The following is a 144,179-nucleotide window of genomic DNA, read 5'->3' as shown; positions in this document are numbered from 1 at the left end:
CTCCAACCAACAAAAGGAAAAAATACTGAGCAGCTGCTCATTAAGTGAGCTCTATCCATCTTGTGAGCTGGGTGAGGCAAAGGTCCTGTGAAGGGGCATGTCATCAGCAAATTAACAGGGGTCTTCTAATGAATGCAGGCAGGGAATCTTAACCCTGGCATTTCCAACTTCTGAAGGCCTGACTTTGAAATCTTTCTGGTGATGCCACAGAGGATGTACCATATAGTTATCCACATTATAAAAGTAGAAATTCCATGTAGTAGCACCAAGCTGATACACATTATCTCAGACACTTAGGTCTCACACAGACCTCTGTTACTTGGACCAAGGAAATCACTGGCTGCCAAAACAATCCCTCACCCTGGCAATGCAGAGCAAAGGGTACAGAAATCTTGGCTTTCGTGAGGGAAGGTGCTTACTTACAGAAGAAGATTCTTTCCCCATTTTTTCCCCCACTTCTTTCCAAACTGTCTGTGCTATCCCTCCATCCATCCATATGCCCAGATATATCCTCTGACCATATGTGTGTGTTCCTGGTGTCAGCTTCATCTTCATGTTCTGACTGCTGCCTAGCTTCCCATTTGGGTACTTCATACAACTATTTTAGTCATCCCAGCCAGTTTCTCAGTTGCCTCTCCTAAACAATGGGAACTCTGCCTCTCAATCTTGGCTTCTTGCAAGCTCTGTCTTTCTCATTCCTAATACTTAATATCTTTGCCAAGTCAGCTCCTGATTCCTCTTCCCCATCTCCTCCTCTGATTCAGTTTTCATGACCACCCATTAGTTTCTATTTTCAGAAAATGGAGATTCTCCTATGAAGCTAATTGTAGTAATTCTGGCTAACAAAAAGACTTGGTGTAGGGAGATGAATTAAAAGTCACATGTACTGGCAGCACTGCAGACTTCAACAAACATATTTTTACATGCTAAAAATACACAGATAAGTCCTGAGATCAACTCTTGTCACATGGTCTTGTTGCAAGTGCTGCATTATGGCAGATTTTCTGTGATTTTTTTGCAGGATGCTTTACATATTCTGAGTATGAAGAAAAATCAATGCAGGCACTCAAGTAATTAGCCCTATGTGGTTTTGCTTAAGCACTTCAAGTTTCAAGGAAGAAAAGAAGAAAGCTTGACTAAAAACTGCCAACCACATAGCTATATTTGGTTTTATATTTCCTGACAAAAAGTATTTCCTAACAGTCCCTGACTTGGCTCCTAAGAGCAGCCTGGTAGTGAGGTGAAAGGGGAAAAAGTGTTTTTGTGACCCAAGCCTTCCTTCCACCTTCCCCTAAGAAGGTGAGAGTAGCCAGACAGGGAGGCAGAAGAGGCCATGCTCTCGGGGCCAGTAAGGGATGCTCAGCAAAAGGTAAGAACAGGGATATCCCAGCCAGCTGCAGCTTAAGGACCTCTTGAATTTTGCTGTACCTTTGTCTACTGAACTGCCCTTGACAGACCTTCCTTCTGCAAACACAGCCAAGAAGAAGATGTTTCTTGTTTGTCTGGGGGTTTTTTGGGGGGGTGGTTATTGGTTTAGGTTGCTTTTTCATTTAGTTGAGTTTGGGTTTTTGGTTTATGTGTTTTTTGGGTTTTTTTTTTGCTTTTTATATTCTTCTAGCATCCAGGGAAAACCAGAACTGACAGCCACAAACTCATGTGCTATGGGAGACAGCAGTGGCCTCTGTGCTTTTGAAGGTGCATCAGTGTGCAATGTTAAGTGAATATAAAATTATAAACACTCAAGAGGATCGGGGGAAGAGGGATTCATGGACCATAATCCCTGTGTTGTCCCTGACATTCTGCTACCAACAGATAGGCAATAAGTTCTAGGCCTTCTAGCCCCAGGTCTTCTAGCCCCAGGCCTATCACCATTTTGCTGGGCATTACTAATGAGTGGGGTGTTGTGTCCAGTCTGTGATTCCTGGCTTTGTGCTCCGTCTCCCTCCATCCTGATTCTCCCATGATCTTATACTGGTTTCTCTTTCCCAGTCACAAAAGCATTATGGTTACTGGCTGGATACTGGCCTGGAGAATTATGAGAATTATGAGGCTACCCACTAGAATGACTGATGAGTTCATTACAGGAAAAGAAAAAAGAAAAAAAGGTGCTTGTCAATGAAGAAAAAAAATCTTCTGTGAATGCTTCCAGCTTTATTGGCATCCAGTACGTTCCAATCCAATTCTCTAGTCAGGGAGTTGAAGGAGCAACTTCCAGAGTTTCATGTAACCATTCCAGCTAACAATTTTATTTTTGCAGCTTACAGCTAACAATCAATCATATGCTATTCATTTGTTAACTTTTTTTGTTTAGATCATTTGGATAATTAAAGAACCATGAATTCCACGGTGTCAGCAGGTCTCAGAAAGACCTCCTGCTGGCTCTGCAGTCTCTATCAGAGATCAGAAAATAAAATATTGAATAATACCAAAAGAAGGACTCCAAGTAAGTCATATTTTGTGTTTTATGTTTTAGTAATGAGAAGGTCAGGTAGTCAGCAGTGTGATCAGTAAAAATACAATGTGCCTTTGGAAAAATGCCAATGCCTGCCTGTGGAAAGGGCAATGAAGAGAACTGTTTTGTAATAATGCCCTTTATGGGCTGATAGCAGAGACCCCAAAGCTCTTCAGCAAAAGGACCAGTAACTCAAGTTGCCAAGTTAAAAAAAACCAAGCCAATGGCAAGTCCCTGGGATTGTACACAAGCACGACATCCTATCCTTTCAATGCACATCCCTCTCCTGCATACTACATTTGTGTCAGCATCACTTTGCTATGGCTCAGAAAGCCTATTCTCAGCAAATATCAAGAGCTAACAACTGTTCTGCATTTAGTTGACATGCACATGGCCACAATAAGCCTGGCCAATCTCTGCTATCTCTGCTCAGACACAGGAAAAAAAAAATATTAAAGAAATGCACAGATGTTAAATAGCATCAGCTTGCCTCACTATTTGAAGTAATTAATTCTGCAGACTATTTTTAACTAAGTCTATACAAAACCTACATCATTCCTTCCTATTGCTTGTTCTTTGCTTATTGTGCATGTTGCATCTTTCAAAATCACAGACAACACACAAATGCTGCAGCACAGGACACCCTCAGCAAGCAAGCTCCATGCTCTTCTTAGTCCCCTCTGTGGCTTTTCATGATTATGAGTAAGTGTTCTTTTTGTTCCCAGGAATCTGTCCACATGAAGAGGGTTTTGAAAGCAGACAAGATTCACTTTTTCACAATATAGATAAGGTGAAAAGAGTTGGTGACAAAGGTAAAGTTAGGGAAGGATAAAGCAAGGCTAGTGAAAAGTAACAAGCTAGAGAAAGATGAACTGCTAAGCCCAGCAGAGCTCTGTGGGGAGCTTCTGGGAGAAAGGAAAGAGTTTCAGCTCATTTATAAGACTCAAGAAAGAGACACTGGTGGAATAGTTTGCCTTCTTTTTGACTTTCGGATTGGCATTAATAAGAATATATCAGCTCAGACCTTGGCTCCTTTTTTCTTTCTGGCACACAAGGACCCACAGAGAATATGAAGAAGCAGGAGCACTGCCTCCACACTCCAACAGGACAGAGATCAAGTTTAACATGCTGCAATGACTATAAATAGATATTCAATCTGAAGGCATGGTGGAGCCTGTGAGTAAGTGAGGCTGCCTGCATACAGTACCTACAGTCACACTGCACACTCCTGGCTCTGCCACTGCCCACAGGCCACTGGAGTGCAATTATATGTGTGAATGCTACACCAATCAATATGCTAGAGCAATCAATATGCTCACTCTCTAAGGGTGGGCCCAAAACCCCAGCATTTTTCCAGCCTTCTTGGTCCCAGGGCCAACCAGCTGTGTGCTTGTGAGAGCTCCCAGAGGCTCTGCAGCAAGGCAGCAAGCTGGTCCCAGCTCCCAGCCTCAGCCACAGCATTTACCACTGCTTTCACGACAGGGAGCCAGCAGCAAGCAGCTGGGACAGCATCTCTCACCAGATCTCCAACCATCCTGCACTTCTAGGAAGGGCTTAGCTGCTTCTGTTTGCTCATCCACTCACAAAATTGAGCACTGAGATGCCTGGACCACTTGCACATCACTAGGGCTCAGCTGTGGGAAGGTTGCTCAGAAGTTGTTCATGCCCTCTTAGGACTAAAGTGCTAGAGGTTGTCACAAAAAAAAAAAAAGAAAAAGATTATCTTCTGTTTACAGTGCATCACTAGTGCTCCCACAAGACATTATGCTCTGCTCCTTGCAGTTACAGAGTAATGAAGCAGTTATGGGCATCTCCAGGCAACAGGGAAAGCTGCTGCAGACCTTGTAAAGGCAGCTGAGGATCAGAGAGAAAAGAGACACAGGTGTTTTGTTTGGCATTGTCATTTTAAGGTGAGCTCTGGAGTCAGGGGGTTTCAGTTGGGCTGAATAATAAAATCTTCATTCTTTTCCCTCAGAGTTGTGAGGGTAGACTAGGTAACATGAATTCTAAGTGCTCATATGCAGAAATTAAGTGGAGATAATTCCCTGACCTTTTAAAAACTTCTCTTTTTTATAAATGTTTGGATTTGTCACTGCTGAAACGTATGTTCACTGGACTTTGCTCCTGAATACTGGAAAGCTAAACTAGCCAGCCAGTGAGCTGGATACAGATGTAGAGGCCATAAATAATGCCAAAAAGGTAAATCACTGTAACAGCAATAGTTTGTGGTCAAGATGGAGTCCTCAACTTGAATAGGAGAAGAGAGGATGCAAATAGCTCTTGCTTGGATTAAGTGCTGGGTTTAAAAGCTTGGAACTAATTAAGAGTTGATTTTAAATATGAAAAACTGAGGTTTGGGTTCTATTTCTGCCTGACTCTCTGGCTGTTTTTTCTGGAAAGCTGATTTCCAGTCTTCGGGTCCAACATTACTTGTTGCCTTTTCCTGCATTATATGCTCTTTCATATGATTTCTTTTTCATGTGGCTGCATTCCTTCAGCTGCCTGCAAGCTTCAAAGCTGCTGACCCTGCCCCATCTCCCCATGCATAGTGTGAAGCTCGTGCATCTCATAAAGTGATTATTGCCAGCTTGCAGTTACAGAGAGAAGACAAGAGGAGAGAATGATGGACTGGATTGGTACCAAGTAGATTTATAGGTTTTTATAGAAGTCTATGGGAAATGTGGGAATGCCTTTGATCAGCCAACCATCTAGAGGCAGAAAAGGTCCAAGAGCCAGGAGCCTGCATATGGCTGTGTGACAGCACAGTCACTGAACACACAGGTTAAATCCTTGGTGATCCTTTCTGACCAAGAGAAAAAACAGTGAGCTTAACAAAAATACCCTTGTTCTGATAGCTGCTTCCAGTCCTTTACTAGTAATGTATAGCTATCAGGAAAGTGAAATAGGGGAAGCTTTGAGACACATGTAACTCTGCATGATTAAAAACCTAAACAATTCCTGTTTTCCTTGTGTAGCATGGAGGTCACCCTCTAAAGCCAGGGAGTTTTCATTGTTTCAGTGCACATTTTCACTGTGAATGACTAAGGTATGGAGTATCATATTCAACAGTCTATAACAAAATGCCATGCAGAGTTCAGTCCAGTAGGACCTCCACCCATCCATCCATCCATCCATCCATCCATCCATCTCTCCTCTGTGTGGAGAAAAGCCATTCCAACACTTGCAAATTCCATACCTGCAGTAAACAAGACACACACAAGGCACTGTACATACCTGGGATGTAAAACCTGGACTGTAAGAACTGGTCCCTATTTAAGTAAGGAGACTGCAGAGCAAGGAATGCTCAGATTAGCCCCATGGCTATGCAAAAGCAGAATGTGCATCCTCATGTGCACTGCACCCAGACACTGACACTCAAGCCCCAAGAGCCAAGCCTGGGGCTTGCAGCATTTGCTACTGTTCTTGGAGTGGGAGATTTGTCTTTTCTCTGGGGGACATTAGCAAGGACAAGAATTTCTGAAGTGTTCCCACCACCATAAGCTATTAAATATTTATTTGGTGGGAGCTGTCAGCATCAGGAAAGAACAATTTAGTTAGGGTGTTGGACACATAATACATGAAGCAGCTGATAACCTTGAAAATGTGGCCCAAGAGGCAGCCCTGCCTTGAGAATAAAAACGTTCCCACAGGATGCAGATAGGATCTGGGAAGGGGGGATGGGAACATTACTGCAAAAAGTGGAGGGTAAAAAGGCTCAGGCAGGGCAAAGTAAGGAGTAACTGCATAAGGCAAGGATTCTGAGCCCTTCCCACAGCTGTGTCCTCTGCAAGGGAGCTTTGAACATGGGTGCAAAATGCTAATGCTCTTCCAGTCCTACAGACTATGGGCTTTTGAGGCAAGAAGTTTGTCTTGCTAGAAGCTGCTCCCACTCTGTCCTCATAACTAGTGTGGAGGATTGAGGAGCAGTCAGAGAGCTCACTCACCTTCAGGTGCCTCCAGAGGCTGTCTGAGCCAGCCCTGCTCATCCCTGGGAGAGAGACAGTGGGAGCAGCCCTCACACAGCACCCTTGGAAACAGCTCAGCCAAACATCCTGCTCTGGGAAGCTTCAAAAAGCCCCACCAGCACCTCCCACCCTGTGCCCACTCAGCCTTGGGAGCTCATCCCCATTCCAGGGCAGAAGAGAAGGGACTGCATTAAGGAGGGACCAGAGAAAAATGAGTCTGTGCAGGTCCAGCTGTGCAGCTGCTGAAGTTACAGGAAGCTTGGTTAGCAACAGGGCTGAAATTCAATGCTGAGTTTGGCACTGTGTGCACCTTCAGCTGGGCTGTTGCTTTTAGCAGTTGGCCACGTTTCTGTCCTACCAAGCCTTCCCTCCAACAGATCAGTTCCTCCTGTGGGCTTCACAGGAAGCCTGCTGCAGAACTCTTTGATGGGCATACAGAACCTCAGGTTACCACTATTGAGCCAAAACATGATTTGGGGTTTTTTTTTTAATTTTTTTTTGTGTGTGTGTGGTGGAAAAATCCATTGGAGAGGGCCAGGAAAACTGTGTGGTTTCTGCAGTAGTGTTCTCTCTCACAGTTCTGAAGCATTCTCCCTCTCCTGAAGCTCTCAAGCCAGGTTTACAGTTGAGTGAGACTGCCAGTTCTCCTTCTGGCTGCTACCTTTTTGAAGCATCATTTGAAGAGGAAAAATAAGTTGCTATTAATTTGAAGCAGATTCACAGCTGGGGTCCATAAATAGGAGCCCATATTTAGGGTTACAGTCTTCAAGGCTTTTTTATTTCTCAGGATACCTTATGCTGCCCAGAGGGGTAAGAAAAAGGAAGGAAAGCTGCAGGAAGGTGGCTGAAATCCAGGTCTCAGAAACTTAAAAATTCCACATTTCAAACTGTGCCTAGCAATCCATTCAGAGTTTGGGACTTTCCTGGTGAGTGTTATTTTTACACAATACTGGAAAAAAATGCTTGAATTTATGAAAGAGCTTTTTTTTTTTTAGGTTTCTTTTCCCCTTTATTCCATTTGAAAACCAGCAGCCACCTGGATAAATGGCTAATTCAGTCTTCAGGAGCATCCATATATTCCCTGATAAAGTTTTCAGGGTGTTATAAAAAAAGACTGAAAAGATTAGTATTCCCATTTGGAGAGAAGACAAAGGCTTTAGAAGAGGTTTATAAAAGCATGAAGACCATAGATAAAACATGATTATGGAGATGTTCAGAAAACCCCACAATGCAAGAAGCTGAGGGTGAGAGCACTAAATGAATCCATTAGGAGATCCCTTGAAAACAGATTTGTTTAAAGTCTGTCATCACCCCGAGGATGGTGAACTTCTGGAACTTATTTTCACAGCAGGGAGTGTAGTCACAGGGCATCAGCAGGTTCAAAAAGGATGAGAAGTTCATGGACAACAGGTTCATAGATGGATCCTGAAAGGGATGCACAGGTATATAACACCCCAGATACAATAGCTGTGATTGCTGGGAAAGGTCAACGGGGAGTGGGAGTGAAAGTGGTCAGGTTCTCACACTCCTCCTCACCAGGATCTCCTGACATTGTCAGAGACCATGCAGTGTGCTAAGTGGATCACTGATACGACCCAGTGAGGCATTCCTCCTCTCCTGCATCTCTCTGGAAAAAAAATGCTAAAAACCTCCAACATATAGATATATATCCATATATATACATATATATATATATGACTTGTACATAGTCTCCATACTATGAAGCCCATGGCCCACCCATTGAGGTTGTCACCAGAAAAGACAGATGTAGTGTTGATTTCTGTCCTTCTGGAACAGGAATAAGACAATTTAATAACAAATAAATAATTTCCACAAGCAAGGCTACCCGAATTTTGACAGGTGTCCTATACATGAAATTGGGTATTTTATTTCCAGTCCCTTAAGGCTTTTAAGCTTCTGCCTCACATAAATTTGTTTTGCCAACAAATAACTACATTAATAGATTACAGCAGATACCTTAACTAGTCTCTGCTCTCATTGGGAGAATTACATGAATTAAAAATCAAGGCTTTTATAGGCAGGAGAAGATATAAGTGGTACTAGGCTACTGAGTAAAAAGGGATCCTTCAGCAGTAAGACCTTGACTGAAATCCTGCAAATATTCAAGGTGGGGCTCCTTTGAAAGGTCTCAGAGGAAGACAAGCCATTCTCACCACAAAAATATGCTTCCAGCAAACAAATTACAGTGTCTGTGTTGCTGTTGTTGTACAGAAAGGGAAAGAAGTGGAAGTCCTTTGGGAGTATTAGTGAGAAAGATAAAAAAGAACACCAAAGCAGATGCCCTTGGAGAGACCTGTAGACAAAAACCACAATCTCTATGAAGGAGAAAAATAAAACCCAGGAATGAGTGAATCACTGAGTCCCTGGGCCCATTGCTCTGCTGTTGGACCAGCACCTAAACATGCACAGCGTAGAGCTGCAGTGTATCCTCACTGACTGAGCCACCCCTAGTCTGTACATTTTATTAGGGTTTACTGCACCCTTTCTAGTCACCTGTGAAGCAGAAATGTGGATTCCAAGTTCTTATCCCACTTACTAGGGAGGGTTGGGTGGCCCTTCCAACTGCAGGCTGCAGGGCAGGAGCTGATCATTGTTACCTCTCTATGAAGTGTCAGTGTTTGTTGTTGTCATGGTATTTTACCAGCTGTGGAGTAATTAGATCCCTGTAGACATGGTATTGCCAACCCCAGCAATCCTGACTGGCTTAATTATCAGTGTTGAAGAAGCATTGTGTTTCTTTGCTGTCTGGGCCACTGTGTTTTGCCTTTGCCCTTGGCCACATTCAAACAAACAAGCAAAGAAGCTGAGGGGCTCACCATAGCAGAACTCTGCATCTTCATACACACCTTAATAAGAAAAACCAAAATTGTAAACGTGGATTTAGTAATTTCCTCCAAAACTTGAGTAGGGTCAACCTATTTGTAGCTGTTAGGAGCCCCTCTCCACACGTATGTGATTTCTTCACTGCTCCTCAGTCCTATGAATCAGCCCAGATCTTAAAGGGTATGAAGAATCTTACCCAGTTCCTCAGCAGTGACACAAATCTCACCCCTAGAATCCTTCAGAAATACAGCATGATTTAGATCCATGAACCCTACAGACTTTCAAAGTAAAACTGATATGCTGTGGCAGATTTAATGGAAACAGAGGAAAATGTCAACTTTTGGATCAAGATCAGAAAAAAGCAGAAGTGTATCCTCTTCCTTACAAACAAGCAATGCTTTAGACTAGATGGGCTACATTCAGTTCTTTATTGGTGCCTGTTCCTAGGTAATAAAGCTCTAGATGTTCAGTGAAGGTTTACTGTGCCATACCTATATGTTTTGTTTTTACACAGAATTATGTAAAATAATCCCCCCAAATTATTTTTAGCTTGCCATTAACATGTTTGTTACAGGCAGACTGGAACACAGCCACCTACTTGATAACCAAATCAAAACAGAGAAAGGGGAAAAACCCAAACCCTGAGTCCTACCCTTGTCCTGACAACACTAACCCAATGTTGGGCTCTGCTGCCTTAGTGAGGAGTAGAAATAGTTAATCTGTCACTGGACGAGGGAGCATGACACTGGATTGCTGGCAAAGAATCAGTTGCAGATAAAATGAACAGACTCCTCACCTCCCTAATAAGCTCAAATGTCTGCTTTCTGTTCCAGGTAATTCATCTTTGTCTGCTGGGAAGTACAGGTCAGCTGTACCTCACTCAGGAACAGCACACACTTACTCAGTGTACTGAAGAGGACTGCCTCTGGCAGACCCATTGCTCTGACTCTCCTCCTCCATAAGTAAAACACAGTTTCTTGGGTTTTTTTATGGGTAAGTTATTTTAGTACTTCATCCGAATATTTGGCAGAGGGGCAAGCACCCTAGACACTCCTTAAAACTCCAAGACCAAGATCTTCATCTTATTTAGTGTTTTGGGAATTCTCTATGATTGGGTTGGTTTTTTTTTAATGATTTTGCCTAATTTCCTCCTTTGGTTGTTTTGCTTTGAGGGTGCTTTTTTTCCTGGGCTTGGTTGGTTGGTTTTTAAACCACTTCTGTAACCCAAACCTTTCATAAAGATACTCCTGTTGGCTGCTGTAGTTTTTGCAAAACCCTCCTAGTGCAAGCAACTTGAGTTTCTTATGGTCATATCACTGACCTTGAGCAAGCCTGGCACCCGGGACAGCCCTACACTTACTTTTGTAAGATACCAAAAGTAGCACAAATCACAGCCATGGGGCAGAGTGACCTGCACAGTAAGGGCTTTTCATAGCACTATGGAAGAATTTGCTTATTCTTCCCAGGCACTTGGAAGGGAATTCTGGGGAGGCCATGGGAGGCCCATGGGTGGTCTGTGGCAGTAGCCTGCAGCCACTCTAGGAAGCAATTTGTATGCCTGCTTGAGCCAAGCAACCCAAGGTAGAGAAGGGTTTTGTGAGCAGATGGTTGCTAAAGTAGGGCAACACCTGTGCTCTAACTTAACAGTGCAAAGAGAAACACTTTTGAAATAATAGATAAAGGAAGTTTGATAAGCCATATGGTCAAATGATGACAAAGGAACCAGGTGCTGGCATAGGGATTATCTATCATGAGCCCCACATGGAATGTGCTTCACTGAGTTCCAGGTGAGTATTCATGTGGCTTATTTAGTGAGCTGCAGAATGGAGCTATCATGTTTGCTTGCCTTGCAGAAGAATTAGGGAAGGCTTTTTGAGCAATGCAAGGTTTGGGTGCTTGCAAACATTTTTGAAACATTTAGGTAGAAGGTGCACATGCAAAATTTGTTTCCTGTTCTCAGTATTGCCAGCACATAAGCACGGGTAGCATTCATTGATGGTGCTTTCTGCTTTCTCTGCATTGACAAACATCAGTTCCATTTCACTGGTGCAGGATGCTGGCACCACCTGTAACACAAATCCTCTTCCTAACCCCTACACCTCAGCATGGCAAGGAGGGCTACAACATGAGAGGCAGAACAACCCTTTGCCTCTTATTCCTCATACCAGCGCAGCCACAGAGATGATTGTCTAAGCAGTAGAAGTCTTGAAGAAGGAACCAAACCAGTCTTGAATAGCACATGTGACTGGCAGGAGAACCTGGAGTCTTCCCTGGTTCTACAGATCACCTTAGGAGCTGGGGTAACACTCTTGCACAACTGAATAACACTCACTTTGCTACCAGCTTGCCTTTGCTCCTTGGCTGAATTTTCTAATCATGATGCTCTGTAGCCATCTCCTACAGAGACAGTCTGTGGTTTCAGCCTCAGGCAATTCAGCAGAGCAGTTCTGTGTTCCTGCAAGCTGGATCCCTTTCTGACAGAAGGCACCAGCCTGCCATGACAGAACAGAGAACTGGCTCTGCCCAGGGACCACATCATGCCCCTGGAGGCAGAGGAAAGGTATCTCAGGTACCTCATTCTTCTCCCTGCATGACACCTTCTGCCTGGTCCAACAGCAGGATGCTTTTTGCCACTGATGAGAAACATCACTGCATAGTGGGTAAGTAGATTGGTAAGGATGATTTCCATGCCTTACTGGGTACAAGGAAATCAGTGTGTGCTATAGGCAGGAGTTAAACAAAGAGACTGTTGGATGTGTAGGATGATAGGATTCAACTCCCCTCACTGCCCTGTGCCTCCTGCCAGTGCACACATTCCTCTCCTCCAGATGAAGAAGGAATGGTTGCCAAATGATGAAGGAAAAATACATTATTTTTTTAATATTCCTTTGAGGTCCAAGGACCACAGGGTCCTTTTTGAAAAGATGCTCTTGAAAGAGGGGTTGGCCTCTATTGGGTTTCCTACCAGTCATCCCCAGGATCACTTGTAGTGCAGAGGATGGAACCCACTTCACTAATGGTGCTGCTTTCTGTGGGACTTGGCTTCAAAATCTTAGCAATAACATCCCTACCAGCAGTATTTGCTGACAAAAGCTGAAGCCAAACAGCAGTTGGGGCTTCTGTGCCACATATGATGACACCTTCTGGAAGCAGGTAAGCTTCCTATGAACTTCTGAATATTAAAAATCCCTTATAAAAATAAATCAGCTTCAGAGAAAGCCCAAGAAAAATAAGTAGGCTTTAGAGAAAGCCCAAGGGCATATTTCAGAGCACTCTGGATTTTAGCCTCTATTGCCAGCTATCCATCTGTGTCACACTAATGTATATCATTATGCAGGTAGGTAATGAGCCTACAGCTTCTCTGTACAGTTGTGAGGGGACAGGGGGGGAAGGACAGCAGCTTATTATCAGAGACAGGGGGGAAGGACAGCAGGGGGATTTTCTCCTGTTTCACTTACACACAGTTTGAGTGTGTATCATTTCAGTGAAGTTATCCCCGTTAGTAAGAACTATGTCCCATTTCCTTGCCATGGAGAAGCTGAATTCTGGTTTAAAAGACTTGGCACCTTCATAGAGGTGACGTTTCACTGACATAAAATGCTGCCTCTGGATCTGGCAGTGCTGCCTCAACATAGCATGGTAACAGGCAGACCAATCAGGCCAAGGGGAAGATGCTTTTTCTAAAACAATTTGTCTGCAATTTATGAGAGAGACATTTTAGATTATCCTGGTTTTGGCTGGGATAGAGTTGATTTTCTTTTTAGTAGCTACAATAGCATTGTGTTTTGGATTTAGTATAGGATTTAGATGAGAAGAATGTTGATAACACACTGATGCTTTTAGTTGTTGCTAAGATATTAAGGACTTTTCAACTTCCCATGCTTTGCTAGTGTGCAGGTGCACAAGAAGCCAGGAAAGACCAGAGTGAGGACAGCTGAGCTCAGCTGACCAAAGGGATATTCCATACCATATGACATCAAGCTCAGCATAAAAAGCTGCAGGAAAAGGGAAGGAGGGATGTTCAGAGTGATGGCATTTGTCTTCCCAGGTAACCATTCCCTGGGATGGAGCTGGAAATGGCTGAGCACCTCAGTGGGAAGCAGTGAATGAATCCCTTGTTTGGCTTTGCTTGCATACCTGGGTTTTGCTTTGGCTGGAGTTAAGCCATGACACGCACAAGTGCATGACTTCCATGCACAAGGGTCAGCTCTGGGGTAGCATGCAGAGTCCTCCTTAGAACCTCCTCTGGGCTGTGAGGGTTCCTCTGGCTCCTAAACAGGTTTTTGAACTCAGCTCATCAGCAGGGATGACACCAGGTGTTAATCCATGTTCCCCCCCAAGCAGGCTGACTAATTACCCAAGTTCACAGGCTGGTACTCTGGGACCTCTGCTTGCATTTGTATGAAGGATAAATATGAGCGTTCAGGAAAAGGCTGTAGACATAGCAGGACTGTTCAGACCAAAGCTTTGCTAAAGTTACGGTAGCTGAATACAATATCATGTGCATATTCACCTCTAGTTCAAGTTTTTTGAAACATCTCTGCACTAGAATGACTATTCTCATTATCACTAACTTTTAGGATTTTGTTGTTTCAGGAGCCTTTGCCAATGGAGGTGGTTGGCATGTGCAAGGAAGGCTCCTGCTGCAAACAGCTGACACGCTGAGGGTAAGACAGGAAGAAAAGCAAGATACAGGTAGAAAGAGACCACAAGGAACTGCTGAGACTACCTGTCAGTACAGCAGGCAGTGGTCCCAGCACACCTGAACCACTGCAAAACTCCATGTAGCAGTGTGTAGATAGGGGCTAAGCAGCACCTTCCTCAGCAGAGCCTGCAGAAAGAGGAGAGGCTTTGGGGATGGGGACCCTGCACAGGAGAAAGTGCTTGACTGAAAATAAACGTAGAGGGCAATGGCTAATGGCCCTGTGTGGAGTTCAGAGGTGGGAGTCAAGCTTTCAGGGAGTGATGAGTAGGAAAGAAAGGCCATTTGTTTGTCTGCTCCCATTTTCCACTCTCTTCACACTCATGGAACTGCCCTGGCCATGCCAAAGAGGGTGGAAGTGAGGCTGTTGCTGAGCCACTGCAGTACCATCCATGGCACTTGTGCTTTGGGACTTTGTTTTCCCCCTTGAAAATTCACTATACTTAGGATGGGTAGACAATGACAGTTGATTCCTTTACTGAAGTTCTCTTTCTCTGTGGAGAAACTCAGCTGGTCCCATTCCCTAAGCAGTAAGGGACACTGCAGTAGTGAGGACAGCTTACATCCCTCATTTCTATCCATCCCCTGGGGGTGTCTTGACAGCAGGTTGACTAGTGCAAAGGAATTCAACACCCTGCCGGGTGTCTGTGCTACACCAGACCTGGAGGAAAAAAAAAGGACAGATGCTTTCTGGTAAAGAGAGGAAGAAAAGGCTGACAATTCATGTGGTACAATGCTGCAAGAGCTGCAATAAAAAGAGGAGTCAGACATTTCCCTTTGATGGAGCCACGTTCCAATGGCTAAACAGGCTTTAGAGTCAAGAAAAAGCCACATTTATGGTGCACAAGAAAATAGTGAGCATATACTTTTATTATCTCATTAACACCCTCTCCCCAGCTCCTTAGGATCATTTGGCTACAAGTCTGGCAGCAGGGTACAATCATGTTCCCAGCAGAAACAGCTGGTCCAGAGAGGGGATATTTGAAATGGCCTCAGAGCTGCTGTCACCAGGTGGCATTTATCAGCTGTGTGCAAATGCTCTGCTTGAGTAAGGAGGTCTAACAAAGGAGATATATATATATATAAAAGCAAAGCACAACTTAGCAAAGAGGATTTGCAGCTGAAACGTCCTTTTTGGGATAGATGGAAGGGGAGGGAGTAATACACAGCTTTGCTAAACTAGTCTGTTGGCTTTAAGCCAAGGTAATGAGGCATGTGGGTGCTTTGACAAGGAGCCAGAAACTGCATTTTGCCACCGATTTGACTTCTACCTTTTTTGTCTCTCTTAAGCTGACAGTAAATTCCTCACAGTCCACTGAGCATATCAAAATGGGGCTCAGGCTGGGTCTAATGCACTGTTAATTTGGGATATAACCTTTTAAAGCACTACTAGGAAAATAATTCACTTAATTGAATATTTCCAATTGTGGAAACCACCCTCTAGGCAAATTGCACCACCTCTTCCCCCTTTGCACACACAAAATATAGAATAAAAATGGATATGCTCACTTTTTTCCCCCCTCAAACAGTATCTCCCCCACTCAGTCCTTCTCAGCTGTCCTTCCTAGGGCTACTTCCATAAGATAATGCTAATGATTTGGTCAGTAAGGTGGGTGTTGGCCTCTTCTCCCAAGTAAATAACAATAGGACTGGAGGAAATGGCCTGAAGTTGCACCAGAGGAGGTTTAGACTAGACAGGAGGAAGAATTTTACTGAAAGAGCAGTCAGGAACCAGGACAGTCTGCCCAGGGAGGTGATAGAGTCACCATTCCTGGAGGTATTAAAAAAACCATGTAGATGGGTCACTTCAGGACGTGCTGTAGTGGGCACGGTGGTGTTTTTCTGGATTGCCAGTTGGACCCAGTGATCCGAGAGGTCCTTCTCAACCATGACAACTCTGTGATTCTGTGCAGGGCCATAACCACACCAGGGAGCCACTGGTGACCTGCAGTGGCAGAGTCTGTGTAGGAGGACAGAAGTACACAGGAAAACACCCTCAGTTATTTTGTGCAAATCTGCCTAACACCTTGAAGGATCTTACCATGAAAGAAAACTTGGGTTTTCTACAGAAACAAACCTCCTCAAAGGAGAATATCAAACCTTAAACCCTCTTGCAGAAGTAGGGTTTCTCCAGGTGCAGTACCATCAGAGCCAGGCTGAAAAAGTCACCAGGCTTCTGAAAACTTTACATGAGATGAATGCAGAGTTTCTAATGGAGAACAAAGCTTGCCAGTGATCTGTTAGGAACCACTTCTAACTAATCTGCAGTACTTGCACTGCACTACATAGACTCCTTATATCTAAAAGGTGCTCTGCAGCAAAAAGATTGAATCAAAACATGTGTCTTTGTGCAGAGTAGCTGTTTAGTGCATAACTCATACCCGGTCCCCAAGCAGTCTCCAGTAGCCATGTTTTGTCCAAGGGCACATCTGTGCTGGTATCTGCTGGAATCTCTCTTTTATGACTGAAAAAATTCCCCCATCTCTGCACATTTTGCCTGCCTCCTGCTGGGTACCACCACAAATACTTACAAATGATGGCTTGTAAGTGAAGAAAGCACAGCAAGTCATTTATCACATTTGCTTGTACTGCTCACAGACTTGTTACCTTGCTTCCTCCTGCAAACCCATCAGAGGCTGGGAGATCCTGTCTCCAGCATCCCCCATGGTGTCAGCACAGGAGGCAGGTGGTGGGAGCCCAGCTTGGGCTCAGGAGATCAAGTAAACACAGGGCTGCTCTGGGGGCTACAGGTTTGAAGGTAGCACCAAAAGAACTTTGGGGCATCCTGAGCTGCCAAAGGATGATGTTCCTCAGCTGGCAGGAGACACTTGCCACCTGAGTTTGCTGAGAGAAAAAGAGAGAAAAAGCTGGCAGCTGTAGCACAGGAACTGTGCTTTAAACTGCTTCCCCTGAATGCAGGACGAAAGAGATTTTTTTTTTCTCCCCTGTAAAGAAAACAAAGGGGAAATGGGGAAGCTGCATTGATGAGCTGGGTAGATATTTTACTACCCACTTGCACCAGGAAGGGTGTTTTCTGACAGGACACCTGTTTTTCTCTGCAGCATCCCTCAGCAGTGCCAGCACTATCACTCTCTGGTGCTCTGACAAGGGGCTGTGTTCCTTCCAACATTAAAAACTCAGAAAGGTTGGGTGCAAGATAATCTCTGCACCCAACCTTTTGCATCATGCAGGCCACAGAAGAGCCTGAGTGCATCCATATCTCAATTCATTCTCCATGAAAACTACTCTGGAATAACCACTGCTAAACTGATCAGCCCTCAGGAACAAAAAGCCCTCAGAAAGACCTCGTTCTGCTGTCTGAGCATAGCAGTAGTTACTCCACTGCATGGGACATTTCAGGCCTTTTGTGTGCAGCTGCTATGCCTTGTTCTACCTGTGCCTGTTTCTGAGTGAGCTTTAAGATGCCTCAAGCTGTCTCCATAAGAGAACACTGGAATCATTTGGCAGATCATGTGAAGCCAGCTGGTGGAAATATCAACAACACAGGATGCTCCCAAGTGTCCATCCCACAGCCTTAATGGATGGGGGACACCACCACCACCACCACCCCTTTAGAGAAGACCCTCATTACAGAGGTTTATGTAAGATTTGGGTAGATGGGGGTCTCTGGTCCTGTCAGGGTGCTGCCTTTCACTAGCAATGACCTGGAGCTATTGTCAGGATTCAGTGGGGAAACAAACCTTCCAGTGGGCTCACGGCTAAATTGCTCTTTGTTGCCTTAAATACAATGGCTAACAGCTGAAATGGACTTTAGAGTGTTACCTATAGAGTTTTGTAATGGTTCCCTGATTTTTCTCTCTATTTACAAGCTATTTTAAGTTATTTCTCCTTTCCTGGACTGCCCAGGAGTTGTGTTGTGCACTTTCATCAGCTGATTCTGGGAAATGTCAGTTACGCAGTTCTCCTGTTAGTAAAATGTTTCTTGAAGGATTTAAAAATAACACAGTATGAAACATTTCCATCTTCTCTCTTCTGGAGGAGAGCTGAGGGGGAGCTAACTCTTTTTTGCTTCACTGGACCAACAAGTCATAAAGCCTTCAGATGCTCTGGGGCTGGAATCAGCTGCTGGAGCTGGCAGAGGCAAGGTGATGAGGGTGTCTGGTCAGAGCAGGAGCAAAAGAAGCCACCAGCAGTGGTGGCACAGGTGGCAGCTGTGTCAGTGCAGGACACAGCAGCATGGGGCACCCAAATGCTGAACTGCCCTTCTGCTGCTTTTACAGTTTGCTCAGAGGGCTTCCCAGCCAGTGCCCAGGAGGACAGCTGATGCTGATCCTGGTACAGCTTCTCCCTGGGAACTGCTCCAACCCTAGAGTCTGAACCTAAGCTGGGAACTACATCTCCCAGGCATCCACATCAGTCCTACAGTACCATCCCACTTTTAACTCTTATTGGAACACATCACCATTGTCTGCTTGGTCTGTGCCTTATGTTCCCTGCTGTCTCTGTCCTCAGCTGTTCTGTTTGTTGTTACCCTCTCCTCACGTTTTGTTTTGACCTTCCTGCATATTTTTCCTTTCATTTTTGGTCCTCCCCTTGGCTTGTTCCTTTTTGCATCTCCATCTCTAACATTTCCTGCTGGGGCACCTTCTCCTACACTTCCCATCTGAAGGCAGCTCAAAAGACAGTGTTCTATGTTGCTATCCCTCCTGTGATAAACCTGTATCCACGTATGTTGGAAGTGGACAGAAAACAGAGGGAGAAAAAGATCCTTTTGTCACCCAAGCAGTAGAATCATACACTCATCAGACGCAGCTTCCCCTGTCCTTCTGCACTTGCCACACACTTTTTCTCTGTTCTGTGCCCCCCTTGGGACTACTATGGTAACCACAAGGTTGGGAAATATTGTTTTGGTCACAAAATGCAGCTTCCCCTTTCATACGTCAGTCAAGCTTCCCCCCATGCTTGTGGACAGCCTAGGAGCATCTAAACAGCAATCTGGACTGCTTGTGTAAGCCTCTCCAACAGGCCCACATGGTCACTCAGATTATTTTCCCTGGGGGCTTTCCAGGGACACTTGTCTCCTCCAAACTTTCCCTGCTGAGTGCAGCCCCTTACAGCTTTGCATCCCCCCCAGATTTTCTAGTTGCCCACATCATCCAGAGCTGGAGGAACAGCAGAAATCAGTGGGAGTTCACTGGTGGTAGTGGAGAAACAGGGATGCCGTTAACTATAAGATGACTTGTCCTGGTTCTGGCTGAGCTTTAGTGCTGCTGCCTTTGCTCTGTGCCACAGGAAGGGCTACACAGGAGAAAGTTTGCTTTGGGCCCTACCCCATGGAAACAAATACAAATATCCCCACTAGCCTCATGAGTCTGGACCTATGAGGTGCCTCTTTACAGACAGATATCTAGAGGTACATCTGGGCTTCAAACTGCTTACAGAATGGTGCTATCTCCTTTTCTTTCTCTTCTCCTGGGTGAGTATTACTTGTGACAGGTCACCCTTGCTTTCTCTGCCTGTGTGTAACTGCTCCAAGACACTGATGAGATGGTTATGAAGCACTGGTATGGTTATGATCTGTGGTATTTTGAATCACTCTGAACTTTGGCATTAGAGCTGAGGTTTTGAATGCACTCTCCAGCAAATCCACTAGATATTGGTTTCTGTTTATTCAGCAGTGATGCTGTATCAAACTTTCTGGAGCATTAATGGAGACTAAAGTTCATTAAAAGAAGTCTGGATAGCAGAGCCAAGTTTAGCTGCAGCCAAGTTACTGGGTAAAACAAGTTGAGTAGCAAAGCAGAAGGACAACTCTTGTCTTTGTGCTAATGTCTGCCCTGAGAACCTGCATCTGCTCCAGCTGCAAATGCTGCCCTGTGAAAGGATCCATCCTGAAGAGGAATTACCTGCACTCACAGCAACCCAGAGTTTCAACCTTAGCTCAGGTGAAGAGCACTTGTGTGCTTTATTCATCCCCACTTGAAAATAAACCTGACCAAGATGAATCTGCCACCAAATAAAGGTCCTACATACATGAGGTGAAACACTAGGAAGTTTTGTAAGAAAGTATTTTCCAAGGGGAAATACCAAGCTGTCAATATTGACTGAGTTGTCAATATCTCTTAGAAACATTTTTCCATGTTTTTTTTAACAACAGGAGGAAGGTTTTGAGAGCTGCTTGGCAAGCAGCATTGCATCAGTACAACACATGGATTTTTCTGCAAGTTTCCTTGCTCCTCAAGAACCCACCAATTCCTCAAGAACCCACCAGTATTTGCAACACTGCCCAGCCCTTCCCTGGAAGAGATGCACTAGCTGGAAACGTGGGGCTTTTGCATTCCCTGATAAAGTGTTTCCTGGGAGATATGTACTCAGGAAGCCCTTGACAACTGCTGACTAATGCTGGCATGGTCCCTGTCATCTCCACCACTCTTCACAGCTGAGTATCTGCACTCAGTCCTCTCCACAGTCACAGCAGAGATCGTGTCACTGCGAAGGAGCAGCTGCCCCATGTCTGTGAATTGCATTTTGCCAAAAGGGGGGAGGAGGGGAATGTAGCTAACTCTGGAGGATGCATTCATTGCCTGAGATTTCTGTTTCCTGAGCAATTCTGAAGTGTGTTTTCATTGAAGCACTGGAACAAAACCGAGAATGAAGATGTCCTGCAAACAGTGAACTCCAAGTCTTGAGCCGCCCTTTGCACATGCACCTTCCCTGCCAGGCTTGATGCCCCCTGCACAGCCAGGCTAAAGGCTGCCACTTCTGTGGGAGGTATAAAGAAAGAGGTAAAACTAAAATATTTTTAATGCCTTTTTGCAATGGACCTGAAACAAAGTTACCAGGACGGGCTGCAAGCCAGGGCTTTCTGCAGGCTCACACAGCCTCCAGTGAGTTACTCAGCCCTAGCGAATTGCTTGGAAGTGCTTCCTACCTGTACGAAATCCCGGGAGCACACCGTGCCCTGGTGGCCTTTCCGAGGAGCCGGGAGGGGCCCGGTGGCTGCTGCAGGGTCACGGTTCAGAGCCTGGCCCAGGGGCTCTTTTCTCAGGGCTTTGCTGCACAGCCTCAGCCAAAGCACTTCGATGCTGCCTGCCAGGTTCTCCAGCGGTGTATTAGGAATACACAAGCTGCCACCGCACACAGGGAAGTCAGATGAAATTCAGTGGTTATCCAGTAAGTCCCGGAGCAGCATAAAATATTACTTCCCCCCCCTTTATTGGCATTCCCGGGAATAACAATGTTTCGTTTGGATAGAGCTAGCGACTGGGCTGTTCATCGTTTATCATCTCTAGATCATTGTGGCTGCACATTATTTGGCTGATTTCTCTTTTTTGCCTGTTTCACAGATGGCAGTGTCCGTGAAGCATGACACCCTTGCAGGCATTTGACTGATGCTAGGCAGGAAGCTCAAGGACCTTTGGGGATGAAACAACCCTCAATATTAATTGACCTCTAATATTCATGGGCTGATGTGCCGTGATTTGCATGATCCTCTCTGATACAAACTCTCTGGGCCTGGGTCTTTTCTTGAAGACTGCACTGCTTCCAAGAGGAACCTCTTCTGGAGATGGGCCAGCACCCACCAGGGTGTAATTTCATTGTGGTGCTGCTTAATGATCACGCTTCAGCCCCAGTTCAGCCTCTTCTTGGGTGGGACTCGAGTGCACTTAAGCTGTAGCTTGACTAAGGCAGCATGGAATAAGCCCACTGCTGTAATTTTATGTGAAAGGAAACAGACAGAACTGGACTTCTCTAGCTGATGTCCTGTTTTTTTCCAGGGTGGATGGCTAACAGAGCTGAGCAGCTCCTGCAGCTGTGGAGGGAGGGTGTTTCCAGCCCCCAGACACACTGAATCAATGTGCTGTTCTCCTCTGCTGCCTTATTAGCAGTTAAAACCTAGGAAAACACAATGTCTTCCCCAAACATCTGCCTCACTCGCCTTCCTCTGAGCATAGCAGCAGCCCCAGTGGCAGACAAGCCCTCATTACGGCAGCCTGGGGGGAACGGAGGTCAAATTTTTCTCGCATAACGAGCTGCAACCCTGTGATCTTTAATAGGATTATACTGGGGGAAAAAGGACAGATCTCAGCCTTGTGATTGCAGAGGAACTTATGATTCATGGACACCAGTGTGCTATCTGGGGACATCCTGGACACTGCCTCCTTCTCCTGTTAAGAGCTCTTTGTGCAGAGACATGGGGTTTGTTCAGCTGCTCCTGAGCTCAGCCCCTGACCCCACACTGCCAGCACCATCCAGCTGCTGCAGGGTCGGCTGCGAGTGGGATGGAGCAGCCCCAGGAGCAACAGCAATGACCAAGCATGTTCTCTTGTGGTTTGTGCCTTGGGCTTGGCTGTCTTTGAACTGAAGTGTAGCACAGTTTAGTCTTATCTCTTATCCTATGCCTATAAAATTCAGCTGCTTCTTCCCCTGGAAGAGTGATTTGATGACAACGTGCAGGTTGGTGTGTGCTGCAGCACTGGGGCCCTCAGAGACAGACTTGGGAAAGATGCCTCTTAATTCTTACAAGCAGGTTTTTTGGGGTTTTTTTGTTTTGCTTCAGTTTTGGGTTTTTTTTGTGAAACTTAAGGAGCCTTGCTATTTTTGAGACTCCCTTAGTCAAATTTTGTTGAAGTTGGCTAGCAGACTCGAACATAAGGGTGAAAAAATGGGTAGTCCTCAAGATCACAGGAACATTCCTTCCAGAAGAAACAGGTCTAAAACATTCCTAAAACTAGGTGAAGGAGTGTGATGTGTTAGGATGAGGGGCAGAGTTGTGCAGTAGCACATGCCTGTCTCCCAGGAGCATCCTTCTGAGCTGCACTCACAGCCAAATATCCCATTCCCCCCTCAGTTGAAAGCTCTCTCCTCCATGGATGACAGGCCTGTACTGAAGGGTAAAGACCAAGGCAACACTGAATCATGCATTTGCCACCTCCCACTGTCACTAATGCACCGCACACCACTTAGGAACGAAGGTTCAGGGTTTCTAGAAATAGAGTAAAATAAATATCATGTCATCTGCCTGGAGATTCAGCAGCCCACACACACTGTCCTCCCACACGCACTGCTGAGAAGGTACCACTCCAGTGCTTTGGGCAGTCCTCTGCTTGGTCCTTTGGTAGCAGATTAGATTGAAGCTGTGAGTCCTGAGCAAGAGTGTGCTTCAGAGACAAACACTGAATTAGCAGCATTGCCCAGGTGCAGTGGTTACCTCTGCACCAAGGTGAGGCTTGCATGAGCTCAGAACAGAGGAGTGCTACTGCTAGCAATATTGTCAGTACAGCCTTCAGTTTTCTTTCACAGGAATAGGATGATCTTATTGTCACTAAGCCTGACTACAAACCCCTGTCTTCTCCATTTAGCCCACTGCAGAATACAAAAGCAGGTAAATAAATTTCCTAACAACCTAGCAGGGAGAAGAGTTTCTCCAGAAAGTGTCTATTTATATCATCTGTGCAGTGCTCAAATACCATGGAAATCAGTGAAGAATAATACCTTGGTGAGCCTGTTGTATTGCAGCTTTAGGTATCATTCACTGTTTGTTACCAGGCTCAAACCTCTTTCAGGGTCTCTGCCCCCAGGCTTGCCTCAGTGAGTAGCTGTATTTTGGGACTGCATTGCATTCCCCACAAAAATTTCACCAGATATTTTCTAGCCATTTTTCTTTTTGCTGAGCCCACAGCTCCTCCCTGTCCAATATTCTCCAGGTGCAGCCAGGTAATGTTTATTCCTTCATCTGGATGCTGGCTGGGGATATTTCTGGATATAGATTGCAGAGTATTTAACACAGCACATCTCAATACAACCCTTCAGTTCTCTGGTGCTCTCCACCCATACTTTGCTGCAGGTTGTCCTTTATTGGCAGCACTTTGCTAAATCTTTGTCAGAGCAAAGGCAATTTGACTGATTTTCAAGAAATTGGTCTAAACTGTTTGGCTGAGCCCCAAATATATATTCCACCTTATCACATGTCATACTAAGCTTGCAATTCTAGCTGGTTCCTTCATTTAAAATTCATTTTGCTGGAGCACATGTACATTTTTTAGACTGCTTATCTGAAAAAACTGCCTCTTAGGCAAACTTCTGTTGCTGAGAAGTCTGAAGACCAAAGTCCAAAAGGGTTTAGTTCATATCCAGCCTCTAAGAGATTTCATCTCTCTCTGCAAACTTCATGCTTTCTTCTGATGGATCAGAGGCTTGTTGGAGACCCCTGTCTTCTTCTCATTTGACTGATTGTGACTGCAAGCTCCAAACTCCTATCCTTCCCTTGCCAAAGTCCAACAGGAATATTTGATTTCTCCCCTGCCCTGGTGATTGCTGTGGAGCTCACTGCAGCTCAAGTCAGGCATATGGGCAGTGTTCAGAGGACCTGCCTTAGGGTATAAAGACTACAACTTTACATGGATGGTTTACTAATGTATTTATCTGATGCCAGAGAGGTCACGCATCCTTTTCTTTAAGTACCTGAGATACAAGGAAAAAGCTTTGGACTGTCTGTAAATATGTACAGAGTATGAATTATTCAGCATTGCTGAAGATAGCTGTGTACAGGAAGAAACCCAATTAAAAAAGCTTCCAGGTTTAAAGAACTGTGAAAGAAATACCAGCACAGAGAGGTGTAACATTCCAGTCACTAAGAGACGTGACAGGTCCCAGCCCCAGGTTTGGTGGTTCCCTGGCTCTGGGTTAAATGTGTGTTGAGCTGGCAGCTGTGAGGAGAGAGGGATGTGCTTCCCTTGCACTTCCCAAGTGACACCATCATGTTAGATCCCTTGTAACTTAATCCATGTGACAATATACACATTTACAGATGTTCTTTAAGCAGGTAGCTTTGTACCCAGCAAGCTCATGGCTTGCAGATGTCCCAGCTGGGAAGTGATAGAAAGCCTCAGAGGACTGCAAAAGGGAAGGCATTTGATTGGTAGAGAAAAGCTTATCACAAAATACTCAGAACCTGAACACAGAAGGTGTGAGCAATTAGCCACAAAATGAATCTACCACTATGCAGACAGCAGTTCAGATGTTCAGAACCTATCCTGGAAGATTATTTATCAGTTACCCCAAGTCCTATGTCTTTTCTTCCCCTAAAGCAGTTTGGGGGCTTCTGTTTGAATAAGCAACTTTGTAGGTAAAGACCAACCTGCTTCAGTGAGGGGTTAATAGGATGTCTCTGCTCTTGGCACCCCTGGTGTGGGTCATACCTGCCCCAAGGAACAAGCCACATTCAGCACTGCTGGGAAGTGTCCTTCAGCACATGCAGAATGCACCCCCTCTCAGTATTTACAATGAAACAATAAAAATGCAGAACAATTCTCACACAATAAAAATGCAGAAGAAAGCTTTCATGCGTAGGCTTCTTCCAAGGCCAGATCATTTGGGCTGTTAACCTTCTAACTTGTGGATACTGCACACATTTAAAGTTCTGTCTGGCTAAGCATCCTTTCAGTAGCTGGACATTTGGGGAGAGATAAGAACAGACTAAAGAGAATTCAATGAATGGCTGCAAAGAAGATTAAAGAGGACAGCTAAAAGCAAAGAAGCTTTATTTTTTCAATTAAACAATTAAAACCCAACATTTTTATTGCAAATTTATTTACACGTTGATCAAATATATTATTCTTCAAAAGGAAGCAAATTGCTCTATTATGTTGGCATTTGGTCCTTTTTTTTTTTTTTTTTATTAACCAAACAGTGAATAAAAGAATAATTTCCACCACTCTGCCCAGGAGGCAGGTTTGAAGATTTGCAGTGTTTTCCCCAAAGTCAGAGGTGAAACTTTAATCTTCTTCAAGCAGACAAAGACCAATGGTGAAGGAGTTAATGCTTGCAGCACAGCCAAGTGATGACAGGGAAGACCTGAGAGAGTTTAAATACTATGAAGAACAAGGAGGCAATTAGCAGAATGGACCAGGATAGAATTAGCATTCAAGAGTAAAGACAGGAAGGGAAAAGTGGAGCATCAGGAAGGACTACTTGGCAATGAGATATGAGAAATTATCTCCCAAGAGTGAAGTGGCAGAAATTCCACTGCTTGGTACATTTAAAATTAAATTGGACAAAGGGATAGTGAAGTGAATGCAAAGTAACAGTTCTGTTTCAGCAGGAAGAGGGGCTCAGGTTACTTTCATCTTCAACTCTTTGGAGCTGGCTTTTAGCATGATCATTTCTCAGCAGGAAACTAAAAGCAGTTGCCCAATAACTGGTAACAGAGAGCTATGCCTGCACCTACTACTAACTCTGGCAATTTTAAGATATTTTGCCAAGCAGATCTGTGAAGAACCACAGAAGAGCTGAGACTGCTTTTCAACTCTGGTAAATCAAGAAAAATACAACACAAAACAAAATTCCAAAACAAACAGTGTGTGGGAGAGAAATTCAGAAGCAGATGGAAAAGAAAAGGATAGGATTTATTAGATACCTAGAGTGTGATCTAATCAGTTTACTACATAACAGACTAGAACTTACACCTCTGGGCTATTGGTGATACTACCCTAGTGTGCCATGTAAGAGATGTGTCATCAGTATTCTCTGGTCCCAGACTCAGGCATTTTGTACAGGAGTTGTTGTAAAAGAGTCTCTCTGGTGGCAATGGGGCACCAGGGCTGGACTGAGATGGGTTCCACTGATTTACTGCCAGACCTGAAAGTGGCTCCTCCACCTTCCTCAGGGGTAACCCTGTTAACGTGGCAGTGGATGGGACTGTTTACCAAGTGTACTGCTTCTTACATCCCATGCTCAAATCCTTTAGAAGACAAAGCTCTCACAAATGAAACTAAATATTAGAGTCATGCACAGAAACAGGGGCCTCAGTGAAGCATGGTGAGCAAAAATCACAGCCCACCATGGTGAGAATTTAATACAAGTATTTAAACTCCCAGAGGTTAAACCATGGTGGTGGGCCAAGAAGTGACTGATGGCAGCTCTCTGCAGCATCTGATTTAGGAAACTCTGTGGATCTTGCTCTGTACCTGTTTGCAGGTTTGGTGGAGGGGTTCTAGGACCTCTGATCCAACATTGCAAGAGAGAGCAATGACCCTTAGAAAAAAAGGAAGTTGTTGTGGAAAAAGCCTGCACAAAGGCAGGTGGGTAGCTTTGAACTGGATTCTATATAATAAAAGCAACCTACTCATTTACTGCATTTCCTTCAACAATAGCTGGGAACTACAAGGCCCAGCTGTGCAGCACAACACATCACTGTACATCCAAGTGGATACCTATAGATCTGGCTTTAGCAAATGAAGCAGCTCATTTACTGCCCAGTGTCTGTTATCACAGCAGAGAGGAGCATTGCTTAGATACTAGTCTGGGTCATGAGGTCTTGGCCAGAGTCATCTCAAAGCTACAGTATAGCTTCAGTCCAGAGCAGCTCCCAGGGACCAGCCAGGCTGACAGCAGGACTGGCTGTACAGAGAAAGGGCTGGCCAGATGGAAATCAGGGGTAATATATTTCATACTTGGAAATGTGACTATTAACAGTGATTCTGACCACTTTTTCCACACTTTCAAGTCTCAAGCTCAGGCTGCAGTCTGGTTAATGCTTGGAAAGGGGAAATAGTCACACAGGCACTCACCTCTGTGTCTTTCTCTGAAAAGTCATAAGGTGATAACAGGAAGAATGGGATAAAACAGAAACATTTCTCAGCTACAAGCCCTGTACCAGCCAAGCTGTTAAACTGTGGGATGGTTTTCAGGCAGAAAGGACATAGCTCAATCTCATACTTCATTCAAAACTAGGCTACTGAGAGCATTGGACAGTACACTGTAGGCAACAATCTTGCAGTAACTCCAGAGGGCAAGCAATCAGAAACTCAAAAATTAGTCATACCCTCCCTGCCCCTCCTCATTTCAGGTTTCTAAAGCTTAAAAAAAGACATAAAGAGGGAAAGTTGGCTTTCCTCGTAGAGTCAACTTTGTCTTTACAATACCTGTGCCTGTTGTCCTGGAAGCCCCTCTGGAAGTAGCTGGTACTATACTCTCCATTGGGCTTTCATGGCTGAAATATTAGAAATCTGTATTTGTCACATACACTGACATTCTTATTACCTCTGTCATTAATCTCATTACATCTCCTGGCCAAGCCATTGCTTTCTTAAGCTGCTGGCTGTACCCAATTAAGGAGTAAGCTGTGTATATCAAATTGCACAGGTTGGACTTCCCTTCCTTCTCTCAGGAAAGATGATTTTAAACAAAAGTTTCTATTAAGTGAGGTTGGAAAGAAATTTATCCTGGCTTTTATCTTGATGATCTTCTAAATGTCACCTTTCCATTTAGATCCTCTTGTGATAATCTGGGGCTTCCCACTGACACATAAAGGTTTTGGCAGCTCTTTTCATAATACCTGTCCCTTCAGGCAGCACTCTAATTCAGGGAGCTTGAGTGTCTATAGAAAGAAATGCAGTGCTTATTAAAAAGAGCACATAAACTTCATCCACTCTGAGCCTCATACATTATTCCCGGGTGAAAAGGATTTCCAGTTCCTCTTTATGGAAGTGGTGCCTCATGAATACAGAAAACCCAATGGATCAGTCTGTTAGTCATGCCATGTCCCCCAGCCTTCCTCTAGGATAATAGCAAACCTCAATTAGAAGCAAAAAGAATTAGTAAAATATCAGCATAAGTGATCAGACACCAGATAACTCTGTGAGACTTCATTATCCAGAACAAAGAATTCATTTTTCTCTAGAGGGGTGTATCCCTTATGCTTACATGGTCAGTCCTATCTGAATTGCCCTCTCTGAACCTTTACAACCCTGTATTTAAAACCCTCTCAAAAGCAATTTTCTTCCTGTCCCTTCTGCAATGAGAAAACAACAGGTACTGGGTTTGGGATTTGCTTTTTAAAACTCACACCCTCGGTGACAGTAACAGATCTCTTTCTTCACCATATTTTAATGTGCCTCTTCATCATCATCATCTCTTGCTATGACTTTTGGAAAATGCAACAAGCAGAGAGGGGGAGTCAAACAACAAATCTTCTCACACCTTTTATCCAGCTTGCTGCCATTACAAAAATAAATCTCCAGGGATAAGTGGTCACCTCAAAAATTTCAGCAAGAGGCATACACACATCATTCCTACAAGCAGTGGTGTGACCATAGTGGAATGCCCCTATTTCTTTTAACATCCTCACCTGAGAGCGATTGTTTTGCCCACTGGTACTGCTGTGTGCAATTAATCTGCCAGTGTCTGCTCTTAGCAGGATTTTGAAGAGCTCTGCATTTGCAGGGCCCTTCACCAGGCAGAAACTGATGTCGTTCAGTTGCAATGTGATGGTTTGGCCTAATGCAAATTAAAAAATAAGCATAGATGCAGGATGAATAGGAAGATCAAGCTGAATTGCCATGTAATCCTTGTCTAATACTGACACAAAGGAACAGTCACCAACTAATAGAGAACAGACAACCAAGAGCAGAGTTGCTGATTAAACAAATAAAACAGCTCTGATGAGCAGAGAAATGCTGAGTGCTTCCATCAGCAATTCATTTAGGCAAGCTCTCAGGGCATGAGTAAACAGGTGCCAGATGCCCCCAGAGCAGTGCAACAATATCAAGAAAAATTCATGTAATGGATGGATATCTAAAGTGTAAAAGAAAAAAATCAATTTCCTTGCACCACTTTAATAAAGGAAGTATATCTGACACAAAAACTGGCCAGCAACCCCAGGAGTGCTGTGCTTCTCTCTCCTTTCTACCCATTTCAGTTCATCAGCAAGATCTTCATGAAGGTCAATTTTAATAATGTCATTCTGGCTAGAGAACAAACAGTTTCCAAATTAGAGTAATTACTTCAGAAAAATTCAGGCTAGCATCCTCGTCCACTCACAGATCTGTCATTCTGTGGGAGAACCTAAATCAGGTGTAAGGCTTGATGATAAGTTTATGATAAAAATTCATTAGACCTTTACCCTCAACAAGAAAAGCAGTGCTCTTTGCAAGAAAGAAGAACAAAGCACTTTCTGCCATTCCTGTAAAAAATCCCCAGGTGGGGTGAAGCTGCCCCACAGCCAAGCAGCTGCAGGCTGCTGCTCTCACCTGGTGTCCCACACCTCTCTGGTTGCCTCATCTCAGGCTGTGCTGGTGCAGCTCCAGCTCATCTTACTGCTCCCAGGTTGGCCTTGTGGGTGAAGGGAATATTACAGGTTTTGGACTTGCACTTCTCCCTGCCTTTTGTGACATAAACCATGCCAACATGTTACCACCTCTCCCTACTATCTAGCCATGCCAGTTTAATTCTTTCCAAAAAGATTTATTGCCCAAGGCTTTCCTTTTCTCATAGTGCTAACATGCCATAAACACCCCTTTCTCAGAAAGGAGCAGTGGTATTTGATCCAGCTTCATGCCCACTGTTACCATCCTGCTCTTCATGGCAGTGCCTCTTTAAGAGAGCTGGCCTGAATATTCAGCCCAACAAGTTATTCTCTGGGGGACTTGAAAGGATTTTTGTAGAACCCTAGATGTAAAACCTACAGGTATGTGTGGCTTCCTCACTGTCTCACCCACAAGTGACATAACTGCTTCAGGTACTGGTGACAAAAAAGCAGTCTCAGGTGGCAAACCCAGGAATTTCACAGAGGGAATAAATCATCTCTCTCTGACCTCAGCTCTCAGGAGAGAACATCTGTGAAATGCCACCTTCAGCATTTATCAGCATGGAAAACATTAGCCCAGCTTTCCAAACTGGCTGTCACCTTGGAGCAAGGCAAAGAAAAAGCTCTCACCCCCCAAACTAACAGATACAGAGATTAGAGGGATCAATACCCAGCATGGCAAACCAGCCTGGTCTTCTTACTCATTGATATTTGCTATATTGCAAAGCATGACAACAAGGATAAGAGACCTTTTTGTCCCCTTGTACCTGCACCAAAACCACTGGAATAGGCTTAAATCTTTCCATTAAGTGAAACAAACACATGCTCACAGAAGTCCCATTTACAGCCCAATTTGAGGGAGCAGGTGTGGTTAATATTTTGTTTTACACTTTGCATTACGCTTACATCATGTTTGAGTTAGCCTTATAAAACCTAATGACTTCAGCTATAAAGTATTAAATATAGTATTTACTTTAAATTGCTGACAAAATGCACATAAGTTATTTACAAACCCTAATATAACTGCATGTCCAAACTCATGCAAAGTGACTTTCTCCACTAGCAGAATGATATGAATATCCTCAAACACAAGAACATTTTTTCCAATCTCTGCCTTGCAGTAAATGTACCTTATACAATATGTAACCTATTCCTATGCATAACACATGCATCATGCTACGACAGAGCTAATACAGGTTAGGTAACAGAGGGTGCACACATCCAAAAATTGCACAAGGACTAACTGATGGATTTCTGTGTTGCCAAAACTCCCTCTCCTAGTTTGTGTCTCATGGACAATGAAGAAGGGATCTAATAGAAAAAAACCCAAAACAAAACAAAAAAAACACCCAAAAAAAGACTACCTAATTGTGTAATTAAGAAGGTGATAGGTTGGTCCAAGCACAACATGCCAAATCCTGTTCTATCAGCTGTTCAGCCTGGACTAACCCATGTGGCTGAAGGATTAAGCTTTTCATCTTGAAATGTTTGCTGTTCAGCATTGAGCTCACAGTAGGTTGGGGTTTAGGCTATTGGTGCTCAGCTGGTCCAGAGAGAAGGCAAAGCTTTGACAACTGCAGTTGGAAGCCTTTGGTGTCACTTTGGTGTCCCCTGCCAGCATGTGCAGCATTTGCTTTAGGGAGGATGTTTCCTCAAGAAGCATGGCCACTCACTGGTTTGGTAAGAGACCGTAATTTTTCTAAGTTATGCAAAGGAAAGAGGGGAAATAATTAACAAGCTCAGTCTATCAATGTGGAATTGCCTGGGGCATGTGAGGGCTTGTTCATCCTTCCATAACACAGCTGGGAGCTTCTCAAAGAGAAAAATCACAAGAAAGTTTTGTTCTGAAAGTGAAGGTTGCTGTGAGACTCACACCCATCCTCTTATACGCAGCTTTGTTAAAGCTTAAGTACAACCCATCAAGTAACAAGGAGAAAGTATGTTACAGCACTACACTAAGGCAATATTGGCCACATTTCAGAAGTGCTAAAGGGTCGTGGCAGTGAAGCAGGAACCCACCTGCCCTGCACCTGTGGGAAGATGAAGAGGACGATTCTGCTCTGCTTATCTCCCTCCACTGACCGCAGGGGGATCCTGCAGGACTCCAGTTCACTGCTTGCCGAAGCAATCTAGTGGCTTGTGCTCAGCTCTGCCCCTCTCCAGGTCACCTGGCTCCTGCTAACTTGAGAAAAGGTGTATGGGAGGAGGTGGGATGATGAGCTCTCTCATGCAACCAGCAGAAAGCAGCAGGGCCTGCAGTATCCAACACAGCCACAGGCTTTCCTCCAAAGGTTTGGGTTTTGAGGGCCTTCTGTAGCTGTCCATTCCCTGGTGAGGGTGACCAGGTTTGTCTGTTCTTCATCAGTAGCTGATGTGTGTTTATCCTGCTGCACACAGAAATACTGTGGGCAAACTCATCTCTCACCCAGCATGGCTTGTGGTAAGCTGTGAAGTTCATTTTCCAGGGACTTTGTCTTGTGCAGAAGAGAGTTTGTGTGTTGTAGCTTGGGCAGTTAATTAAGAACACCAAACAGTTTTCCTGGGGCAATGTGCCTGTTGGATAAAGACCTTCCTTAGAGAGGGTGGTTGGTATTATTTATGGCTTGCTCTGATCTAGCAGCTTGCTGCCAAGAAAAGAAATGTCCCATTTCTCCCTCTCTGTGTTGACAACAGCCCTGGCAGCCCTCTGAGCTGGCTCTGCTCCCTAATTCCGGAGGACCAGAAACTGGGAGGAGGTTAGATCAGATCAGCTGTAAGGTGCAAATTCCCCTTCAGTGCTTAAGAGCTGAGATGAAATCTGCTTGAAACATCTTGATCTGGAATTCCAGCACATACAAATAACAGCAGGAGCTGATTATAGCCTTATTTTCCTGCAGGACACCTGCCTCCTCCACTAGGCAGGATGGGCTGCCCAATACTCTGATTCATTCCCTGAACAACATCCAGCATGTCAGGCAAGAACCGTATATGGCAGAGATGTAATTAAGTAATGAAGCAGCATTGTAACAAGAAGGCACAGAATGATGCAGTTAAGGAGGAAAGCAGAGCTTTATTTCTGTAAATGCCTCAATTCTGAGTGCTTCCATCAGAAAGTATGTCCTTTTATATGTAGCTTTTAGAATAAGACTTCCTATTTTTCTTTTTTTTTTAATGACCAAGAACCTGTATCCCACAGAATGATGTCTCAAACTGAAGTAATGCCCAGTTTTGCACAAAGTTATCTGAGAGTGCATCGCTGTGGCCCCCTCTGTTGAAAGAAACAGTCAGGTCTTTTAGCTAATTGCTTTCATGCTGCTTGGACCATTTAGCTGGCATTTCATGCAGCTCTGGTTAATGGGCCAGAAAGGCTTCATGTTTGTCATCTCAGCATTTCTGGACAAGTCTTGAGGATTGAAGCTTTGAATTCATGCACCTGTAGTGACCAGCAACATTTTAGAAGTACTTTTGAAGACCAGACTTCAGCAAGTCCTGAATTAACCCATTTCCATGACCTAGAAATGATTTATTTTTCTGCATACACAGCATTGCTGAGCCTCAAGGTTTATTGTGTCTCTCTGAATAACTTGCATTTTTCTTAAATCTTTTGCCTGTGATAAATGTGAAAATCTTACATTCCATCAAAAAGGAAAAAGTTTTGATTGTTCTGGTCAGAAAGAAAAACTCTCAGCCTGGGTGCAGCCTGTAGATGGCAGAAGCAGAAGGCAAACCTGATGAGGGCTGCTCTATTCAGCCACTTGGCCTCGGTACAAAATAACAAAAAGTGTTTTCAACACCTCTGCTGGCAATCCAGGATTGTACAGGCAGGAACTTGGGTGCTGACAGGAAGTACAGATTGGTGCAGTCATGTGGTGGCATGAGAGCATCAGGCACAAGGTGGGTGTTCAGGGGGAAGGGTTCAGCTGATGAGTGGTCCAGTGACATGAAGAGGACCCAGCAGGCTGGGGAGGACCCGTAGGTGCTGGGTGAAAGCTACTTCAGCCATGACACGAGATAAAAATCTTACAGGTATCAGCTGTAATTTGATAAGTTTCTATTTTACCAAGTCAGATAACTGAGGGATGGTGGTGTTGTTTGTGATCCTGATCTCTTGCTGCAGCAACACTGTGACTTGAGTCTGGAGGCAGTGGTCACAGAATCTTTGAGAGTGCTCTGCCTGCTCCCCAAAGTTTCTCTCTACCTTCCTGGCTGCACTTGGCTTCCAACTGCAACAACAGATGTCACTGGCTTTTAACAGAGATGGTGTATTTAGGGCTTTTGTACTCTCTCCCATAGCTTAATTAGCAATATCATTTCCTGTAGACCTCCCCATACTTGTGGGAACAGAGGAGAATGTCAATTACTGTGGAAAGCCAGGGACAGGGAGAGAGAAAGACACATACATAGAGCCATTTCTGTGCAAGTGGCATAATGAGGAGATGGCAGTGAGCTAATGGCAGTGGAGGGGACTGTGTGCTTATAAAGGAGGAGTGACTCATTATGTGTCTGACTTTGGGAAGGTTCTTGTGTTACACAGGAAGAAATCTCATACATATTGAAATGAACTGGCTTCAGTCTGCATTACCAGCACAGCCTGCATTACCAGTGCTTTCACATTTGAAGAAAAAGGATCTAAACAACATTATAACCATGCCCAGGAAATCTGAACAGCCACCAATGCCTTAAAAGAATCCTATTACCTGATGAACTCTCAAAGGCCATATTTTCTAAGGAGATGTACAAACAAAAGATCAGATCTGTGCACTAAATGTAGCTGATGGCAAGGTACAATAAGGCAGATGAAGGGAGACATAGGAAGCAGTGATAAAGGGAAGAAGGTCCAGGGCCACAAATTCCTGACACTACTCCCATGGTGGAACCAGCCTAAGCACATCCCTATCCCCTGGGCAGGTATTTCTCCCAGAAAACCCTTTTCCAGCCTCCACCTCTGTCACAGGCAATGGGACTTACACTGCTGCATTGCATGTTTTTGTCACTCCAAAGGCTTCTCTCCCAACCCTCACAATGGCTGTTGCAGGGGAAGGGGCTACAACTGGGTTAAAAAAAAAAAAAAGGATGGGGGTGGGGGGGCTCTGTCTCCCTTGAGGCAGTCCATGAGTTGGATTTCCAGTGCCCCCAAGCACTGGGGCTGTGGGCACTGAGAGCTGGGCTGATTTCTCAGCTGGCTTTTAGCTCTGTTGGTTCAGAAACCTTGTCTCCTTCCCCCCAGATTAAGACAATCTGAAGCTCACATCTACATCAGTACTGCAGAAACCTTTATAGCATGACATACACAGAAATTGCTTCCCACAACACTTCTTTCCCATAAGATGAATAAAGCTGTTTTCACCTATGAGAAGGTATGAAAATGGAGGTGGAAAGAATTGATATGATCCAAAAGTTGCCACAGCAGCAGAATTTTGACTGCAGCCAAGGACCCCATGCCTTGCTGCTCGACTTTAACCTCTGCACAGACACCTTCTCCCACAACATCCTTGGCCCCTGGCACAGCAGCTGCCAGCTGAGTCAGATTTCATATTTTAAGCAGTTCTTGCTCAAGAAATTATATATTTTGCATGACTGTTTTGTAATTACGTGCACAATGGAGGCATAGTTCCCTCACTGCCACCCTTCACATCCTCCCAGGCACCATTTAAAACCGGTGAGGAAAACATTTAGAGAAGAGTTAGGAAAGGTGTCTGCATGTTTATGAATGAGAGAGAGCCATAAAGCCATGCTTGTCCCCAGGCATTGTTTAGAAATCATTTGCAGGATGAAAATGAAAATGCCATTATCTCACAGATGTCAGCACCTGGTAGGAAATCCCTGAGCTGGGCTGGGGCAGGACTGCTGAGCTACAGCTACAATTTTCTCTGAGCTCCCAGCTCACATGACCCACACACTTTCTGCCTAAACCCTCATGTGATGCTTGCTTTGCTGCAGACATCCCAGGACATGGCTCTGTAAGGCAGCCTTCATTTAAGAATCATGTGAATATATATATGGATATATGTATGTGATGTGTCCTGGAATCTCTTTAGTAAACCAGGGGTTGCCCCTGCACCATCCTGAGAAGCCACAAGGCTGAAGTGTTGCTCACCCTTTCCAAATGCCTTCTGCAACCAGGAAAACAAAGGCCTGAACACACTGCCCAGTTTATGCTTTGCATGATGCCTGTAAACTCCTCTTCCAACCATATCCCCACTGCTGACCATGAGAACACCTTGGGCAGTGACACACCAGAGCTAGAAGCAGCTTCCCTGGGGGCAGGTGGGGACCCACGTGCCTTGGGTATTTGGGTGCACATCGAGCAGGTCACTGGCACTGGGGCATCATTCAGGGGATGCAGTTGGGTTGCTGGTGCCTTCTTGGGGGGGGGAAGTAGGACAGTGAGACACCCACACACCCAGGGGAGGGCTGGGGGTGAGGAGTGGGCAGTGTTTTCACCTTCCTTCAAGGCATTCTTTATATAGCTGGTTACATAAAGCTGTGCAATTTGGCTCCTGTTGGGAGAGAAACGTGGGTGTAAGAGTACTGGTACACCAAACCCGACTGTAAAAGTCATCTGTGTGGTTTGGGCTTTTTTTCCTATCATTCACCACTAATCTCTGCAGCAGTCACTGCTAAATATTTAACAAAATGGAGAATAACTTAGTGGTAAATCAAGCCATGCCTCTCAACCTTGAGCTGGCAGCTGGAGAGCAGCCCCTGTGCAGTTTTCCAGGTGTGGCTGTGCCAACGCTGTGGTGTTTGCTCACAGGGGGGGATGAGGAAGGGTGAGGGGTGACAGTGAGCCTGGGGGGGGCCTGGAGGAGTGAAAGTAACCAGAGGTAAAAGAGGAAAGGGGCTGCTCCTCTCCATCCCTCCTGTCTCCTACTGCTGACAACTCCTTGGCCATCAGGAAGACAGAGCACATGGTTTTGGGCTTGGTACAGGAGAAGGAAAAGCACCCCTTCCCCCTGCTATGACATTTATTCATCTTTATATGGTGTTTTGTGCCTGAGACAAAGCCCAGCAGCACTGCCCTTCTCCTTTAGAGAATGTGTTTCCCAGTGTGCAAACCAACTGTGTCAGAAATAGAGAGTCATAACATTATAGAACCACAGAAACATAGAATGGCTTGGATTGGAAGGAACCTTAAAGATCATCCAACCCTCCTAGTGGAGGGAACACCTTCCACTAGACCAGGTTGCTCAAAGGCCCATCCATCCTGGCCTTTAACATTTCCAGGGATCAGGCATCCACAATTTCCCTGGGCAACTTGTTCCAGTCTCTCACCACCCTCACACAAAATAATTCTGTCCTAATGTCTAACCAAATAAACCACTACTCCTTGTCCTATCACTAGAGACCTTTTTACAAAGTCCCTCCCCAGCTTTCCTGTAGGCCCCATTCAAATACTGGAAGAGTGCTTGGGTCTGATTCCTTTTTTAACTTGAGATCAGTGCCAGCAGGATGCATTGGCAGAGATGAAAGGAGTGTGGCTACAGCTCCAGGGCACATCCAGGCTCCCTGGATGGCAGTGAGCAGCCCTGGCCAGCCAGGGGACCCTTACTCAGGTACAGAATTGGTCAGGCTGGAAAAGACCTTCAAGATCATCAAGTCCAACCTCATCCTAACCCTATTACCTTGTTACCTATTACCCTATTACCAACCTAGAGCAGAAGACTGGTCCTGGACTTTCCCTCCTTCCTTATGACCCACCTTATGCCAAGAAATTAATTCCCAAAGGAAGCAGAGCCCGGGGAGCATGGTTGTGCTGGTGTGACAGCAAGGATGAATTTCTGGCTTCAGGAAAAAAACCTTCCCCCAGTCAAAGCTGAACCCCAGGTTTCCACACACAACAGCAACCTGGGGTGTGAACCATAGCCAAGAGCCAGGCTTCATGCAGCCCAAGGGGGGATTTTCTTCTGCCCCAAGACTAACCATTTCTGTTAAGCAAATAAGCTTAAGTGTTAAAATAATAACACTGGAAACAACCAGATCACAAAATCACAGAATCACCCAGGTTGGAAGGGACCTCTGAGATCATCAAGTCTAACCCTTGATCCACTACCACCGTGGTTCCCAGCCCATGGCGCTGAGTGCCACATCCAGTTTCTTCTCAAAAAAACCTTTGGGGATGGAGAATCCACCACCTCCCTAGGCAGCCCTTTCCAATGCCTCATCACCTTCTCTGTAAAGAATTTCTTTCTAATATCTAACCTAAACCTCCCCCAACAGAGATGTTGCAGGGTATGTACTTCCCCAACAGCAACAAACTAACCTGCCTTGAAGGATGAGGCACTTTTTCAAATACAGTTATTTTTAAAATCAGGTGAGGCATACATAAAGCAGCCCCATAAAGCCACAGCCAGGAGTAATTTTCAGGGATCATTCTCAAAGATTCAGTGACAGAAAGCAAAACTGCTGCAGAAAGCTAAAGCCCAAAAGTTTCCAAGCCCAAGGCAAAGGTGAGCAAAGAACATTAAAACCAGGATGCAGTAAACAGGTTATTATATTACTATTATATTATTTTCTTGCTATTCACAGAAAAAATCCTGAGGAGGCAAGAAACACAAGCAGTTGGGGTCTGCTGTGGCTGAGCACAGAGCCTGGAAGGGGCTGGGTAGTTCACCATGGCCAACTCTACTGGGCTAACTTCTGTGCAGCTCCAGTCTCCCTGTACACCATACACATTTGATGGAACAAACCACTCCATTAACAGCAAACAACAGGAACTACGAGAGGAGGGGAAGCTGTCATTTGTCATTGCTCTCCTCCAGACATAGCTGCCACTTCATAACCCACAGCAGGATGAGCTGGGAATTGTGGTGGCAATGAGATGTTGCAAATGGTGTTGGCTTCCTCTCTCAGCAGCTGCCAGGGAACACCAATGGCTGACTACTCAAAAGTTAACGTTAACTAAAAAGTTAATGTACCACAGCAGTTTCAGTGCAGGGGAGGGGGAGCCCCTGTGCTACACACCCCTGGTGTGCCCATGAGGTCAAAGGAGGAGGGCAGGAGTAGTTCCTGTTGTTGGGGATCATGGCTACAGCTCCTCCAGCCCTGGCTCCACTGACAGGACATGTAAAACACGCTCAGCCAACAAAGTAAAAAGTTGTTTTCTACAGAGTAGACTTACCAGTGACAATCAGTGCCTGCATTTTCTGGCAGCTGCACAAGATGGAGCAGGTAGGCTTGCAGGAGAGGTTCACAAGGATGCAGATCCCAAGGACTCCATTCCACAGGAAAGACAGGGAGCTGGTGAGCTCCATGCAGGTTCATGGTTTGTCACTCTGATTCATCCTCTGAAATTTGCTGTGCCAGTGGAAAGGATGAGGGGTCCAAACAAGCAGCAAGGGCTACCCAGCTTCTCATCAGCCTACATTCTGAGCAGCTGCTGTGCTCCAAGAACTGCATGTGGACACAGCAGCCATTTCATTCCTAGCATTGCAGAGGAGCAGGAATACTGTTCTTAAACCAAGGTGTACTCAGCAATAATAATACACCCTAAGGTATACAAAACATTGCAGTGAAGAAAGTGGCCTAATATGATCCTTTCAGTAGTTTCCAAGACCAGTGTTTGCAAAACCAGAAGTGAATTAAAAATTAATTTCCACTTTTGAGGAATTCATGTCTGGTTGATTGAACACAAGGGAATTACTGGAAAAAGACCAAGAAATTACACTGGAACTGTCCACTGTGTCTTTTCCAGCTTCCAGAAGGATGAAGGTAGTAATGTTCTTTCTCACAGGGGTTTTCTGCCACAGAACCTCCCTCCTTCCCTCCTTCCCTCTCTCCCCCCGGGTCTGGGCTGAGGCAGCCGCTTTGCCCCGGATTTAGGGTGCAGGTCGTCGCTAACCTCTGGTGTGTGAACACCCCGCTGGCCTCCGCTGCTTTGCTTCGGTTAGTTGAGGAGAAACATCTGGATGCTTTTGGAGGCTGGAGATTCAAACGGCATCGGTGAAGAAACCAAAACACAGACAAACAAACAAAACCCAAACCAACAAAACCCAAGCCCCCAAGGGCAGCTGGAAGAGACGAGCCAGCAGAAAGCTAGGTGGGGATTTATCGCTGCAATCAAGAGCATTGTGTTTCTCCGAAGCCCCTCCAGCAGCGGTGTGGTACCGCTGGGTTTGGCGGTACCAGAGGGGCCGTCCCGAACCTTCCCCCTTCCCGCTCTTTTACCTCACAGACCCTCGCGGGCCGCGCGAGGCGGGCGCGAGGCGTGCTGCTGCTGCGCCACCTACCGGCCGGTGGCGGGCAGCGGAGCAGGCGGCTCCGGGGAGCGGCTCGGAGAACCGGGGTAGTTCTGACCCGGAGAACTGGGGTGGTTCTGACCCGGAGAACCGGGGTGGTTCCGACCCGGAGAACCGGGGTGGTTCCGACCCGGAGAACCGGGGTGGTTCCGACCCGGAGAAAAGGGAAACCCAAGGCAGGCACTGCCGCTACCTGAACGGAGGGTGTAGGGAGGTGGCAGGGTGAGGGTGGCAATCCCTTCTGCCACTTAAGAAGCGACAGGATGAGAATAAACGTCCTCAAGTTGTGCCCCAGGAGAGGGGTTGGGGTGTGGGATGGGAAATGAGGGAAGATGTCTGCAGCCCAAGGGGTGCCAGGCATGGGATGGATGGGGTCACCACCCCTGGAGGTGTTTAGGAGAGGTGCAGACTCACCTCGAAGGGGTTTGGTTCTGGGGTGGGTAACAGTGGGACTTGAGTACCCACCCAATGGTCTTTTCCAAACAACATGATGCTGTGGTGCTAAGATAGATCCCAGGCACCCCCAGGGCCTGGGACCCCCTCCAAGGATCCCTCCAAGGATGACCATTTCTCTCTTTAACACTCTAGGAATCAAAGACCGCTTCTTTCTCTTTTTTTTTTTGTTTTTCCCCCCCCTCCTAAACATCACCTTAGTTTCACCATCCTACCTCATCCCACAGACTTCTTTCCTTCACAAACCTAAACCCCCAGCACTTAGGCTGCTGCTCTGCTACCCTACCCCAGACTCCTCTGACACACACACCTTCACACGTTTTTGATTAAAAAAATAGCCTTTCCCTTCTTTACAGTCACAGCATAATTTGTGGCTTCCTGCTTCTGTCTGCAAAGAAAAAAAAAAGAAAAAAAAGACCTCTTGCACAACCCTATTAACTGTGCTATTTCATTTCTTGAGTAAAATGAGTTTCTCCCACCAGCTCTTCCATGTGCTGTCTGTGCTGCAGCAGACAAGGAGCTCTGCACCAGTGGAAAAAACAACAAAACCCAAAGCACTTCTTGAGGAGTCAAAATCCATTTAAGCTGTTCCAACCAAAAGAGAAAACTCTCTTGAGAGATGCACTCCCCAAAGCAAGCATGGTAATGCCCTGCTGGAAGCATCTGCTTAATCACTGGTTCCTTTTTTTCCACAAGAATAATTATTTTTTGGCCAAAGGCTGACTAAAAATATAATACAGAATGATCTTTGGTGCTACATGGGAGCCATGTGATAAGCACTACAAACAGGTGTGTATAATTGAAGCAGAAGTCCTGCTCCCAGTTCCAGACCAGATGGACACACAGTATTTAAGCACATAAACTGGTCTAAGGCAAATCCAACCTAGTAAATAGACTCCAACCACTGAACTGTCACTTCCAGTTGCCCAACTTTCACCTCTGGATGCTGGCAGCAGCAAGGAACAGCAGGCTACAGCATAAATCATCTCCTTTGCTGCCCTGGAATTGTGCTAGGATTTTCCTTGGAAATGTTCCTTTTCAGGATTATCACATAAAAAATAAAGTTGGAACCTCATCTACTTTTAATAAGCCTATCTCATTACCCACCTTTCGAACTTTTCAGTGATACTCACTTGTCTTTTAATAAAAGGACTTGTTTTTTCTTGAGAACATTCGATGTATTTGTACTCTCCTCTTTCAATCATAACTTAAGGCCTGAAGGAGCTATTGGTTAAGTCATGTTGTCTAGTAGAGGCAAACAGAAGCAAGTTGCAGGAGGTGGAGGATGATATTTTGGTCTAAAAAACAAATAATCCCTCTAAAAATCTAGCCAACCTTTGTTTTGACACACCTAGAGCTGCCCAACAAATAGATTGCCTTTTTTTTTTTTTTAAATTTGAAGAATTCACTCCTGATGTAGAGGGACAAGATCATGTTCTAACTTTCTGCATTTTCATGAAAAATACAAGTGTACAGATGGCAGCTGAGTATTTTTAAATTAGTATCACCTACTTCAGGCAAGCATAGTGCTCATCAGGAACATTTTAGACAACGCTGCATTTGGTGCTCAGATCAAGGAAAACAGAAGTTAGAAATCACTGATTAAACCACACTAGGTAAAATATTACTGGGGAAGTATGAAGAACAGAAAATTACTGAGCATAAAGGCAGTAAAATACTTTTCTGGGCTTTGAAAGATTCAGAGAGAAGGGAAATACACAGTAAATACAGAAATTGCTTCAACAAAGAGAAGAACATTCTAAATTAAAGCACATGGCACTCTGCTGTCTAAAAGCATAAAACCAGGTATAATGCTGGCAGTAAAACTGGCATAGCTGAGGTTCTCTTCTCTATTGCTACAGCTACATAATAAATTTAAATAAAGAGAATCCTTCATTTAAGGGTGATTTGAGTAAACTTAAAATAGTGGTTCCTGGGAATCTGCAAGAATGACATGTTGAGAGAATGCAATAGTGCAATAAATGACAACAAGTGAAAAAAGGTTTTTTTATTTCTCAGTGTTTCTCCACTGTCAATACTGTCCTTTTTGCTGCAACACGTTGCAAAAAGCTCTCTGCCTTTTCCATTTTAAACAGCTACAATATTTACAGGCTGTTTCCAGTAACACACGCAGACATACACACTCACAGACACGCAGGTACATATATCCCTATCCCTGGCAAGGTATCAGTTTGCTGGTAGAGGCAATATATATATTTTCATTGTCCATTAAAAACCAAAGCCATCCTCTCACATTTATGCTCTACTCCCCTCTCCCTCCATCTCCTAGCCAGCTCCTTAGCATCAAGCTTTTGGGGGTGTCTGTGTAGCAAGTTAACAAATCCAGCCATTTGATCCCCACCTTTTGGGGCTGTGGATGAGGTGTCCTGCGATTACCTATTCCAACTGTACATACCAGAAGTCATACAAACTGCCCATATTCAGATGCTTGTGACCGAGTGATGCATGTGTACTCCTGAAATCTTTTGGAGCAGCCATCTTAATCACCTGTTTGGAAAAATGCATATCATGCTGGGGTGAAACAAGCCACATGCTGTACTTTCCACCAAGGTGTTATGTACCCACTTTTTTACTAAGGCACCAGTAATTACCAGTATAGTTTCTGAAGGAGTCCAGCATCACTGAATGTACTGCATTAGATTATCATAAGCAAGCCAGACAAGAAAATAGTTGCCTATATAATAGGTATAAAATTCCTTAATAAAATTAAGTACATAAAACCTGTGGTGGCATAACCCCGAATCCAATATAAGTTGAATAACAGTTGAATAATATTGTTAATGGTAAGAAATGCAATCTATCCTGCTCCATTTGGTGAATGGAGAGTTCTGTAACTGAGAAAGGTCTTTAAAGCTGTGTCTTTGTATCTACACTCCTAGGCCATGTGGGGTTGTGTGCATTATCAGAGAAACGACCTCAAGTTGAATTCCATTACAAGGCATCTCTTCTCCCCCCTCACCCAACTCCAGACCAAGCTTTACTGCCACCTGCCCAACAGCTAAGCACACAGACCTGTCTCTTAAGTCTCCATTTTTCACCTCACCAGTCACCTAGGCTTCTCAGAGGTCTTCAGTTACTAAAGGGGTTGTGAACATGGGGTAACACCTGGTGACAAACTACACAGCTGACCAGAAAACTGAGATCACCGCTCAAACATGCCAAATGTCCCAAGGCAAAGTGGCTGTACGACCATCTGACCCATATGGAATTACCTTAAAAAAATAATATTCTTCCTCCTTTCTCTTCCCCAATCTCTGAAATCATTTCACAACTACTGAGTCACGAGAGAACTCCCCAGAATCCATCAGAACTATCATACAGTGCAAGTGGCACAGTCCAGGTGTCCCCTGTGGTGCCACACAGACATTTTAGCAGTTTGTTTGTTAGTTTTGATCAGAGCATTTAAAAAGATTTCACAGGGAGGTGAAATGGGAAGAGGTTTTAAAAAACTATGTAGCAGCCATTTTTACCAATGAACATAACCCAATTAGTAGTTTTCACTCACTTCTCTGTAACTGAGTATTTCAGGGAGCAGTAAGTCCTTAGGCATGCACACATACATGCCACCTTCAGATAAATCAGAGAGAAAAAAAAATAGATCGGGATCCACCTGGAAGCTAAAACACCAGGACTTAACCAGAATGTTCTGATGGTACAAGAATATCACACAATACAAGTGGACAGAGTTAAAGCACTCATCTGTAATGGGTTTTCACGAAAGCTTTCTAAGCTTCTATGAAAAAAAAAAAAATCTGCTCTATGCTGAGCTCAAGCTGGACTGACAGGACTAACCTGAAAATACCCAATCCTCCAAAACTCACAACAAGAGAAAACTATTTTCCATCACAACAAAGGCCAAAGAAAAGAAAACAGAAGATGAGATTACCTCCCTCTAGAACAGAGGTTTTGATGGACAGATATACTCTCTGGGGAGTTAAAAGTTTCCACTGTGCAAGTGACAAAACCAAGACACAAACCTTACACAAACCAAAATACAATCACATATGAATCTCAAGAGTTCAAAATGCAGAAAAGTTAATTCGCAATGAAAAAAAAAATTAATTTTCTAAAACCTTCTGGAAGAGTGAAATTTCAGCTAGGTGGCCTCTGCTCATCAGATCTGGAACAGGTCAGAGCACTATGCAGACAGCTTCACAACGTGTGTTTGATGAATATCTGAAAGAAAGTACTGACTCCTTAACTGGCCCCACCAAAATCCCTCTCCTGAAGGTCAAATGCCTTCTGATTAAAAAAGAAATAGATTCATCAATTATCTCTGCCCCTTAAAAAAAGCCTACCTGCTGCTTGCTGATCTAATCCCAGGCAATCAGGTGTTTTCTAGCATTTTTAACAAGCCATTAACTCCTCTCAGGTCTATTACCAGCAAGGGACACTGTCATTATCTTGCCCTGAAGGAAGTGAAAAAGATTGTTCAGAGCCATGGTTAACACAGTGAAAGTTGCTTTTGTCAAGCTGTGTTTTGTTTTGTTTTTAAAGACCTACCTTATTTTGTTTCTCAGTGATTTTTTTAACCTCAAGGCTTCAGTACAAGAAAAAAAAAACAAAAAACACCTGGTGAAACTAAGATCAAGTGGGGGCCTAGTCTAAAACAAATTCCTCCTTCTAAAATAAAGCAATATTCCTAGTGATACAGGAAACCCTGCAATTACCTGCAGGAAATTATACAGAATAAGATTTAACTAAAACACTTTAAATTCAAAACATACACATTTTCTTTTTTCCTGACAGACACGTTACCAGCCTGCTGAAGAAGGTTCATCTACTGTGCTACATTTTCAGATATGGAGGAGATGAATTCAATACACTATAACGTGTGCACATGATAAACTATCTGAAACAGCAAAAGCATTTCCATGGTGTCAGGTCCAGACTGTGCATTTATACCAAGTGGGACTGCATATGCATAAACCAAATAGTAATATGCAACTGTAAGATGCACAGTACTTCAGGTACAAGTTTGCATATATATACATATACAAGTTTGTATATGATGTAAGCAAGGCCCCAGTATAATTCACTGGAACCAGTCTCTAGATTTGACCAGCTACCAGACACACAGACTTACCCTTTCACAGCTAGATGGTACACAGTGACTTGAGCTGGAATATCAATATTTCTTAGGTAGCTGTTTCTCTCTTTTTTTCCTCATTCCCTATAATTTCACTCTTACATTAGGTACGTAATGGACAAGGTTTCTCTGATGTCAGAGAAATAATCAGAATAACCTCTGTGGTATATATCAGCAGTCTCTTCTGGTTAAGTTACACAGAAAGAAGCAGAGGTGACTGGGAAGAAGATGGCTGCTCCCAAAGCTAGGACTGTGTGCAGTTTCCCCACAGAGCCCTATATAATTACAGGTCAGAAACAGGAAACAATCACAACAGGTACATTTTCTTTTTTTCTTAGGGATTAAGAGAAGTGAGTCATAGGAACTGCAAGTCAAGACCAAACCAGTTTCCCTCTCACACTCCAATGATAGTTCTGAGTTACTTGTTTCCCTGAATACACACTTTTAAAAAAATACAATAAAACCTAGGATATGTAACACATGAATAATTCAACTTCACAGTTATAAATACTCAAATTACACTTACATAGAATATATAATCACAGAAAATAAAATTCAAGTCATAGAAAAGAATGAAGACTAAAGGGAAAGAAAAGGCAAGGTGGTAAAAGTGATACAAGTTCAGGGCTGTGCCTTCTAGAAAAGCTTTTTAAAAGTTGAAGTTTTTGTTTTCTTCTTTTTTGGGGGGGCAGGGGGTTGTTGTTGCTGTTTTTTTCTTCTTAAAACGGATGGAATTAAATAAGCCTTCAAGCATCCATGAAGTAATCATGGACCTCCACCTCCCCCTACAAAACGCAGCTGTCTCTGCCAGAGAAAAGCCAATGAAACAACAAAGTGAGCTCTGAGTGTAAAGAAGCAAAGTAGCCATGGCTAGCTAGGGTAGGATGGAAAAAAGGTAGAATATTGGGGTCCACTCTATAGCTAGACACGTTGTACAGGTTTGAGGCACCACTGCCACCACAATAGAGTCTGATGTAGTACAGGGATACTCAGGTGTTTCTCTCTATATATTTGTTATTTTGCCTTTTATTGTGAAGAGGATGCAGCAAATGCACTTGTACGAAATACAGAACATAGAATCAAACCCATGGCACAGCCCTTACCATCAACATGTATATGGAGAGGGAGGGGATTAATCCCAAAGGCAATTTAAATAACGGTATTTTATATACTTATATTTATATATATAAATAAATGTTCTCAGCAATCTCAGGGTTGTTTTTAGTGCATTGCTGTAAAAAAATTAGTGCAGTTCTCATTAATGTTTAGCTCATAAGGAATAAGAATCTATACATCTGTTCAGTCTCTTCTTGCCACACCTGAAGCCTTTACACTGTTTCACCAAACTGAAGGTTTGTAGTCAATTTCTTTAAAATAAGGTGGATGAATTCCACGCGCTTGGTGACAAGACATGGCAATTTTTGGCAAAACAATTAGAAAAATATGAGGTGCTCTGATCTTAGAACTGAAAAGTTTGTTGATTTAAAGCATTACGCAATGCATAAACGAAATTTATAAACAAAAAGATATGTCTGAACAAATCTATCCTTCATGCAAATGTTTCTTCAGCAGCTAACAACTTAAAAAATTTCTTACACTTTTTTATTTGGGGAAAGGGACTTAGACAAATCTGTGTTTCAAGTCCTTTCCTACAACTGGACCGAAGTTCCATATCCTGGGAGCTTGCTGCTTCTGGACCCCTCTCTCTTCTGAACCACTGGAGAAGGAAAAGTTTCAGTCTCAAAGAGATTTACACTTCAGCCCCAAGTTCAAGAACTCCAGTTTCAACAACAGCAACGTATTTATCTTCAATTTGAACAAGCAGGATGGTTTTATCTATATGGGACCGACTACTTGGATCTCTGCTGCAAGGCACCCAGCGGTGAATCACCTGAGGGGAGGAAAAAACAAAGTATAATCAAATATGAGTCCCACAGGGAGAGCTGCCAGATCAAAGGCTGGCAATTCAAGACTCTTACAGGACAGAAGTAGCAATAATAAGTGCTACACTGACTTTTTAGCTGCCTATTTTTCAGAGACAGCATACCCACAGATAAGCTACTTAGTGAAGTCTTGCTGGGGGTCTGCAGCTTACCTGAGCACAGCCAGCCTTGGATTTGAATCTCAGTAAAACAAACACCCTTATCCAAATCACAACCCAACAGCCACAAAGAATGTGTAACAATTGAAAGAAGTGTACACGCAGACATTTGGGATATTTTGATGCTCCAACTCTGGTAGTCTTAAAACTCCTTAGTATGGTGCAGCATGTAGTAACAGCATGGAGCTGTAGTTTTCCAGGAGCTATGTGTAAACCCTGTCTCCTCTTAGTCAAGTCCCTTGCCCTAATTTTGCTCCCTATTCACTGTGAATTTAAGGTTGATATTTTGAAGTAAATTATTTAAATATCATTTTAAATGTAAAAAGGGGAAGGGTTTCAGCAGCAGTGCCAAAACCTACTGCCCCATACTCCCCTGAATCTACAGAAATCAGATGTTTTGATCTGCAGCTTCCCAGGATCCTGGCTGACACTGACCATCAGTAGGTTCTCTCCTCAAACAGGCCCTTGACTGACCAACCATCTGCTCATCTGCCTCCACAGCACTACATCCTGAACTTCTGTGTGCCCCAAAGGAAACACAAGGATGCTCCAGTAACACAATTTTAAATCTTTTTTTCCACTGTGGGAGAAGAACCCTAAATCAAGGTAAGTTAAAGAGCAAATAGAATACATTTTTACAAAACCAGTTTTACAGTACAATTCTCAAGAATTCTAAAAACACAAAAGGACAGAAAGCACACGTAACCTACACCTGGCAAGATCAAAGCTAAGAGACCACCTTTATCCTCACTATACCCTGCTGACACCTGCCAGCTTCTCTAACACTGGCTGAAGGAGGTTCAGCTTTGTACCCTGTGCAAGACCTACACTGCATCCGCAGGGAAGGCACTTCAAGGAACCATCTTTAGTTCCTCTTTGATGCAATTGCACAATATTTAAGCTGTCTGTTCAAGTCTGTCCAAATAAACTTTCTTTTGCTGTTGTATGGAGGAAGGCCAGGAATATTCTATCCTCAGACTTTAATTGGAAATGTTTTACATGAGGTACTGCACCCTTACTGTCCAGCTAAAAGCCAGTGCACCTCAGACAGCTAAGGTCTGACTCCAGAGGCACCAATATTGTGACTCCTTAAAATAATGTGTATAAGTACAGGTTGTACATAGATTAGAACTCACTGCAACCACTCAGTTTTGCCATCTGTTCTATCATGACTGGCAAAGATTGAACTTGCTGGGATTGTACAACTTGAGACCACTACATGGGCTGAGCATAACTTTGTTCCCAATTCACCTTCTAAGGCAAAAGCTCATTGGGAGGTAGAAAAATTAACTAAATGAAGACACCTAGTATCTTAAAAAAGTACTGTCAACAATGATACAATTATCTGTAGAAGGAATTTCCTTCCAGAACCCTTGCTTCATGTGATGGTGATTTATCAGCATATTCCCACCTGAAGTTTGCATATACATGCAACAGTGATATGGATGAGGACTTTCACGTAGGAAAATCCAGCCCCTGAATCCAATTTATAATCTCCAGCTGAGGTAAGCAGCAGTCAATCAAAGCCAATTCTTACAAACTGTCAGAACTGACACATTCCAAATGAAAACAGCTGCACTGCTGAACCAAGGCAGATACACTATCAATGACTCCCCTTTTACTGTTTATCACCAGAAGAATACTCAACTGGAGCATCATTATAGACACAAAGATCTAAAGAGTATATGCCTCAGTAAAACCCAAAAAGCATCAAAAGATGAAAACCTAAATTGAGAGATTAATTTTCTGAATAATGCAGTGAATTTTTATAAAACACAAACATGACATGCCTAGGGAAAAGGGAGATGGCCTTTTAAGTCCAAGGCTTTCACAAATTCCAGTTACAGCAGATTTTCTTCTTAAAGAAACACCTATCATGTACCTACTCTATAATGAAGAGATATCTAAGACAACCTTACTTGGTTCCATTTTCATCACAATAATTTAAGAACAAATACCATTCAATGAAGGACTCACTGGTAAATTTACTTTCCACATTTACTCAAAGAATGACAATTAAAAGAACGGAAAATTAAGGTTGAATGGATGAGCTCAATGTCTGAGAGTTCAAGACGAGCTGGAAGAAGGCAAGGAAGGAGAGGTGGCTCCCAACAGTTAAACCATCACAGTGCATCTTTTGGATACAGGTGCAGAAGTATCCCTCTACTTCAGATTAGGATTCTAGACCTGCTCTTCCAGACACACTGACTTGCAGGACAGCTGGTGATGCAACTTCCTACTACATGAATCATTGGCCTTGGCAACCAGGCAGATTGCTGCAGAATCAGGACCCTACCCTTTATGAAAATTAGCTTGTCACCTTCTAAGCACAACTTACATGGCCTTCCATGCCTTCCTGAGGACTCCAGTCTTTCCAGCTGTTTCTTCCAGCTTTTAGCCGTATCACCTCATCTGGCCACTGCAGCTCTTTCCTTTTTGACACGTTGATCCCTTCCAGGACTTGACTGGGATCCATTAACTATAAGCAGGAATTGAGTTTTGACTGTTAGTTCAGCCAAAATTTAAGATAAAAAGATAATCTGTAACCTTTCCCACATTTCCAGAGAACTGACTTAAACACATAGAACTTGACTTCTGACCACTTTCAATGTTGGAAATTCAAGGTCCAGGCTAGGAAAAAGCCTGAGCAGCACAGAATCTGGAAATCAGGCTGTGGTTTCAGACACAGCTGACAATATACCAGCTGACTGCTGTCTGGAGCAGCAGCTCTGGTCCCCTTCCCACCCCTCCTTTCAGTCATTACACTGGCTCATGGCAGGGTATGAGGAGCTGGTACAACATAAGCATTTGCAGCACATGATCCAGTAGCAGGAAAGAGTTAAATTGTGGCTCATCACTTCCTATAGAATATCTTAAGAAACATGGTCTTGGAGAATTTACTGTTATGGTGAGGAAGTACTTGTCTACTGCATGGTTCATTGTGACCCACCCCATGTTTTGAATTAAATTGGCCTTTCCACAAGAGCAGCAGGAGAAAGCTCCTGAAAACTTCTTCCTTTTTAAGGACAGAGAGAACTGCATAATGTCCACTATCCAAGGGCACAGGCCAACTTTGCCTGTAGCCTCCTCACACTGAGGAATTAAGCAATCTCATAAAAGGGCCTGCAAAAGCTACTAAGCAAAGACCTGCAATATTAATTGGTTAGCTTGGCCCACTCTGATGCACTTTACTAAGCTAAGTTTTACTATAACATTAATTGACACAAGCAATGAAATCACATTTGTTATGATGCTATTCATTACACACTTCTTGATGTTTTTTCCCACTAATATATTGCCAGATATGTATATGGGGCTAATAAAAGCTAGCAGAGCAACAATACACATTTCTGAATTTTCACAAAACAAGTAAGGCTGCCATGATTATTAGTCAATGGTGTAACTCCTTGCTGCTCACTAAAGCCAGACTTGTGGCAATAACCAAACAATAAACACGTATGAAAATGGATAAATCCATATGAAAGTGAAAATTAGTATTTTTACACTTACTTCTGTGGAAAAACTACTTGGTTTGAATGAGAAAAGCCAGTTGGTTTCTGCCCTGTAAATGATGCTGCTCAGCTTTACATGAATAAAGCCAAACTAAGCATAAGGCAGAACTGAGTTCAACTGACATTCTCAAAGCTGCAAAGCATATAAGGAATGTAAACAGAAACATCTAAGCATGCAGGAAGGCTGATTGTCCAGAGACAGAACCTTTTCCTCAATTAGTTCTCCAAATGTAATTGCACAAGAATTGTACACCGAGACATTCCAGACTGTGTGTGCATCCAACAGCAGTGAATTCAACAACAAAACAAGTTAATGCTAACAAAAGCACACAGAAGCACAGGTTAATTTGTTCTTCTGGACTATTCACCTGGATTCTGTAAATAACGTCATCCTTTTTGGCTTGCATTTGATTTGCAGGGCTTGCATTGCCACCTGACTGCGTTTCAGCTGTGTTACTCCCTCCTTCTGTCCCTAGAAAGCCCACGAGGGCATGCTGTTTACAGGCTGGGATGCTTTGGCTGGAGCTGCTAGAAGAGGGCAGTCCATGCTGCGTGCTGACCCCAGTCTGGCCAGTAGATTCCATTTGGTTCACCATAGACAGGCGGGACTGGATGGATGATGGGAGGTTACGGAGGGAGATCTGACTGGTGGAAGAGCGCCGGCAAGGCACGAAGCCGGTGGTGGATGTGCGAAGAGACGAGTGACGGCTGCCGTAGCAATAGGAGGAATGGCTGGCTACTGAGGCACGGGCAGGGGAATGTCTGACAAGGCTCGACTGCACAGAGTGAGAGCTGTGACTGGTGCCTAAAAGTAAAAGATAAAGAGTCAGGAGAGTTTAACCAAGCCTCCCCCACACGTCCCACCTCTGGTGTGCAAACGGTTTTCGCGCTTCGCTACGGAACTGCTGGGTCTAAGTGGTGAGTTCTGAACCTGCTGGACTGCAGAAGATGGCTGCTGCGTTTCATACAGCAGAGCATTTGAATGCATCCCATTCATCTGAGCTTGGAATCTCACATTGTGTTCAATTCACAGCCTCTGCAAGGTAAGGAGCTTGGAAACTACTTCAGCCATGCTCTTCCTGCATTAACAGTTTCTTAATATTAACATCTAAGCTTCCTGTCCTTAAGGTGTCAGGCAGGCAGAGATGTCCAGGTTTCTGATGAATACTGACAATTCTTTCTTAAGATTCTTCAACTGGAAATGTCAGAAAATGTTAGAGCAAGAGCTGTTTTAAAGCAAATTTAGAAAAATTTAATGCACTTAAAGGGACAAACAGGAATTGCTGGTTATAAGCATTGATGCCATTGTTTTTCCTATACTAAGTACTTCTAGACCTACTGAAATCATTCGGAAAAAAAGAAGTTCAATCAACTACATGCCCATTTATACTCTTTGAGTAAAGGCTGTGTTTGGAAAGCTTTTTCTCAGCTTTATTGTTATCAACACATTAGCTATAGATCACTACAGATTGTTGGATAGGATTCAGCTAATCTACTGTGGAAATAAAGAATCCATTTCACTATATAAATAAGAATATAAAGACAATAAAAAACCAAAAGGTTTCCCATTCATAGACAACGCAACAGAGAAGATCAATCCACAGAGATGTGTTATAAGACATTATTTAATCTATTTCACCAGCACAACTGGCAATACCCCTATAGTACATACCCCTATTTCTCATATCTCTGTTTTGGAACTCTGCACTGTGTAAGGGAGCACTGTAATTTGAGATGAATCCAGAAAGCACTAACACTACTATCTAGTCACTTTTGTTTGGTTTTTCTCTTTTAACTTAGATCCAAAGAGCTGGAAGGCCAGTTCTGATTATAGGGTTATACCTGTATAAAATTATTGCTTTGTTTTAACTTTACCCAGTGTAGAGGGATGAGCTGCTGGATGAGCTGCAGGAAGAGCTGTTGGATGAGCTGCAACAGGAGGGTGCTGTACTGCTCCAGGTCCCTGCCCTGTAGGTGCATTCCCTCCTCCTTGTGACATGCTGCTCTGAGACTCATTGATAGTTGCATTGTTACTTGTGCAAGAAGCTCCACCTCCAGCATCTGAATCTTCAATATTGCCACCACTATTGCAGCCAGCTCCACAACCTTTCCTCAGTCTGAAAACATAATGCAATTGATACATTACATCAGGCCTCATAATTATGATTCTAAGAAATGCCTTATGGTAAGAAGTGAAAGGTTTTACTCAGCACAACCACATCGTTCTCTAAAAACAGATAAATCTTGATTTGATTTTCTCACAATATGCTTTTTAAGTATAAATACTGCTTTCTAACAGACTGTAATTTGTTTCATGACAGCTATTCAAGTAATAGTTATGACAAAATGTGTTAAGAAAAATCAAGCCACTTCTCAAATACAAAAATGCAATAAAACTCTAAACATAATTGCTGGTAGAATATCCTGGCTATTCTGTAACAATTAAGTCAAATACACTTCTCACACCATTCATATGTGTATACCTGTGCTGCAAAATCTTTGCTTGTTCAGATGAGCAGAAAAGAATATTTGTTGGCTTCTGTGGATTTTTTTTCTTTTTAAGACTAGCTTCTTGTTACCTTCAATAATGTACTCAATTGTTTGAAGTACATATTGCAATTATTTCAATCACAAAATCTCAACTGAATTTTGAAGATTCAGGCAGCAGGTTAACCAACATTTTCCAGTACACATACAGGCTTTTCACCACATTTTTTGTGCCCCTCTGATGTTTATTAATGCCACCAACACAGCACATTCCTCCAATTCCTACCTTTTATTATTCTTGCACTCAAATACACCTTCTTGTCCAATTTTATTTGCCCCTGAGATCCAGAACCCCATTTAGATGCAAATACTGTTCTGTGTCTCACTTCACCTGATATTCTATCCATGTGTCAAGACAAACAGATGGCTAAAGAAGACAAATACCACAGACTGCAGGTAAGTGTGGCATATTCTGGGGTGAAGCAGCACATTGGTTTGATGTGCTGTAGATGTCTACATGCAAATCTGACCATCAGAATAGCTACAGGACTGTTCCAACTACAGCACCAGCTCCTGGAGCTGGTAAGAACTGAGTCAACACACTTCTGAATGCCTTAACACACCTGCCACTGTTGCTTTTGCAGCCACAGTCATAAGGGACCAGAAGTGCAGTAAAAGTTGCCAGGGACTATGCAGCACAGCAAGACTTTGTGCTGGGCTTTCAGGGGGTCACATAAAAGGACTGTATTATTATATACCCCGTTACTTGTTCTGGCTCTGACATGCAGGGTATTCACAAACAATCATGAAACTCTGAACAACAGCAAAAGCATCTCTTACCATGTACAACCATAACCTAACAAATTAATATTGGCATGTGTCTCCCACTGGAGGCACCCTACCAAAAAGTCCTTATTCTGTAAATATAGCATTATAGGCAGCAAAAGTGATGGAGTTGAAAAGAGTACAGAAGTTGCACTGTTCCTTGTTATCAGGTCTGACATTAGAAGTGTAGTAGTTCTTGCACCTAGGCTTTGCCCTGTTTCTCTGAGCTCCCATTGACATAATTTGTGATCTGTTATTTCTATGCCTTGAAGATTAATCCTGCACCAAACCAGTTGCCATGTGCCTGAAATAAGTGTCACGGATCATTCATTTTTGTGTGACTGAGTATTACAAATTATGCTGTGCTGGGCATGTAGGAAACTCCTTAATGGAATATGAGAGCATGAAGACACACTAATGAGAAGCCATTTCCTCAGCTCACCTGTGCCAGGTAGACACTATGAAGTTTCTGATGCTTCCTAGGCTGATAGCTCCCCCGAGAATCTCCTTAAGCTGATCATGGCTGTCTGAATAAGATGTAGTCAATGGTGAGACGTAGATTGGGTATCCTATTGGCTGGTCACAAGAGGAGTTGATCATGTTTCTCAGAGCTTGTTTTGCATTTTGGATACTTCCTCTTTCTGGATTCCGATTCCTCAGGAAGACAAGCTCCTGCTGCTGCCCTGCCCACAGGCCACGCACACACTCCTTATTCACCTGCAAAAGCCAAGTTAAAAGGCTGTGTCAGAAAGGGAAACAGTGAGAGCATGTGGTGATTTCCTTACTATCCCTCTATGTAACACTGCACTGCAGAACGGTAAGCACTCGTATTTGCTTCTTTAAAAGGCTGAACTTATGGACACATACTGCAACAGTGAGAATAAAGCAAATCTAAGAATAGGATGAGAAATCAAACATATCAAGTTACTGCTTTTCAGATTAAATACTTCCACTTTATGAGAAGCAGCCTAGCAATGAGGTGTCACGTCAGTAACAAAAAAAGTAACAGAGCTGAGCTGAAGTAGCAGCTTGGTGTATTTAAATATCCCCCAACACACCGTCAACGTTGTGGAACGTGCCCAAAGCTTACCTTAATGACCCTGAAACTGAGATAGCGTTTATTCAGCATAATGATTTTATACTCATTGGTGCCATCATCCATTACGTGACGCAGAGCAAGGAGGGAGGGAGAATTGGAAAGAACTGCGCTCCGCCAAGCAGGGTCCCCTTCATGGGCTATAACCAGATTTTCTTCATGGGTTGTTATAGCTTCATAAAGGACAGAGGGATCATCGTATTCATCTGGAGAAGTGAAGTGATCCTGTTTCCAAGAACACACGTTCAGTAAGATATAACGATGTATATAAATCAAACGTTTCACACCTCAGAATCTTGAAAGACTCAGCACATTGCACAAAGTGAAAAAGAGAAAAGATCCTGACAAGATTAACTCCTGTAAGGAGAGTGGATCAGGCCAAGCTGTTTGTGTGAATTTACTGTATGCAGAATTAAAACTTGTAATACATGTTAATGAATTTGTATTCGTAACTAGTAGAATTCAGGGTTAAACTGAGAAAGAAGTGAACAAAGCAGCTGAGACATGTCCAGACCCTAACGGGATTAACTTCTGTCTTGGAGATAATTAGAAGTGTAAGTCCTGGCACTGCCAAGGTGAGCTGGGCACTGGGGGAGTGCAAACACCTGCACAGAAGACAGGATGAGGCTGCCGTAACCAGCAGATAAGGGGAAGATTATTGCAAGGGTCCAATTATCCTCTATAACAAGAGGATGAAGTCATCGAAAGCAAGAAAGGTAAAAAGTTCAACCCTGAGGAAGACTTCGTGACTTCATCTGAAGACCCCAAAGACCCCGAGACATATTCCCAAAAAGACAACTCCACCCAGACTCCGCCTGTCATGAATATTATGATTACATGTTACTATCTTATGAATATGTATGTAAGGATGATGTAACCTCCCCTTTTAATGTATAAATATCCTATAACCCTTACCCTTGGAACTCTTTGTCCAGTGCGAGCTGGGAGTTCCCCGGATCCGAAAATAAATCCCTTTGCTGTTTAAAGGCTCAAAACTCTGTCTCTAAACAGTTTTGCTTGGCCTTTTTCAGCTTCAAAGTTAGACATCAAAAATATCAGCTGCCTACTTCAGAACATTGTTAAAGCTGACTTACTTTCCAACAGATTAGTTCAATTTCATAGAATGGTTTGTGCTGGAAAGGACCTTTAAGATCATCCAGTTCCAACCCCCTGTGCAAGGGGAGGGGACAGCTCCCACTAAACCACGTTGCTCAAAGCCCCATCCATCCTGGCCTTGAACATTTGCAGGAATCAGGCATCCAAAAACTCCTTGGGCAATCTGTTCCGGTCTCTCACTACCCTCACACAAAGTAATTTTGTTCTAATGTCTAACCAAAATCTACCCTTTTCCAGCTTTAAACCACCACTCCTTGTCCTATCATTAGAGACCTCTGTAAAAAGTCCTTCCCCAGCTTTCCTGTAGGTGCCCTTCTGATACTGGAAGGCTGCTGGGGCTTCCTTCCTTTAACTTGAAAAAGTTAAAGAAGTTAAAAAAGAAAGGAATTGCTTCTTACTAATTCAAGTAAATTTGTAGTTGTATTTTACCCTAGATTTCACTTTTTTACTGCCAGTAGAAGCATTTTAGTTTTAGCTTCTTTGCTTATCCACAAGTCTCCAACTGTAAAACACACTTAAGCAAAGCACTGATTATTCACTGAAACCATATTATATGACAATAGCCATAGGAAGAAAACCAGTGTTTATCTGTATTTTCTGTTAAGGAGTTCACATTGATGACAGGCTACTTCAGCATCAGATACTATCACACAACTTACATGACTGCCAATCAAATAAATCCATCAAAATTTCAAAGTTCAATTCAGTATTTGGTCACATTACTTAGAAAGGATAGCAGTTAATAACTACATTCTTAACACTGGCTGAAGCCAAGTGAATAAAATGACCCCTTATCTATAAACACAACAGTGTTCATAAAAAACAGCTTCTACTGTTACAGATATTTTTCTTATTCTCACTTTTCATTCTCTTAATTCAAGCCCATTCTGCACAGTAATCCAAATACAATGGCATGAGCCACTTAGCACATGCTTTCTTTTACTTGCTGAACTTAGTTAACTGATGCATTGGACAGAGTTTGAGCTTCTTCATCTTCACCCTTACTGCACTGTAAGGATCAACCCCAGTTTCAGCTTACTGAAAAGTAACCTTCTCATTCTCACTTGAAACCTTACTGACAGGATCAGTGAGTACTGCCAGCATCTGTTATTACAAGACTTCAAAGAAAAAAGAACAAGACAGGCAATCCCCACTGGACAGCTAGAGAGGGCTGTGCAGCTTTGAATGGCATGGTAACCTTTTAAGCATATTACATATATGTGGGGAGGGGAGAGCAGAAGTATCAGAAAAGCTCTTCATGCAGGAGTTCTCTCTAGACAGACATGAAACAGCACTTGACATGTTCTGTCACCTACACTTGATGCAATTTTTGAGTATAAACTGATTTCCCTGTTCCTCTGTATCACCTTCCAGATGAACTATAATAAAACGAAGGACAAGACATGATATTCCCTCGTTTTGAACTGGCCTGTTTATTATCTTCCTCTTTTTTCTCTCTTTCCTGGTTGCTTATTTGTAAAAGAACAAACAAACAGAAACAAGAACTGGACATATTTCTGGAGAGATTCCTGTGTCATCTCTCACCTGATGGAGTTTAAGGGACATCCGTATTCCAGGAACCACCACTTTCCTCAACAATTCCATGTCAGCAAAAATCCATTCATCTCTAATTGAAGATATACGGAAGTCACCCTTAAATAGGGCATGCAGGCCATACAAGAAGGACTCCAAATTACTGTGGAGGGAGAAAAAAAATGATGACAACAGCTCAAATATTAACAGAAATACAGACAAACTCACAATTATTGTGGATAAGAGCAGAAAACAGAGATGTACAGAAAGGCACATGACTCTTCTCTATAAGGAACACTTACAGGGTAAGACAGGGAGAAGAGAAAATGAGTTAGGATTTGTGTAAGCAAAGCCTGGATACTGAAAGTCTATGTTCACTGGAAAGGTAATGAATACACCACACATGCATCAAACTATTTGCATGGACTCAAGTAAAAAGGAACGCTGTAAAGAATACCTGACTACTCCAAAGATTCTAAAAGAGAATTTTTCAGGGAATATAACCCCACAATTGATCAGTTATGGAGGATATGTAGCTTCAGTTACGCATGTTTTAGTACAAATAAAAATCTTGACAACTTCCTCATGCTTAAAGGCATCATTTCTTCTTACTACACAGAGTGAAAAATCAATACCCTCTGATCCCTGTTGCAGCTGCAGATCTGTAAGGCCTTCAGGGGGCAATGAGCTGGTACTTAGAAGAATTAAGTCAACAGTTTCAGTGAAAGTGAAGAAGAAGGGGTTTTACAGTCAACACCTGCCTGAGCAATAGCTTCCACATCTAATTATGCCTCTATTTTCTTTTTAAACCAACACTCAGTGATTTTCTGAAGCATCCAACTATACTGAAATGTACGACTCAATTTTATGTTGGCTTTTTGAAGTAAGTTGAAGCTGTCAGCCTGAAGATGTCAGGTTGCCATCTGATGACAGAATTAAGCTGAGGGAGACTTGTACAAAACACTTCCATCAAGACCTGCCTGCTCTTCATTTTAAGCTATCCTTTTCTTCTCCCTATTTCCATGTAGAGCACATACCTGCAGCAGGAAATAAAGCTTAAGACTAGAACTCAATTAGTTCTTGTTTTTCAGTTTTTGTTTTTTCCCCAATCAGCTATGATTGGTGCTTAGCCACACCAGAATTCTCACCTTACAATAGCATGATAAAACAAAATGCTAAAAAATCAAATTCTCTCTCATTTCTTACTCTTTGGCAACATCTGACTGTTAAAATAAAGACAGGTCACCCAGTGTATCTGTCCAGTTTAAGGCAAGATGACATGAAATATCTGTTCTTTTTATGAAGAGATACTCATCTAATACCTAATCCTAGGAATACCAAGGGATTATAAGGAAAGGAAGCTTACAACAACATTTTATTACCTGGACATATGATGTGAAGCTGTTCCCAAGGCTCGACGCCCTAGAACACACAGTCCATAACACAGTGACACCAGGGGTGAGTCTTTACTTGAATCCAGTGGCTTGCAGTAGCAAAGAAAAAAGAAACAGTCAGATGAATGAAATAAACTGTCACAGGAAAATGTTCTTACAGGAAGAGTTAGAAAACCCAAACACATACAAAGGTACCCAAGCTGAAGCATCCACATGTACTATCACACCAGTTGCTCTTGGTCTCAATAGGCATTCTTTCTGGGAAGCTTTGCAAGTATGCAGAGTATTTGTAAAAGCAATTTATTTAGTGAATAAAGTGGATTATCACTTACTAGTTAGGAGTATCCAATTCTGAGTTATCTGCAAACTTCCCTGGACTACAACTTTATTCAGGGAAACCGTGCCCTCAGCTCAAAGCCAGTGGTAGCTGTACAGGGTATATAATGCCCTAGAGAACAGTACCGTTCACTTCAGTGATTAACCCTGATTTTCAATACCTAGACCACTTCACAACATCATGATTTGAGAGGAAACAATATTCTTTGGCTCATTTGACATCTGACTGCAGAACACCTTACATTTTATATCTTTTAAAACAGGCTTCTGATTCATCTTTCACCTGCAAAGCAAAGCTGAATTCTGAAGTGTCAGATCCCTCATTAAACACAAATTCCAAGTATCTTCCTGTCCCTTTTATTTCAAATCCATTTCTGCTTGTTTCAAAAGCAACATTACTTTGACAAGACCACATAAAGTTTTTTTTTTGGAACAGTATGAATGCAAGGCATTCCTCTGCAAACATAGCAATGTTTGCATATAAAAAGTGGAAGGATTTGGAAAGTGAATAAAGGTTGAACATGGGATGATGTTACATAAAGGAGGCTTGCAGCACAGATGGAGAGGGACTTTTTGCAAGGGCAGGCAGTGGTACTACAAGGGGTAATGGTTTCAAACTGGAAAAGAATAGATTTACATTAGGTATTCAGAAGAAATTTGTTTCTGTGAGGGTGGTGAGAAAGTGGAACAGATTGCTCAGAGAAATTGTGGAAATCCCCTCCCTGGAAGTGTTCAAGGTCAGGCTGGATGGTGCTTAGAGCAACCTGGTCTGGTGGAAAATGTCCCTGCACATGCAGGAGGGGGCCTGGAACTGGATGGTTTTAATGGTCCTTTCCAAGACAAACTATTCTATGATTCTCTAATTCCAGTGATCCAACAGTGTGGTATACTATGACCAGCAACAAAGCAGCAATTGGTCTGGCAACAGGTATAAACTTTGGAGGGTTTTTTGTTTGGTTGGTTGGATTTTTTTGGTGTGTGTTTAAATAAGTGTTGATTTGTAAATACTGGCATCTAAGCACAAGATGTGAATTCTATAAATATATCATATTTAATGTAGATAAATGCCTAAGATTTAACTGATTCATTTGAGCTCGTAAATGAGAAGTCTTTAATGAACAGGTTAAATCACACACCACTTATAGAATTCATTAAAATTCACAACTCAAGAGCAGATCAGAAATCACTAAACAATAAATTAATAGTTAAATTAAGAAATAAAATAAATATAAATCTTTATTTCAATACTCAGTATTAAGCCAGCCTGTAAGTCAAACCAACAGGGAAAATGAGACCACCCTAGTGAACAGCTTTCTTCACATGCTCACTCACCTTTTCTCTTCGAGAGCAGCAATATTCTATCCAATTTAAATATATCATACAGAAACTCTCTCTTGAGATCCCTGCCAGACGTTGGTCATAATCCTCATCAATATTGGGGTTAAATGTTGGGTCCACATCAACATAATTACGGTCTGTGCAGAACCGCAGCCCTTCTTGCATTGTCTCATTAGCTAACCATTCCTCTAGCTTGGGGGATGTTGTGACATAATAGATGATTCCCTGAAACAGCAGTATTTAAAATATGAGTCTGTATTGCAATAAAAAAAGAAACAAACCAAGTCTGCAATCTGAAATGTTCCAAGTAATTTGCACTATTTTACCAGTAATGAACAAAACTGATACATGGCAGCATTTATTTAACTCACAAATGCAACAAATCTGCATTAAAAAAACAAAACAGAGGTTTGTGTACAGGAATGTTTTTCAAAAACTGTCAAGGTTTTTGAAGCATGCATTAAAGGAATAAGAAAAGGAAAAAGGGACAGGGCTCTTCAATGTAATTTTGCAGAAAAACACACATAGTATTTTAATCTAGTTAACATGGAGGCTTGGATACTAAATTTCTGAAGAATTCAAATGGTAAATAAAAGACAAGACAGTTTAACACCCTCGTTTGGGAAAAAAAACCCAAACATATTGTATATAAATATCTGGGTAATAGTTCAAGCTGAAATTTTTCAGCTCCCTGAAAGAGGGCAGCTTATGGAAGATCCTGATTAATCAATTGATTATCTGAAGAGATGTGAGACCTTTAGTCCCCACGTAACATCAGGGGTTTTATTGTTCAGGGATTGTTTTGTTGTTGCATAGGGTTTTTTGGTCGGTATTTTTGGTAGACAGGTTTGGAAAGCATTTAATCACCAAATAAGCTTGATTTCCTCCAAGAGAAACACACTATTTAACTTTCCAGTTACAGTACAGCCATTACATTTGGGTAACAGCTTTAAGGTTTCTACACCAACATCAGCTAGAAAGAGTCCTCTCTCTGTTCTAGAGTACAGGGTCAGTATCCTGCTCAGGCACCTGAGTATCAAGTAATCATCAGTACAGCAAACCCTGTCCTCCTTTGATGAAGGCATTCATACATCTATAATTTGTATGACATTTTATGAAAGACTTTCCATGTTCAAGACATTAAGCAGTTCCCTGGTGTGATCCAGCTCCCCCTTGCAGCTGCAGCTGCACTGAACTGAACTGTACCTTCACGTAGTACGTGGTGAGAATTTTCCGTAGATCGAAGACTTGAAGCATGGAAGCTGCACTGTTGTCAGTGATGCTATAACCCTCCAGAACATACTTTGTCACAAGCACTTCCCAAGCCAGCCAACGCTGCCCAAAGGCAGCATTAAAGGAAAGCATGTGAGGAAGGTGGCCTGGTTCACAGCAACAAAATCCTTCGTCTTCCTCCACTCCTTCTGTGATGGCCTCTACTTCTCGTTGCTGGCAGTAAGTTCCTTATGAGAAAACACAACAGGAGAAAAAAGTTGAATACTTTATATGATTGCTTTGATGCTGACTTGTGTTTCACAGTTGTTAGAACCCAACTAATCTCCAAGTGAACTCTGCCAATGAACACTAAAGGTTTAGATAGCTTAATGCGTCACTCTATGATCACATTTTAGTTCAGTGTCTCTAAGAATCAATTATGGTAGTAGCCATATGGCACTAAAACGAAAATAAAACTTAGCATCAGCTCTGCTAGGATAAGCTGGTTTTCCTCACAAGTGACTTGGACATCAAGAGACCCTGCAGCCCATTTTCAAAGCAATTAACCAACAGCACGGAACTGAAAATAACTGTTTGCAAAGCTTAAGTCCATTTTGCTAAGTACAGAAAGTTAAGGAAATGTAACACCCACCTCTGAATTCAAGCCCCCTCAGCTGGAAGGTGACCAAGCCATTTCCTATCTCTATAAGGTGTACTAGTGCATTGAGGTAGTCAGAGGCTAGGATGAAGCAGTCCCCAGTACTGTAGTTTCCCCACCGACCCAGCAACAAGTCTCCACATAAACTGTGCTGAAGAGAGCGGGTTAAATGTTCATAGAAGATTGAATTCAGGTTGTTATCATCTGAGCCTGCAGGAAGATTGAATCTGGGTTATTATCTGTATCTATCTGTATCAATGTCAAGCTTGAACATCAACTATCACATGTTGAACTCTACACTTAACAGCACTGTTGTTTCAAGGTCGCTGTTGACTCCCCACTGCCCCTTTCTTAGGAGATAACACTCCCAAGAAACTGTAAGTGACATTTAGTCATTTTGACCAAATTTCTTTCCTTCTTAGTCACTCCACCATTTTCCAAATTATTGTTTCAGTTCCACTCAGGCATCAACTCAGCAATAAATTCCACAGAAGAAAGTGCATAAGCAGATGAGCATGGAAGTATCTCAGTAATGACTACTGTGCTGGTCTCATCACCATGATGGGGAGACACCCTCAAATAATGTTTGAGGGGTTTTTTATTACTTAGGAAGAATAAAAACAGCTTAGTGCATACCAAGTTATAAAGTAATAAAACATACATACACAAAGGGGAGAAACAGACACTAAAAAATAGAGCAAGACAGAGATGATGGAGGAGAACACAACAGTAGACAGAACAACACAAAGGTTGGGCAGAGTTGGAGATCAGAGGTAAAGTTATAATGAATCATGTAAAAGCCATTTACTAAAAGAAAACAACAAAAAAACCTTCACCACACTAGATTTAAAACATGCCAAAAAAGCCCAAAAAAAAAACAAAAAATAAAACAAAAAACCACCAAAACCCAAAAGAACCCAACCCCCAAAAAAACCCCAACCCCAAAACCAGACTAGGAAAACTACCTGGATTTCGATCAAGCTGTGAAGCCAGTCTTGTATTTGAGTGATCCACTCGCTTTGTACTGGAAAATAAAGTGTATTTAACACAAAATTTATTACTCTAAGACAATAAACCTACTACCAGAATTAAAGCTGTAAAACTATACAAGCACTGAAATAGTTTCAACAACTATTTTAGAGGAATTTTATATGCAACCTTGCTGCTCCCTCACATGTAAAAGTATTTTCTGCTTAAAACAGCATTATGATCTGATACCTAATAATGTCTGTCCAAAATAGGTACCCATGGATTAATCCTTAGGTTTAGTTATGTTTGTATTTTCTTAGATGATATAAAGCTTTAGATGTGACAAACTTAATTAAAATCATCACAGCTAACATTTCAGTAGATTTCACTGAAAAGGCAGTAATCAGAAAGTTATTTTTTTGTTGGTTGAAGATAAAACCTTAAGTATTAAATTGAAGATCTGCAACACTGTATTTAAACTGTTCCAGTGTTAGAAGGGAAATGAGCACAAAGCAAAATAATGAAGAATTCTCCCTAAATACTGGAATTATTTGCTCATCTTGCCCTGTATGCTCTTTTTTTCTGACATTTCACTGGCCTGATACTCCATCAGCAACAGATGATTTCAGAGAAATAAAACAGAGCCTGACATGATGACTCTTCTACTACTGATCCCACTTTGATCAAAAAAGATTTAAAGATTTTTTTACACTGAGGTGAGCCACTTCTAGCTGTGAAATGAGCAATCATGAACACAGGTCAAATACAAACTGTCCCCCAAAACTTGCTTGTACCTAAAATTAATTTTCTGCTTAAAATTGCACTTTACAATACTACAATTTTTATGTTTAAAAAAATTAGCAAGCTAGCATAACTCTAAGGAGGCATTACTTAAGGAGAAATTACTGAAGAGGTAAAGCAAATGTTGTTAGTATGAAAACCAGCTAGTACTACTATCAAATAGAACTTTAAAAAACCCAGAACAACAAACCAACCACAACCCCAAAACACATACAGCCACTGTTACATTATTAAAACAGAGGACATAAGTTTTAAGGGTCTTATTTCACCTACTTATAGTCTCTTTCCCAGAATTTGACAGGCCTGGCATACGAAGTGATGAATATTGCACTTCCCAGAAAAGGATTCAGTGGAGTAGAGAAGAAAGCTGAGACAGCTGCTTGGACAAACAACATTGCAGAATCTATAGGATAAAAGATTTAAGGAAAGCAAAGCAACAAATACTGTTTTTCCAACTTCTGTAATATTACCTGAAATAAGGCAACCACATCAATTAAGAGCAAAACAAGATCTCCAGTTAATTTTATGCAGCCAAGTATCTTTACAGTATATCCAGCAGTAAAGGGGTTTTGTTTTTAAAAACAGAAATGGGTGAAAATGTGGCAGCAGATAGGGTGGTGATTCACCTTCTCCAAACTCTACAAAAACTAGTAATGCAACACTCTGTTCACACCAGTCTACAGAAGCTTAAATGCAGAACTCAAGAACTACAACCACATTTAGTCATTCCTGAAAATGGGAATGACTGTCAGAAGGAAAGCTATGTCATTTTCAGGATGAAGTAACTCCTGCTCCAAACTTCTTTTGAATCAGAATCCTTTTCCTACACTGACAACTGTATCATTTATAGCACTGCAGAAAGTACACACAGGTTTTCATAAATACTCACTGAACAAACATGCTTATTCAATATATTCAGCCTGCAAAACACAATCAATTGCAACACAACCTTCAGAAGTTACAAATACACAACTTCAGGGAAAAGTCTGCATTTTCAAAGGATACGTGGCACAGCAAAGGGCTGGGCAAAAGCATGGAAGGCAGATCCCCATGTGATCTGCCAGGGAGCAATGTAGGTATATACAAATCTCAATTTATAAAAGAGTTCCCAAAGCTACAGAAAAAAAAAAAAAGAAAAATATAGTTATTTGGTTGAGAATCAACACACTTTGGCAGCAATACAAACATACTATGTCATCTATGCTATGTACTGCTACCAGAAGCCTTGAAACTAAGAAAAAGGATGCAATAAGAAGTAACATAACATGCACCTCATTGCTAAACAAAACTCACAAGAAGTTTAGAAAATTACACACACTTTCTCAAGCAAAACCTTACTGCTTAGAGATGAAATCTTGGCTGAATTTCAGTACCAACAGACTCAGGATCTGGAAGTTACCTGTCAGTTAGGAGTACCCATTATCCCTTTTCCATGACCCAAACCACTTAGAAAAATAGGATCAAGTTACCTTGCTGAAGAGTATGGACATGAAGAAGAGATCTAGCAGCATGGTCTCAGTAAAACTTTTGTAATCAAAAGTAAAGAACAGCACTGTGAAAATAACAGTGACATACTGGCACGTTGGGCTACTGAATGATGAACGCAGTAACTTCAAGCCAGCTATTGTGATCATTAAAGCACCCAACCTGGACAAGAAAGTCACACAAAACAGTTACTTATTTCCTATCCCAAAGGCATTTAAAGGACACTTAAAATGTTGCTGTCATGCAGTGCCAATCCCTTCAAATGTAAGGATTAGGATTTTGGCTTTGTTTTGGAGTTTTGGGGGGGTTTGGTTTGATTTGTTGGCTTTTTTTTGTTGTTTTGTTGACAACATTTTCGAAGGTATCCTTCAGCCAATCAATGTTTAAGAATTAGCATTATTTGTAATAGTCTTGATTTTTAAAAAATCTCTAAAATCAAAATAGCAACCAAAAAGACAAAAGGGTTATAAAAATAACATTGAAGCAATGTAGCAGCAATAGTCCTCCCAAAGGTCTTGTAGTGACAAGAGTCATGAACCCAAAGGATGAATTTACTCAATCCAAGGATTATTATACTTAAAAAAACCCCAAACCCACAGTCAAAGTAACAAACACCACCACTCCCAAAGCACATTTCATTTTGTTTCAACATTTATTTCCTCCAGAACTCTTCTGTTCTAAATCAATAGAACTTCAAATCCAAGAAAGCCACCTGGCCACTGTTCTTGGAGGCAAAAAATGCAGAACTCTCATTTGCTGAGAGTCAGATACACTGCTCAAGGAGTTAATTAAAGTCAATTAAAGCCCAGTATATGATGCTGTGTGGAATCCCATCTATATATAGGACGTATTTAGGGGCTGGAAGGCCTGGGGAATTCTTTGGTGATAGCAGAAAGCAGCAGAGGGGCTGCTCGTGGGAAGTCAGGGACTGTCACACAGAGCTTACACCTGACAAAACACCAGAACACAGTGACACCATTTTGACCTTGCAGTCCAGGTAATCACATCCCAAACACTCAAGATCAAAAAGGAAATTCTGATACCACACTACTAGATAATTCTGGAAGCTGTGATCTCTATACTACATGCTATGAATTCAATGATTTATCTGTGTGGGGGTCACTAGTTCAACACTGCAATATTCCACTCAGTTGAAGTTGGCCAGGCAACTGATTTTCTACGTTTTCATTTAAGGAAACACTTTATTTATTTCTTGCCTTAGCTGTAAGGCAACAGCACTGTCTTCCCACTGAGGCCAGAACTCACTGTTTAGTTTTCCACCACAGCAGACATACTCAAGATTACCTGATTGCCTTTTCTACTTACTCAGTATCCAGTTTCTTTGGACTAGCAATATTCTTAGCGCTGCTACTGAGCTCATTGAGGACTATCAGTGGATAGATAATATTCTTCTCTATACAAAGGAGCCAAATGTGAAGTTTCTCAAACCACATAACATGTGCAGCATCTATCAAGATACATTAAGAAGAAGAAATCAGAACAAAGACACTTGATCCAAGTAATTGGTAATTAAAAAAGCCCATGTATCACCCTCTGACAGGGAGCCAAACACTGTTCTCATACTCAGGTTTCATTTTTTCATCTAAATGAAGAGATGCATCTAAATGAAGAGCTCCTTCTAAGCTGCTGTCAGCAGTCCACGGTAGTTTCTGTACTGTTACACACCTATACAGAATGTATTACAACAGTTTCCAAGTGACTTGCTTACTACATATAGCAGAAAACAGAGTTGCCACCTCTTCAGTCTTAGCAATGAGAAAAGCAGACTTGCCCTGACAACAAAAACAGCTGAGACATAAGAATTTCTTTTTAACTTCTACAATAATTGCAAAATATGTAACAATTTCTATGTTTGAAATTAATTCAAATGAAGATAATGAGAAAATGTATTTACAAGGTAGTACATAGACTGGAAGAGTCTACCAGAAATGATGTTCAAGATGCACAGATGTTTAAGGGTTAACTTTGTCCCTTACACTGAACAGATGTGTCCCACGAATAAGCAAAGTTCCTTTTCTACAGTGGAAGCCATAAGGACAATTGATGAGGCATGAAGTCTCTTTAAGGTACAGGGACCAAACTGGGAGGTGCTACCACCCTGCATCTAAAATTAGTGGACATGACTTTCAGCTTTCCCAAAAACACTGCTACACATGGAAACCCTGAAGCTGGGTATCAGGAAAAAGGCACCCACTGCAGCTTCTCTGGTTTTGTGGATTAAAAATCTAAGACATACAATTGCACTTTTCACTTCTTCCTCCAGAGTCTGGCATCACATTCCAATTGCTTATTGATATTTAGCCATCTTTATACCCAATTACCAGGAAAAACCCCACAATTTAGACACCATTGAAAAGATGCATAACTGCTAAAAAGGTAGGAGGTTTATGAATCACTTCTGCTACTGCCTGCTCCTGAAAGCAGCAGCACTTTTTCATTACTGTCTCACCTGGAAAGCTAACTGATGAAAAACACAAAATAGCTTCAGCTGTTTCAAAGTCAGTTTTAATAAAAAATTCTGAAGTCTGCTGCTAACAATAAAGATGTTCCAACAGTAGAAACCATCCAATCTATTGGTACATTTTCCCATGCTGAAAACTCATCAGCATTATAAACAACTTTGTATTTTCTGCAGCCTCCAGGGAAAGACTTCAATGGAAACACAGTTTTTAACTCAAGTTGCAGGAGTGTGTTCATGCAGATTAATGAAGATCAAAGATTAAAGCAAAGATTAAAGCAAGCATTAACACAAATTTTGCAACTTTAGATTGTGACAACTGTGGAAGTCCTGAGATAAAGTCACTGATCAGTTAAGAGGCACATAAAATATCATGGAATCAAAGCTTGAGGAATTGAGAAACAAAGACATTTCTAAATTAAACGTCATTAAATACTCCAGTGGTGAGAATAGTAAGAGAGATTAAGTGTATCAGTAGGTAACAAGCTGGTCATCTATTACAGCAAGTTTAAGAAGAAAAAAGCATCATTAATGATACTTACTTCGGACTTCAAACTGATAGTACTCCTTGGTTTTCAGCAGTGGGTGAGAAAAACAATGCCAAGGAAGTTGCTTTCGGAGTTGAGGCAGAACATAATGGGTCACAAAGCCTACCGTACCCACCAATGCATAGAGAACATAACTTAAAAAAGGCTAGAAAGAGCAGAATTGAACAAATTAGGGCTTGTGTTTTATAAATAAAATCAGACACTAACAATGTAATACCTTTCCCAGCATCTAAGGGCTGGTAAGTGGGGAATGTGTTTATTCGTGAGAAGCTGTACTACCAACTTTAATATCAAACAACAAGAAGTGTTTGTGAGAGAATAAAAAAACCTAGCAAGTATTAACTAACTTCGTAAGTATATGTAAGTAAAAATACTGTATCAATCTTCCTTTACAGTCCACTGCTTCTGACCCATCTGCATTTCATTCTGTAAATGATAAAACCCTCATCCTCTAAAAATTGAACTCTATGTGCTTTTCATGTTCTGGATGAAAGGAGGTGTAAGTATAAACAAACCATTAGTCTCATTCTCTTGAGAAGGTAAGAAGCCTCCCAAGAGAAAACTCTTCCACAGACAAAACAAAAAGAAGAAAAAAAAAAAAAAGAAAGAAAGAAAGAAAGAAAAAGACAGAAAAATTTACAATATACTATTTTGTTACCATGGTGTGAAGACTGATTTCAGTAATGCTTTCTATACAGTAAGTTTGTCCTCTAACTTCCTAGATGTTGTAGCAAAATTCGGATTGCATTACCTTGTTTAAGGTTTTGAGTCTGTAAGGTATAAGCCTACTGAATCACACAACTGGTGAAGAGCATATAGCCATGTTTTACACACATGGGAGAAAGCCACATTCAGGACAAGTGCTGAAGTGCAGCCATAAAACAGAAGAGGTGTTTTCCTTAGAATTAACTACTACACCTGATTAAGTAGGACAATTCACCTGAAAACCTGAAGCTACCTAAATGCTATGCTTTTAAAACTGAGTTTAATTGTAGGCAGCAGCAGGAGGGCAAAAGGCTTCAAACACATGTAACAAACTTAATTTCCCTGAAAAAAGGCTGTTCATAAGCTAACCCGTGCTTCCATTACAGGGCTACTTAAACCAGATATTCAGTAACCACAACTCTTTAGGCAAATACCTTAAATGCAAGTACAGGATCTGGTCCCATGTCATCATCATCAGGTATAAGTCAGATATAGACAAAGCAGCAATATTAGCTAGACTGACAAGTAAGGTGCTGCTTTTTAAAACCCTGTAAATAACCATTCAAATAAAGGGGTACTCCCCTATACCACCATGTACAAACAGCTATGCTAGCACCCAGATGAGTCAAGGTTGAGCCCCTCAGTCTTTAACAATCATATATTTTAAGCTTTTTTTTAAATTTCATTTTACCTTAATGCAAAATCATCCTGATACTATTTAACTGAGACAGATAAAGCAAAAGAGGGTATTTTATGTCAGAGACTATAATAAAAATCTAGAATTTAAGAAGAAATTAGGAAAGAGACAAGGAGTTTCTGAGCAAATAAACCTGGAACATGATCTTCAGCCATGTACTGGTCACATCTAAAAGTAGCCAGGTGATGTGGTGCACTACATGAGTACATCCTATCACAGTAGAGCATTTGTAATCAGAAAACAAGTTGCAGACATAATGGAACAGCTTACCTGTAAAACTGTAAAAACTGTACTGACGTGAATTGCAAAATAGAGCACACCAATGACTACACAGACAATCAGGTCAGACTGCAATCGTTCACTCTGGGGAGTCAAAACAGAGCAAGTTTAGAAAATACCAGCTTGGGTTGTTTGTTTTACCTTCTTAATGCTCATAAGTCAGTAGCACTGCAACTAATCAGAGGTTTTCAAACTATGCCATTGTTAATTACTTCCATTAAATTTATTAGAACTTTCACAAGCTAAATCTTGTGACTAAGAGCATCAGTTCAAATGAGTTAACTGGAATGATGCATACCCAAAGTAGTGCAGGAGAAATTGATATACCAAATATATAAATGAGACAAATAAATACTGTCTCATTCTGGACTGTGAGAGGATCTAAGGAATCCCCTACAGCACAGACAGAAGAGCTTGAAAGACTAAACAACAAAATCTCCCATTTATGACCTAACAGTTACTGAGTTGAAGGGGCAATCAAGAGCTCTGGAAGACAGCTGCTCAGAGAGAGCTGACAAACAGGCAGAACATCTGTGTTCTTTACATCTTCCTTCTCCTCCACTGCAGAAAGGTGAAGGATTGCTTGGGAAGGATGTTGAGGAATCAATCTGAATTTTCTGTTACCCCCCCAAAATGCACAACAAGCTATTAATAATGGAGAAAAACACCCAAACCAAGTAATGCCAGACTCAGTCACAAGGGGGCAATGCATACTTAAGGCCACCAGAAGTCAGGGTCTCCTAGTTCAGAGCTGCTCCCTACTCTGTAAATACAGTATTAACATTTTTAGCCCAGAAGATCATTAAAGAATTAACCACTCCAAAATTGGCCAAAAAAGTATGCACAGCAATTAATGCTGCGAGGTTTTAACTTCTTGGGATACAACTTATTTTTAAAAAATCATTAAGCCCTTATTAAAAAAAAAAAAACAACCCAAAACTAAACAAAACAGTGAAAGGATGAATGCATCATAATCCTCAGCTTCCTTGCCCCCTTGGTGTCTGACTAACAACAGCTTGAGAGATCAAGAGGAGTTCACTGCTCCTACGGTCACTCTTTCCTGTTATGCATCAAGAGAACTTGCAGTTTCTCTCCCCTAAAAGTTTACTTGCTTTTTCCACTGTACCCATTGTCATACTTGTGTCTGATGCACTGGGAGAAACCCACCCAAAAATGCCTTTTGCCTGCAGCCAAACCGTACACAGAGTTAAATTACCTTCTTTTGTGCAACCTAAACATACTAAGCTTCTTCCATTTTTTACTTACTACTCCACTGTGTGAAGAAGAATGTTTATTTATGAAGGTAGTAATATTCAAAGTGAATTTGTACTAAAAATTCAAAGTATGTGTCAAAGTAAATGGAACATGTTACATATGCTCTTTAAAAAAAAAATAAATTAAAAATTCCAAAACACAAACACCCTACATTTTCCATGATTTTTATTTTCTGCTTCAGGAACAGCACACACAAAGCCCTTGCTCATAATTACTACAAGGACTGGGTTAATGTAATTTTGCCACCATTACCTCTTTCCCACAAACTTCTGCACAAAAGTATCTATTACAATATGACCTAGAAGAAAATCCTCACTGATACTTCATTGAATTCATATCAAAATTCAAATTCTTTCACATTTTTCTAAATAACTCAAATTGCAATACCAGCATTATACTCTCAGCACACTGGGGTTCATCTGCAGATTGAAAGGGAAATGCTCTGATATCCACTCTAATCAAAGCAGCAGTAATTAACAAGTGTTGTGAGTTACACAAGATCCAGTCTATAAAAAACAATATTAAAAAAACAAACAAACAAAAAAAACCACTAAACCAAACCTACTTACCACAGAATTTCTAAGCTTTTCAGGTAAAGGATCTTTTACTTCAGACAGAGGATCCTCAGGGTTTTTGTCTTCAGAATTAGGAAAAAATTTTGATTGCACTAAAGAGCTTAAAGAAAGTGAAAAAAAGAACACAGTGAGAAGCATGTATTGTTCTATGTGGTTTTAGAAGAATTAACAATGTCAACAGACATATTACAAGTTGATTACAAGAGAAAATCATCCTTAGAGCTTAACAATTAGTGCTGTCACACATGGCTGGGTAAATTTACAAAGATGAGATATCAGTTTTATAAAATCACTGGTTCTCTGGTTGCACACAATGAGCACCAATAAAGACAATAAGTAGCCAAGTGCTGTTCAAACAGCAGTCACTCCAGTACCAACAGCAGTAACTGAACAAATATTGAATTTTAAGTGAAGTTCTTAGTACTCAGTTCATAAATAACTGAACAGAAATGTAACTTGGGGCAAAGTTCAGAAGTGTTCTATTTTGTCAACACCAATTAGAAAACCAAGAATACCTTTATTTAATTCATATTTCAACAGCAACAGAAAAAATCTATACTAGCCTGAAGTATTACTGAATTAGAGATGCTGAACCCAACTACTAAATTCTTAGCAGACCTTGCTGGTACTGAAGCCCAAGAAACTTCTACCCAAGCTTTTAGAACACCATATGCAGCACTGTTAGCCATGTCCAAGTGTCTTGCAATACCTTAATGGGATTTTTTTCTTACAATATCCTAAGTGGTACAGAAATATGTATTACTTCATACAAGAAGCTCACTACAGAGAGAGCCCTAGATCTACAAAGGCAACTACATAATGAAAAATATACTGCAATGCTTAACCATGCCACATCTGGCTAAACAGGTGAACCTGCAAGTCAAGCACAGGCAGCAGTACTTGGAAAGAACAGGTATCTAGGGACAAGGACCTCACACCAACTGAATAAAGTCACCTGAACCAGGAGTAATAGGACAAGGTTTGGCTGTCAACCCAAAGATAACAATTTCCCTTCTGTGACCATTCACTAATCATTAATGTCTCTGTTCACAGAAGTGCTCCCTCATTACCTACCTGAATGCTACTCACCAAATTCATCCAACATTATGGCTAAACTTAAATCCAAGTTCAAGCTCTGCCTAACCTGGGTATGTGACTGAGCCTCTACTGGCTACTCTGTGGGAAGGGTTTCTCCTGTTCTGTTTTACACACAATTATTAACTGAATAGGAAATACTGAAACCAGCAGATCAATACTCTCAACACACGTTTCCCCATGCTAGGTGGGAACACTCATCACCAAAACAGATCTTTATTGTTTTGCATCTCAGATGAAATTGTCTCAAAAAATCTTCTGAGCACACATTCAAGGTAAGAAAACACTAACAAAACAAGTCAGAGAAACACTTAAAAAAAAATCCACATGTGAGCTTCAGCCACAACTTGTGGCCTTGAGCATCTCTTTGAATAAAAAATGGGTACAGGTTGCTCAGCACCAATGCACCAGCAGGAAGATGGTGTGTGAATGGCACTTTGGAGGACATGAGCAGGAAGTTAAATCAGATTTTGGAATATAAGTGATTTGCCAGAAGTCACAAAAACGGTTGTTGTTAGAGGAGGAACTAGGTGCAAAACTTGAATTTCTCTTTAAATACTGAATCAATCTTACAGTACTTTTTTATAATGCTGGTGACCACCAGTTTCAACAGTACTAACATGCAATAATATAAATAATGTTCCCTTGTGACTTGCTTCTTTCTTGGGGAAGGGACACAAACTGAGTCACTTACAAAAGTACAGAAGGGTCACTACTTTGTCTGCTGAGATGATAGGATATTGCCACTAACAAACCACAAAATACGGAGAAGAGAACTGGAATATGCTGCCCATCCCAAGAATCCTAGAGACAGGAGTGAAATGTTAGTAAAAAGGAGATACATGATACTTATCTGGCATACAAAAATATGTAAGAGAATAGTAAAAACAACTACAATTCCACAAAAATCAAACAGGAATTTTAGCACAAAGATATTTAGCACAAAGATATGGTCCAGTTTTTACCTACATCTCACTACAGATGAGAAGCTCTTAAGATATTGATCATCCCTTGAGCCTACATCATCTTAATCATTATATGGGCATCAGTTTCCATAACCCTTATGAAGAATTTCCTGTATTTCTTGAAATTACTGGTTCTCAGATCTGCATTTAGACACTTCATAACTTTGAGTTTCCTACAGTTTTATTCAGATTTTTTTTTTCTAATGTGCTGAATTCAGATTAAATCAGTGGCTTCATTTTTGGTTTTGTGATCTGTACTGTATCTGTAAAGATGGAACAGTGATTCTTTTGCTAAGGCTTGTTTATTTTGACAGATGTGTTTACAAAAGGCTAATGAGACAAACGCACAAATTCACAGAAAGCTAATGATGTTTTGCAGGTGGCAGCATCATGGGAATATTCCCTCTATCAAGTTTTTTCTCTCTCTGTGACAGAGTGGGAGAAAGCCAGCAAACTGAGCTGGAAGGCACACATGCTGGGATAAACTGTGAACTGAGAGAATGTGATTATTGACACACACCTGAATCTAACAAATCCACCACACTTTTCAAGAAGAACTGGCATTTCAAGCAAGGAAAAGCTGTTGGTTTGGCTGGTTTTTTTCTCTTTGCCAGCTACCTCTACAGGTACACATCTTCACTTTCACACTACCAACTACTTTCTTAGTTTCTTCTGAAGTAAAAATTCATTTGAGAGGAGTATTTATAGTTTGTAGCAGTACAAAAAATACCTGGATGACCAATTTTGAAAGGTTAACAAACCAATACCTGCAGACTGTGCTAGAAACAAGCTGATTAACATGATTTTTTCCAGACTCAACATAGAATGGAACTGAAGGTAAATATCATGTGTTTTCAGCCAAGAAAATCAGCCTGTTTATGCAGGCACAAATCATACACCTTTGAAAAGTAAAAGGTATGCTTTGTTCCTGCATTGCACCTCCTTCATTGGCATCACAGCCAAACTAGTATAATATTCTACCAAATCAGACTAATATTTCTAATTCATTTTCTCCATATTTAAGCATCTAAGGCACAAAGCAGCAGAGGACAAAGCCCAAAACATTAATGTATGCTGTGTCTAAAATTCTACTCACCTTCAGGGCACCATAGCACAGTCCATACAACAATGCTACTGCCACAATACTACAGATAAAACTGTAAAGTGCTGCAAGCAGGCTTGTGGTAGCTGAGTATCACAGAAAAGAAAGAAAAAATTAACAGTAATGTGATTAGGTTAGTAATGTGATTCTTTAGTTTAAGAAAGACCCTCTAGTTGCAACAGCCCTGTGACACCACAAAAATCCCACCCACAGCAACTACTTGTACTTTCCCCTGAGATTTCTTTTCAGAGCATTTCTGTGGCTTTATTTCCCTCCTCATTTATTCAACACCATTACCATGGGAGTGTCTGCAACAGCAGCTAGCTGAGGAATAAAGTATACTTTTTGATAGACTTACTAGACTTCAATTTTATTTCTCAATAATCAACCAGAGGTCTATTAGTACTAGTATTCTGTGTTTAGAGGGCAGGAATACAGTGTAATCAATAAGATTTTTAACTACTCTGATGGCTGCTCCTGATCTGATGCTTTCACCAGTGATATAAAAACCAGACTCACCATTGCCACCAAAGACATGAATATCCAGCTGTTCACAGAGATACATCACAAATGTATTCACCTGAGGCAGGAGACCAATGAAGAATACTATAGGGAAACATAGTGTAAACACTACAGAGAAAAAAAAATAGTTGGAAAAGTGATGAGTATGAGAACCACAGCATGGTCACGTACTCTGCAGTTTCATTTTAGGGTATCACACACACCTTTAACCCATCATCAATAAATTATTTCTACAGAAATTATGTAAATCATTATGTAAATCTCTACTACAGCAACTCAAAACTTGCTATATAGAAATCTATATATAGATATACATAGATATAGAGAGAAGTTACATAGACCACCAGAAGACTTCTTGTACTTCTTCTTTTAATCACTGTAGAAATGGACACAGGCCAAGTCAAGCTTGTAATTTTTATTTAGCAAAGATCAGCCAAGTGTTTGCAGATTTAAAGTTTTCACTCAGTATAAATGAGGCTTACTTGACCCTGTCTGTCTGGAATTAAAGGAGCAAGTTAATAGCAGCCACACAGATGTAAGAAAGACCAAGCATTTCACCTCCATGTTTTCTGCCACTAACAACATCTGACAATTTTACTCATTTTCCCACACCATTTATAAAAAGTTCTGATCCTAAATGACTATTTTTTACATGGGTTACTGTATGAAACATGAAAACCTCTGCAAGTTATAGTATTTAAGAATGCAAAGATAAATGAATGCCATTTAACTTTAATAGAGAGAATGGTATGTCCTGACCTGCACATATCACTTACTTTCCATCTTAAGGAAAAAAAGATGCAGAAATAACTCCCTTTCATATAACTTAGGTGGTTCAGATATAATCTGCAAGCAGCAGCATATCTAAATTCTAGTTTCTGAGAGACAGAAGGCTCAAACCATGAAAATAATCCTAGCAGACAAAGAAATCTGACAGTTACAGAGGACTTTCAGTAACTTTATTGACTTGAGGTTTCAGTGACCAAAAGAAGAAACCAATTTTAAGGTAGCCTGTAAGGAAAAGTCTCAAGTTTAGGATTCTAACTCTAGTATCCAACCCTTCTGTGGATATAAAGGATATCACACTGGAAAAGGGTGCAGTGAGATAGATACTGAGAATCTGATTTTTTTTTTCCCCTACTCTTAAGTTAAACTCAATGCTGTCTAATAAGGAGAGGTGAAAAAAACCACTGAGTTCTGCATTGCTGAAACAATTAGTAAATTAAGACTAAAAACCTGATTAAAACATTTTTCAGATTTCTCAAATCCAACCTTTACCCCAAATCATTACTTGAGGTTGCCTACATAGGTGACAAACAACAGTGTTCCCCCAGTGACAGTTTAAAAAGTTGATTTGTGAAGGCCTCTAAGTTGAACTGTCTTGGATCCACTGAAAACAGGGTAGATCTGGGTATACACAATTTTATAGAGTAATCCATCTGATTTCTGATGGCTTTTAAAGCCTGTAATGGAACTGCTCTCTAATAGGGATCACCCAAGTAAAAACAGAAAATAGCTGTTATAAACGTGGAGCATATTTAAGACCAATTCATCAAGTCCAGTATGTGAGACAAAATATAAATAATTCAGAGCTGTCCTCACTTGCCTCTTGGCAAGGACTTGGAAGTTCTGCTATCTAAACACAAAGTTTGCCTTGCCCCTCACCTGGGAAGTTCTATTACCAATGTCTGAGAATGGGAAAACAGGCAGATGAGACTGTACTTTTTGTGCTAACCAAGTCTGTTTGCAGCCAGCTTGCTGTGAGATACACACAGCTCTCTGAAACAGCTCTTCAATTTAGATAAATTCTTACGGATTTTCTTTCCTCTCCAAAGAGATGATCCCTAGCAGATCATCCATATAACTTTGTTCCATTAAAGATTATGCAAAAAGTTCCCACAATAAGATGGCCTCCAAATATGACATTCTCTTTTCCTTTCTACGGGCTCTGCTTGAGACTATATAGCTTTTACTATTCTAAATAAATGCTGATAAATTTGGGGAAAAGTGTCATTTGAGGGGTAGGGATGAGGTGGGGAGTGTTGTTTGGTTTCTTGGTTGCTTTTTTTGGGGGTGGGGGAGAGAGGATGGCAAAGGCATTCAACACCAGCACTATTTTAAATGCACTGTGCCTCCCAGAACACAATGAAAATACTTCATGCAGTCCAAAATTGTATTTTTGGTATTGCTAAGAACAGGCATATTTAATAAGACTTAATCTGTCTGTAATGCTTTTTAAAACTGTGTCCATACCTGTTACACCCAATTGCTAAACACAACCTGATTTAAGAGGACTCCTACTTGTTTGCCAGAAGCCCCTGGAGAGTATGAAAGACTCAAACATGTAACTACTGAGCAGCAGTCCAAGCACATATCCAGGTTAAGAAGTTAAGAGCAGAAGTTAAGAAGAAAGAGCTGAAGGTTCAGGGATGAGAAGTCCAGAGGAGGGCCACAAAGAGTGCTGGAGCCCCTCTCCTATGAAGAGAGGCTGAGAGAACTGGGTTTGTTCAGCCTGGAGAAGAGAAGGCTCCAGGGAGACCTTAAAACACTCTTCCAGTACCTGAAGGCATCCTACAAGGCAGCTGGGGAGGGACTTTTACAGGGCCATGTAGAGATAGGACAAGGGGTAATGGTTTAAAACTGTAAAAGGGTGAATTAAGACATTAGAACAGAATTATTTCTGTGAGGATGGTGAGACTCCAGCACAGGTTGCCTGGAGAGGTTGTGGATGCCTGATCACTGGAAGTGTTCAAGGCCAGGTTGGATGGGGCTTGGAGCAACCTGGTCAGGTGGGACAGTTGGAACTGGATGATCTTTAAGGTCCCTTCCAACCATTCTATGATTAAGACACTAGCTAATTAAAAAGCTACATTTTTTCTTCCTATGGCATATTAGTGTCTGATTTCTGCTAAACTTAGCAAAGGTAAAAGTACTCTTTCAAAAGAAACCAGATGAACTGTATTTAGAATGTGATGAGACAACAGTGTCATAACAAGATGCAGTGTAGGAAAAAAAAAAAAAGATTTCTACTGTGGTGCAGCAAAGAAAAAAGCCACTCACCTATAACTAAGTCCCTGGCTGACATCAGCAGCAATGGGTTGGTGAAAGCCATTCCATACAACCTGAATCTTGTTGTAGATATGTTTCTGCTGCCATAATCCAACAGCCAAATAAGACCACAACATAAACAGAAATATACAGGCCTACTATAGGCTATGATACGATTATGACCCTGTTTAAAAAAGGAAAAGAACATTGGTTTCATTAGTAGCAGAAACAGTAATTGTTATTCTTTTGGTACACTTAATTTCAGAACCCAAATTAATCATCATTCACCAACTAATGTTGTGTAACCTCAACACATCCTTGCATTTTGTTCATAAAATTTTTATGCATTGCTGTCCTGGCCCAGGATAAAGGTGATTTTCTGTCTTGTACTTTTGCTTTCAGCTCAGTCTCTTGTAAGTAGTTGCACTTGCTGAAATGAACAGCAAGTTTCTCAGTCAGTGTGTGCTTCTAGGATTGATAACACTTGATGTTTATAGTTACTGCTAGAGACTGGTGTGCAGAACCAAGGACACTGCTCAGCTCTGAGGAACATTTTACCCTCCATGGAACATTTTACCCTCCATGAGGAATAAAGAGGTCCCACCTGCAGCCTCCTTTGGGGAGGAACAGACAAGATAGATGCCAGAATTGACCAAACAGAGGATTCTATCCCATACACCTCATACTCAGGATAAATTTGAGGCATCACAAAGGTCAAACCCCTTCCTGCTTCGCTTCTTGACCTGTCCTCGTTTTCTTCAGCATCCTGGGAGGATTCCATCCCTTCCTCTGCCTGTGCTCCTGATCCATCCCAGCCTGACTCTGTGTGTTCCTGCCTCCAGTTCCCAACTGCTGCTGACCCCAGGATTCCAGCCTGGACTTTCCCAGGGCTGCCCTGCAGCCTCGGTGGTGACGTGAGAGTTATTGGGGGAAAGGAGGGAAGGAACGTGGGATCAATTTTCCTGTATATTTGTATAGATTTAGTAATTTTTCCTATTTATCATTACTGTTTCATTAAAGCTGTGTAGTTTAGTTTCCAACCCATCAGTCTCTCTCCCTTATTCTCTCTCCTTTCCTTATCAGGGAGGAGAGAGAGATTAATAGAGAGCATCTGTCACTCAGTTTCATTGCCAGGCCAGTGTTAAACCCTGACAACTGCCTAGCAGTGATGTCTTTTTTTGTGTGGCTTTGATACAACAAGGTCAAAATTGATTAAGACTGAGCTATGTTTACCATTATTCTCCACTAAGTTTTAAAGTATTTTTCTTGCAATACTAAATGCCAGAGAAACTCTGAAGAGGGTTTCTAAGCAATATATTACTTTTGAAGATTAAACAAATTTATTTCTCAGATACTTCTGCTAGAGAAAATATCTGTACTTGTGTGTTGTGTGTTAAAACATACAACTTCATCCTTAAAGTGATATGAATTACTCATTGCAGAGAAATAATGCTTTTCCTTTCTTACTTAAGACATAAGAAAAGTGTTGCCTTGGCAATGCAGCAGATGTACAACAGAATATAAACATACTGTGGAACACCAGAACATTAACATTTCAATCCTCAAATGCAAATGCTCACTGAAGCAACACATCCTCAGCTTAACAGTGGAAAAATAAGGCTTTGTGCATACCAGGACTAATGAATGGAATGATCTACAAGACCAAAACAGATCAAAGCTGTGTCAGTTCATACCAGCACAGCAAATTAAAACATTAAGACTACTTCTCAGTATAATTCCTTGAATGCCAAAGACTCATCACAACACATACCAAGATACAGCTCTATAGGAAAAGGTGGGCTCAAAGCAGGAGGACAAGATGTGCTAAAAACACAGAAACAGCATGGAATAGAAGGAAACTGATAGTTTCCTTCTCACACACTAACATAAGCCTTCTGTGCCTTGTCAGATGATAAACCTGAAAGATCTGATTTGAAAGATTTAGCAACAAAAAGCTGAAAACATCAAAAAGTTCTCTATGTAAACACTAAACTGGTGCAGTGGTGCATGCTCATGACTTACATGTCGAGGGGAAGAAGAATCTGGCTGAACGCTCTGAAACCAAAATGGAAAGAGGAAATTAACCCAACCTACAGATATTTACCTGCCCTCCTCCCCACCTTCTTGAATAAAACTATTTTATTTAGATCTATTGTTAATTTTACAATTTCAAGACACTCTAAAGCCTTAAAATAGTACAACATATTAAACCATAAAATCTGTTCAGAGTGGATAACCCAAGTTTTAAAAAACATCCTCATTTTAAAAACGTTTTTGAACACAAACATGTTAGACTTAAATTTAGAATTTCCACTCTAATGGTCTAATCATAAGGAAGTAAAAAAAATAATCCTTTAATTACAAAACATACCATTGACAATTGTCCAATAAAATACAGGATTCTGATTAAAAAAACACTTGGATACAATTGCTAAAAATAAATGCACTGAGGTGCACCCACTGAAAAAAAAACCCAGCAACAAACAACCAAGACAAACTTCAAGTTTAGACTGTAGACTGTTTGCAACCAGTAAGAACAGTCTCATCTTTGGGAAATGAAAAAGTACACAAGAACAACAAATAAAAGGTTGGTTGACAAACATGTGCAGAACCATTCCAGGGAAGTGACTTTGCACACCCATCTATCAAACTTTCCCTGAAGCCAAACTTTACTCATTTTCTTTAACATGCATTTTTTTCCTTAAAGTTCTAAACTAGCCTGCATGACCCAACCAAATTTATTTCTGTTGTTTGTAGTAAGTGAAGATAGAAATTAAAATACCTTCAGCAGTGAGTACTGACAACTGGCTATTACCAGGCAGAATTGGAAGACCCAAATATCCTTGAAAAAGCCCTCTATAAGTAGCACAGAGCCCAGAAATGCAACTAGAATAGCTAGGATGACAGCTAACACGTTTTCAAGGATCTCACGATTCCTGTATTAGAGGGAGAGAAGAGAAAAAAAGAAAAAAAAAAGAAAAAAAGATAATTATAAGGTAACTGTGTCTAAAACAAGCTGCAAGGGAACAGTTACAGTCAGAAGTTAACAAGAGTCACACTGCTGGCAGCCAAGGAGTTAAGAACAGACTTGAACTTACACAGACTGTACCAGCACACTGTCCTTTAACAAAGCTACCAGGATTTCAATGAGAGCTGAGAGCAATTATTATCTTATGGAATTGACCTTTACAACAGCAGAAAATAACTCCAGCAGATAACTTCAGAAATAATTCTCACACTGAGCCAGAAGCACTGTCTGTAACACAAATCTACATTCAAGGCTCACATGGGATGAATAGAAACCTGTGAAAAATATAATTATGACAGCTTATCTGTGTATAATCTGTCATTCAATATTTAGTAATGAAGAAACTACAACTATTCATTTAGCTAAGTCATATCGAGTGGAATAAAGAGAATTCCATATAATTTTGGAAGTGCTTACAACAGAATTAATAGTATTTCTGCCCAGCAAGAATCATTATTATATTGTTTATCTCAAGGACATTCATCACCAAAATCTATATACTCCATATACTCCAAAAGCTGGTAATTAGGGGTGGGGTGTCACCTTTGCTTTATTCCCCTATGCAGCATGGACAACACATTTCAGTATCAGATGACCCTGTGGAACAATGCTTGGAAACAGCAGGTAAATTCTGTTTACTTGTTGGAATACTGTAAATGTAACTTGAGTTCTAGACCCATTCAATTAGTTTTGGATTTTTTTAATTGTTATTTTTAAAAGGTAGCAACAAACCTCTCTTTGATCATTCAAATATGTTATTGTCCTAGTCAGGCACACTGAGGTTTTGCACTGCCTGAGAGAAAGGAAGAGCAGCCTTCATTATTTAAAAAAAGCCCTGCATTTTGTATTAGTCTTTCATCTTTCAGAGTACATAAATCCAGTTCTCCAAGGATCACTTTATCTATGTTACTCAGAGTTCAGTTACCATTTTTTATCTTTAACCCCTGTGCTCTAGTAACATATGGGAATCTCACCTATCAAATAAAGCCAGAAGAGTTAACCTATCAAAATTGATGCTAATCCAGAGCTTTGGCAGGATCCAAAAGCGATAGTACTGCTTGACTTTTTGAGCTGCTTCCTCTTGAGGTTGCATGTGGTCCTGAAGGTCAGGGCTCAGGTCTATATCCTGCTGCTCCAGCAGATCTGTATCCATGGTCAGCAGCCTGTTCAACCTGATCTGAGGAAGAGAAAGCTAAAAGAAAGTCAGTATTTAAAAAAGGCTCATTGTTATTATATTGCTATGTTCAACTGAAAACTGGTTTGGAAAAAACCCCACTAAAAACTAATTATTTAGTTTCTCTTATAAGAATCTGAATGTTAGAGCCTGTCAGTTTTGAAGCTTCCACTGACTTTTTCTGTCCTTCTCCTGGCAAATGAATAGCACCAGCAGTAAGAACAGTATGGTTACAACACCGTGTTTGGCACTATAGCAAATGGCTCACTTCAAATGAAACACAAACACATCCTCCAAGCACATGATTGCATTTACCCTGAAAACTTCAAATTTGAAGACAAGTAAACTGATATGTGAACAGGAATCACACCTACTACAGGAATAACCCGATTCTGAACTTAAATAAAGTACAGCACATTTCCTATAACCTGCTGATCTGCATGCATGCTCATGCTGGTTTTTTTTTTACATGACAAAGCAGCTTATTCATGCATCAGTGACCAAATTCAAACTCACTAAATTCAGAATAAACCTGGAGACAATGTAAGAAAAAATACAATCTGTCCTAACTAGTCAAATACTATTTAAAACTGATTACATTCCTTCCTTATTTTTTAGTTTGACATTTTAGAGTTCTCTTGGAACCACAGTAATACTAACAACTATATAGGACATCTAAGTAGAGTAACCAGAAGGCTAAGAAGTTCTTACAGTATGTATGCATTGTCTAATCCACTTTATAAATTCCATCAACAGGCCAAGAAACATCTTAAGGCATTGCTCTTTGTTCTTAATAGAATGGTTAAAATGTCATTTAATGAAAAATCTTAGCTATCTTTCAAGGCAAAAGGGAAAATCTAAATAGTCACGTCACATTTAAGTGTACAAATTACAGGGGTTTATTGCTTACTGTTTTTACAATTATCTTGAAGTTTAACATTTGATTATTCATTTATGAATAATTTTTTTCATGCCACACTAAAGCATCACTATAACTATATTCAGTCTGCTCTTCATTCCTAGAAAAGTACTCAAAAAACCAAGCCAGAATACTCCCTTTCTAAAGACATTTCAAAAATACAGGTGCTGTTTTGACAATTTTCATAAAACCTTGGTCTTTGAAAAAGGTACAATCACCATAACATAGAATTCATTGCACTAATTTTAACATTCAGTAAAAATTTTCTATTTATCATATGAATTTCACTTTTACAAGTACAAATTTGCCTTAAATTTAATTATTTCCTCCAGTGGGACTCCCAAAGGCAAATAAAACAGCACATAACAGGTAATGCAGCCTCTTTTTTGAAGGCTACATTTTCAAGAAGGACGGTGGGAAGTACAGACACCAGGTTTGAAGAGCACACTCTTGATCTAGAACATGGTCAGGCAAGTGGAGGTCTCTTGATCCTCTACCAAATGCTGAATCCATTTTTCTTTTTCCCTCTTGTATTAAGTATTTGTATTAAAACTTGTATTAAGTATTTAAGTAATTCAACATACTTTGCATAGGTTTCCTAGCTTAAGAATCATGATCTTGAGAACTGTGAGCATTTGCACTGTTTCCGTGACACAGCAATACCAGGCTTCAGAATTGAGTACAGAGATGTCTGAACTTGACAAGAGTAGGAAAGGTTTGAAATCACAAAACTAAGGAATAGGACAAAACAGTGTGAACCTCCACTTTGCATATGAATTAAGACTTCTTGCTGCTGCCTGCTAATCATAGTGATGCACAGAAGGAAAACTCTATCCAAGTTGTCCAGTCATCTCCAGAAACGTTTACAAGGTATCTCAGAACATCCAATTTCCATGGGATTTAGAAAATCACTATGCTTTAGATCAGAGGAAGCAATTTATATTTAAAGTGCTATTCAGAAGGATGAATGTGTGTGCATATGTGAAGACACCGCAACAATGAATATTTTACCCTCATTTAAACCAAGGCAAAAATCCTTCTTAAGAACAAAGAACTACCACATCGGATGATCAATCAATACTATAAAATCAGAAAGTCCTCTGATTTTTTGCATGCTTTTAAAAATAAATAAGAAAAACTTACTAGATCATGTGGATAAAAGCGAACTGAGGTAGAACTCGATACGTGAGAGTCCGTGTCACTACAAGAACAGGGGAAAGACTTCATATTATAAAACTACATTTTATTTCAACAGGCCACTCATTTTCTAGTGTCCCAAATTTATTTTGACTCCTCAAAAATCTTAAAATACTTAATATTTTTCTTCAGTCACATATACTAAATAAAAGTATCCACTTAGCCTTGTGTACTATGGTAAGTTCTGTACTACAGCAAATATGATGTTTAAACACATGTCTGAAGGAGTTCAGAGTCCACTGTGTGTTCACACAGGTTTTGTGAATTCTATACTGTTTTTATCAAGGTCCCATAACCACCAAAAATAGTACAAACTTCACGAGTATACCGGTTTACTTAATGTTAAATAGCTTCTGAACAACTTAACTTTAAATACACTTAAACCTCTGCTGAGGAGCAAAATTACTTTGCAATTTCCGTTCATTAGAGATGAGGAGAAATTTCTCTTACTGTACGAGAGTCCATATCCAACCACTGCCTTTTTCCCCAATTTTGGGTAGCTTTTGGATGTTTGCTTTCCATGTAAATCACATGGCTGTAAGACTTGTATCAAATTTATGCAACTTTGCTTCAGCTCCTTGCCTTAAGATAAAAACATTCTTTGTTATCAGTTTTACTTCACTGCAACTCCAGTACTAACTCTGAGATCCAACTGTTTGGATGTGGCCAGTTTGTTCCATTAGCACATCTAAATTCATACCAGCAGCCATCAGCAAAGCCATTGCTTCTGGGACATGCAAGCAGTAAAGGCAGGCACTGGCAGCTCTGTGCAAGGAATACAGAACTTTAATCAAAGTTCAACTCTACAAAGGGCTTGCACACTTTCACAAGGAAGATTTGAAGATGGGAGCTTTTATATTCATTACTTCATCATTCCAATAGCTATTCCACCTACACGTGGTGGGAATTGGTAGCAACCAACGTGACACAATAGCTTCAGAGCAGTTCTAGGTAGTGAAGTTGTTGGGTGGCCAGGGGGATGGGTGCAGGAGGTTTTTGGGTTGTTTTCCTTTCTTCTACCTCCTGTCCTTTCAGAGAAAGAAAGGGCATTTTTCCAACAGCAGATTAACTTTCCAGTATGTAGCTGGCTATTTCAACCATAAGCCAAGTCTGAACCTGAGGTTTGTTAACACTTCCATGTATTGTCTCATGCCATCTATGAACTTAAGAACAAATTTATCAGTTTACATTTGCTTCGTAATTGGAAGTTTATTTGTAAATAAGTTATAGTCATTATAGTCAACAGCCATCTACTTCCCCAAAACCTAGTTTAAGTTTTTTAAGAAATAAATACTTTCTATAAGCCAAGAAAAACCACATTTGCCCTGTTTGGACATTTATTGCTTAAGCTAACAGCAGTTTTCATTTTGAGGTTTATTTAAGTATAAAAGGTCATTTATGCAATTTGTGTCATCTGCTAGGGAAAAATCACTTAGGTTTCCAAAGTAAAAGTCATAATATTTTATATTGATTTCCTGGTCATCCATACTAAATATAACCTTTTAATCTAAAATCAGACATTTGTTGCAGTAAGACAAGAATCATCACTCTTGACTGGCCTTCACACACACCAGATGTTGGATGCTCTTCTTGCAGCTGGCTCAAAGTTGACAAGTGACATGTCGCAGCCCCCTGTCTCGTAGAGCGTAGAACTGAACTTACCTGTTAAAGAAAAGGTAAAAAGCAGGTAAAAATTGCACAACATTTCATTCCACTGGCACTAGTTTCTATTTATTAACTTTCATCTGAGATCAACTGAGAGATCTAAATTTAGTGTCAGAATATAAAAAGTGATTACACATCAATGTGTCACTAGTGCAGACAGGACAGTAGTTATTTCATCCTCTTTTACACCATTTTACATGACATACACAGTAAACTGCAATACTACATCATGAGTTTATACTTCAAGATGTCACCATTAACATAACAGAAGCACAATTCCTTTTTCTCCCCATAAAGAATAACCAGGTAAACGAGTTGAAATGCCCAGCTCCCACCCACCCCTCCCAGCTCAAATACATCAACATTAAGTCAATCATTTATCAGTGTTAAAGAACCATGGCATTCAGCTAAGGCAGAGATTCCTCAAGTGTGCTGAATACAATTACTGTGAAAGGCACATGTCTATTTGAAAAGAAACACACAGAATGAAAGAAGTAGCCAGAGATGCTTCCGAAGTTACACCTCTAGTAAATGGAAATGGCAGGAAAAGGAAATGACAGGCAGTGGTTTGTTCTACAAGCCAGAAGCAAATGCTTCAGTGTAAGAACACAAGGCTGCAAACTAACTCCTCATTTGCAGTAACTGGTTACCTTCATTAACCATAATTTCCTAAAGATCTTATTTAAAACTTCAAATGAACAGTACCAAGATATTCCGAAAAAATATTATTAACAAAAAAGTAACCAAAGATTATAACTCAACTGATTAATTACCTTACTGACAATATGGTATTTTTACTGTGCCCTTCTCCACAACAGGCTGATCAGAGAGATAAGCACTGTAATTTCCCCTAAAGGCCAGGTTTAATATATTTCAGTTCTGAAGGCAGGAAGCTGATTTTGAAACTGTGATCTCATATGAAGCATTCTGCCAACTTCTCCATCTTTGCTGGCTCCAAAACCTTCTTAAGCCACACTGCAAAGCATGCAATATATTAAGATCTGCTTATATCCAAAAAATCCCACTTTGGAACTCTGAAGAAAAACTGTCTACACCTCAGCTGCATATCTCCTAGCACTTCTTCTTCCTGTTGTTACATGATAATGAGCAGACCCTGGAGAAAAACCTACCAAGATCAGAGCTTCCTCTCTTTACCCTTGCTGTAAGAATCTATCATCAAAAACATTATAACAGAAGCAGGTTTTGGAGGTTTTTTTGTTAGTTTGTTTGTTGTTGGTTTTGTTTGGGGTTTTTTTTAGAAACACACTATGATCCTGATCCCACTTCTCTTCAGCTCCACAAAGTCCAATTTGGAAGTGTTTAAAAACATTAAAAACCTCAACATGTGTAATTAAAAGCAAAGTAAGGAAAAAAACATTGGTATATTGAAAATAGTCTTCATGAAGCTTTCTGCCCTCAGAGGAGACACTTGAGACCAGTGAGACACATAGTGCAAAGGATGGACATACATGCTAAGGCCAAGCACTGACAGGACATGGGACTACATGGGGTTCTTGTGCAGCACACGTCAGAGCTCAGTAACACAACAGCTCGTCCAATATTTAATGACATCCACTACAGGCACTTGTAAGGAACTGCAAGTATAAAGTTCACTTGTTTTGGCTTTTTACTCAAGAGTTATAAAATACCCTTTGGCTTGCTATACATGCTGTAGGCAGCTTGTTGCTGAAGTGTAACACTTAAAGTAACGCAACACAATAGGAATCATCCTCCCTACACCTGCTAAATAACCTCAGCTACACAGAGTTATTTCTCAACAGCATCAGTAAAAAAAGAATAAAAGTACAACAGCAAACACAAAGGTACAGACAGCACACTTAAGGTTCTACTCAGGACAAAATTATGCATAACTTATTATGGATAAATCTTTCCTGCAATGAAGCTTTTCAAGAGACAATCAAGTTTGGGTTAAATTCTTCATGGTTTTGTGCTTTCTGATTTTTAAAGAAATGAATTTTTGGACACAGAAATTAGAACACACTAGTTGCAAGATCTAACTTCCCATTTTCTTGGGCTGAGATGATGTAACAGGTATTTATTTCAAACGCAGCTGAGCTGCTACATGTCAAGCCAGATGTCCAATAGGGCTCTCAAACTATGAAAAAACTTTAGCATAAAACACTTCATGTCAGAAAACACCTACATTTCCCTCACAATCCACTCATCTTTGAATCTGTCAAAATTTACTGCATTTGTGTGGGTGCTGGAAATACTGCATGGCTGTGGTGGGGTAAAACAAACCTGGCCAATAGAGACCTATGAAGAAAACAACCACTAAATTCCAGGTTTTTACACACAGACTACAAAATGAACTCTGGTTTTGCCAGTACTGGCAATTCACACATCCGTTCCCTCCCCATATATATATTTAGTTTGAAATTTTTATTTTTCCTCATTGGAAGTTAGCTCTCCATCACAAAAAGCATAGGTTCTCAACAAAACAAAATTGCCTGAGCCACCCCATTTTAAAATTTTATTTTTATCCATTTATTTCACCAAAAGGCTCTCCAGAACAGCCGCAATTCATCTTAGGTTGAAAATATGATAGGTGCTGGTGAGGATGCAAACCCTGAGGTGCCACTACAGATTTTACAACTGAGCTCCCAAGTCCCATCAAGTGAACACTTTGTGGCTGTGCAAACCCACACCTCCAGCCACAGCACTCAAACACCAATGAAGGATCTCAATACTCACAACATTTAGCAGGTATCACAGAATGTCTTTGGTTGGAAGAGACCTTCAATATCATCCAGCCCAACCTTTGGCCATGGATATACCCAGCATTTCTAGTTTTTCTAGTAATTTTCCCTCCCTCTCATTCCCAGCTCTCATGGCATCCTCTGAAATACTTTCAACAGCATCACACTAAAGTTTAAGAGGTTTTTTTCTCTCATTCTCTAGGGACTGTAGTTTTATCAAGTTGTGAACAAATAGCAGACTCAAAAGGTAATTTTTCAAATCAAGAAATAGGGCTGATAAGACATTTGATTCTAACTTCTCCTGCTCTCAGAGAGTGTTGTAAGTTCTTGGCAAATAAAGTCACCCAAACAATCTTCTATTTCAACAGATTACAGAAACCAACAAAACCAAATCACTGCTACTAGGCACACAAATCCAAATGCATCTTTGTTCTGGCCCAAAGAGAGGAAAAGACAGATGTCCTTTGAAACAAGTTCCTACAAATGTTTTCAAAAAGACAAAAAAATTCCTCATTGCCAAGTCCAGAGACAACCATGTAACAGCTCACACTGAACAAACTGATGTTCCCAGAATTACAGGAATTCATGAAAGCAGCAGGTGGATGAGCTTCCACAGATGAAACCAGGGAGATGACTTGGTACTCCCATGGTTTCCTCAGCCAAGTTACTTACAGCACATTTCCTAATTTTCCACCTAAGAAATATGACTTTGTTTTAAACCTCTTATCAACTAGTTCTGAAGATTGCTAACAGTGTTTCACATGATAATACTTTTTAAATCCTAGTCAGCAAAACCAAAGGCATCAGAATTGAAGTTCTCTGCACCATGCAAGGAGCTTCTGTTCCCAAGTATCAAAATTGTGCCTTTATTTGCAGTATGAAGACTTGTAAGTTTTCAGTTGGAACATTTCAGAGCAGTTAATTTTTTATTTATTTATAACATTGGTAAAAAGAGCAACTTATTTATACAGAATTCAAGACTACAAGAGGGATATTTTCAGTAGGAATAATGGAAAGTCAGTATTTACTTTGTACTTACACCTTTGAACATACTTCCCCATCTATCTCAAGCAGACTAAATGTACTTCATTGTAAAAAGGTATTGAGGATACCTGAGGATTCTACACTGTTTTTAATCAAGTAAGTGATCAGTGTATATTTAGATAAAAGTTTTGATCTGCTTCAAATTAGTTCAATAACTCTGAAAGATTACCACTTGCATGTAAGTGATAAAACCAGAAGTCCAACCTAGCAGTGCCACTATACTGTAAAGCTCCAGATGACCAGGTCCCTTTAATCACAAAACCAATGCTCCTCAAAAAAACAAAAACAAAAACACAACAAAAAAACAACCCCAAAAAACCCCAAACACACCACCACAAAGACAATACCAAAACAGAACACCAAACTAGACCACATCTTCTAGATGAAGCCAAGAGGCTGTTACTTCAGTCCAGTTACAGAACCTGGGATCTCCTCTAGTAATTCAGTACTTGGGATTCCCAATCACTTTACAAATCGTAATACCAACTGCTTTTGCTGAAAGGATTGAAAAATCCAACTCATTAGCTACATGTTTCAAGAATCTCAAGGTCTTAGCAACAATAAAAGGCACCAGTACTGCCACACTGGTCCTGTAGACTGTCAGTCACTTCAGTTGTGATATACCTGTGTTTTGCCACTTTCTGTATTCATATGACATTAATCCTGACTACAACCATGGCATTTGGTCTGCCACCTTTCTGCCCTGCATTCCTCCTAAGATTTACCTCATGTTTATTGCTCTACATTAAGCTCACTTTCCACTCTTTCAAGTTCTTTGCCCCTCAAAAAACAACAACACAATTGATAAAAATCTACTTTGAAACTGGAAGACTGAAGATAATGCCTTAAGGTATGCCTTGCCTTCCTCTCAGCAGAATAAAGCTGACTGGGCAGTCACCAGACTGAACAGAGCCTATGTGTAGTAAGGCCCATTCTTTGTAAAATAAGGCACCAGAATCAAGTTAACAGACACAAATCTTTAAAGGAAACAGAAAAATTAAAATTGTGCCTCTTAAAGAGATGCAAGTTGACATCAACACAAATGGAAGGAAAGCAGAAAACAGACACTACATGATCAATGCACAAAGAAGAAAAAAAAAATAGGCCTAAGTGTTGTGGCTTTTAATTTAAATTAGCACATGCCCAGTTTGTTTTGCAGTAGAGCTGGAGGATGCTACTAGAATGTCAGTAATAAAAGAAATTCTTATATGCACTGAACAGTAAAACACCCACCTACTGCCTTTGTCCCTTTTATCTGCAGCTGCTGTAGATAAGGTTGTTCTTTTTCCACATGCCCTGCTACTCTTGCCAGTGTTTTTTCTGCCCTGGGCAGTTAAGGCAATTCCCACAGTGACAAAGAATTGGTCATATTGCTGATCAAAGCAATGGAGGCATCAGAATAAAAGCTCACGAAAAAACTACTTCTCTTCCCCAAATCATACACAGCCTGACACAAACTAACAGGGTCATCTTTCACTGTAGGGTATTTAGGGAACACAGAGCAAAATCAAAAGCCCTAGACTTCAGGGAAAGAGAACACCAGTGATACTTTATCCCTGACTGAGGATTGAAAAACAATCCCCAAACCACATCACCCTCCATTAAAAAGAAACAAACAAAAACCAAACCAACCAAAAAACAAAGGAAAAAAACTCACAAAAAACCCAACAAACCAACAATGTACCAGCTATAAGGAAAGATACTTTTCCTTTCTTGTCAGACCTGCTAAAGTAACCGTGCATATGTGAACCTGCACCATTCTGCCAGTATCCTACTCAAACAAAAACCAGTATGTCACACAAAGCCTGCTACACAAACTAGAGAATTCCATTTTCCTAAAATAATGAGAATAGATCTTGCCTATAATAGCTACTTTCACACAGGGAAAGCTTTTAAACAGATGCCCAGAGCTTCAAACCTGGAATGAATCCCTGTATTATACATCAATTTTATTTTTTAACTGAGCAGATCCTAGAAGTTGATGCCTCTCAAAGAGAATGTGCTGCCTAATAACACTCAAGTGCAGTACACAGTTAGCTACATAGATTTCTGAAAACTCCAACACACACCAGCTGAAATGAATGTGCCTTTCCATGAAGTCTGAGAGGAACCCTGCTTTTCTTAAATGATCCACTTTGGTTTCTACTACAACACAGTATTTTAAGTTATTAAATCTTGTATTCTATGAAACGTGATTGTATTGTTTTGGGCAACAGAAACCAAATCCCTCAAATTCAATAATGGTGGCTTTAAGAATAAATCTAAACATTAAATCTTGGACAGATATAACCAGCATCCTTTAGAGTTATGTTCCAGAACTTTTTTCAAAAAGAAACGACTCCAAATTAAATAAACAGAAATCAGTAGTTTAATGTAATAAGCTTTTATAGTTCAGAGATACACACATGCATCAAGATATGTCTTGACTTTTCTATCATCTCGAAACCAGTAGAGCCACAGACTCCAAAAAAAAAATAATAATATTTGATAAGTAGACTGTCTGTATTTACCACAACTGTAAACCTCAGCTCATGTCAAGGGTTTTTTCAATTTTATATTAATTTTTTCCTTATACTGCAGCTAGAGAGAAGAATGTCAACTTGTTAGCCAAACTGAAGTAGTCCCACAGCCTGACAACTCTTGAAGTCTTCCACACCAGTGGCATATGACAGTTCACTTATCTTTTAGACCATGTTACACCATGGTCTGAAACAAATGTTAGGTCAGTGTTGGGAGTTAACCTGCACTTTTATTACAGCTGACAGCTGTTCAAAATACAGTCATTACTAACTGTCTGTTATAAAGATGCCCACTTTAATAATTAAAAGAAGAAATCCCCATTAATGCTGAAATCATAAGTAATTCAGTCCATGTATAGAGAGCTGCACAGATCCCTGCCAGGAATTTTTCCAAAGCAGACATCACTGTGTGGCAGGAGGTCAGTAACTTACTATGACCATCTGAACTTCCCTCTCCCTAGCAACATAAAAGTTAATAAATAGTTAAGAATACTACATAAACTGGACCATGAAGAATCACTGGGCATCATAAGGCTCCATGATTTGATGGCATTTCCTATAAGAAAAGGTCCAGATTTTCTTCCAGACTGAAACTCCTAGATTAAGGTGTTGATGAGGAGCAAAGCACTCATTTGCACAAGGATCTCTTTTTATACAGCAGCTAAGCAGAGACTCAGCTAAAACCAATGAAGAATTCCTGGGGACCACAACAAGAAGTTTTTCAGGATCCAGGAACCTCAAAACTGGTATCAATCTCTGCCCTACTAACCTGTGAGAATGCAAAAAAACCCCAAAAACGTATGCATGACACGTTACATTGCTAAACTCATGAAAACTCACACCATGGCTACTTCTATCTATGCATCAACATCACTACTTGTATCCATGCATCCTTCAAGTGTTTCCTTCCCACCCTGCATTTGTCAGAGCATGGAAGGCAAGGAATTTACCAGCAATTAAGGCCTTCCAGCAAGCACACCTCTAAGATTCAGAAACAAAACTCCTGAGAGCATGAGGATTGTCACCACATTATTACCCACACATCTGCTGTATTAACACTTCCATGTCACCAAGGTTACATAAGGCCTGCATACCAAGTTCATGGTGCAAACTGCCTACAGCAGATGCAGTGGCATGTGAGGCTTCTAAGTGGACACTCCCATTTCTCACCAGCAAGGAGGCGCTGAGCACAGCGGCCTGGGAAGGGGGGCGGGATTGCACTCTGACCTGGGAGGAGGGCTGCTGGCCTTGCTGACCATCTTGAAGGCTAGGAGAAAACAGGGATTGGGGACACATTACCAGGAAGAAGAGAAGAGGAAAAAAATTAAAAAAAAAAAGAAAAAAGTGCTAGAACTGAAGCAATGCAAGATGTTGAGTTTAAAGAGGAAGAACTTCATAGAGCAGAGCATTAAGAGGCCGCTTCTTAGGGTTAAGGTAACCCATGAGGTGTGTATAACAACACCTGAACACTGGATACACCAGTCATCTGGATACACAGTTCCTGTCCTGCTTCTTAGAAGCAGTATTGATTTCTACCACCTCAGCAAGTCACACTCAAGTATGTTCTGAAGATTAATTCTTAAAAGCAAATTACTCCTCATCTAACTGTGGACTGACCTCAGGCATCAGCTCTATAAAGCAGTGACTATCCCAAGTCTTCCCAGGACAGTTGGGTCCTTTTTGCTCACTGAGGTATGGACTCAGCCAGCTGTCTAGTTGCCTGTTTGGGGTTTTTTTTTGGTCACAGCAACATCACACTTCTTGCTATTAATCTGCACTCTAAGTACAAAACAGCTTTAAGCTTCATTAGTAGCCACACACTACTACACAGCTTTTAGATAACCAGTTAAACCTTTGGATTCAGAATTTTCTGAACCTATTAATAAAGATTATAATAAATTATTAATTGGCAAAAGTTTTAAATCTATTTATGAAAAGCAAAAAAAATCTTCTTTACCCAGACACATACCTTGCACCAAAAAACAGGTTTGAAAGGTCAACCCAGGCTTCAGAGAAATTTGTAAGCTTATTGTCACAAGTAGACAATGGTTGGAAATGCCAGTTCTACCCTTCACAGACTTCTATTTGCAGAACTGATTTATAAAGCTAGTTAGCTGTTATATTTTTAATAGCCTGATTAACATGAAACATGGCAAAGTATCAGAATACGTGGTGCCTCCACTTGTACCTCTCATTTGGTTCGTGTTATAATCCTTCATTTTGTGTACTTTAGCAAGTTACATGCCAGTCCTTAGCTCTGGAATGTGATTATATAATGAAATTGAGATTTTTATTTCTAAATATTTTAGAAGATATGTATATACGACTGGAAAAAATTTTAACTGCTTTTGAAAAATTACCTTCATCACCTATTGCTTTTGATATTTAGTTGCTTACAGTGTGATGCTACAGCTTGGCAAGTGAAGAAACTGAAAGCAAAATCTTACTAAGAGCTGAGGGGTTATATGCAATGTACTTGCTTTTAGCAATATTTTATAGAACATCTCCTGTTCATGTTAGAGAACCACTATAAAACAGAAGAGGGATGTAAGAATAAGCATTAGGAAAAGCTCATGCAAAATAAAGCCAACATGCACACACAGCTCACGAGGTAGAACACTGAAACTCCTTACTATCATATTCTAATATATCTGAACTTTAAATTCAGTGTTTTGCTGCTGTAAACAAGGCTCTTGGTGAGCTGCCTGGCAACAGAAGCCCTAAGGAAGCTCACAGATGTGCCAACCTTCACTGCCTCCCTCAAGTATTATCAGCAGCACTAAAACCACACTGAACACTGCTTGCCCTTCAATAGGAGCTATATATCAAAACTGCCCTTTCAGTAGTTATCCTTAGCTATCACATTAAAAAAAAAAAAAACCACACAACACTGATAGCACAGATATGCAAAAGCTGTATTTATCTCTGCCTAAATAATTATAAAAATAAAATTCTCCTTCAGATAGTCACTTATGTTCTTGTCTCAGACACCAAAGAGTACAACCACCGACTACTCAGGATGTCAATGCACACTTATTTTTCAAGTACCCAAAACACTGTTGACACCTAGGAAGGACAGAAGCAGGGGTGGGTGGTTGTTTTATTGTGGTTTTGGGGGCTTTGGCTTTTTTATTGTTTTAAGTTACCAGGCAAACCACTTTTGTGTCTAATTTAGCAAACCAGCATAATTTACTAGGCCAGGTTTTACTCAAGTGTCCATCATTACCAAACACATACATGCATGACACCATTATTTCTTCTACTAAATATTCCACAGAGGAAGTGAAGAATATTTGTAATAATGGACTGGAAATTTAAAAACCTAAAACCAGTAGAACTCAACAGATTCTAAGCAAACACTTCCAATATACACTTGCACAATATCCAATTTGATGCAGGAGTTAGAAAATCAGAAGATTAAAAGTTTTGCTGGCAAGAAAAAAGTAATAATGTTAAAAGTTGATTATCTGAAGTCATATGGATTAGCACTATCAGGAACTAGACCAAGACTCACCACCAGCATATACAATCAATGCCAGTTCAACTGGCTAAAAACATGTAACATTCATGGCATTTCTTCTTTATGCTTTTTTTTAAAAACATCTTTCTTGGGCATTTCTTCTTCCAGCAGCTTATAGAGTTAAGCTACCCATATTAAGGAGGGCTTTTTCAGGCTATGCATTTAGAAATCTGAACAGTGATAAATACAAAATTTTCAGATCCACAGTTGGTAGTTCAAAGGAAATTTGTGTCAAAAAAATCTGAAAGCATTTTGATGTTTGGCTGGACTGGAGCAATTGACTTTCACTCCAAAGGAGAGTCATTTAGCATCATAAAAATGCTTTGAGCCAAGTACCCTAACTACTCAATTCTGAACATATGTTTATAATACAAGCATTTTTGATAAAATGTGTCATTATGTCAAAGAAAAGGCTAGGGGTTTTTATTATTATTATTAGAAACAAATTTAGATAACTGGAAGATGCAGAGAGAAAGCACAAGTTTAGAGTATTTGTTCCACTTTTTCACCCTTAAACATCTTGTACAATTAAAAAGTTACCTCTTCAGTTGAAGTTACCAACTTCAGTTCTCATGATCTCACAATGAAGTCCAGCTTAAGCCATGGGAACCTTAGTGAATCCTCTACAATGTGAAAAGGACTCTTAAAACAGAGTCCTTTATTTGCCCTACTCTCTACCTAAGAGAAAGAAAACTCCCTTTCCCAGCTAATGTTGAGGAGTTCCAACTAGTGTGCACAGCCTATACACAAAACTATACTATCCTCCTTAAAAAAAACAGAACAAAACCACAACAAAATAAATCAGAAACAAACTAATGCAATGGAGAGCAGGGCAAAAATGACTGAATAAAGTTTTAGCATCCCTCACTATGAAGTAAATCACGACCTTAAACCTGAACAAACTATGTTCAGCAAGACCAAAAGCTTAACAAGAAATTATTTCAAATGTGATTAATGCTGCATAATGTACTAAACAGATAAAACACATCTACTTTGTTCCAAGCCTGACCTTGAGTCAGTTCTTTAGTCTGTTAGATTTTAGGGACCATTCTTGGAATCTTCCTGCCCGAGTAAAATTTAGGAACTCAGCCCTTGGTGGCATGATTTCTCACCCATCCTCTATTGTAAAGTGTTTTATTTTTATGTGCTCAGTTTCTGTATCATTTTCCAGCTAAAAAAAATTACACAAGCATTCCTCAAACACAAAAGCAGATTCCTCCTATTATTCAAAGATAGCTTAGCATATGAAGGAAGTTTATTAAGAATACAGAACACGTGATTATTCCTGCCATGTTTATTACATAGGTGGAGGAAGAATTACTTCAGTATGTAAGGGGAGTGTTCCTTCCACTACAGACAACATTCTGCTTATCAGATCCTTCACCACTGCAGGCAACCACAGGTTAGGAAGATATAAAAAGCAAGTATAAAAACTTATTGTGGTTGTTGTTTCCACTGCTCAACACTGACAGACCAGAGAGCTGCTGCACATCGTGTTTCACCAGGCTCAGTATTGTTAACAAATGGACCAGAGAAGGCTGGGGACTCCTGGGCTATGTGTCTGTAGCTCATTTTAAACACTGCCAAGGCATGCAAAGTGCCACACAATTATATTTAATCCTGAGGAATTTTGTGCATCCTATATCAAAGACATTGCTACAAATTAATTCTTTTTCTTTTGCTGAGAATAGCTGCAGGATGCTCATACCATGGTTTACCTGTATTTTAGATTTAGAACCTTTGTGTGTGACTTAGCTCTTTAGAGTGTTACTAGATTTTGTTATTGTGCTTCTCCTTCACTATCTACAGACATGAAAACTGATTACACTATTTGATAGTGCTTACTTTCTTCAACAAAACCAAAATGAGGAGGGATGAAAAAAATTTTTTTTTTCTTAGAATCTTAAGAGATTCTAAGAATTTCATTGCTTGAAATGAAAACTTCGGATAGAATTCTCAACTTCTTGATAAAAAACACTGAGTTCAATTTTGTTAGCATTAGTTCATGTTGTTATCATATAACATGTTAGAGGACTGGCTATCCTGACCAGTTTGAAAGTAGTGCCACATAGACATGCACAATCCAACAAGCCCACAGTGACATGCAGTGACAGCTCGAGGAGGTTATGGCGGGGAAAGAAGTAAAAAGTGCTTTTCTGGCAACACTGGTGGGTGTGGGGAGAAGTGGTCTGCTGCATGCATGCTAAATATGGTGGAACATTGAGATACCCTACCTGAGGGGTGATCCGATGAGCAATGTAGGAGGGGTAGGGTTACTCCCTGCATTGTGCCGGCGTCGTACTGCCTGACGCCTAAATGTGCTGCGTTCACGGCGAAATGTGACAGTCTCCTCGCTGGCTTGTGCTGCTGCATCAAGACAGACTTTAGGTCAAAGAAGAACCCATCCTAGTTATGTACACAGTTACTTAAGATGCCTTTCTTCCCCCTGACCCTCCCCAAGATCATGAAATTGACTTGCAACAACAGAAGTAGCTTATGCGCGGACTGGTGAAAAAGCCATCGCACGAGGGGGATCACGGAACACAATTATTAGGAAAAAACTAGGGGGTGGGGGGGGTTGAGGGTGGGATGTGCCTGTTCTTGAATATACAGCATACTGTTTGTGTGGTTGGTTGTTTGGGTTTTTAACCTCAGATCCAAACAGCCAGGTTGAAAAAAAAAAAAATTAAAATCCCCAATCTCTTCCATTTGCACAGGGAAGAAAGAGACAACTCATCTTGTTTGTTCATTTAATAAATAATTCAAAGAAAAGCCTTCAGGACAAGCTGGAAGGGTTGGTCTGCCACTTCTCACCATAATATTCTCTCCTCATTTTTATAATCTCTGCCAAACAGATATGGTTGAGGTTAACCTCATCACTCCTCCTAAGGGGACAGAGTTGCTTCTCTCTTTTTTCCTCAAAAAGGATGCATGTTGCTCATTTTAGACTTGTTACACCATAATTTGGAGTAGAGAGTTGAGAACAACTTGATTGTGAGGATTGGTGATTTTGGTATTTCAACTACAAAAAATTAAAAGTTCTGGTCCACTTATAAAGCAACACTGTAAAAAAAACCTATGTACTCAAGGAAATCTAGGATTTCTTTTTCACTCCCCCCAAATCCATCTGTGCTCCCTGATCTTCACAGTCTGAACAACTTGGGATTTGGATGGCTACAAGGTGCACCTACGATGTCAGTCTTCCTCCTGAACCAAGGAAGCCAGAAACCAATCTGAATGCAGAGCACTCTGCTCTTAAGAGAGAGCTTAAATGGGAAAAGAAAAAGGAGAAGAAAAACCAAAACAAAAAACCAACTTGACATGAAGTCAGTGCCAGGGGAGAATCAGAGCCTTGAATGGGAAGTCACAACTGGGGAGCCAGGAAGTCTGTTACTAGAGCAAGAAAAACAGGGATTTTGTCAAGGGAGCAATGTTTTCACATGGCAGAGGTGACAGGCAGAGTAGTCCACGTTCACCTACATTTTAACTTACAGCATTCCTATCATTAAGTTTTCAAAACTTATCAGCAAAGAATCTAATGCTGGTCTACTACCTACTGCTGCTGCATACTCCTGGCATAGCTCAAGCAATAAAGACTGCCTGGAACAGTCTAATTGCACCCATGAACTACCTGTCATCAAGTGAACACTCTCTACAAAATCTCCATCTGTCACTTGCTTTAAAAGCTACATGAAGGGATTACTTTAACACCAACATTAAAGTTACAGACATTTCAACACCAAAGTTAAAGACATCTGCTATCCAGTCCTTTCCTATTAGTTTTAGGAAAACTGTAAGGTTGCTCACTTTCTCCTCCCCTCTCCACAACTGTCTCTGTTATTTTAAGCACAAATAGATATTTCCTTCTCAGTGTATTTTAGCAAGATTAATTACATTTCTCTTGTATATTATACACAGCTTTATGCTTTGCTTTTATACACAGCCTAATTTCTTCAAGGATTTCTTTATAGCTCACACTTGAAGTACAGGGAAAGTGAAACACGTTGAACAAGACACTGTGAATCCTGATGTTTTTCTGGTGGATTAAGTTAGCACATAAGCTTAGCACATAAACTGCCTTCTAATTTTGGGTGCCAATTTGTAAAGCTCTGTTTTTTCAATATATATATATCTAAGAATATGCAAAGTCATGAATTCATAACAGATTTCACTGACTTCAGATGCAAAAGCAATTCCACACATTTCTGCTAATCAGGTCATAGTGAAGCACTGAGAAACAAAGAACAGTGACAAGTTTTAAGAGAATGTAAACATCTTAATTACCATTTAGATGGTAAATATCACTATTACATCTTAATTATACTTTCCAACTACTTAGTAGATCAGCACTGGAGTGTAATTCTTCAAGGCACCATACTTTACACTGACAACAACTGCTTCTACTTTCATGTCCTTTATTCAGTAAGTATCACCTTCTGCAGTAAACACAGATCACAGAATCACTAGGTTCTTCCTACACAACTCCAACTTATCACTAAAACAAGTTCCTCTCAAACACTGAGGCAATGTCCTGTGAGGAACACAGAGATACCAATATGGTTGCAGATTAAAAAAAAATAAAATCATATTTCATATGTACTTGGGGATTAAATGCAAAGCTGCACAGGCAAATAGCTCTGGCATCTCCTAATTTCTAGTCTTGCACTTTAACCTTAAAAATCAAAGTAGATTTTGGTTTATCTTTCTACCTAATCAGGGAATTTCTGATTTGTCTTGAAGCTTTTTTTCCAATGCATACCTTGTGTATATCTTGTGCTATTCCTGAACACAGAAGGTGACATTCAGCATCACTGAGCATGTGTAAGACTCCACAGCTTTTCAGCCCCACAAGCTCCAAGACCACTAACATTATGCAACACCTCCAGAAAGTCCATGTGGAAACCATGATGTAAAAAGTTATACAAAACCAGTTAAGCAGTAAGGATTACTGTTTGTTTCAAGTGTGAAAGCCCAAACTGAGCACAGTTTGGTTTTGGTTGCGTTTGTTTTTTTAATTCATTTTTAAAATGCACAGGGTAACAAAACTATACCATTATGGAAAGCTACTTATGTTAATACATGTTATTTCTGTTTCTACTTGTCTTTAATGAGACAGCAGTACAGAGATGCATGCATTTTTCAGCAGGATGCAAGATAAAGCTCCTAAGTTACCCTCTGTAGTGCTCTGAGAGCAGTTTATGCATGAGGGAAACAATTTTGTTTTAACATTAAAAAAGCTTCCTTCAGTATTAACAAAGCAACAGTGCCTTGATGTCTAGAAAAAAACCTAAACAAATAGAACTACCCCCTTAGGACAGTTGCTTTGGGTTTTTGGGGTTTTTTCTAACCTTTCTGTAGAGAACCACACTTCTGCAATGCTGCTACTTACAACCACATACTCCAGAAAGGTCAGATCCAGCATCTAGACTCCTGTTCAAAAATCTGGATAACATAGCTTATACTTTTTACAGTTCCTGCTTCATTGCAGTTAAATCAGTAAAGGGACCTTTCAGCTTTCACACAATTTGTTTTTGAAGTCTGTTCTATTTTTTGTTCTTATCTAAACTTGCCCACTGAAACACTACTTCACTAATAGCCAATACATGGAATTATAAATTTCTTCTGCATGCTGTCCTATAAACCTGAGCCCTCAAGATTATCTGTTCTTAAGAGCAGTAAAATCAGGTTAGCAGTTCAAAGTGCACCAGGCAGAAATACAGATCTCCAGCCCAGACATCAATAAAACAAGGTGGAGACCTAATGACAGCTTGGTAGCAAAGTTAACCCTCCCACACCTATTCCCGACTGGAATACACCTCATTTCAAAGCAGAGATAGTTTTACTTTTTTTTGTATTTGTTAATTCAACTGTGCATATTAACACATTTATTTTGTTACACTTTATTTTGTTACACTTCTGACTGGAATAAAGGCAAAGCAACACATAGTTTCTCTCTCTGGAAAGCCATGAGGATATCATTTTGTCATCAAACATTTGGAATTATATTTTGCCAGTAAAAGGACTGGAATTTATCACAGAGAAGCTCTAGAACAACGAATAGTTCACAACTTGTTGCCAAGCAGCTGGGAATATCTGATCACAGGATGAGCTATCCTGACTGCAGGTTATGCCTTTCCAAAGTTTATTTCTATGGTATAAAACTGTGTTTGACATTAACCTCTGTAGTTCCTCAGAGTTTTAAACAGAACTGAAGACTTAAATGTGTTACATTACAACTGTGCAATATAAACAGCTTCAAGAAACCTAAGTAGCAAATTTCTTTTGAGCACAAACATTTAGATACACAAGGAAAACCATTTACATGTCACCTTATATGTATCACTGCTTCTAACCCAAACTTAGAAGACTGAAGCTGAAGAAGCATGAGATGAAAAGCTGAATTTCCAGATATTTATTGCATCAACAAGTCCCCCACAGGCAAAAATGCTAAACCCAGTCCCTCATACAAGTTTTGAAATACTGATTAATTTTTTCCCCACTAAGAAGATTTTTAGGAAGGTACAGTATGGAGTTAAGACAGAGGTGAAGCATTCATGAGGAAAACCAGAGTTCTCAGGACAAAACCTGCCAACTTCAGTCTAACTGGGAAAAAAAATTGTGTGGAAACACAATGTGCCCTCATCCTTCTCAGAAGAAGAGACATCACTTGAAGCTCTGGATTAGTAAGGTTAAGTAAGGTTAAATCTGTGCATGGAACCCAAGTGATGCCTTCACATGGCATTTCTCTCTTTATCAAAGGGGAAACTGTGATCCAACTATTTCCAATCACTTGTAATGACCAACCCAACTATTCCTCACTGAGATGAAGTTAACAGTTTATGGTTCATGCATTCACATACACAATGAAATCTGTACTCTAATACTGAACATACTTTGCCAAACCAAATAGCTGAAATTTTGCTCTTCGGTATTGAACCTTGTTTGTGTTGAAAACCTGTAAAAAGCCATACTTTTCTCACACATTTATTGCTTAACACTACTCCTCACAGTTGAGGCATTCCTACTATGTTCCCATGTGCCCTCATACTTTTTAAAAACCATACTTGCAAAACACCCAAGTAGGAATGAGACTGCTCAGTCCATATCTTCAATATACAACATAAATCACCATTTATTATGCACCGCTCTACAACCTGACTGCAGACATTTCTTGCACTTCTGTGATGAAAATAGAAAATATTGGCTTATTTCTAACATTATAAGTTACTGTGGACATTTCAGATCACTAATGCCATTTTCTGAAGAATGGAGATGCGGGAGCAGAGGAGAAACAATGAAGAATAAAAAGACATCTCTAAAAAAAAAAACTTTTGTTAGAAAACAAGGCAGAGGAAAACAACACACAGCTAAGAAGGAAAAGGGAAAAAATAAAATTGAAAGAGAAACTAGAGAAGTAAAGCCCAAGATTTCAGTATTGAGGAAGAAAAAGACAAACAAATGAGAAAAAAACAAAAATAAAAAAGCAAAAACAAACAAACAAGCAAGTCCAAGTTTAGGGCAGAGAAATATTTACAATTACGTAAAAACAGTCACCACAGCAGTCAGAAAAGCAAAACACTGTCAAGCAGGGAACAACCAGGACAATGAAACCATCTGTTCTTAATTCTGAACCAAACACTTTTGTAGACGGCCTTGACAGAGGAATATCTATGCTAATAGCTAATGCCAAAGACAAAACTACAAGTCTCAGTTATTCTGCTCAACTGTGTTTACCACTTGAATTATTTCACTTTTAAAAACATGAAGTGTTATCCACAGACTTCTTGACTATAATGTTAATGGACTGGAGGTCAGACATCCAAAGCTATGACCTAACCTTAGCCCCTGCCCAATACAGTTCCTCCAGCCAGGGATTTAGGTATCAGTAGTCAGCAGTATGTTCATGCAGCAGACAAAAGTTAAAAACCTAAATAAATCTTCATGAAAGTTAATTCTGATTTCCTATTTAGATGTATTTACCTAAAGGAGAAGCTGCTCTAGATCTTGAGAACACAGAGCCTTCCCAGGATAAGTGGTATTCATATATACAAAGTCACCTTTACTTTGAATGGGCTTCTATTAAGCATAACCCCAGATGTTCATTAATAGCTACCTCTGACATTACATCTCACAGCTACATTGGCAGTAATGTGAGCCCTTCCACTACAACTCAGAGTTTTCAAAACTGTTCTCAGCTGTACACATAACAATAAAACTAGATACATCTACAATGAAGCGTGAAAAAACTGGCTTGCAAACTAAGTCAGCAAATGCATGATACAAGTATCAATTCAACTCCTGTTTGAGATGACTATTTGGCAAATTTAGAAGCACATGATCCTTGTAAACAAATTTGAATCATTATTTCCAAATCAAAAATTATTCCAAGCAGTTGCACAACACTCCCAATTTAAGATATTTTAGTAACTCACTCCCACAGCAATGCAGAATACTTTAAAGGAACTACTACTTATAGTTTCTTTGGGAGGCTTGAGACCATCTAAACAGGGTCAATTTTTATAAAAAATACTCCCAGGGGGAGGAGAAAATTCTATGAAGTGCATTTTGCTGCACTTTTAATTTTCAGTATACACTGTAACACTGTGCCATGCATTCATCAATGTCCTGAATTTCCCCTTCTGCAGCCCTATAGGTCTTCAAGTACTCTAAAAATGATTGCACACACTCCTGGCTCTCAAAAGCCTGCAAGGTGGAGAAAACCTGACATTTGTTATTGTTTGGTATTTTTGTATTCCCTATCTCCACCGTTAGCGAAGCCTGAAGTATTAGGGAAATGGCAGTTATATTCTGGTCATAAGTCATTTAATGAATGTCCCTGTATTATCCAGAAATAATAGAAAGGGGACAAAAGAGGCAAGACAGTTCCCATACAACATACCAAAACTGCAGTTGGCTTTAGTGGGTAAGGATTGACAATTAGTAGATGCAAGATTCATGCCATTATTAGTTTCATTGCTAAGGTCCACAACTGTTGAGTTCCATTTCATCCTCACACATCACTCCTAATTCTGCTTATATCTTCTGATGTTTAATGGCAACATCTCAGCTTACTGATAAGACAGAATAATCATAACCAGAGGCAATTCTGTAAAACTCATCCTTTACACACAAAGGCTGTGGCAGGACAACACTGTGCTTTCAATGCCAGGTATTGGAAAGGGCTAAGATTAACATCTTTATCTCATTCCCAAATCAAATGTTGTGTACATTATGACACAGCTAGCTGACATCTAAAAATCAAGTAATGATACATAATGAATAAGAATATAGCTTTCTGGCTCTAATAAAGAGCCTTTACAGAAGAGAGTCCTTTTTACTGGCTAATCTGCTTAATCTGCTCCAGTCTGTCCTGCTGAACACACGACTAGAGATAGCTAACATACACACACCCAGGTTATAGGACCTTTACCTGGTTTTTCAGTTTCTGAATTCTTTCAGAGTTTGATTTCTGATACAAAACCATTTGGTGTAGCAGTTTCAGTGGGAATGTGCAGAAACACAGAAAACACACCAGAAGCTCCACCTTTTTTAACTATTAATCCTACTTGCAGAAAATGTCTAAAGCTAAAGCCATCAGAACCATGGAAGAGGCAAAGTAAGTAATGACTGCAGACCACATGCAACATGAGCATAGTAGGAAAAAAGTGATGTATTGGTAACAGGTAACATGACCATCAGCTGAACAGCAGAGAATCATACTGTATTTGTAACTTTGGAGAGGACACTGTCTAATGATTACAGGCAGAAAGCTAAGCACATCTGTATGAAAACACAGACTGAAGAGATGAACACGACTCCAGACACCATATGCAACACAAGGTTTCAATCCAAGCTCACAAAGCCCTCTTTTGCCTTCCTGTAGATGTACAGCAGACCACAGAACACACAAACAGCATGAGTTGCTACTTCAGTATCACTATGCACAGAACGGAAAATGCATTACATGACATGCAGATTTATTTACAAAAGGGTATGTAACTGAAGAACTTAAAGGTAAATAAACAAATCTTAAACCACAGCAAACTAAGAGAGTAGGAACTGAAAGGATGCATCTTTTACAGTAAGTATAGAACCAGGGGAGAACAGCTGACTCTTCAGGTTGACTCAGGTTTCACAATACATGACAGTGTCATATAGAGTTATGTTGGCTCTTTAAATCTTCACAAAGAACAATCCAGAAACAGCACACAAGTAACAGAAACCAGGCACAGGAGAGTATGAAGGCAGTATCCCCACAATACCACCAGGCAGACTGTTAGACATTTGAACAACTTCATCTAACCCTTAGCCCATGACTTCACTACCTATTTTCAGAGCTGGAGTAGTTCAGCAAGGACAGTAACTATTTTAATACGTCCACCACAAGTATATAATTAGATTTTTCAAATGCTGTTTGTCTGCATTTTAATGAACTGCATTTCTATTCAAATGTGCATGTTACTTTGTAAAAAGCAATTCACTCACCACTTCCAGGCACAGCAAGACAGAAATGAAACAACAGCTAAGTTGTATCTGCTGAAGTAAAACATGTACAAACCTCTATAGCATCCTGCTTAGCTTTCTAAAGGCCATATCCATAACCAAACATGTTTTAGCAGTTACACAACCAAGTAAGAATGGACCTTTAAGTTTACTCCCTCAAGACTTACAACTAAAATGAAGTTGTCATTAATGATTTAGGTCATATTTGAAAAACAGGAACTGAAAGCTGCTGACTGAAAAAGCAGAGGAAATATTAATATATTAATATATCAATCTTTTGGTTATCCAGCATGTATCTGTCAACTGTTCCACAAGGTCATTATAAGCAATCACAAAAAAATTAAAAAATATTTACATAACATTATAAAATAATCCTTTCAGGTGGAGGTTGGACCAGACAATTTCTAAGTCCCAATATCCCCTGATCTTATGAAAATCTTAACCAAGTTTATTCTGTAATTCATCTACTACATGTAAAGATTTTAATTTCCTCAATTTCTACACACACACACACACACCCACACACACACACACACACACACCATGTGTGTAATACATATATTACATGTGTCTTAAAAAAACACTCCTAAAAGGTGCAGACAAATCAACAGTAGAAAATAACGGATATAAAACAATTTAATTCTACAAAGGTAAATATTTCCTCTGAACACTGTTAGTCACAGCCCAAAGAAGAAAGCCACAATTAAAGGTACAGAAATTACAAAACTTGCAATGCAAGATATAAATATGGAGGGGAAAACAACAAACAACACAAGCCAAGCAAAACCACACAAAATATAAAACCAGTAGAAATGAAGGACAACGTGAAGAAATTATTCATACTGAACATGAACAGATAAATGCAGAATAATTACTGGCTTGATACTAGACATGACTGCATCAATATTTAAGCAGTGCTAAAGAAAAGGAGGTAATATTTTGTTCTGCTTTGAAAAAAAGCAGAATTACACTAATTTCTTACAATATTTCATTTTCTTTTGGGAATACAGAAGACAGAGCAAGTGCTATTAAACACATGACATCAGCAGATCTGAAGAACCTGAATCCATGTTACCACTTAAAGTCATCCTGAGACCCACAGGCAAGTAACACTGGGGAGCTCACACTTATTAAAAATACTAACATAATGACCATCATCTGCACTAAGTTTAAAAGGGGAAACTAAAGAGAATAGCTTAAGCAAGACTTCCTTGCTTAAGCTGTTACAGATCTGCATATTTAAGACTGCTTTTAAATGTGCCTGGAATAGTCTTCCTCCCCATTTCACTCTTTTAAAGAACAATCAAAGTCTTTGACAATACATATTCACCAGTGCACATTCAGTTCAGACTACTGGCAGCTGGTGAGTGGATCTGAAGTCTGCTGTGTTCTGTAAGGTGAGGTATACTAATCCTCTTCTGAATGTAAAGAGAGAACCTCAACAGTTTTAAGTTGTACTACAACAAACCAAAAGGGAATTAAATCTTGTGCTAAGGAGAGCAGAGTCCAAACAGTATACAGACAAAACAGACCTTTTAGCAGTCACATCACTCTCGAAAGACAAGAGCTGTCACTTGAACAAGGGACAATCAGAATGTGTGTAAAGTGTTCCTTACAGAGCTAGTACTAGCAGAGCAACCTGGACTCTGAATAAAGCTTTTGCAGAACTCAGTTACTATGAATAACACAAAGACAGAAAGTGGCAATATATGCAGATTATAAAGTGAAGCCATCTCTATAAGGCTGAGCTAATTGCAAGCCAGTCAAATTTGATCCCTGTTCAACACACTGATGAACTTCAGTGTAGTACACATCTATCTCCCCAGCAGAAACTAACTGTGTTGATTTTGAGTTCTGCCAATGTCCCGGGAAAAAGACAAAACAAAACTGCTGTCTGCATCTTATCTCACTGCAAGTTGAAAGTGTCTCCTTTTAAGATGGAAGAGTCACTTTGTTTTGATCAAAGTTAGTCTAAATAGCAAGAACAATAAATCTGCTTCCATTTCTTTACAATGCCTTAATCTAAAATACAGTTTTATTACGCATTTGTGTGCTTAGCTAACAAGATCCAGGTTACCTGGTAGGTATTCCCCTCAAACAGTCCCAGAAGCCACACTGAGGTAATGAGCATACTCATGTTGCTCTGAAAACATTAAGCCCACTTATTTTTTATAACACAGAAAAACTTCCAGTTAAAGCAGTTAACATGGCTAACTGAGGAGACTGTCATAACAAGTGAAACCAAAACAATTAAGGCCTCAAATGTTTCTTTTTTAAATGCCCCTATTAATCTGTATTAATACCAACTACTACAGCTAAACTTAGTACTCAAGTTACACCAAACAAAGCAACAGTTACAGAAAGTAAGAGGAAACTACATTGTTACCCAGCACAAGAAGGTTATTATGTTGTCACAAGGAGGCAGAAAACAAAACAAAAAACCCAACCCAATGTCAACAGGTCTGTTGAGCCAACAATGGAAATGCTAAGCAAAATCTGAGCAAAATCAAATCCCTAGGAGATGCAAACCATCATAAAAATGCACAAAGGCAGCATGGTAAGGGGTCTGATTTTTTTGCTACCACCTTAAGCCATGCAAGAGAGTTCATATAAGAGGCAGCAGTAACTTTCAAACAATCACTTCCATGCTCTCAGTTTTCTAAACTACACAATCTTTCAAACAAAATAGTCTCTCTTTTATTAAAATAGTATAGTACATATAATTTGAAGTTTGAATGGGGTAGGTCTGATTTGATGGCAATTATTTTAAGATGGAGCTCTGGTTAACTAAGACTGCCAGTTACAAGCCTGTAATACCAATAGATTTCATAACGTGTTTGGATTAAACTCCCATTTCTGCAGATCTTCCAAGAGATTATGAAGGAAAAGCTTTGTCAGTTTTACAAGGCAGGAATAAAGCAACAGGAAGACGTTCAAGTACAGTGGTACCATAAGTCATGGATACCAGATTTATTAACAAAACATGGCAAAGTACTTCTGGCAGGGTCATGTACTTACCTCCACTTGCTGATTCTTGCTCTTCCCCTTCAGGAAACGTAGCCTGGCTTGGTAAACTATTCCTAGAACGAGTGACTGACTCTAAGTGTGAAGCCCTTCCCAACAGAGATAGCTCATCTAGCACCTCTCCCTCTTTGGCTTCCAAATCTGATTTCGAAGTGGTTAACTGTTTTATGTTACCTGGTGCCATGAGACAACTTGGGTCATTTAAACAAGCTACAGTACTACTGTCCAGGCTTAACACTCTGGCACGATTCTTGGCACTGTTTGTGCTAGAAGTCCGACGTGTAGACCGTTTTTTGCTAATTCCTTCAGAGCTTACGTGTGTTTTGTGAATATTTTCAGAGTCTGTGCCCCCACGTTCTTTAGAACTATATTTGGTCTTTAGAGCACTGTACTTTCCCTCAGGAGACTGGCATGAATGGGAGGTGGTGCTGGAAGAGCTATCACTGCTGAACTGGTGAGCTGACTGCATACTTGATGTCCTGCTCAAGTCACTTTGATCACTGGAGTCCTCATCGTGACAGAACACAGCACTGTGAGGTTTAGTACCAGATACACCTCGGAAGGGGACATATTCCCTGTGCCGACTGGAATCAAAACTACTAGCCCGCTTTTTTCCTGTCCTCCTCCGGCTGGACTTGTGGGTAGAGGCTGTTCGATGGATTAAACTAGAAGATTTTGGTCGAACATCTCCTTCTTTTTGTTTTCCACTCGTCTCTTTAGAAGCTCTTGATTCTACTAACACAACTAGTTTCTCACTCTGCTCATCTCTCTGTTCAGCAGCCTTCCCAGGTGGCCTATCAGCTTGTGTAGTCAATTCATTGGCATGTGGGTTCTTATTGGCCTCTTCTGAAGCAGAGGCACCAAGACCTTTCTGACTGTGCATCTCATCAGATGCATTAGAACCCTTTACCTCTTGAACACCACTGTGAGTGCTCACTTCCACAGCAGTCCTTTCGCTACTAGTCCTTTTGTCAGTAGTAGAGCTACTGTCATCCTCCGAGTCAATACCACAATCCTTTTTCTTACCATCCTTTTTCTCTTCTCTAGGAGATTCCTCCTCGTGCTCTGACAACACACTTTCTATATGCGTTGAGCTAGTGTGTTCACTTTTATAGCTACTGATGGTACTGTTAGTGTCACGATCAGTCCCACTGCAGTAGCTTTCTGTTGAACCACTGCTTCTAGTACTCAGGCTTCTCAGACTGTCCACGCTTTTGTCTGCTTTCAAAGATTTGCTCTTCCCACTCTTTGCCAACGGTTGAGGGCTACTACTTTTCAAAATGTCATCTAATTGAAAAAACTCCTGAAATGCAAGAGTTCTCAGCCAAGGACTCCCTGGATCCAGAAGGGGGCTTGGAAGCTTCTAACTCACTGACAGGATCTAGTCCTCGTCTTTGTTGATAGAGAGGGAAGTCATTCAGTGAAGCATCTGGAAAAGCGACAGCAGAGCTAGAAGTCCTTGGTACACCACGTGGTCTGTGATCCTTCCTATAGGAGTGAGAATGCAGAGTTACAAGTGAAGCTACTTCTGTGTCACATGCACCGCTTTTAGACTGGTCCACAAGCTGGCTGTTGGAGAGGCACACTCTGTCACTGTTGTCTCTTGGAAAATCCTGTCCAGAGGATATTGAAGGTTGGATGGAGACAAAGGAGTCATTCGACACCAGACGAAAAAGCTTCCGATCCGCTGCCAAATCTGTTGAAAAACACATTCAAAAATATTCATGTAGAACATTCATGTTACTTATGCAATCTACTTTATAACTGCTTGTTCATATCAGATAAGGTAAATAAACTAACAAATCCATTTCTAAGTGCAATGCATCACATTACCATTTAAAGGATTTCCTAGCATCTGGGCAAGCCTGACAGACTTTTTTTTTTATAAAAAAGCAGTCATCAACACCAGCTTAATCTTAGCAGCTAATAAAACACAATTCTGACAAGCCCCAAACCACCTCACTTGCTCGTGTGTGTGTGTGTGAGGCCTTATGTTTTTATGTATCCCAAAGTTTCTTAATTATAAAAGAGTACCCTGCCTTGTTTTATTTCCTACACATAAGCAAACCGTTTTCATAAATTTTAAAATTAAATAAATCCCATTAACTTTGAAATCACACACAAAAAAACCCAAAACAAACCCAAACCAATCACCTTTCCTGCCAGATACCAAGTAAGCTCACAGTTAGTACTGGAACAGGTTTAATGGCACTATAATGAAACTCCCTACAAAGTTACTGTAGGTTCTTCTGAACACTGTTGAATTCTGGTTTTACAGAAAGAACAAGTACTTGCTGCTGTCTTTAAATTGACATTATACCTCTAAAACTGGTGCTGTTAAAGGAAACCATGAGGATAGTAAATTACTGTTAGCTTGTGATGGGAAACAATTTTTCTGAGCAAGAGCTATCTCCTGTAAAAGTGTCCACTTGGAGGTGGCACTGGAAGTCAGGCTACTTTCCTTTTTGGTACTGTGACTAAAAACAGAGGATCTGGGGGGCCAGTTACAAGATGAAAACTGCTAGATTTCTCTGTATTTAAGTAACTGAGAGATATCACAGACAGCTCCATTACTCATCTGAAAGTAGTGGAATCCTGCTACTATTAACAATGGCACAACCACCTGTAATCCTCTGAAACACTTTCTGCACTGAATCACACAGCACTAACTGAAAGGAACCTACCAGCTGATTAGACTGGCCAAAATGAGCTATAGATATCCCACAACTAACTTCCTGCTCATCGCCAGATACTTCAAAAATCACTAAAAAAAGACTTCCCAGCATTTTATGCTGTTTAGTCTGAGTGGATTTTTTCCCTGGCAATACAGCTGATTTAAAAATGAGAACTAAAACAAAATTGGACAACTGAAAAATACAAGCTAGCGTATCCTTACATATTAGATAAAAACAATTACAAGAACTCAGCTTAAGTTAGAAGATTAATATGGCTCTGAAAACAGAGCCATGGTGCAGGGCTACTTACTGTAACAGAAAAGCATGCCCTGATTCAAGAAATTCCCTTAGCTGTACTGGAAAGCAAAACAAATTAGTCTACACTGAAGTCTGTGACTACCAGGACACTTACAGTAGGAGAGAGATCATTTAGAGAACATGTGAGGAAGAAAGGAAAATATTTATTATCTGGTGGAAGATACCAGAACAAGAACACACTCCAAAAAAAAAAAAGTATGCCACCCCAGGAACTTAGAGTAATTAAATGGAAACAGCTTCAAGAATACCCTTTCTACACACCCTATCAAGAATTGCATGAATTTACTTAGCATGTTAAGCAAAGGGTCTTTGGTACAAAACACCATGCTTAATATGCAGGAAGGATGAAATTTTTACCTTGTTCTTTTCATCTCCTTCTTTACACAGGCTAGGAACTCTGGCCAAGACTTAAACTGATATCAATCAGAGTCTTGCAGTGTCAGTATCTCCTGTGAATTTAAGAAAAGAAGAGTACTAGTGCTCAAAGTATTAAACACATACAACTACACACACTGCAGATTTCTCACCCGTCATTAAACTGTTCCTTTATCTCTTCATTTGAAAGAAAATAATAATTACAATTACAAGATTGTGCCCTTATGTTTGAGAGACAGATAGTGCCTACCTTATTTCTTTTACTTTGTATATAAAAGTAGAAGAACTAGGAAAAGTATTTGTCACAGAACCCAGAGGAAATAAAGATTAATCTCTTTTGCTTAAAGTGTAACTATTTGGATGTTTCCCTCTGCATGGTTGCCAATAATAATGAGTAGATTGTAACAAAATACTTATGGAGATTAAAAAGGTAAGGGAAAAAAACAGGAAGGTGACAAAAATTCACATCTCATTTCCTTTTGTTTTACCACTGGCTTAATAAATGTTACAAGATAGCTACTTAGCATACTACAAATAAATTACCTTTCCATCTAGGAGGAAGTGCACAAGGACTGTCCCAGAAAACACTTCTGCTAGATGCCGGCAGCGCAGAAATGAATTAAATTATTAAAATACAATACCAGAAGTGCAGCTGGTTGCACAGGATTTGAAAGAGTAGGGAAGAGTCCACTCCAACCAACCCCTTGTCTCTGCATTTACAACAGACCTGTTAACAGGAAACAGGGTAAGCCCCCCCTAGTGTTTTGGGCACATAACTTACAAACTGCAAGGAAGACTTCTTCCAATTAGTAAATGCTGTACTTAGCTCACAAAAAAGTGTTTGAAAGATTAAACTAAGGACAGTATTTGGATAAAGCATAGTGAACAAACAGTGATCTGAAGTGCTACTGAGAGGTAATTTTAAGAAATAGCCAAAAATCTCACCTTTGATGTTGCTGCTGTTCCCAGACGAGATAGCCCAGATCCCAACCTAGAAAGAGGAAATTATGTAAAAAGCTGCAGACTTTCACAAATTACTCAGCTGTCATTTCCTATAACTGCAATGCATGCATTTGCCTATATACCTAGGAGAGGTTTTCAAAGGCACAAAAATACTTTGACTCAGTGTTTCCACTGCAAACTGATGACAAAGCAAGTACTTAATGCATCCAACCATACCCCTGCATTACCCCATTTTATATTAAATATATCTGGAGATTTTACTATGCCAAGTTTTTAAAAGATTCTAATTTAGGAATTTGCCTTGAAAATATTAACATGAAAACAGACTACCAAGTGTGGTGGTAACACTACTGATTGCTGCCTGTAAAACTGAATTTTAATGCAGTGATTACTTCTGCCTAAAACACTTAAAGAAACACCATTTTAATATAAAACCTGATTTGAACATAGCTAAGACCAAGCTGAAGCCAGAACCTGCTCCCATTGGGAAAGATATTTTACTAGAGGTAGTTTCCAGGTCTGTCATAGTAACTAATAACTGTAAACAGACTGTAGTTACCTCAAATGGTTAGTGAAAAACTGCAGTATTCCTTGATCTATTCTTGGGTAATAGTTACAATCACATCTCAATCTCACGATGCTTTTCTGCCATATTCATGGCTCACTAAGCAGCCATGTGCCTCCTATCCCAAAAACTAGCAAGTCATTTAGGTGGGGCAGTCTGTCTTCATATATAGCCTTGTAAACTGCAGTGGATTATTTTAAGAGTGTTAAAGAAAACTTAAAATATTTCCTGTCCAAAGAACTCTGGACACACACAAAAATGTGTGTGTTCAATAAAAGCACTCAGAAATAAAATAGGAGGAGGAGCACTCTAAGGCAAAAATCTAATCAAGCACATGAAAGTTACACTGAATACTACTGGGATGCTATTTTCCCTAGTTCAAATGGTGCTGGGTAAATAAAGCATAGTTCTACCATTCTTCGTCTATAAGCAGCAGCAAATCTGAAGTCTGCAGATTTTTTTCAGCCATACTACAGACAATTGCTTTGCTACATGTAATGCAAAAAAAGCAGCTGGAACTTTTCTTCACTGCACACTTTCAGTTGGCCATTTTGTCATATTCAAACCCTTTTTCCCCCCTCTCTCTGCACCATGCCTTGCTGACTGATGTAGCTACATGCAAATGCATCAGCATCAGAAAACTATTTCACAAAAATATGAACAGAACTCGGATGATTACGATTTGTAAACTCTCTTGATACTACACATTCATTCTCAGGGCTAACCCTAATGCTGTCAGCATAAACACTTAAAAAACACTACACTCCTGTGTTCATAGCAGCTTTATCTGTGTTAAGACTGTCAGCAATAAAGCAGACAGGAGAGAACAGACTTTCTTCCCATGCTTTAACATTAAAACTGCTGTGATCATGTTCGGAACAGGTTTTCCCAAAGACCAGACAAATAAACAGGATCCCCAGCCCAGTTCTGTCTTCCTACAAGGACTGCCACTTTTATTCCTTTAAACTCTACCAAATACCTACTCTCCTCAGAAGGAGAAAACCTCTTAGAGAACTATATACATAACCAGCATAATTCAAATAAAACAGCAAATGTTAGCTACACTGCACTCCATTTGCCCGAAAGCTAATGCAAGGCTTGATATTGCCATGCCTCAACAGGGACTTCCACTTTAGTCAAAAATTGCTTCTGTAACTTTAATATAATTCTCTGTTGCTTACTGTCAACATAACCTTACAGTCTGGCCACCAGCCTACTTAACCTCATACAGACTGCTAAGAGATGCCATGACTGCTAAATGTTACAAGCCCCAAACAGAAGGAACTGCACTATGTAACTTCAATACATGAATCTAGCAGAATAGCAGGGAACAGAACAGCTTCCCAGTGAAATGACAAGGTAATTAGAGCATAATGAAGTAGCATTAAATCCAGTAAGCCAAGTTCTTCCGTGCTTCCATCTAGTGCACAGCAGCCCCCTACTTATTGTTCTATCACTCCCTGTTAGGTCCCAAAATGCTAAAGATTCTGCAGAGGTTGGTCACGCACACCCCCAAAAAACCAAACCAAACAAAAAAAATCCCAAAATGTTTTAGTCCTTCAATTTCTAACCAGTTTATCTTGCTTTGTACTTTAACAAATTAACATTTGACTGCAGATCAACTGAACTCGGAATAACTCAGAAAGCTATTTAGAATTGCAGAATATAATAAGCAGTGGACACATTCTAGATGACTTCACAGAAGTTTTTCAAATTCAACACAGCTTGAGTTTGCGAATTAAGCATCTAAACTACAGATTAAGCAAAAGTAAGGGAGGAAAACAAAGCCAGAACATTAGGATGAAGTTACAGCTTGAGCTATTTAACAGCTCACTGATACCCAAAAGAAGAGGGAAGACCACCACAGTGGAATTTGGTAATCATCTGATCATGCTCTGAGCCACTTTGATTTACTAAATCAGGAGAAAGCTACCTGAGCAAAAGGGAATACTTTCTGTCAGGACAGTTGGCTGCCTTACAAAATGCAGTAATTTCTAAAACGAGCACCGGGTGAGATGGACAAGAGCCCTTGCAGCTGGGAGAGTGCAATGCCATTCTAATAAAGCAGTAAAAAAATGCAGGAAGGCAAATTTTTATCCAAATACTTTTTTTTTTTTAAAAAAAAGGTAAAGTAATAAGAAAAAAAAATAAAAATCAAAGAGTACTTTACAGATTACCAAGCCAGCAGCACTAAAGCAGCAACTGCAGTAGTTTTAATTCTTACCTGATTGTTTGGATCTATCCCAGCGTAAGAATTGCGTGAGCTACAGCCAACAGGGGGAGTTGCTTCTCGTATGAACTCTGACATCTCAATCCCTCCACCAGGGTCACTGAGCAAAACATAAAAAAACAAAACCAAAACATTAACCTAGCAGTTTAACCTAAGTTTGTCTGTCTATGCCGAGTGCAGATTCAAAACAGTTTTTTTCCCTTTTGAAGCATCAAGGGCTCAAATGTTAAAGTCCACTGTCACCAGCCAACAAAGCCAGCAGACTTAGGAGCTACAACACATTTTGAAATGATTTCCATATGAAATGGTCTGTACATACATGCATGTGACTTTGAGACCATCTGCCCGAATACTATTCTCAGAAAACAACCAACAGAAAAAGTACTAAATAGAACTCTTACAGAGAGCAGGGAAAGGACTCTGACTGAAGGCAATATTACCAGATCTTTTCCAGGAGCAAAAGTAAGGATGGATGAACCAGTGAAGACACACACTGTTAGTACAAGTTATTGGAAAGGCTCTCCCAGGGATAAAACCATTTCTTTCTACCAAAAAATAACTTCCTTTCAGAAAATCTGCAAGCCCTATCAAGAAATATTTTGAAATACTACATATATCTCTATATAGGTATATAATTACACCCTAGCAATTTCACTCTTTGATTAATTCACTCTTATGATTAATAAGTATTGGTTTGAAAATATTTTCTAATCGACCTCACCTTAACATAATTCATAACTCAGCTTGTCAAAGCAGGTATTTATGAAACAAAAGCAAGCTGGGCCTCTCCATGATAACTACAGAGTGTGAAATGAGTTGTGGACTACAGCTCAGGAATCCAACCTAGCACTGGTTGTTCACTGCAAAGAAGAAGTGGAGGCATCTTTTTTCCTCTCCCAATACAGTTCTCATCAACCATCTTGATCAGACTTCTCAGAAGAAGTAACTGCAGTGTAATTTGACACTGACACTCCCTGCTCATTCCCGGATAAACAACTGCCTCCCAACAACCAATGATTCAGAGCTGTGGGAAGTCCACTCCAACATGTTACTGGAGAAAACTCCAGCTGTTTCAGTTTCTGTTTACTAACTTCATACCTCAGAGAACAACCTTTCTTCAGCTGGACTAAAGAACTAAAGATAATGCCCCTCTGGAGAAGGGGACTGAAATGGACATAAGCACTGCAAGATTTAATAGCCAGGCAGTCTCATGGAAGACTCTTAAGCAGTAAAACCAACACCTAATAGTTTTTGTAATATATGACATATGTGACATTTCAAGCTATCATCATCTCAGAGGTGTAAAGGTACAACCTTGGGAACCATTCTAGATCCTCCAGAGCCCCTAAACACCTAAGGGATGAAAAAAAAAAAAAAAAGATGAATTGAGGATTATTTCACTAAATAGAAGGTGAGACAACCAGCCATGAGCTAACTGAACAATTATGATAGTGAAAAGCCACCACAGCTCAGCACTGAGACATAACCATGCTCTTACTGATGGCTGTTTACAGACCTGACCTCAGAGTATGGATTATGCTAAGGCAAAAGCAGGTTAAGGAAAAAACATACAGAATTCAGCTTCAAATCATTTTCACCTGCCAAATAAAGTATTCCTCATTGTTAAAAATAACACATAAGAACACAATATGAAGGTAAAGGCTAAACTGAAAAATTCTCACTTAATGTTGAAATTCAGCATATATAATGATGACAACCACCAGTATGACAAAGAATGCCTTTCCCAAAAAGATGAGATTCCTTTCTTCTTTAAATAATTAATTCTGAAACACTGCATAGGATTAAAGTATGCCCTATGACATAGGAAAATAAGTCAGTGTGAATCAGCTCTAATGCACAGAACTAGGTAGTTAGCCAGGGTGGGAGAAGGAGACAATTTTATCTGAAAGTAAACAGCAATATGAGCAACAACCCAACCCAACCCCACCACCCATCACAGCTGCTGTCTGCTGTGTCAGCACACACAAACCAGTGGATTAACAAAAGCTACTAACAAACAACAACTAATCCAAGCTGCAGGAAGTAGGGATTTCTAGGACTGATCGTGTATGCATAAGAAACTGGACTACAACACACAGAATCCTTAGGATCCATTTTCTGCTAGTGCTGTGGCCATTCCTTTCTGTTATTAAGCTCTACAATCAGTTTCTCAGTTTCCTGACTTCACACCTCAGAGCAAGTGCCATACCTTCTGGTTTGCAAGAAAAAAAAAACACTTTAATTACTCTACAAATCAAGACAACTGAATGAATGATATCCAGCTACTTGCAGCAGAGATAGCAGAGCAAGAGGCATTCAGAGACTGCACAAACCAAACTGAAATTAGTATTTTAATTATTAGTAACTGTCTTGTCTAAGATTACTGTCTGTAGCTACCTTACATTACTATGTCAGACTCACCAGAAGTCTGCAGAGGCTGCAAGTCTACATGAATTCAATAGTTTACAACCTGACTTAGGCTGACTGATTAAAGAAATCTGGTATTTGGACTAGAACTTCCAGAGAGAAGCTGGAATGATCAATTTTGAATTTAGGACAAAGCAGAGGAGGAGTTTTAGTCTCCACTTTTGAACACTCTCTTCTGTTCTTACTCTTCAAGTAAAACAGCAGGATTAGAGAGAAAACTGCTCTCAAAACACAGGACCACAGCATGTACTGCAGCTGCTAGGCCAGGACAGTTTCAAGTTATTATGAGGTCTTCTGTAAAGCTTGAACCACTAACTACAGAGTCAAAAACAAAAATCAACTCCAAGCTCAAGAACAGGTCTGCCAGCCATAGAAAACTGTAAGAAGAAATATCAAAGGCAGGGTAAAAGTTACAGGGATTATTTGCACATCTATTCATTTTGCTCATACATTTAAATAGACTGAAGGTAAGTCAAAGATGCAACAAATCAGAAAGCTCCAATCTCCAACTGTCAGTTTTATTTTGTAGGAGTGTATGTGAAATTCACATAACATCATGACTACAACACACCCATGCTAGTGGAGATCAGCAACAGCAACGTCACCAGGCACCATGGTGACATCATGATACTTGGAACCATGGCAGTATTTGACACAAGAAAGGACAGTCATATCCCCCAGAAGCAAGACTGACTTCAGTATTTTAAGTTATCTATGTGGGTCCCCTGACAGCCAAACAAAGATTATGCTTGCATTATTGCTTCTACCTTTTGATGTAAGATTGGGAGCCTCTATCCTCATTACTTGTTCTCATGAAACCTCACAGAGGCATTACTAGAACACCACTCCTTTAGGTACAAAACCAGCAACTGCACTAGAAGATAGACAACTCACATTCCTATCTTAATTCCAAGACTTCTTTCTAAAATACTGACAATTCCCACCTTTACAAAAGAGGATGAGGAAAAAAATAAACACGGCCTCTCTTACAGAACAGTAAGACCCTATTCCCAAACCACTGTGAACCAAAGATACACGAGCAGTTTGTATAAACCTACAAACAACAGCACATCATTTCTGTCAGATACCTGAAAGCACAACTTTGCAGATAAAACACCTTCATAAAGAACAGCAGTTCTTACAAGCTAAACAGAATCCTGAACACAACTTTTGAACAAAAACCAGACTATTGCTTAAGTCTCCAAAAATATCCATATTAAAGTGGTCCCAGAGAGGGTGTGTGATGGGGAGGGTGAAAACTCTAGGACAGCTCTGAACACAAAACTGCCTGTATGTGTTTATTTGGTAGCACATACTGTCGCCTAAACTATCAAAACCAATACTAATACTCCTATTATGCAAATATTTAAGGTACTATGTCAGCTTTATCTCCTCTACACATACCTTATGCTAGGGAGCAGAGTTTAAAAAAAACAAAACAACACCCCTACATAAACACTTTCTTCCCAGACAGATTTATTTGTGTTCTGATTTAACTTACTAGGAAGCTGAGAACTTAATATTAAACTCATTCTACATCCCCTACACTGGCTTGAATATTATCCCAGAGTTCTTGTAAGCTTCCAGGCAAAGATTAGTATATACTGTACATCCCACTTACCAAAAAGTAACTCCGTACTTTCTGCATTGACCTTGTTCCCAGTTCTAGTTAAGAGACCTGAAAGTGGGAACAAGGATCATATAAAAGTTAATGAAACTTTAGTTGGCAAGGAGGACACACAGCAAACTAACCTCTACTTCCAAGCTCACAAATGCTTACAATGTGATAACTTGTCCCACGTCAACTGCTCCTTAGACAAAACAACTTCTGAAACAACCAGAAGTTATTCACAGTACTAGTAGAAAGAAGTCCCTTGCCAAGTCTTGGCTACTGTTTTGGAAGCAAAGCTACATAGCTTAAAAAAAGGAAAAAACATCTAAGGATCACAGCTAAATCATGTGTTAGCAAGGTTGTATTGAAACAGGACAGACCACTAGTTCAGTTTCACAAATTTTATTTAGCAGAGTAAGCATTAATGTACATGTAGGCAAGCATTCTGCCAAAATAGCTCAATCCAGTTTTAGTAAGGTGTAGGATCTAAAAGGAGTCACAGTTAAAATGAGCAGGTTCAGTTACCAAACACAACATGGAAAAAGGGTCAGGTTATAAAAGATTGATACAAGATGTCACTGAATATCAACTCTGAAGGAACCCAAGACACTTTTTGTTAGCAATACACTCCCTGAGCCAAAAGAAGATACAGAAGAACTGAAGACCCATCTTATGAGAAGGTACCCCATATGCACAATGAAGTCATTTTACTTCCAGGCTGAACATTTTACAGAACATCATTTTATCACTTCCTTTCTTTAAGGAACAGACTTAAAAGGCTTATTAAAACCACATTTCCTTATAGCATGTGTCCATGTGAAAGTTTCGGGTTTGTTTGGTGGTTTGTTCGTGTTTTGGTGTTTTATTTTAATGAAGCACATGCCACATTTTAATATTTAGTACACTCATTACCTCCCTTTGAATACTATTCATGGCCACAGTACCAGAAATTCAGGCAAGAGGTCTTCTCTAAAAGCCAATGCAAGGTTGATGTATTTCATGCATTCTAACCCTGAAGATGGCCTCAATTAGCTGAAGCCAGACAGAGACTTTGATAATAGAGTTTAACACATCCACAGTGATCAGACTGGTGAGGGTGGCCTTGTTGATGAGTCATATTTTGCTCTCCTTTCTCCAAATAGTCTGGTCAGAGGAGGAGAACCTCTGGGTTCTTTAATGCTGACAACAGCAAGACCTGTGAAAGCAATATCCTCTATTGACAGTACTTCCAAATCATGAACTTCATTACTGAGCTGAACAGTTTCAGAATTTCCAAATTGGTATGACAGTGTTCTGCTGAAGAAAGGCTCTGACTGGCATTACATCTGACTCCTGCTTTTGCAAAACTAAGCAAACTGAAACTCTATCAGATATTCCTTTAGTGATAAAAGACTCAGCACATAGAATGTTTTTAAAACTCTATCTGTTTTTGTACTGGTTGTGTTCATTAGTATTTAGTTACACACCATTTTCCATGCTAATTGTTTCAGTGCTTCGCATTTTAAATATTTGTTCAAGAAATTAACATGAGTCACAACATTTCAAACCCAATACATCCAGAAGTCAGCTTTTAAAGCCCAGACTTAACAGCCTTGGAGAATTACAGAAGCCTCCATCTGTGTTTAATTCAGCCATCATTCCAGCTCCACATCTGCTGAAGACAGACCTGTTTATCAGTTGAAGAAGTACACAAACATCAGCAGACACCTTACCTGGGCCCATTGCTGTCTTTCCTCTTGGCTGAAACATTGCTTTGTTCTGTTTTTGCACCTCTGTCCATATGCTCACTGTCATTCCTTTCCACAATTTCTCCCTCATCCAGTGCCCTGTGCAAACGGTAATTCACCATCTTCAGAACAATAAAGAGAGCTGCTATCACCGGGCAGTAGACAGCTACTATCATCATGGAAGAAGGGAGGGCCTGTCAAAAGAGAGTAAGAAAGAGTAAATGAACACAAGGGCAAATATTTTTAAGAATACATAAAGCTATCTAGAGTTTAGCTGTTTATTCCATACAGAAAATATTATACTAAAAATGAGGGTTTAAACGTGCATCCCTAGAGCCAAACCTTGTGTGGAGATAGAAAGACTAACAACATTTAAAAAAATAAAATAAAATAAAAATAAATAATAAAAAGAAGGAACAGCTGGACTACAAGATACTACAGGATGCTACATAAATCTATCACCAGAGCTCAAGAGCCACATTCAACTCTTGTTTGCTCTTCCAGGCTACTGAAACGTACAACCTAGACCAGGAAACTTAAAAGTTACAGCATTATTTTGTGTCACACAGTATTTTTATTAGGTTTTTTATTCATAACAAGATGGGAAGATTTTAAACAACTTGAAAACCAAACCATGCACAGGGTTTATTTCAGAGCTAGTACACAGTACCAAGTCCTTTCTGGAAAAAATTGATGTGTGACAGCAAGGTAGACAGGAGAAAACCTACTCATCAACCCAACATAGCTGTTTTGACTTGGATTCTCAGCTTTCAACAACTACTCTTGCATATCTGGATATTACCACAAAATCCAAGTTTTCCCTACCTGCTCAGTCCTGAACTAAACTTTTGAAATTCCAGGGCTAGGACTTCTCATGCAACTTTTGCTGAGGCACATATGGCTTTTACAGATCAACCACTTCAGCAGCAGATATTGTTGAGTGAGGACTAATAGCTAGTTACAAGAAACGTTCAGAGTACTGGTTCAACTTCAGATTTCACTTCAAGGTTTCTAATTCATCTTTTATTCATTTGTAATTTTGACATTTCCCTGGGCAGTCACTAAACAAAATGAGATCTTTATGCTTAATCTTCTACAAGTAGAACACTTACCTTAAAGCAACAAGAATCTATATTCTGAAATATTTTACTGTATCACTATCTTTTACCCCACTGAGGGTGTAATTTGATCTGAAATTCTCACAGCCATAAATATACATCTACATACAGAGACATACAACAATAAACTATGTTACTCAGCACAAACATCAATTTAGTAGATGAGAAGAATAAATGAACTTAGACCTCCTAGGCTAAGGAGAGTTCCAGTGTGTTTCAAACACTGTCTCCCTTCCTACACAGACCACTGCAAGAAAAAAGTCTTTATGGTGATCAAAATCCCAACAGAAATGTAACATGACTGAAGAACTTGACAAAGAGCCCTCTGCACATAAAGCTAGTTTTAGCTGCTTAAAAGATGTGACCAGGACATTAGTACTTCTCCATGTTCCAGAGCTTATTAGTCCTACAAGAAGTGGCAGTGCTTATCACACAATTTAAGCCATGGGTTTAGCAAAAAGTGTTAGATGGTATTTCCAAGTACAAAATATTTTACTAATAAAGGAAATAAAAGAATAAACATGTGTAAATACCGTATTGACTGTTCACTTCAGAACAAAACCAACCCTTAATTTTGCTGCTTATTTTCTGTCAGTAAGGAAAAACAAATAATCAATATGACATTTCCAAAGCCAAACAAGTGTAAATAATTGAGTCTGGAATCAATCAGGAGGCAGGTTACCTATTAAGATTCTCTGCTTAAAGAGATCAGGTTTAACCTACTTTTTCCTCCAAAACAAGTCAAGTCAACACCTAATACAGCATTTGAAGTAGGACAGGCAAGCTAAGCCAAGATATGCTAACTTAGGTACTGCATGCTGAGCTGGGCAAAACAGTAATGGGCATCAAGATTCACTTACCAAGTACCACCTCAAGAGGAGAAAAAAGAAACAAAGCTATTTTAAACCCAGCATCAGTCAGAAACTGAGTCACAATAATGCTAATGGCATGCATACAGCCCTGAAGCAACCACAAGGGTTTTCCTCAAGAAATTTGGTGCTTCCACTTCCAAGAATTGGAGAGGCAGCTGTTATCTTTGGTAAAACTATGAGCATCCTGTACCTGCTAAGCAGTCTTCTACCCAATTATAGACACAACTTCAAATATCCTCTCCTCTACAAACACACAGTGTTCACAAGACACTACCAGAAGACCCACTTTAACACTAGATGACAAGAGCTGGTTTCTCTATAAAAGATATCCCTATACAGCTCTTCAATTTCTCCCATTCATCCTGCCAGCAGAGAGGCCACACAGTGTATCCAGCTTATCTTGTGGGATGCACAATCTGCACATCCTGTTCTTCAAATAAAAACTCTGAGGAAGAAATGGGGAAAAAGGTAAAACTACTCACAAAACTTGCAGCAAAACCCAATAAAAATGAAAGGGTGTTTTTTGCTCACATTCTGTTTCCACAGGATTGCAGAAACCTAAAAACAGGGTAACTTGCTACATTTATTTCTTTGTACTCATTAGTGGTTACTCTCCTTTGGATGGGGCATATACTCTGGGAATAGAAGAAATTTTAGCATGTTTGGCATTCTCTGCAGTCTCATCATCCTTTATACTACGTCTCACACTGAGGTACACATGGTACCAGCAACTAATCTGCATTCCAGCCTCAAGAAGAAGAGTTATTGCAACCTAACCTAAACCACTGGAGCCTTCTGTTTTTCTTTGCCAAACTTAGAAACATTCAACTTCCATTTAGGGTCTTCTGTCCACAAGCCAAGTCAAAGTGAGAGCAGTATTTTAAACCATGCTTGACATTTTACAACATCACACAATACCATCTTCAAGACTGGAATACAAATCTGAGTCCTGCAAATCTGCAGCTACATCTCATTTCAGTTCTTCTCACAAGTCCTGAAGCATTTTTACTGAGCACAGCAGACTAAAAAACCTCAGGTTAGAACTTGTTAGCAGACACTGGCTAGTTTCAGATCCAGAGCACATTCCATTTTACTTCACTTCTATTAACACCAAAAGAAAGCATACACTGAAGAGTAGTCACAACTGAAGCTCTTGTAAGAGAAAGAGCTAAACATGACCATGCAAACCCCCCCCCCCAAAAAAAAACCAAACAAAAAACTTGTTCTAATTATATTCTGTTGAAAACTTCAGTTATCTAACAGCTAAACAAACACAATCATGAGAAACTCCTAGCTGAAAGTTATTTCCCTAAATCTTAAAGGGAAGTTAAGTAATACTCTCAAACATGGAGGGGGAGGGAAAGGACAATGATTTTTCTACCACCATTCCCTCAGGAGTTACTTTCCAAATTTTAACCTTTCAAGGCAACTTATGAAATCCACACTGTTCACGTGGACAAAGGCAAGATGCAGGAATGCACAGCTGAGGAGTGGGACTGTACCTTCTGGAAGCTGCAGGCTATTAGCTCAGCTGTATCACAGCACACCTTTTGTGAAAAGAGTGGGTAGAAAAAGCTTTAAGTACATCTAGAGTCCAGAAGTCAATCTTGAAGAGAAAAGAAACCCCAGACTACTCCTTAGAGAACTAAAATATTCCAACTACAAGGGTCACTATCTTGAGTCAATGTTTCAAACCATTTGTCAGGAACCAGGGGGAATTTCACTGATCACAGGCTGTGCTGCACACTTGCAAAGAAGCACAGACTATATGGATCACACCTAGCTTTAGCTGAACACTACAGATGCAATAGCTGCCAGATTCTTTACACAAAGAGATGTGTAGGTATCACCTGTTGAGAACATTCGTAGGAAAGTCTCCCAACTCAGAGCAGACTGCAAGTCCTTACATAAAAGTTGTATTTAGAATTTAGAATTCCTCTTACCATGAAGCACATTCAATTTTCTAGTTTTTCACCTAAACTTCAAGGTATAAAAATGAAACTTGAGCAGCTGAGGCCTAGGGCAATGTGGAATACCAAGGATTCTCATCATACACCCAACTCCTAGTACTTACACTCTTAGTTTAAGAAACAGTACCTATTTCAGGAACTTGACTGGAGAGAGACTTTCACATGATGCTAGGTTTACATGACCTACTTCTATAACTTGGTACAGAAGTCAGGAAATTAAATGAACTGTTGTCTACATGAGCTTGACTTTGACAGACAAGTTCTGTAGGTACATACGAGCCCATCACCCCAAGCAAGGTACAGTCCTGGCTCCTCTTCAGTCACTGGCAAAGTTTCCCTAGAGCCGGAGCCAGAACTTCACCCCCTCCTGCACACGTGGTGGGGCTGAAACAGCATTCCGAGTAGGGGAAGTGCTTTGGCAGCCTCCTCTCTTCCCCTCCCCCTTGCAACACTGATGCACAACATTGGTCTCTGTATGCAGGGTAATTTTTTCCCACTCTACCACTGTATTTTACAACTTAGTTGCATAGTTTCACCATACTGTAGCACACCTCATTCTCCCAAATTGAGTTATAGATGAGAGTAAAAACAAGGATCAGCTCTTACCACAGATATGCAGATCAATAAGCACAGTTGAGTCTGTTACTGAATACAAATATCCAAACAAGACAAATTTCACTAGTCTAGAAAGCAGTATTTTTGTACGCATGCTGCCAGTCCACAGATAGAAGAATACAGACTCAAACAACTTCACTGAAACAGACATTACTCTTCCTCTACACCCCAGCTCATTCTCTGCACTTCTCTTTCTGACACACTTCTGAGAAGGACAGGTTAGTCGTACAAATACACATGAGAGAGAAGTATCTGGATCTGTTATACACATAAAGTTATGCATACATCTCTTTTCTCCTTCACACAGGGTACACACCTCTCCCTCATGAGCCTGAGCTCAGAAGGTAGATCACAGAATCAGAACCACAGAATCATCCAGGTTGGAAAAGACCTCTGAGATCATCAAGTCCAACCCTTGATCCACTATTGCTGTGGTTACCATACCATGGCTACATTCAGTCTCTTAAAAACTTCCTGGGGTAGAGGTTTTTAAACCACCTCCCTGGGCAGCCCATTCCAATGCCTGCTCACCCTCTCTGTAAAGAATTTTTTCTAATATCTAACCTAAACCTCCACTGGAAGAGCTTAAAACAACGCCCTCTTGGTGAGGGACCAAGGAAGCAATGTTAGCTGAAATCCAGTGCTAGAATTCTACTGCTCATTTCCTCCACTTGGTTTGCACCATGAATTCAACACATCAATCCTAACAACAGAGATTTATGGTATTGCTTGTGGACCACAACCAGATTCCATTCTGAAAATGCAGGACCAATAGAAGGAATGCACAGACAAAAGATTAGCAACACTGTGTGCAATAAACCAAGACTTTACGTAGTAAGTGCATTCAAATTACCATATCCAAAAGAGATTAAGTGTTCCATTCCTGCTGGGGGTTAAATAACACTTAAAAAAAAAAAAAGTGACTAGCTTACTGTAAAATGCACTCAGCCTGGAAAGCCATCTGCAAGTCAAGTTCTTAGGAGATCCTTTTGCCTTTGTTGCTACAAAGCAACTCGGGAATAACAAGTTAATGTGGCCCCAACGCATCAAAGCAACACTATGATCTTCAAATTCCTTACATGAGGAAGTTTTATAAGCAATATAAAACCTGCCAGCATTCTAACTCTTTCTATATAACTTGTTTTTAAAACACACAGGGTTGTCTGCCAGCAACAAGTCATTTGAAGCTGGCTTAGAAACTCCCTCCTACACACCAGTGAGCCATGCTCAGAATTCAGATTACAATTACCTAAGACTTTTTAAGTAAATTCTACTTATTTATCTATGTCCTACAGCAATACAACATTTACTACTTTTTATTATGAAAAGAGTTTAGGAGATGCTAAAAAGCTATGATGACCATTATGGTTCTGCTTGTTTAGTTTAAGTCTAGACAACACTTAAACTGCAGAGGGTGGAAAGAGGGAAAACAGCCAAATATGATTCAATCTGCTTTAACTTGTGACTAATCTCTCTACTTATTCTCAGGGAAGCTGGCACTTGTTGTTGCATCTTTAACTTGTCCAGAGCTATGTGGCAAGAGAATGTCTCTGACCTCAACAAAACCTGAAGCAGCTTGCTTTTGCCCATCTTTTCCATTTGCACAGGAAAAAAGTTTACTGCACAGTATGGACAACTGAAGCTTCACTGCTGCTTTAAGAGGTTGAAATGCTGGTGCAGATTTATTGGTTCTCAGAAGACCTTATGTATAACCTGGATCATCCCCCTTCAGAAGTCTCCTGTGCACACAAGATACAGCTCATCACACCTTCATGAACAGCTTACTCAGCATGGAAGTATTTATTAAACAGACTGTTCTGTCACAGCTGAAGAACAGTACTTCTCAATGTAAACAAAACCAAACACACACAACCAAAGAACAACTACATTTGAGACCAAAAGGACTCTCCTCATCCCCTCTTTCAGCATAACTCCAAAGAGACAGAGATTCACAGATTTTACAGAGATGATCTGCTTAGTTCCAAGTTTTATCTAGCTGTTGTCACACTAATTTTGGTTTTAAAAGCAGTCTGTCTCAGGCTGTGGTTTCCTTTCCATCAGTCTGAAGTTTTCAAAAAGCCTTGAAGCTACCTTTTCCAAGACACAGTAATATGAATTTAAAATTACCAATACAGGGCTGTAACCTCCACTTCTACATCAGCTGGTTCTTAGTACCAAGTGTCTCATGCTGCCATCTTACAAAGTGCTTTATAACAAAGCAAACACCTGACCCCACAACTCTCACTCTCTGCAACTGCAGTCAGGTAGAATTTTTCCTCCAGGGTTTAATTCACACATTTTTTCAGAAGGTAGCTTTGATTTTCATTTGGCATGGCATTTGGACAGGGTAAACTTGCAAATTACGTTCCACCTCTTCTTATCAAAACTGGTCACAATACACCCAGTAGTATCACACTTTTCTACTGAGAAACCTGAAGTAAAACAGCAGTATCTCATATACTACAAAGAATTTACACAGAAAGAAAAGCACAGGCAAAAAGAAAACCACCCCCTGTTCTCACAAGTGATTATACCTCTCCTATATTTCCTTCAAAGTCCAAATGTCAAGTAAGTTTCTAGGTTTAAAGGTTAGAATTTTAACAGCTTTGACTCTAGTGTCAGATACAATGCTGCATTCAACAGAAATTCTCCAAAACCAAGCACACCAGAGTCTGAATACACGTAAGAGAACCAAACTAACTTCGTGTCAATAACAGTCTCGATACGCTGGCACCCAGCACACTACACTATCGTCAAATAAACTTCTAGGTGACGGCCCCTGAAGCACATCTCTCCCTCAGTCTCCAGAGTCAGAAGAGAAAGCGACAGAGCTGCCAGCCAGAAACACTGCCTGGATCTGGCAGCTTCTACAGAAACTGTCCTTTCCCCTCTACACCCAGCAGACCCGCAGTGGAAGCTGTAGTGGAGTTATACCCAGTCTTAAAGGAAAAGTAAACAAAAAAAAACAAATAAAAAAAAGCACCAAACAAACACGGAGGCGAACTACCAGCGACTGCAGCCCCGCTAGCGCCTACCCACCCACCCACCCCCCCCACACACACCTTCCCGGTAACAGATCCCCGCTTCCCAAACGCCGCAGCCCCGGGCGCATTCCGGGCCGCCCCGACCGCGGCTGCCGGGGGCCAACAGGGGAGGGCCCCGGGGGCTCCCCCTTCCCCCTCCGGGGGGCAGCCCAGCAGCGGTTCGGCGGGCAGGGGGCGCGCGTGTGACGGCCCCGGGGCCCTTCCCGCTCCTCAACCCCCCCTTCCCCTCACCGCCCCCCCACCCCGGGCCTCTCCGCCGCCGCTGAGCCGGGCGGCCTCCCTCCCCCACAAGGCCCGCCCGCCCGCCCTCCCCGAGGCCCAGCCCGGCACGGTTCCCCCGGGCGTCCCTCGGAATTCGGCGCTCACCATGTAGAGGGTGAAGGGGAAGCCGAGCAAGAAGAGCCACAGGTAGAGGTGCAGCGCGTTGACCCCAGGGCCCTGGTGCGGGTCCTGGTACCAACCGCCGCTCAGCGCCGCCCACACGCCCTGGCGCAGGATCTGCAGCACCTGGGAGCCCATGGCGGCCCCCGCTCCGCCGAGCCGGCCCCGCTCTATCCGCCCTGCGAGCCGGGGCACAGCCGCTCTCCTCCCGCCCTCCGCGACAGCCCGCACGGCCGCAACCGCCGCCGCCGCCTCCCCAGCAACGCCGTCGCCATCTTATGTCCGGGCCCCGGGCCGGCCGCCCGCCCCCGCGCCGCCGATGGACCGGCAGCCTTTGCGGCAGGGGGACGCCCGCCCCGCGCTCTGTCGCCGGGGAGGGACAACGCGGCGGGAGGGGAGGGGGGAAGGAGGAAGAGTAGGAGAGGGGGCGGAGGGCCTTGCAGTGCGCCTGCGCGCGGCCTCCACAGCTCCTGGCAGCGCCCCCTGGCGGCTCGGAGGAAGGCGGCGGGTGCCGCGGCTCGGTCCCGGTCGCCATGCGGGCCCCAACTCCACCTCCGAGGCGGGATCCGTCGGCATCCGCCCGGGTGCTGTGTACTAGCTCGGAAATAAACCCTGTGCATGGTTTAGGTTTTCAAGTTGTATAAAAATCTTCGCTTTTTTTAACTCATAACGACTAATAAAAACCCCCGTGTGACACCCAGTAACGCTGCCCGGTCCCCAGAGCTGTGAGGGGATCGGTGCCGTGCCAGGAGCGCCCTGGGAAATGGAGGGGACTCAGCCCTTGGAAAGGGCTTTTCCTTCCTCTCTGTCAGGTCTGACCTTGGCGCAGGGCAGGGGGATACCATCCCATGGCGGACTTGTGATTATTTAAAATGAAGAAAACAACCTTAGTGGGTTTGCACTCAGCAGTTCTGGGAGCTCTCAGCGATTCGGGGCCCTCACTGTTTGCTGTCACAAAATGGTTGTACCGATCCCTACTGAGGGTCCCACCACAGAGGGGGTTTTTCCTTTGCTTCCCATGGCAACAGCACTGCCTCCCAGGCAGAACACAACCCAGCCACCCACAGGTGCCCCACGAGTCCCTCGCAGGTTCCAAGACCCATTTTCCAACACATCTGTGGGTTTTCACGGGGCACCGGTGCTGACCGAGGGACAGGAGGTGGATTCGATGGCCCTGATGGGTCCCTTCCAGATTCTCCCAGTCCAGCTTTTCAAGCTTTTCCCCGGATAACCACGATGAAACAACAGAAAAGAAAAAAAAAAACTTGCACATCAAAAAGAGGCAAGATTAGGGAGGAGTTTTCAGAGTGCTGTCACAGAGAAAGGGGACTCTCCCCTAAACCCTATAAATGAGTAACTGCTGAGTATCCTTTTAAAAATCCCTGCCTTTTCCAGTCGTACCTTGAGAAAGAGGCAGCTCTGAGGAGATGCTACAAATCCTGTCACTGCGGGGGCAAAAGCCAGGGGGTTCTGTTTCCGACCAGTGACTGTCCTGTTCCAGAGGTACGGATGGGGGCCAGTACCTTCGGGGCCAGTACCTTCTGGGTCTCTGCTGCAGAGGAACTGGAGGACTGAAGGAATCCAAGGCCTCTGCCATGACTCACGATGAGCACGCATTGGGGCTGCTGTTTTCAAGGAGCTGTGTTAATGCCACAGTCTCCACAGTGTTTTTCTCCCTGACAGGGAACCAATGGCAGCACTTGGCTATTCTGGGAAAACCAGAAGACAGAAGTGAGCGATTCAAAGCAGATGTAGATGATCTGGGTTTTTTTGTTTGGTTTTGTTTGTTTCCCCGGTGGGGAAGCAGGGAGAAAAGGACACAAAACCCTGACTATGATGGCTGTCGTTCCCCAGTATAAACAAACAAACAAAATTAAAAATTAACTATATAATTTCAAATAGTACATTTTTTAAATACAAGACTGCTAGCAGTATTTTGCAAAGGAGCAGTTTTTCACTCTGTCAAACAGATACGAATGGAAAAAAGAAGGGAGAAGGGGAGGCAGAAAAGAGGAAAACAGAATCAGACAACCTACAGAGGATTATCATGGATGGAGAAAGGGAATTCCCTTCATCCTTTTGGGATCAAGCCAATCATGACAAGCTCAGAAAGAACAAAACTATGAAGTCTGTTTCAACTACATCACTTGCCAAAATAAAAATTAAAATTACAAATACAGCTGTTAAAGACAGCATTTTTAGGATGTTTTATCCTATGATACTGTAATGACCAGGATTATGAAGTATTAGTTTTCCCAGCAGCTGTTTTATGAATGTTATGTAAAAGCTGTTCACCTCCACAAAAACAAGGCAAAAGGAATGACATTCATTAACAAGATGTCTGAAGGCAGTGGTAAATGCTTTAAAAACCTTCATATGCTTCAGTTTAGGAGCCACTGGTTAAATCTGGACAGCTTTGCCTCAGCCTCATAGTTTGATTCATGTTAAACAGTGCCCTGTAGAAGAGGTTGGATGCTGGGGAATCTCATGGCTGCTTCCCAGCCAGCCCTGCTCCTAAAAGTCATTCGACCAGACAGAGAATGAGAGAGGCTTGAGCAGGGCTTAAAGCAATAAAAACAGGCAACAAAGCACAAATATTACAGACTCAACCCTGATTCAAAACAGCATAACCTAGTTTGGCACAGATAGCCCTGTTCAAGAGCACTTCACTGTGGGATTATCTCATCTGTGTCCAGCAGAATAAGCAGGAGAATACCACGTGCTTGAGAGGACAATTAAATCTCATTGCTTAACTATCTCCATGCAGACAAGCTGAAAACAGTAGGACACGAGATGGAGAAGTCATATTATTGGAATCCATCCATGGCCAAAGGTAAAACTGATAACAAGCCCACAGACACCTAAGAAAAATCCTCAACATTCAGGGGAAACAAACCAACCAGATAGGGAAAGCAATAGCAGTGGGCTCCATCTATGCATCAAATCTCTGCAATTTGATACATAACTGGCTTATTTTCTGCATTCTGCCTCAACATTACTCTTTTTCAGGTGGGGATCACTCTCTGTACAGGCAGAGTGTGCTCTGGGAAAAACAGCACAACATTGGTGAAGAATTAACAACTTAATTAGGTAATATATTTGAGAGGGCAGTAAGTCAAATGATCAGAGATCCAGCATCTATCTTGTAATTTAGCATGCCAAGACTAAGGCAGAGAAGGAATTTACCACAGAAGCCAGCACTGCACAGGAGACCAGCTCAAAACTTTAACTCTTATTTTGGCCAGACACTCCTTGAATTCCATTTTTCCTCACTTTCTTGTGTATCTATACACGGTCAAACGTTCTCCATAAAACTACAGGGAAACTTCCATAGCAAATTAATATTGTTAGGTCTCTTAGGCATGCCATCATATTAAAGACATTGATATTAAAGATATTGATTTTGAAGATATTGATATTAAATATATCAAGATAATTCAAGGAAGATTGATCATGTAATCATACACACCATTTTTTCTTTATGTCACACTCCAGTGGATTGAAAGGACATTTGTAAAACTAGGGCAACACTAGATGTGGTCCCAGTAAAATGTAGGTTATACCAAACACTCTGATGGATAAAGCTAATCACAACTTCTTGACCAGCCTTATGAACACACTGAAACTTGCCACAAATCTGCTTCAACGTGTTGCCATTTCCAAGAAAAATATTGCAGCACGTTTTGCACCACTCAGTCTCTTGTGCTCTCATTCAGGGGAATGAAGTTCTACCCTTCCCCCACAGCATCTTTTTGGGGCATACACAAAATTGTAATTTTATAATTCATTAAAGAGTGCTCCTAAGTTCCACTAAGCAAATAACTTCGGTTCTTAAAACAAAAGGTGAAGCAAAGTTAAAAATAATATTTTGCCCAAACTGGATGGGATTTATTATGTTCAGAAAATGAGCTTCTGATGGGCACTTCCTTGTGATTTCTCAGACAGTAATCATCCCATGCAATACCAACATGTAAGTAGCTAATAAAGACAATCAGCAAAAATAAGGGAAACACAGATTTATTCATTTCAAAATTAGGATTGTGACCTCTCTCCATGCCTAGATAACAGAGTTTTGTTTTCAGATTAAGATTAACAAACTCACTAACAACTTTGGTCTACCTCTTCCTGTGATTCCTTGTCTTATGATCTAGCTAGCCAACAGCCTTACAACTTTGATTTTTGGATCCTAACACATACTAATTACTGTAGACAGCAAACAAAGCAGCAGCTTTGGCTCCATAAAAAAAGAGACTTAAGTTCTTTGCAACTGAGAGAGAAGTGCACCCAACTTTTTGATTTCCTGAAAAAGCAGTGGGTTGAAATACCATCCTTACTACTTGGGCACTAAGTGTCTTTGCATCATTTTAATTCCTGACTTTTTTCCATACCATTTCCCTGTACCTGCAACCTGCTTAAAAGAAGGGTTTCCAAACTCAAAACACTGCCATAAATTGTGATTAATTATTTATTCTCTCACTGTCTCATATGAGAATTTAAGCAGGCCTGTTTTGTAAGGGTGATAGAAAGCAGAAAGTCACTCTACAGTACTTGTTAGCCTGGTTTCACTGCAAGATAGATGATTTTCTTATAAAACCTCCAGGAAGTTGTTCTAGATTTATGTTTAAGGGTACAGCAGGATGTTTTTTTGACAATTCGGACTCTACTGAACACACTGGCATCTGCTAGCAGCTACCTTATTATCTGCAAAGTTTTTAAACAAACTCTAAAGATGAGCCCAGATCCTTCACAAACAACACTTCCATTCTAGCAGAGAAGTCAGAGCATATTCCACCTGGACACGCCAGAATATTGCTTTGCAATTACCATATGAAGTTCAGACCTGTCTATTATTCATTCTCCCAACTGGAAATGCCCTTTAGAGACACGGAGAAAAATAACCAGCTCTCCAGTGTTCTGGACAGAGCGGCAGGGATCTCCTAGCAGAAAGGTTACTTGGCAGGAGACTCCCTCTCGCTGTGCTCCAGGTCACTCCTCACAGCCTGTGATGCCAGCCCAGGGATGTGCAAAGCTACAATCTCTCTTTATGCAGCCATGGCCCAAATGAACTTCCAGATCCACCTGTCCTTCCAGGATACACCCTCGTGGAGTGGGATAAACCACTTCCTCTCCTTCACTGGGGTCAATTAGTCCTTCCACACCCAAAAAGGGTGGTTTGGATTTGGGTTTTTTTTTTTTTTTTTCCCCTTCTTTTTAACCAGCCCTATGACTAATATCTCTCTCAGGAGTACTTCACACTGTTGCCTGGGGATAAATCAGTTTGTGATTGGAGGATGCTAATTACTGATCTACAAACAGCTGAACCCTGAGCTCACCCCCATTATCCTGCCCTTGCAGTTTGGCTGCTGCACCTTTTAAGCATGTAGCTTTTTATTTTTTTTTCACTCTCTGAGCCCTGTGGTTCTGGAGACAAAATAAGAACCAAAAGAGATTGTCTCCAAAGAAGAGCACTTACATCAGTTTCTATATCAGGGAGTGCTGAAAGGGGGAAAACCATTTAAAATAGATCCCAGAGACAAAGAAGTCCCGTAGCTAAGAAAAAAGAATTCCTACCAGCTTGTTGATAGCAACCTTCTGTAACTTGCCACTAACAACAGCCTCTTTGACCCTTCTCCTTTTCTTTCTCCAGAGCGGCTCTATACAAGCTTCTGCTGTGCATTTTTAGCAGCTACATGGCCTCAGTCCTCACTATCCAACCTCTGCTCAGTATGGCTGAAAAATCAATGAAAAAATCATTTGCTGGAGACAGTGCAGTTTTCAGATGAACTTTCCTCCTACAGGTGGTTCTGTTAGGGTGCCTTGCAAGAGAATTGCAACAGCATCATCCACTTTGGTGTTACAGGACCTTCTTGTGAATGTGTCCATACAGAAATCATACAGGGAAGTCTCATCAGAGTCCCAGTGACCATAAGGTCCTCTCTGAATAAGAAGGATTGTACAAGAATTGCCTAAAAACCCATGAGATGAAGCATAATAAACAAGTCTAAAATTAGAACATCCAACACCCAGCTGACAGTATTTTTAGCAGCATTTATACCACATTCCAAAGCACAGCATAGTGGTGTCTCCACTGTAAGAAATGTCTACCAAACAATGATTCAGGATGATACTGGGGATGAATTACTATTTCAGATCTTGTTCACAAGGTTAACCTTTGTGGCTGAATTACAGAGCTCCACAGCATGCAAATTAGTGCCATTTTTCTCAATTTGCAGACTTCTCACTCTCTTTTAGCCATTTTTCTGAGGAAGTTAAGCCTTTTGAATTGGTCAGTCCCTGCTAGCCTGGGGTTTCAAGTTTAAAATACATTGTCAGAGGCAGAATTATTAAAAATATTAATGCCTACCAATGAAAAGAGGCCAAAATTAGGAAGGGAAGGTGAACAGAATTTAGGAACAGGCTTTAGAAGGCTGGCTTTACTAACAGGGAACTGTGAAGACCTGTGCAATACAATGGCATTGCAGGGCAATAAAGTTATAGGGGACTGAGTCCACCATTTCATGCAACTGGATTTCATGAAAGTTAAAGGTGCACATGGGCAGATTAGGCTCAGAGGCCTTGGTGCCATTGGCAGTTCCCTGGATCTTTCTTGGATTTCAGCTTCATTCTCAATTAACAGGAGACTGAACTTTACATTTCTGTCTGACTTCAGCTCCTTTGCTAGCTGTGGGATGTAAAAGGGCTGCCTGCTGAATACAGCTTGCTGAAGTGAATATGCAGTGACTGTGTGCTTCAGTAGGAGGTGTGAAGAATTAATTCTGACATTCAACATTATTGGAAAGCAGTAATGTAATTCATTGCCTTGAGATGGAATGTGGCCATGGTTAACACCTGATTTGAGAAAAGGACTGCAGAATCTCACTTTTAAATCCCTCTTGGAAGGTAGCATCTCGAGGCACAAGCTGCTTCAGCACCAATGTAGTCATTTTCAGCAGAAGCAGTGCTAGGGTTGTTTTTTTTTTAACAAGCAAAGTTTTAAATTCCCAGAGATCTTGTATGATTTATACTGGCAAAGAAATCTCAAGCTGCCTCACAAGATCGTCCCTTCCTGTATTCTTCTTCTGCTCTCCAGAGTTTCTCCCCAGGTAAATATTGAGCAGGTCAGACCTGCTTAGTGCAGAAGATCTGATGAAATCCACACCTGAGGGTGTTGTGACTATTTTTGTATTATTTGCTTGGATTGGCAGTGCTGGAAGATACAGTTGACAGATTTCAAGAATGTGAAGATTATTAATGTGGGGGGAGTGCCTGAAACACTGCCACTTTATGGCAGATAGAAAGTAACTTGGATTCCAGCAATCCTTTAAAGAGGTATTAAAAAACCCCAAAAAACCCCAGCAAACTTGTCTGAGCTCCCCAGTGAGTAACACTCCAGGAATCCCAGAGGCACAGACCCAGGCTGTCCCAGACAGTTTTTCTTTATTCCCTAGGCCATGTTTTCTTTAAGCTCTAGCTAAAGGAAGCCATCATCTACAGCCATACCAGTGCAAGAACCAAATGAAATCAGGTACAAGCACAGCAGAATGGGGAAGCCTGAAGGAGGTGTGATGAGAGCTCTATTAGAGAGGACATATGGTTTTAAAAAGAAAGGGTCTCTGGCAGCCAGCTGGAGTGGCATAATTACTCATCAGGGAAAAAACCAGCAGCTAGGAAGATCTTCTTCCTCCCCTGCTGGCTGAATAGATTTGTTGCAGCCATTCAGTGGGCACCTGGCTGGAACCTAACAGCATTTCCACATTTTCCACAAACCAGCATTTGATGTTTAAGCTGTTTAGGAGGAAGTTGTTACTGTAAAAGAGATCCATATCCATAAGCCATAGCCATACAGAGACACAACACACACATTCAGCTCAAACTTGCAGTTCCCACTTTCAGCTAGCTCTTGGGTTATAACCCATGAAGCAATCCTTGGCAACACAGAGCACCCATATGCATGTACAGAGATGTATGTGTTCATGTACAGATACAGATACACCACGGGTTCTGAAATACATAATTTTTCATGCAAATATTTTTGCATCTGCATTTGTTGAGAGTCTTCAGTCTGTCTGTGTATCATTTTTGTACATGTTTAGTTCCTGCACTTATCTCTGTGTCCATGAGGTCTGTGGTCAGAATCCTTTGCCCTCATCAGTACAGGTAAGACCATAAACAGCAGCAGCATGAGGGCACAGTATTGAGTAGGGCACTATATGCAGCCAAGGAAAGTGGACTTAAAAACAGATTCATGTTTTGCAACTCCACGGTATCTGCTAAGTGTCATTGGTACTAATGCATGTGTTAGAATTTAGGTTGTTTTTTTAACCTGTGGATGAGAGCAACTCGCAGAGGAGGTGTCTGTAATTCCTTTGTACAGGTCTTAAAACTGTTGCAAATTGAGTGACTTACTCTGGTTCTCAATCTAAACCAGTGACAAAGACAGCATCCAGACCTCCTAGGTCTCAATTTACTGACAGAGTGATGTTTCACATAAAGAGCATCTGTACAAGCTGTCACAGCTTCTGCAGAGTCAATCCAAGACAGGTGAGCTTTCTCTTAGTTCAGAAACAAGACAGTGGGATGAAACTAAGGCTGTTAATTCTTCCTCTGTATGTATTTATTGCATGAAATTGTTCCCCACTTCATATCAAGAACAGATGCTGAACATGTTTTTCTATCAGCTGTGCTTATTGGTCTGTCCCCTTGATAGAAGAAACCCACAGGAGATGATCTGAGGGGGTGGATCCATCAGCAGCCCTTTGCAGAGTTCCTTCCTGATCCTTTTCTTAGGAGTGAGAGATTATGCCCACCATGGAGCAGCTTCATGCCTCTTCCCTCAGGGCAGATTCTCAGGGATCTTCAGGCATTCACAGAAATGTATTTTTCCCAAGGCCACTTCCATGGATACCTTGTGCAGCTGCTGGGCTCTGGGCTCCAGCACTGTCTGTGGCAGTAGCATTAGTATGTTTACTTCACTGGTGCATTCTTTATCAGTCTGCAGCATGCAAAGACATCTTCTGCCCCTTGGTAAACCTTTGATGGATTAAGCAATGAGAAGTCAAAAGTAGAAAACTGTTAGAGAGCAAAGGTGCTCACTCCAGGTGTGTGGTGCTGGTGACAGCCATGTATTTCTGATCACACCTGCTGGAGAAACTCAGGACCTTTACCTTTCCATAGGCCAATCCAGAAATGGCTGCAAAATGGCCTGTAAATACTGCTCTGGAGATAAACAATGGAAATGACCTAACATGAAAAAATAACCCCAAAGGCAAAAAATCAGAAACAACTTTGAAACAAAGGAAGGGTGGAGTAAGCAACCCTTTTGGAGAGATTTATACTCTGCTTCATGCTGCCTGTAGTACCCAGAAATGCCACTGACGTTGCACTAGGAATCTGTAGGCTATATGCCTATGGGTGTTATATACAGTGTTCTAAACATCATGGGAATTAGGGAACCTTTAACAAAATCTGCAGTTGGTAGCAGTTAAAGTTAGATTCAGAGTGATTTATCTTTTTGCCATTGTTTCAGCATGTGACATGACACAAAAAGAGGAGGATTTGTTGCAAGCAGTATTTTAACCACAAAAAGCTCTTTTGCAGTAGAAAATGTACTTCCAAGATTTAATTCAATCCTGAGTGTTACACAAATCATATGAAAAACAGCCTTGCTGTCGTAACAACAGAATTAAGCACAGGTGGCCAAAGTATTTTCACTACTGGACTGAATTATGAATTTCTGGTACACACTGCTGCTTCACAGTTATGTTGGTAGTAATGCAACTACATGATTTCTTGTAAATCTTTAAATGGCATGTGATGGAAAACAAAACATTTTAAATGAAAAAGAAATATATATAAGTCAAAGCTTCAGGCATCATTTCACAAGCTTCATCTTGAAAAACATCTTTGTTCACAACTATTACTTCTACTGACACTGGGGAAACCTGCACTCAACTTGATTTATTTTTTTTTTTAACGCAGAAAGTCTGTAGGGTCTGGGCTTTGCAAATAAACAGTTTTTATAATAATAATTTATATTTATAATAAACATAATTTAATTTATAATAATAAAAATAATTTAATTTGTAATAAACAGATTTTAAAATAATACAACTTTTCAGAAGCCTCCCTTCTGCCTTACTCCTTACAACCAATCTAAACAGCACATACTTTCTCAAAGAAAGACTTCTAACTGATGGACAGACCTGGTAAGAGTTCCTCACTTGTTGTGTGCACCTCCTGGTTCAGTCAACCCCATCATCTCATAAACTTTGAGACAAGTGCTCAAGTTGTCAGATTTTCTCATAGATACAACAGAGAGATTGTGAGGGACTGAGGTAAAAGGAGTGATGGAAGAATATCAGCTCTAGGTTAAAAGTGTTCAGCAGGAGTGGGATTGATGTCTCCAGAAAAATCCACCCAGTTCAGTCAGACAGAGACCTCCCAGGACATTCAGCAGGGTGGGCTGCACATGCAGTGTGTGTGGCCTTGTGTGGTCTACAGGGAAAAGAGAGATTGCATTACTGAAAGCTTATCCTGTGTAAGAACACCTCCTCTTCTTCCCACTGATAAGATAGCAACAACCACTGTCCTTGTGATCCATCTTTCTTTCTAACACTTTCTATCCAAAATAAAGGCAGGAGCGTGCTGAGAGCTGATCCTTCTCTCTGGGTGCAAGCCTGTAAGTTGTCACGTTCTCTGAACTGGTCAGTAGCAGGGCAGAGAAAAAAGACAGGAGTCCTACATGTGTATGTACAGTCACATTTGAATTAAAATGAAGTGAAAATTAAATAATCTGCCTTCCCCTAGTGCAGTTTTTAAGAAAAAGGAAGAAGGTTACATCCCAGAAACATGTGTTTGTTTTTTCTCACTCTTGTGGCACCCTGGGTTTTGTAATGGCACAGGCAAATCACATGTAAGATTAAAAAGGGTAAACTGGAGGGCAAACAGGAAAGAGCTGAAAATAATACTGGTTTCAGAAGATAAAAAGAGTCGTTCTGAGAAGCTGGAAGAAAACTATGGTAAGGGTAGTGTAAAGCATGGACCATGAGGAGGTTTATTCCAAGGAGCAGCTGAGTGTCTGGGAAAGCTCGTGGACCTATGTCTTCCAAATCTCTTTGCAGACCTAGACGTGGCTGGATTCAGTGGTATCATTCACAATAAAATGCAGAGTTTCTGCTTTTAGTGAGGGCACCTGTGAGATGGTTTCTTGTACATGCTAGAAGATGAGTGGATACAATTCTATTTTCAGTCCCATGCCTCTGGCTGGGCCTGCTGGCTGTGGGATGTGGGCAAACTCCCTGCTGGATGGGTGAGAACTCGAGCAGATGAAGTGCTCAGGAGTGAGATGACTCACACTGCCTCATTCCTTCACTATTACACAATTTCACTTTTTTTTTTTTTTTTCCTCCACAGAAAGGTTTTCTTCCACATTCTTTCTGTCACTTTTTTTCCCCTCTCCAGTAAAAACGCCTGCCTTTACCATGATTTCACCCCGAGATGGGCAGGCAGCTCCATACTGCAACCTGGCAGGGTATCAAAAAGGTCCATTTTCTCAAGGGGAACAGGAAAAGGTAATAATGGAGGAACTGGAAAACAAACGTCTCCGACTACAATTGTTCCATCCCAAAGTGAATGAAAACAATGAGCTTTCAGCCCCGAGGAAACAGCGTGTGGCTCCAGCAGGACCAAAAATAACCCGGGCCAGAATTCCTTCATTGTTAACCGCAGGATGGAAAAACGGAGCCCTCGCTCCGCAGCCCGCGCTGCCGCTCCGAGCCTTGCTGCCTGCGCCCCGACGGCTCCGCGGCTGCCCCGGATCACCCCCACCCCGATCCAGCTGCCCCCCGGCTCTTCCCGGAGACCCGCCCCGGGGAGGAGGGATTTCTGTCCTCCGGAAACCGGGGATTTGCTCCTTGGGATGTGTTGATGGAGAGTACTGAGAGCATCGCTGCCAGTGCGTTCCGGGTGGTTCGCCCTGCTCGATGAGAGTGACCACATTTGCAGCGGGAGTGGATCAAGGGTTGGACTTGA

General features: G+C 40.9%; 2 protein-coding genes across 2 annotated transcripts; both read right to left on the bottom strand.

The window, feature by feature from the left end:
* Positions 1-42,674: 42,674 nt before the first annotated feature.
* PCNX1 (pecanex 1) lies at positions 42,675-113,112 on the bottom strand. The gene is made up of 33 exons (XM_030451799.1): positions 113,091-113,112; positions 112,772-112,953; positions 111,252-112,620; positions 99,965-100,097; positions 95,305-95,477; positions 87,834-87,924; positions 86,209-86,266; positions 83,947-84,164; positions 82,727-82,880; positions 81,967-81,999; positions 79,957-80,128; positions 76,894-77,004; positions 76,369-76,460; positions 75,002-75,111; positions 73,207-73,312; positions 71,354-71,446; positions 69,676-69,826; positions 67,981-68,122; positions 66,639-66,816; positions 66,175-66,283; positions 65,443-65,572; positions 64,365-64,423; positions 63,394-63,609; positions 62,736-62,989; positions 61,524-61,754; positions 59,844-59,944; positions 58,474-58,624; positions 55,807-56,037; positions 55,159-55,433; positions 53,280-53,521; positions 51,773-52,209; positions 50,231-50,371; positions 42,675-47,682 (listed from the first exon to the last, which is right to left on the bottom strand). The coding sequence occupies exons 1-33, from the start codon at positions 113,110-113,112 to the stop codon at positions 47,542-47,544; spliced, it is 6,306 nt and encodes a 2,101-aa protein (XP_030307659.1). The 3' UTR covers positions 42,675-47,541.
* Positions 112,612-132,337, bottom strand: LOC115598482 (pecanex-like protein 1). Its single transcript, XM_030452660.1, has 6 exons — positions 132,135-132,337; positions 124,135-124,343; positions 118,378-118,483; positions 115,571-115,616; positions 114,608-114,699; positions 112,612-112,953 (listed from the first exon to the last, which is right to left on the bottom strand). The coding sequence occupies exons 1-5, from the start codon at positions 132,285-132,287 to the stop codon at positions 114,674-114,676; spliced, it is 540 nt and encodes a 179-aa protein (XP_030308520.1). The 5' UTR covers positions 132,288-132,337; the 3' UTR covers positions 112,612-112,953; positions 114,608-114,673.
* Between the last annotated feature and the right edge of the window lie 11,842 nt (positions 132,338-144,179).

This window comes from Calypte anna, chromosome 5A (genome assembly GCF_003957555.1).
Source record: "Calypte anna isolate BGI_N300 chromosome 5A, bCalAnn1_v1.p, whole genome shotgun sequence".
Classification (NCBI taxonomy): Eukaryota; Metazoa; Chordata; class Aves; order Apodiformes; family Trochilidae; genus Calypte; species Calypte anna.
The sequence above is the reverse complement of the archived record's forward strand: the minus strand, read 5'-3'. Positions and strand labels throughout refer to the sequence as shown.

Coding starts and splice junctions, on each gene's coding strand:
- PCNX1 (XM_030451799.1), bottom strand. CDS start 113,112: ATGCTAGGAAATCCTTTAAATG. Junction 87,925..95,304: donor CAGTTTGCACCATGAACTTG/GTATGCAGGCCT, acceptor TTTCTTTAACAG/GTAAGTTCAGTTCTACGCTC. Junction 47,683..50,230: donor AGGAAGGCATGGAAGGCCAT/GTAAGTTGTGCT, acceptor TCCTCCCCTCAG/GTGATTCACCGCTGGGTGCC.
- LOC115598482 (XM_030452660.1), bottom strand. CDS start 132,287: ATGGGCTCCCAGGTGCTGCAGATCCTGCGCCAGGGCGTGTGGGCGGCG. Junction 124,344..132,134: donor TCCCCTTCACCCTCTACATG/GTGAGCGCCGAA, acceptor CTCTTTTGACAG/GCCCTCCCTTCTTCCATGAT. Junction 114,700..115,570: donor GAACAGCAGCAACATCAAAG/GTGAGATTTTTG, acceptor TTAAATTCACAG/GAGATACTGACACTGCAAGA.